This window comes from Pelobates fuscus, chromosome 2 (genome assembly GCF_036172605.1).
Source record: "Pelobates fuscus isolate aPelFus1 chromosome 2, aPelFus1.pri, whole genome shotgun sequence".
In the NCBI taxonomy this organism is placed as follows: domain Eukaryota; kingdom Metazoa; phylum Chordata; class Amphibia; order Anura; family Pelobatidae; genus Pelobates; species Pelobates fuscus.
Genome location: NC_086318.1, coordinates 235,462,576 through 235,597,682, shown reverse-complemented (window position 1 = coordinate 235,597,682; position 135,107 = coordinate 235,462,576). Strand labels below are relative to the sequence as shown.

The 135,107-nt window shown below is 42.4% G+C and overlaps 1 protein-coding gene across 1 annotated transcript; it reads left to right on the top strand.

The window, feature by feature from the left end:
* Positions 1 to 75,301: 75,301 nt before the first annotated feature.
* On the top strand, positions 75,302 to 128,719 carry IL20RA (interleukin 20 receptor subunit alpha). The gene is made up of 7 exons (XM_063443276.1): positions 75,302 to 75,691; positions 111,194 to 111,323; positions 111,949 to 112,115; positions 117,516 to 117,655; positions 123,015 to 123,147; positions 124,554 to 124,690; positions 127,709 to 128,719. The coding sequence occupies exons 1-7, from the start codon at positions 75,625 to 75,627 to the stop codon at positions 128,519 to 128,521; spliced, it is 1,587 nt and encodes a 528-aa protein (XP_063299346.1). The 5' UTR covers positions 75,302 to 75,624; the 3' UTR covers positions 128,522 to 128,719.
* Positions 128,720 to 135,107: the final 6,388 nt, after the last annotated feature.

Below are 135,107 nucleotides of genomic sequence, written 5' to 3'. Positions count from 1 at the left end.
TCCACCAGACACCATAAGCACCGCAGGCTGCAGCTATCTCCCTTCAGAACGAAGCAGGAACAAGCTCTTACAAGAGCTCAGTGATTATAGCAAGGGAATATGCCTAGCATAGCAATCCCTTGTAGCAGATTCCCCCAATAAGAGACAGGACTCAAGTTGAGGGTAAAAATAGAACTCTCTGGCTGCTAGCTTGCAGCCCTTTTTATTAGGTGCTCCCATGAAGGGGAGGGACACACAGTAACGTACATTAACCAATCACACAATAGTTACATCCCACACATAGCCCTCCCCTCTACCTGTAAACTAATTATCTGTACACACAGGAAATACAATTATCCTAGGTAGGGAAAATACAGTTTTTACACAACATTCATAACTCCCAAAATATACATCACATTCGCATAAAAATACATATACACAATCAATCCATTCGGGGGAACAACATACTCAAAAATCATACGAATTGGACCAGGGGTTAGTACAAATGTGCATTTGACCTTCTGGAAGCATGGTTTTTAGAAGCTCAAACTAGTTCCCCAGAATCCTCTATCCTGGAGACAATGGAGAAGCTGATTTAATTATATCCAGGGACAAACACAGCCTCCATTAAGCACATGTTACCAGCAACCACCAAAAGACATAAAAATACATAACTCCTGTTATACTAAACAGAACCCCCACATTCAACCCATCCCCAGATGGCTTGGATCTGAGCGCTCAAAATATCCAAACAGCGTTTAGATGCCACAAACACAGTTCAAACGCCATGGGGTTTAAGTTTCGTATGGGCTGATGAGAGGGCCCATAATCCTGGGGCAGCCCAATAACCCACAGTATGCCCAAATACCGTGCATAAAGGGCCAAATCGCCCAGGGACCGTAGTCACAGGGTAAGAGGCGGGCAAGCAGCCCCCTCCAAACCACAGTGGCGAAGTGGCTTTCGCTACACTCTCCCTGAAGGGTTGACAGCGGCACACTGCATACATGAGGCCCAACAGAGTTGTGACTGCCGGGGTATACCTATTATTTGTGTTCCACCTTGTATGGTGATGATGAATGGCATATGGGGTACAGATGGAAGCCTATAGTTTAAACAGTTTAGGCTGTCAGTTGTTCAAATCCCAATTTTTGCCGCTGAAACACAGGCCTGCAACGGTTCAGGTGAGTGCATTAGTAGTTTAGATTAACCCCTTAACGACCGCTGACGGTTCAGGACCGTCAGCGGTAAAACGTGCGTTTGGACCGCTGACGGTCCTGAACCGTCATAACGGTTTTGGGCTACTTACCTGATCGCCGTCGGTCCCACGGCGGCGATCAGCTCTCCTCCCGGTCCAGGGGGGTTGCCTGTCTGCCCGGGCAGTCCCCCCTCGGCAGATCAGGACCCCACGGCCATGTGATCACTCGATCACATGACCGCAATAGGGGTCTTTGTATCTGCCTGCAGGGGGACTGTCTGTGCTGACAGGCAGTCTCCCTGCAAGTGTAAAATCATAAAATAAAGTTAAAAAAAAAAACAATCAGTGTAAAAAAAATTATAATATGTGTATATATATGATATATATACATGTATTATATCTATATATATAATATATGTATATGTATCATATATATAATGTCACACTAAGTGTATTTTTATATTTATATATACGTATATTAATATAAAAATACACTTATATTTAAATTACACACGAATATATACAATATATATAATAACTATATATATGGTATATATATATTATTATAAAATACAAATAATATGTTAATAAAAATAAATAACAAAAAATAAAAATAATTTTTAATAATTAAAAAAAAATTATATATATATATTCAATTTTATTCTAACAGTATTTTGATATTGATATATATATATTTATATCAAAATACACTTAGAATGTAATGATATATATATCTATGTATAAATAAATAAATAAAAATAATACGAAATATACATATGTCCACATACAAAATTACATTATTAATTTCATAAATATACACGTAGACGTCAAATATATAAATATGTATATATATTAAAATTCTACGTGCATATTTATGTAATATTTTTACCTAATTAAGTAATTTTAATGATTGCAATTTGAGGGACCTGCCTGCCAACCCAGGCCAAAAGTCCAGATAATTTAATTTGCTAGCACTGTGCTTAACCCTGTAACTTTCTATGACACCCTAAATCCTGTACATGGGGGTACTGTTTTACTCGGGAGACTTCGCTGAACACAAATATTAGTGTTTCAAAACAGTAAAACATATCACAGCGATGATATTGTCAGTGAAAGTGAAGTTTTTTGCATTTTTCACACACAAACAGCTCTTTCACTGAGGATATTATTGCTGTGATATATTTTACTGTTCTGATACACTAATATTTGTGTTCAGCGAAGTCTCCTGAGTATAACAGTACCCCACATGTAGAGGTTTTATAGTGTTTGTGAAAGTTACAGGGTCAAATATAAGGCTTGATTTTACTTTTTTTTTTTTTATTGAAATTTGTCAGATTGGTTAGGTTGCCTTTGAGAGCGTATGGTAGCCAAGGAATGAGAATTAGCCCCATGATGGCATACCATTTGCAAAAGAAGACAACCCAAGGTATTGCAAATGGGGTATGTTCAGCTTTTTTTAGTAGCCACTTAGTCACAAACACCGGCCAAAGTTAGCGTTTTTTGCATTTTTAACACACAAACAAATATAAATGCTAACTTTGGCCAGTGTTTGTGACTAGGTGGCTACTAAAAAAAACTGGACATACCCCATTTTGAATACCCTGGGTTGTCTACTTTAAAAAATATGTACATGTTAGGTGTGTTTCAGGGATTTATGACAGATAACGGTGTAACAATGTCACTATTGATACATTTAAAATATATATATATTGAAACAGCAATTTCCTACTTGTATTTATAGGCCTATAACTTGCAAAAAAAAGCAATAAAGCATGTAAACACTGGGTGTTTTTAAACTCGGGACAAAATTTTGAATCTATTTAGCAGTTTTTTTCATTAGCTTTTGTAGATAAGTAAAAGATTTTTCAAGTAAAAGTCCAAAAACATGTTTTTTTTTTTATTTTTCACCATATTTTATTATTTTTTTTAAATACAATATATGACATAATATATATACTGGTATGTAAAGAAAGCCCTTCTTGTCGTGAAAAAAACAGTATATAACTTGTATGGGAACCGTAAATGAGAGAGCGGAAAATTACAGCTAAACACAAACACCACAAAAGTGTTAAAACTGCTCTGGTCCTTAACGTACAAACATCGCAAAAACAGGCCGGTCCTGAAGGGGTTAAAACTAGTATAGGCACCTGGGTCTCTGTTCTTTCAGTCCCTCAGGACATGCTCTATATGAGACATTGCTTCAGTGTATCTGTTTCCTATATGATTGATGTATTAGTGGAAACACAATATATGTGAATCATATAAGGCACATCCGCTATATGAATCCAAGCTAATACTGGTTCTATGTCGGTTGTGAGTCGCAACCTCAGTATATGTGAGTGGTGTAATATGTGCATGAAGTTCGGTTAGAACACAGCCTCAATTTAGTTCATTCATATAATCTTAATATGTGTACAGGCATAGGGTCACTGTATATAGCAGAGGTAGGCTATGTATGATTTCTGTTTAAACAGACTCAGTATATGTAACTAATATATCTGTGCATAAGGTGCTGTTAGAAACTCTCACAATGTATGTGATTCATATAATCTGTATGCAGGTTGGTATTATTATATAACCCCAATTTATATACGGCATTGGTAGATTCAATATATACGAATGATCTAAGGTCTGTTTTGCGCTGAAATGTAGCACTGCCCAATTCTAGCAAATACTAATACACTAGTATACTGGGTAAGTAGTTATTGCCTACTGTGGATTTTCTATTTCAATTTTTTAAATGAAGTAAATAAGGGAACATACTGCTGTTGGCTTTGTATTAGATTCCTTCTCCCACAGGTGTTTCAGGATAAGCAATTAACACATTTTTACCACTTCAGGTAGATTGCAGGTGTTACTGAACCTGTCTGAGTGCCTCTCCCAGCACCACTGGCATCTAACAGTAGTTAGAACTTCCTAGGAGAATGCCTTCAGAGTAGAATCTTTTTCTTTTTCAGCCTCATTGAGAATTGATGTCTCTACAAAGCCCTGCATACACAGCAGGTTCTCTTCAATTGTATCCAGTGTATGATACACTTGCCGACTCTAGCAAGTGTTATATACCAGCTAGCAGAGTACTGCTAGAACAGTATCTGGTTTGTCTCACAGCTATTATATGAGCCATCTTTTTTCATCCAAAGCTCAGCACACACAATAGGATCTCTGCAGATAGATCCATTATACTGTGCATCAGCTCACTATATGGAATGGTAGCAATATAGCTGTTACTCTATGGATACTGTCATCATATTTAATGGGCAAAGACTCAATCTACTTTTTTGGAACCTTGGGGTCACCCTGCCGCTGTGACATTGAGTCTCCTTAGTTAGAGACACCTATACAGCTATTTTTGACGCAGGTCACTACCCTTCAGACTCCACTCACCTTTCAATCTGGGATATTTCCACAGATTATATGGTTCCCCCTACCCCCATCACTTCATTCTTCTCTTAGTGGTGATGGTGCATTAAGTTTCATTTTTATTTGGTTTTCTGGGATCATTATTTTTATGATACCCGCATTAAAGTTGTAATTATTTTCTAAGATTGATACCTAAGGCAGAACAACATCTGCAGAACTACCCCTTTAGCGCTCCCAAGGCCACCCAAGCCTACGGATCACGCTATTACCTTTTTCCCAATATATGTACAAACACAAGGGTTACCCCCTACCAGTTCTGCAGACACACTCTTGTTCCCATTAATTGGGAACTCGAGCACTCCGGTGCTCTCTCTCTTTTTTCCAGGAGAGAAGGAGACCTGATTTTCCAAAATGAAGCATGGTACTGTTTAACAGAATCAATGTTAATTATTTTTTTTGTGGGTGCACATCTATGTAATTATTCATGAGACAATAGATTTTCTATTACCAGGCATCCTCTCCTCTCTGTCCAAGATAGGGAATGTTTTTTTTTTCTTCTTCAATTGTTGACAGTGTTTTACCTTTAGATATATGCTGATTACTAATTCACAGCTTAGTAGATCATACTAGTTGCAAGAGTACAAATTGGGCTATTAATTGATCTCACAAGTAGGTAATGCTGAAGCCATTACCTGATTTAAAAGCTGTTAATATTGCTTCTGGTTCTTAATGAGTTAATGATCAGAAACTTCTGACCAATTCCCCTGTTGTGAAGGGGAACATTATAAATTCCTTTCTGCAATAAAGGTATTCTTTTAGGCTCATATGCTCAGGTGACTTTGATGCTGTGCATTGCACGTATTTTAAGGTCTTTCCAGTCCCCAGTCCTTTCTACCAGGTTTTCTATTTTAGGTAAAAATTCACCTGCTACCTGAACAATAGAGGAAATCCCTAAACAGGTTCTGGAATTGCGACCAACGTGTGGCTTTAAGTGGTTGATTCATCCTATGTAATGTAATGCAACTTATTGATGACAAACATTTGACTGATATGTTTTTCATGATCTCTGTACCTAGATCTGTATAAGTTACGGTCACTCCTAACATTGCATTGATTTAATACCTGTGGATTATATGTTTGGATTGGTGTTGACATCTTGCAGTTATAACAAGCTGCTTATTATCACCATAGGCTCTGCCATAAGTCCTTCTTCACTGTCTGAGGATAAGGTAAGAGAAAGTATGTGGTTGTTCTCATAAGGATAACTGAATATCTTCTACTACCCTGCTTATTGTGTGTCTGTTGCCACAATGTATGATGTGCCTCTGGTTACCACCTTCCCATCAGTATCTTGCCTAATATGTGTATGTATGTGTGTATATATATATATATATATATATATATATATATATATATATATGTAGTAAGGCCTTTTGGCCTGTGTTTGTGGGAGGGGCGTATGACACACCCCTTCCCTACTTAAGGGACACCCCTTACCTGGCTCCATACCTTCGAGGTCAGCGTTGCATCCTGAATCCACTTCCACTTCCGGTTCACGGACGGCGCCATCTTGCTTTCGGAAACCCGCGTTTTTCTTCGGTGTCAGCTGTGTCCAGGAACTCCTTACAGGTCTTTTCCACGGCCAGCCACGCACAAACCCGGTCTTCTTCGCTGATCGAGTCCTCAGGACTTCTCAAACGTAAGTCCGTCGCCCGGATCACTTCCCACGGCGTCGCAATAATTTTCAGCCTCACTTTACGGCCATACGCTTTACGGCCAAAGTCTCAGGCAATTTAACCCTCCGGTTTCCGGAAACCAAGTACTAAGTATGTAGCATTCTTATGCTTTACTTTTTCCCTCCTTTATTTCAGTTTGTTTCTATATGATCAGTTTTAGTACCTGATAGTAGGATTATTCATTTTTAATGCAGATTATAGTTTATTAAATACCAGTCTGTTTTATATACATATAACGATTATAAGCATGTATTTCTAATTTATGCTGTCACATTAATTATACCTAGGTTAGGGCTCATGTATTATTAGTTCATGATATTATCCTGGTATACATATACATAGTTTTGCTTGAACAACTTTACTTTTTGTGTACCTTCCATTTACACTTAGGAAATTTGTTTTAAACAAACGTTTTTTTTTTTTTTTTTCTCTCCTCCTCCCTGTTTAAACACACCATGTACACTTTTCATTACATGGCACGTGTCATATGCTGACTTTTCTTTATGTACTCAAATTACATACACTAGAAACTCAGATAATTAATCAGGAATAGGTATAATGTATATATATGTGATAAGGTTTTCTCTAATTTAATTGTGTATATTACGTTGTCACTACCATGTACACCCGATTACATGGCACGTACATTTCCTGACCTTTCTGCATATACTCAAACGATATATCGTGTATACAGAACACGGTCCCAACATCTCATACTTTCAGGTTTGAATCACACTTTTGGTTTAACCTCTCATACGTCAACTTTTCTGCATATGGTCAAATTTCATAGTTTAAACTCATACTCCCTGCACTATGATTACTACAGTAGCACGGCCATATATATATTTTAAATTTGGTCTCCAGGTATACACATTATATGTAGACACTACAAACTAATCCTGCGTTACGGTTTTTCTCCATAACAAATCAGGCGGGGTACTTCCTTACTCTAATTGTTCCCCTTCAACACATACGGTTAATAAAATCAACCACAGCATATCTAGTCTACGTTAGTATCACAGGATCCATTTCTCATACTATCATATCTATTTCTACCCTTTTAGGTTTATCCAGGTTTTCTATACCTTACGCACCATATACGTATACATACTATCAGGTACGTAAGCCTGCTCACGTGTCACATACGTTCTCCCTAAATAGGACATAGAGTACTGGCAAGTTAGGGGTATAGGCCCAAATAGGTATCTCCCCTCTTGGCATACCGCCTATAGTTTAGAGGTCCGCGAGGCCAACACCCCGCCTCAAACGTTTCGGAGGCATACACCCCTCGAGCCACACGTTAGTTAGCCGCCTCGCAAAGTTTAGAGAGGGCGTCACCTGTCACTCCCTTCCCCTGTTTTTCTTTTATTGTCACTGAGAGGCCTACGAATTCCTGCCACTACATGGGTGGCCTCAATATTCCCTCGCGCCAACGCATAGATAGAGCCTCTCATAGCCACTTGGCAAATAGCAGGGCCTCACCTGTCACCAAAGGACAAGATTAATTTTTCGCCTCACACGGCATAATTAGCCCGCCAGTACATCCCCTGGGTTTCAACACTAACGGTATATTTTCTCATCTAGTATGTCTCAAGAAGGGGTAGAGGATTTCTCCATCCCGAGCACTCCGGCTAGACCAAACTCCCCACCACCGGAAGAAGACATGGCTAGTCCTGCATCATTCAGGTCCTGGACAATCCCTCGCATAACTAGCGAACTCAGGAGGCGACACATTCCTTTCCCCGCTACTGCCAGGAAAGCGGAACTATACAAACTGTTGCACACCTCAACTGATAACTCTGATGCAGGGGAAGGGACTAGCCAGTCTAACCCGACAGATATACATGGCATGCTTACATCCCTCATGTCATCCATGGGCAAGGTAAACTCCAGGCTGGAGAAACTGGAATCGGTCACCACAGCCCTTACCTTGGCTGGGTCAGTCACGGTGACCCCTCCGCCACTGGTCGAGTTGCCACTAGTTCCTCCAGCCACCACCTCTGACGAGCAGGAGGTTAACCCTGCCCATATGATACCTGAGCACCTTAAGAAAGACATCCTGGAAGGTAAAGATGTCAACTTAGCTGCACTACTAATTGCCTCCCAGGATGTGGCGGAGCATAAAACTTATGCGTATGAGGATATTTCTGTGGTGGTCAAGTCCAGGGATGCACGCCTAAACAGGAAACTCACCATCCCGGAATTTGTGTTGGCTTTTGGCATCTACCGGGATGTCATATGTGCCGTTTACCCACACAGGCGTGAGGAATTTGACATGTATATGCACAAGCTGGTGGACCTGGGCAATAAATATGGTGGATCGGCATTCTACGATTACCATAGATCTTTTTCTGCAAAAGTGTCAGACGCCTTCTCACAGTACGGGACAAGGTCCAACTGGAGTAAGATAGACACAGTGATTTTCTGCAGACACTTTGCAGGGCTAAGGACGCCGGCTTGTGCATACTGCCCCTCCATGTCTCATTCGGCAAATTTTTGTCCCACCACTGCTAACGAGCATACCCACGTGCAAGGACCTAGCTCCGCTGGTCCTACGGAGAAAATAGCTAAAGACAAACTGGGTAGACCTATCAAGTTTCTGGGCAAATCCCAGATATGTAATAACTTTAATGTTGGTACATGTAATTACAGTGGTTGTCGTTTATTGCATATATGCTCAAAATGTTTCAGGGCACATGCTAAAATCATGTGTCCCAATAAAATGTATCCCAAACAGTACCTAACGTCTATCAACATATCCCTACTTGCGACATTTCTGTCACAGCATCCATCTACACATTTAGTAGATTTCATAATCTCTGGTCTATCAGAAGGATTCCACACAGGTATCATACATATGCCTTCAGGAATCCTGGAATGTCCAAATCTACAATCCGCCCAACACAACCCTACAGCTGTTGACACACTCATAGCTAAAGAAGTGTCAGAAGGTTTTTTATTGGGACCTTTTCAATCCCCTCCTTTCACTACATGGAGGACAAACCCTATCGGGGTTGTCACAGGAAAATCTTCCAACAAGCAGAGACTTATTATCGATTTGTCGGCACCACACACCTCTACCACTCCTAGCCTCAACTCCCTAATACCATCGGAGGAATTCTCCCTGCAATATTCCACTATAGACCACGCCATTACGGCTATCTTACAAGCAGGAGTCGGTGCATGGCTCAGTAAGACCGACATAACAAATGCATTCAAACTACTACCAATCCACCCCACACTGTGGCACCTACATGGCATCAAGTGGGAAGGGAACTACTACTTTTTCTCACGACTAACTTTTGGTTCTAAAAGTAGTCCAGCCATATTTGACACATTTGCCGAAATCCTATGCTGGTTACTACTCAATATATCCAGATGCCCTACAGTCATACATTATCTGGACGATTTCCTAATGGTCGAGGAGAATTCTTCCCCTCCCAGTAGCCTAAAAGAAACTGTCAGCCTATTCAACCAGTTGGGGGTCCCAGTCTCCCCTACCAAGACCGAAGGCCCAGATACCATCATCACTTTCCTGGGCATCATGCTAGACTCAGCCAACATGCAAGCTAGCCTACCACGCACCAAGGTAGAAAACATCCTGACAAACATCAACCTCTATATACAACTACGCACTTGCAATCGCAAAGAATTACAATCTTTACTGGGGTCACTCAATTTTGCCATGCGTATTATACCTCAAGGCCGTGCTTTCATATCACGTCTCCTCAGCATGTTCCCACGGTTTCTACATGATGCACACAGATTAACCCTTGATACCCAAGCCACGGCAGACCTTCTCATGTGGAGAAACTTTTTAAACTCCTGGAACGGAAAAAGCATGTTCCTCCCTCAATTGTCTGACACTTCTCCTACTGTTTGGACAGACGCGGCGTCTACCACAGGTTTTGCAGCGATTTTTGGGAACGAATGGCTTTGGGGTAGCTGGCCTTCAGAGGTGCAGGACCTGGAGTGTTTTTTCTCTACCTCAGCTCTTTTCGAGATATATCCCATCGTGGCGGCTGCCGTGGCATGGGGACATCTATGGACAGGTTCATCAGTCAGGTGTTACTCAGACAACCAAGCAACCTGTTCCATTATCAACAAAGGTCGCTCCAACTCCCTTACTATCATGAGATTTTTGAGGAAACTCACTTGGTTGGCAGCATGTCATAATTTTTTCTTGCACTGTGTTCATATTCCAGGTATTTGTAACGAGGCAGCTGATAATTTGTCTCGTTTTAAATTCCAGGCCTTTCATCAACTTCTCCCATCAGCCGCGCTCACAGCCACGGCCACTCCACTGTTCCATCAGCTAACAATGGACTAGACGTTATCATGCAACATTGCAGAACTTTGTCCCAACTAGCTCTATCTACAAATACCAGGAAAACCTACAACAGAGCTTTCAGTTTATTCAAAAGATTCCTTTTGGAACACAACATATTACAACCATTCATCATGACATCTTTTTTAGGTTTTGCCTCTTTTTGCCACCTCAAACTCAAACTTTCTTACAACACAATCAAACTATATCTTACAGGCATCCAACATCACATGCTGACCTTACAACCCAACAACTCAAGTTTCATGTCATCATACCAAATCAAGAACATCCTTAGGGGTATACAAAGATCCGAACCCCCGCATACAGCACAGAGGCTTCCTATAGATTTTCATATCCTTAAGGAATTATCACAACTACTAGATCTAAAACCCTTCTCCTTCAACACAACACTAGTCATCAAAACAGCTATTTACGTGGCTTTTTATGGGTTTCTGAGACCTAGAGAGTTTACCGCCATCAATACAACACAATCCACTCACCTACTGCTTCATTCGCACTTAACCAAACACATGGACTATTATATCCTGACACTACCTCATTCAAAAAACAGTCAACACGCTCCACCCGTAGAGGTTAAATACTATCCGACTCACAACAGTTGGTGCCCCGTCCAAATACTGGACTCTTATACAGAGAGTCTCAAGGCACCACCATCACAACCACTTTTTGTTCTACGAGGTTCAGTTCTCACTACTACCAACTTCATGACCCACGTTAGGTCATTACTAACACAGCTGGGACTCAAGCCAGCTAACTATTCAGGCCACTCCTTCCGCATAGGAGCGGCCTCCACAGCCTCCAGTGTTAACATACCGGTTCATGTTATCAAGACACTGGGGCGCTGGAAATCATCCGCTTACACACGGTACATTCCTAACCCTGTACAAGAAGTAAGGAATGCTTTTCAGAACATGTCTTGTTAAGTTTGTATATTGGTAGTTTGTATTAAAATGTTGAAATTTCTATTTTTGCCCTCTTTATTTTCAGGCCTACCTCATCGTCGGTTTCGGCACACCACAACCGACTTGCTACTTTTATACCATCCTACACTTATTAGGTCTTATTTCTCTTTGCCATCATGAGCCCTTCACACAAGTAGTAAGGCCTTTTGGCCTGTGTTTGTGGGAGGGGCGTATGACACACCCCTTCCCTACTTAAGGGACACCCCTTACCTGGCTCCATACCTTCGAGGTCAGCGTTGCATCACCCTCCCACCCACACCTCTTTATCAACTCCTTTTTCTTACATTTCTTCTTGGTAGGCCCTCTTTATTTTCAGGCCTACCTCATCGTCGGTTTCGGCACACCACAACCGACTTGCTACTTTTATACCATCCTACACTTATTAGGTCTTATTTCTCTTTGCCATCATGAGCCCTTCACACAAATATATATATATATATATATATATATCTTATGTTGCACAACAGTCTCTATTAAATGTGATTAAACTGTTTGGCATAATCTGTACTATTTTACAAATATAGGTACTGACATGGTTGGCCTCCTTATAAATTATTAGTTGCCACAAATTCTATGGTTCATAACGATATTTCTTTATTTTCCTCAACTAATCTGTATATGGTTCTTCTTGCCTTTGCCTAGTAATGTTATTAGTTTATTCCTCTCCTGTGGCTGATCATTGCTGTATCAATTCATCCACTGTGTGAGGTTGTGAATCTGAATTTAGCAACATTGGGTAATTGTTGCAGTGTTTTAATAACAGACTCTTATTTCTCTACTAGGCTCTGCCTCTTTCTGACAGGCAGGTATTGATTTGTTCCTGTATCTTCAGGGAAGTAGTTCACAAGGCAAGAGGAAGCGGTGTGAATCGTCTTTATTAAATACATTCAGAAAGTAGTAAGATTCTCTATGTAATTCTCCCCATGTTTAATAGCATGGGGTCTACGTTCTCATCCAACATTTATCTGCGTGTTACAGTATGATCTCTGGAAGTTATGCCTTTGTTGAGGTTTTGATTTGATGATATCAATTCGGTTTTATATCAGTAACATTTTCCTTCTCTAGTTTATGCTTTTATGGCCTTAATTCCTATCTGACTCTATATCTATTCAGGATATTTCTGATATTGAATGCCAGGAGGTTGCTGACCTGGCAGCCTCTAGGGAAAATTGTCTTGTCTGAGCAGATTTTATGACAATTTCCTATTGATTCTTGTTTGGCTTTGTAAAGTCTTCTACGATTTATACAGCTCAATAATGGTTTTATACCTATTGGCTGTTTTTGAACTCTGTAACTCCCTCTATATGTATTGCTTGGGTATTCCCCATGAGTAAATGCTGCCATGAATAATTGGTCAGGAAAAGGGAAAATTCCTTCATACTTACTGTAATTTTCATTTCCTGATAATTATTCATGGCAGCATTACGGTCCCACCCATATATTATAGGAGGTGAAGCTAGTTACAAAGACTGCCTGATGGGTAGGGGGAGGATCTATATATACCAGTTTCCGAGTTCTATTTCCTGTCCTTTCTGCTGTGAGGGGAGGAGCTACCCATGAGTAATTGCTGCCATGAATAATTATCAGGAAATGAAAATTACGGTAAGTATGAAGGAATTTTCCTATATATATATATATATATATATATAGTTATATTCGTTTATATTTTTGTGTCTGAATAAATCATCAGTTTAACCAGTATCCTGTGGCCTCCTGGTGATTGGGATCCTATGCCTTGATAGGCACCCTGGAGCTTTTAACATAAAGCCTGGCATGGCCCTCTACTTGTGAGTTGAATAATATCAACTGTTTATACTAGGGGGCGTGGTAATGGCAGCTTGATCTTGCAGCAGTCACCCACGAAGCTCCTAAAAGCACACTCTGCCCTCCGCAACAGTGACAAATGGGATGCATAAAATGCTCAGACACCGGCCAGACCCCGAGAAACAACTCGGGACCGTTTTAACCAGGCTCTATAGACGGATTCCTGCAAACACCGCAGGATTCAGCCCGAGAGGTGCTAGGCCCCAACATGGCAGACTCCCCGGCGCCCTCACCCAACTCAGAGACTGGCCGCCCAACATTGTCAGATATAAGCTCCAACCTCAGAGCACTACCCACCAACATGGTGACCAAGTCCGACCAGCACACCTTATCAGCAGACATTCATGCTGCTATTCGCACAGAAGTGGCCACATTGAGGATGGAGATGGCATCCCAGGGGAGCTGCATACAGGCTCCTGGAAGCCTTCGGCGCAGTCCCTACAGGCGCTCATTTAAACCTCTAGCGTCGCCCTGACGAGACAAGGGAATATGCTGCTAGCACTCAGGCGGAAAACCGAAGATCTGGGCAACATGGCCCGCAGATCCAATATCCACAGGGTACCGAAGATATTGCAAGCACATTAGGGACACTCTTCAGGGAGATACTAAGCATGCATGCGCCCAATCACATTGAATTTGATAGCACAGGGCGACACGACCCAAACTGGATGAAGGAACTCTGTGTGATATAATTTGCTGCTTACAGTCATACTCTGTCAAGGAGAAGATTATGCAAAAAGCTATAACCAGACCCTCGTAGCAAAACATTGGGGCTGTGGTAACCCTGTTCCAGGATCTGTCGTCCTTAACACTAGAAGCCCGCAGAGCGCTGAGGCCCATGATGCTCCTATTACGTAACCGGAATATCCCATACAAATGGGGCTTTCCTTTTAGACTCCTAGCCAGGCACCACAACGAATGGGTTCCCCTGAGATGGCCAGCCTGGGCTTACACCTCATTGAAGTAACTGACTGGATCATGGGACCGGTACCACAGCGGCTGCCACTATGCAGAACGGGGACTCCCCGGGAAGCCCTGCAGTCAGCATGACCTGAACCTTCCAGAGGAATAACTCAGACTTGCAGGGGGAGCGGGCCCATATGCCTTGGACGGCACTGACAAATCACAACACACTTCTCTGAACTAATAGTCTCCTCAGTGCCTCACATCACCGATGAACACAACTCATGCCATGATACAGACGGGTGAGACATAGACACGGTCGGCTACTCTTTTTTTCCACTAATTGAGTTAACCCCTTCCTTACCCTCTGGCGCCCCCACATTCTGACCTGGGATTTGACCTCCGCATTGCAAGAGATTAGGGGCCATGGCTGCCGGTACCCGACTTAGGGCCGGAGGAGCCTCACATCGCTCCCTGGGTGTCAGGGGTCCGCGGGCGGCTAGGAGGGGAGGCTGCTCGCAACTTGCAGCACTCACCCTCAGTCCATCGCCGCCCGCGGTCTCCCCTCCTCCTACCTGTCGGCGAGCGGCGTCTCCTCTCCGCCGCTCGCATCCTTCACGCCTCCCAGCGGCAGCATGTATAACGCTGCACGCTGGGAGGCCGTTAATTTATGCAAACGCCGGGGTCACGTGAGTGACCTGGCGTTAAAGCAACAGTACCACAATCACAGTGGGAGGCTTAGATATCTCCCACGTGTGATTGTTAATTCTGATTGGAAGTTATCCAATCAGAATTAAACCTAGGGTATTAATACTTACCTTTCCTGTTCCTCCCTGCCCTGTTGTGGTCTTTACTGTATAGTATTGATTCTGAACTTGTGATTTCTGGTTACGTACTCTCTGGCTTGTTAAACTGACTTTGTGACTTTCTCCTACCCCTTTGACCTCGGCTTGTTTATCGTTATCCTGTCTTCTGGTTCCCCTGACTCGGCTTGTTTCCTGACTATTCTGTGTGTGCTTAGCCCGGCCACTCTAAGGTCCGGTACGGCACCTTTTCTGTGTGTGTGTGTCTGTTAGCGTGTTGGGTTCCCGGAATTCGTGACACTGGGTGCCTGTGACTTGTTCTTGAGTGGAGTGTGTTCATGAGGGTGGGTTTTAAGCATTTGTCATTCATGTTCATGCTTTATGCCTGAGGGGGCACTTTGGCCGAGGGGCCCGGGGTTGAAGGAGACAACCCATGCTTGTCTATAACTCAGGAGGATAGTCACAATTAAAACAGGTAGGCACACTTAATATGTTAAGAAAGAACAGAAAATAACAACTAAACTCGGGTGCTCACTCGTATAAGGCCGTATTCCAAACAGGCCAAAAGAGTTACATTTATTGCTTAAACAAGGAGCACAACCACAAAAGTATATAGAAAAAGATGTTTATTACATGGGTCAAAATAATAGGCTCTCATAAACAGTATCAATGCATAAAAAAGACAATAAATGTCCAATAAAGAATACAATGCAATATCTATAAGTTCTTAAGTGGCATACAAGCAAACTGCATAATGCATAAAAAATTATATATAAGTATACAAGACAGCTCCCTTGATAAAGGCATTCTGCCGAAACGTTGGGGGTGTATTGGTTGACTCTTGTCCTTCTTCTCACTAGGTCTGGTATGTTATCTTTATTTTTGTGTAATTTTATCATGGGTGGTTATTGAATTTGGCATCTCATATAGCTGTCTTGTATACTTATATATAATTTTTTTTGTACCCAACTAAAAACCAATTTCCCCTTCAACTGGTGCGCAGAGAAAATGCATTCCCTTGGGGTATGGGTACCATGCACACCAACAGACCTATACCATCAAAACTTTCTCACGCTCCTAAGAACCATTCCAGAAAACTCAACTCAAAACCTGGAACTATGCCCATATATCCTGGCAGGGCCGAATAGCGGTGGTGAAAATTAACGTCATGCCGAGGTTCCTCTATCTGTTCCACAACGTTCCCTTGAGCCTGCCGAGAGACTTCTTCACCACAATAAGAACAGCGGTACTCTGGTATGTCTCGAGAGGAGAAAGAGCTAGACTGAAACTGTGTGTGTGTGTTACGGATGCAAGGTGTGTTTCTTTGTATGTAATTTAATGCAGTGTGTATCTGTAAGAGGTGCATTAAGTGTGTGTAAGAGATGCATTTTGTTTCTGTGTGGGTGTAAGAGAAGTGGTGTGTGTGTGTGTGTGTGTGCGAAAAGGATGCATTGTGTGCTTCGGTGTGTCTGTGTAAGGATGCATTGTGTATGTGTGTAGTGTGATTTATTTTTATTTTCTTATAGTGCTCTCCCCTTCCCTCCTGTTCATTAGTGATCTCCCCTGTCCCTTAGCGCTCTCTCCTCCCCCTGTTCCTTAGTGGTCTCTACACTCTCTTCCCTTTCCCTCAGTGTTCCTCTCCCCTTTCTGTCCTCACTCTAACCCCTCTTAGTTGTCCTCCCTCTCCCCCCACCCCCTTAGTGATCCTCCCTCTGCCCCCCCAATTAGTGGTCCTCCCTCTCCCCTCACCCCTTAGTGGTCCTTCCTATCCCCCAACCAATTAGTGGTCCTCCCTCTTCCACCAACCCCTTAGTAGTCCTCTCCAGTCCCCCCTCTCCCTCCTTAGTGGTCCTCTCACTCCCCCCCCCTCCTCTTAGTGGTCTTCCCTCCCTGTTATGCCTCCTATCTATCTATGTAGTGTGACCAGGAAGCGCGGACTGCGGTAAAGGAGCTTCTGTTTCCTGTACCCGGCCGGACTGACAGGAAGTGCCCACTGAGACACTAAAACAGAAGCTCCTGTACCGTGGTCCACGCTGCCCGGCCATGCTACATTGAGTGACTGGCAGGAGGGAGCGCTAAGTGCTTCCCTCCTGCCGGTCACTCAAATCTGGTGCCCCCTTGCCTAGTCACCTATAGGATGCACCGGCCCTGATTGCAAGAACTCCTTTAAAAGACGGGAAGAGTTAACATCTCAAACCTTCTCTGATGCCCAATGAGAGAAAATTCTCATTCTGCAACATAAAAGCTCGATTAGCTCTAAATATCAAGAGGTCAGCTATAAATTAATCTCACAATGGTACCACACCCCCCTGCCCTTCCCAACGCTACTTGAAACCTGTTGGAGGTGCAATACCGGGGTACAACATATCTGCTGGGACTGCCCTAAAATAACACCATACTGGAACAAGATCAAAAACATAATAGCTAAATTCTTGGGGACTTCGGTATTGCAAATGTGCTCCTACACTCAACTAAACTGCCAATCTCTCAATATAAAAAAATAATGATCTTACGACACCTGATCAATGCAGCCCTCTGTGCCGGCCTTCTGGAAACAGTCGAATCCCCCAACAACCGATCAATGGCTACTAAGAGTGTAGGAAATACATGCAGCCGAAGCGAAGCAGACAGAACTCTTAAACCAAAGCAACAAGCATACAGAATGGTGGCACCCATGGTATGTATACCTAGCTCACAAAAGGACTGGAAACAGGGAGGGCGCCGCCGGCTGAGGCAAAGCTGGGGAACCCGCATGTTTTGGCCTACCATCTCTCCTACTCTTACACCCCCTCTCCTCTTACACACACCCCCCTCCCTACTGCACCACACTTCTAATTAAAGGGAAACTCCAGTGCCAGGAAAACGATCAGTTTTCCTGGCACTGGAGGGTCCCTCTCCCTCCCAATCCCCAGTTGCTGAAGGGGTAAAAACCCCTTCAGTGACTTACCAGAGGCAGCGACAGGTCCCACGTCGCTGCTTCCTTTTCCCCCGCCGCTCCTCCTTCTGCTTACGTCGGCCGGTGGGCGAGACTGATCTCACCCGCCGGCCGAGGAGACCTAATGCGCATGCGCGGCAATGCTGCGCATTAGCGCACCCCCTAGGAAAGCATTGAAAATGAATTTCAATGCTTCCCTATGGGGAATAGAGCGACGCTGGAGGTCCTCACACAGCGTGAGGACGTCCAGCGATGCTCTAGCACAGAAAACCTGTGCTATGAAGCAGGAAGTTCCCTCTAGTGGCTGTCTAATAGACAGCCACTAGGGGAGGACTTAACCCTGCAAGGTAATTATTGCAGTTTAAAAAAAAAACTGCAATAATTACACTTGCAGGGTTAAGGGTAGTGGGAGTTGGCACCCAGACCACTCCAATGGGCAGAAGTGGTCTGGGTGCCTGAAGTGTCCCTTTAATTTGCATTCTTTTTGTTTCTTCTTGGTTATCCTCCCTCTTTCCCCCAACCAGTCAGATCTCTATTCTTTCTACAGACAAAAATTCTAACCACAGCACTGTGAAAAGAACCCATAGCGGACGCAGGGGACATCCCCTGAAAGGAAGCGCACATATGTCATAGCCAACACATTGATCTACATGCTTGACAAAAGCTTCATCAATGACATACAATTACTAACTGCATACCCGATTTTAACCATCCGAGCATGGAATTGCGTAACAATACTACACATACAAAATATCCACATTTTTAGACCAAATGGGTGTTGCAAATCTACCCACTTAGGAGGTAACTAATATCTGCAATAACGAGTTAGCTAATGACGCAATCGAAAATTGTGAAGTAATACATGTGTATGACATTACGCATCTGTTTTGACAGATAGATGGCACAATGCATGGAGACCCTGCGTGGTCCACCTTAATACCAACTAGTTGGAGACCTGTGAGCCTCCGTTTATGCTTACTCACAACTGTTTATTCTTAAGAACACTCTATGTCACTGTTTGGCATTTTAAAAAAGCATATATAAAAAAAATAAAGAATGTTTATACTAAATTTACAGACTATAACAAATTTATTAAATAGGGTCATAACAAATATTGAGAATAGAGAATGAAAAGGGCTGCTTCACACTAAAGTTAAGTGACTTAAAGGAATGACAAATTGCAATATATATGTATGTATGTATATATATATATATATATATATATATATATAGTGAGTGCTCCAGCAAAATTATAGAATGATAAAAACAGTATAATATGGGACAAATACATAAAAAGAACCCAAGCTGTTCCAATAGATATTTTTAAAACATGAAAAGCAACACTGATGCAATTAGTAACATAAAAGGTAGCAATGTCGTTTAAACAACTACCACCCAAATTGTAACTACGTAAAAAACACTATCAAAAAGGCATGAAAAATAAATTTACACAACATAAAGTGGCAAAGTGTGTTGATCTAACTCAAGCATGTCAAACTCACGGGCGAGCCGCAAGTACATGCTTAGTGTAAAGGAGTAGGCACCTGCCTACTCTTCTAAAATTCACCCGGGACTCGGAAGAAAAGCGCTGGAGGAGCGCAGTCTTCCTGCTCCTCACTGCTCAGTTGCTAGCGCCGTCTGTAGTGATGCCGGAATATGACGTCATATTCTGGCACCCGGCATCACTAAACTGCGAGCGCGAGCTAGCAGTGAGGAGCAGGAAGGAGATCTCCAGATAGAAGATCCCCACTGGACCCCAGGGCAGTGGTGTATCCTGGTTTTGTGCTGCCCTAGGCAGGACAAAACTCAGGCGCCCCCCCTTTCCCCCCCGCGCCACCCCCACCCAAGCTTTCCCCCCGCCCCGCATTCTAAATACACACACACACATTCACTGACAGATACGCATACACTCGCTAACAGAAACACACACTCGCTAACAGAAACACACACTCGCTAACAGAAACACACACTCGCTAACAGAAACACACACACACTAACAGACACACTCACTAACAGACACACACTAACAGACACACACTCACTAGCAGACACAAACTAGCAGACACACACACACACTAACAGACACACACACTAACAGACACACACAGTCAGACACACACACACACACACACACACACACACACACACTAACAGACACACACTAACAGACACTAACAGACACAAACACTAACAGACACAGACACACACTCACCCACCCACATTAACACTTTTTAAAATTTATTTTGAACACATTTTTTTTTAATTTATTATTAACACGTTTTTTTTTTTTTATTTATTTTTAACACATTTTCTTTTAAAATTTAACACCCCAGCTCCCCCCTCGCCCCCCCCCCCCAGCCTCCTTACCTTTGGTAATGCTGGGGGGGGGGGTCTCTTCCTCCCTGGTGGTCCAGTGGCTGCTGGGCGATCGGGCGGCACTGCCTGGCGGGCGGACGGCCTGCGAGGGAGCACTTCCCCTGAGCTGTCTGCTCAGCTCCCTCGCGCGCCTCAGAGTGAGGCTGGGAGCCGGAATATGACATCATATTCCGGCTCCGCCTCCCAGCCTCACTCTGCGGCTGGCGAGGGAGCTGAGCAGACAGCTCAGGGGAAGTGCTCCCTCGCCGGCCGTGCCCGCCAGCGCCGCCCGCGCCGCCCGACCGCCGGCATGTCTGTTAGCCGCAAGGCTAACAAGACATTTGCCTTGGGCATTTGGGGGCGGCTTTTTTTGCCGCCCCCTGGAAAATGCCGCCCAAGGCAAATGCCTTGTTTGCCTCGCGGCTAATACGCCCCTGCCCCAGGGAATGATGTGAGTTTGTGCAAGAATGTGTAAATTTGTGTGTGTGTCTGTCATTGAGTGTGTCTGTGTGTCAGTCAGTGTTGCGATGGCCGTGGCTGGACAGTGGAGCACCTGAGGTGCACAGAGGCACACAACACCACGTCACATTCTGATGTGACGTCAACATGCTCCACCTTCACAGGGTTTCAAGAAGTAGCGGGAGGATCCGCTTTGGTACAGGGTGCGACGGCGCCATTTGTGATATACCAGAGGTCGGACTCCGGAGTCGCATACTGGCAGCGGCAATGTGAGTGGAGTCTGCTTGTTGGCTAGAGGAGGGTGCAGGGATTTAGTAGAGGGGGGCCTGCTATTTAGTAGAGGGGGGTGCTGTGGTTTAGTAGAGGGGGATGCTGTGGTTTTTTTTTATACTGTACTTTTCAAAATAAACCTACTTTCTATGACAATTTCAGTTTTGTTTTGTTTTTGCAGCCCACATAAACTTAAACCTTGTTTATTCGGCCTGTGCTAGACTTTGAGTTTGATATGCTTGATCTAACTGCAGGTGAAAAGAGACTTGAAAAAAATAAAGTTTAAAAAAGGGGGTATATCAACAACACTATGCCCTGTATGATGTGCTAAAAAACAATATCTAGTACAAGAAATAAACACAGCAATGATAATACATAAAATCCAGAATGGGCATAAGGATAAATACAATTCTCCAGTTAAGGTACTTATCAATGGAGGGGCCCCTCCACGAGTCCTGGACCCAGTATGTGCAGGAGATTAATGGATGATCCTGAGATGCCCAGCGAGCTCAACCCCAGATGATCCTGGTAGAATGGCGCAAAAGCTCACAGGTAACACGTGGTGAGCTGTGCCGATCGACGGACCACCACTAACTTCTGACCAGGGGGGAGCAATGGGGGAGCACAACAGGTGACAGCGTGTAGAAAAATCAGTGGCCGGATATTTCAAAAGGCTGCGGCTAAGGGAAAGGAGCAGTGTAATGGGATAAGACGTGGACCAATGAGTCTACGTGTTTCGGCTCTTTTTCAAGACTACATCCTCATCTGTGAATTAGCCTTATATACCCCCAGGTCAAGGGTCAGGGCTGGATTAGCATAGGGGCTGATGAAGCTGCAGCTCCAGGCCCAGGCCCAGGCCCAGGCCCATGGAATAGGCCCATTTAACAAAAAAGTAATAGTTACTTTTTTTTTTTTTTACACACTACTCTGGGGTTTGCCACCTGACTGGTATTTTACCAGCACAGCCAGTATTTGGGGCTGCCTGGCCGTGCTGGTATTGCAGTGATACCGGCAATACAAATGCAGATATTTTTCTCAGTATAAATGGAGATTACTCTGCAATACCGGCAATACAAATGCAGATATTTTTCTCAGTATAAATGGAGATTACTCTGCCCTCTTTACTAACTGATCCACGGGGGAGCAGCTACACAGCACAGAGAGTTCAGACAGCAGCTCCCAGTCTGCAGACAGACAGTGTCTCCATGTCACCCAGTGTCCCCATCTCTCCCAGCCAATGTCCCTAGTGTCTCAGTGTCCCCATGGCTCCCAGTGTCCCCTAGTCTCCCAGTGTCTGTATCCCCATGTCTCTCAGTGTCCCTAGAGTCTAATTGTCCCCATGTCTCCCAGTGTCCCCAAATATCTGTCTCCCAGTGTCCACATGTCTCCCAGCCCATGTCCCTATAGTGTCTCAGTGTCCCCATGTCTCCCAGTGAAGGATTGGGGGAAAGGCAGGGAAGTGAAATATGGGAGGAAAGGCAGCAGGGAAATATGGGGACACACTGAGACACTTGGGGACACTGAGACACTAGGGGACACTGTGAGACATAGGGACATTGGGAGACACATTGGGACATGGAGACACTAGGGACATAGTGTCTCCATGTCTCCCAGTGTCCCAATGTCTCCCCGCCAATGTCCCTAGTGTCTCAGTGTCCCCATAATTATTTATTTAATTCAAGATCTGAGTATGAATTCCAAACTTGAAAATACAATAAAATAATAAAATTTATAGGACATATCCAATATATAATAAATACTAAAACACTACTATCGTAGCTGAAATTTGTGTATATAGAAGGGGATAAAAGAATAGCGATAACTAGAAACACAAATAGTAAGAGCTGGCCAAAATAGATATAATAACCAGATAATGGAGAAGAATATGGATAAGCATTCTATCAATACCATATTTCAGTGCCATATATTTGGGCGGTAGTTGTTTAAACGGCATTACTACCTTTTATGTTATGAATTGTATCAGTGTTGCTTTTAATGTTTTAAACATATCTTTTGGAGCAGCTTGGATATTTTTATGTATTTGTCCCATTAAAATATATACTTTATACGGATTATACTGATTTTATCATTCTATAATTTTGCTGGAGCGCTCACACTCTATTAACTTTACAGAAAGCACTATCTTCTGTCTTCTGTTTGTTTTTACAGATCTGCATGGGACATTGCTATTTTGATATAAGTATTATTCGTATGTATGCACAGTGAGGTGTATTGATTATTTGTCTTTTGTTTTAATAATAGAAATATGACTAACTCATATGTTTAAGTGTCAAATGTTTAAGTGTTTCCTTATTGTAGAAAGAAAAGTGACTTTCAGGAAGTGAAAAGTACTTAAACCACATGTATACAGGTTGTGCTGAGGTGCGATAAATTATCACGTTTCTGTGCCTGCTGAGGTTTAAAATAAGGATGTGGTTTAAACTGAAAGTTTTGGGTGATTTAAGTATTACGTAAACAAATCTCACCTTTATAGTGTAAAAAAAAAAAAAAGCCTAAAGAGTTTTAGCCGTGTGATGAGCATTACAGAATTACATTTTTTGCTATTTCCTACACTGTTGATTGATCATATATTAGATAAATATCTTATGAAAACAAAGTGGAAAATACAAACTCTTTAAAGACGAGGGAGGGCTGTCACTCATTTGTAGACACCAGGGCTTTTCAAGTCATAGCCAATTGTGTGGCTCAGACATATCACAGTTAATAAGTAGTGATGTACCGAACTGTCCGCCGGCGAACAGTTCCCGGCGAACTTAGCGTGTTCGCCACGGCGGGCGGACACATGCGCAGTTCGATCCGCCCCCTATTCGTCATCATTGGGCAAACTTTGACCCTGTGCCTCTCGGTCAGCAGACACATTCCAGCCAATCAGCAGCACTCCCTCCCTTCCACACCCTCCAACCTCCCTCCCAGCATCCATTTTCGATTCATTCTGAAGCTGCATGCTTAGTGAGAGGAGGGAAAGTTTAGCTGCTGCTGATTAGATAGGGAAATTGATAGCTAGGCTAGGGTATTCAGTGTCCACTACAATCCTGAAGGACTCATCTGATCTCTGCTGTAAGGACAGCACCCCAAAAAGCCCTTTTTAGGGCTATAACATCAGGCTGCTTTTTTTTTCCCTGTGTAATGTAATTGCAGGTGCATGCCTGCCAGCTTCTGTGTGAGGTTCACATTGGATACTGTGCCTACTGTGAGGTTCACATTGGATACTGTGCCACCACTCATATCTGTTTTAACAATTGGTTAAGCTTTCGATTTAAAATAAATAATTTTTTTTCACTGTAATAGAAGAGCAGTTGCCTGCCTGCCAGCTTCTGTGTCAGGTTGGATGCCTTGCCCATTTGCACAGTCAGTGCCACCACTCATATCTGTTTTAACAATAGCTTAAGCTTTAGATTTTAAAGAAATCATTTTTTTTCACTGTAATAGAAGATCAGTTAGTTGTCTGCAAGCGTCTGGGTGTCAAGCCTACTTCAGCGTGTGCTCTGCAGACCTGTGCCAGCATGCTTTGACAGTTGCCAATCATATCTGGTGTCTCTTTAGCGTGCTTTTACAAAGAAAAAAGGTTTCCAGTGTAAGCTAATAGCAGCCAGTCAGTGTCCTTCAAGCGGCTCTGTCAGGCCTTCCTTCAGCGTGTGCCCTGCACAACCCTGCCAGCGTACTTTGACAATTGCCACTCATATCTGGTGTCTCTATAGCGTGCTTTTACAAAGAAAAAAGGTTTCCAGTGTAAGCTAATAGCAGCCAGTCAGTGTCCTTCAAGCGGCTCTGTCAGGCCTTCCTTCAGCGTGTGCCCTGCACAACCCTGCCAGTGTACTTTGACAGTTGCCACTCATATCTGGTGTCTCTATAGCGTGCTTTTACAACCAAAATTTTGTTTCCACTGTAATAGAAGAGCAGTTGCCTGCCTGCCAGCTTCTGTGTGAGGTTCACAGTGGATACTGTGCCCTCTTGCCCAGTGCCACCACTCATATCTGTTTTTACAATAGCTTAAGCTTTAGATTTAAAAGAAATATTTTTTTTCACTGTAATAGAAGAGCAGTTAGTTGTCTGCAAGCGTCTGGGTGTCAGGCCTACTTCAGCGTGTGCTCTGTAGACCTGTTCCAGCGTGCTTTGACAGTTGCCAATCATATTTGGTGTCTCTTTAGAGTGCTTTTACAAAGAAAAAAGGTTTCTAGTGTAAGCTAATAGCAGCCAGTCAGTGTCCTTCAAGCGGCTCTATCAGTCCTTCCTTCAGCGTGTGCTCTCCAGAACTGTTCCAGTGCACATTGCCAATCATATCTGGTGTCTCTATAGCGTGCTTTTAAAACCAAAATTTTTTTTTCACTGTTATAGATTGAATAGCAGTTACTTGTCTTCAAGCGGGTGTGTCAGGCCTACAGTGTGTGCTCTGCAGAACTGTTCCAGTGCACATTGCCAATCATATCTGGTGTCTCTATAGCGTGCTTTTAAAACCAAAATTTATTTTTCACTGTTATAGATTGAATAGCAGTTACTTGTCTTCAAGCGGGTGTCTCAGGCCTACAGTGTGTGCTCTGCAGAACTGTTCCAGTGCACATTGCCAATCATATCTGGTGTCTCTATAGCGTGCTTTTAAAACCAAAATTTGTTTTTCACTGTTATAGATTGAATAGCAGTTACTTGTCTTCAAGCGGGTGTCTCAGGCCTACAGTGTGTGCTCTGCAGAACTGTTCCAGTGCACATTGCCAATCATATCTGGTGTCTCTATAGCGTGCTTTTAAAACCAAAATTTATTTTTCACTGTTATAGATTGAATAGCAGTTACTTGTCTTCAAGCGGGTGTCTCAGGCCTACAGTGTGTGCTCTGCAGAACTGTTCCAGTGCACATTGCCAATCATATCTGGTGTCTCTATAGCGTGCTTTTAAAACCAAAATTTGTTTTTCACTGTTATAGATTGAATAGCAGTTACTTGTCTTCAAGCGGGTGTCTCAGGCCTACAGTGTGTGCTCTGCAGAACTGTTCCAGTGCACATTGCCAATCATATCTGGTGTCTCTATAGCGTGCTTTTAAAACCAAAATTTATTTTTCACTGTTATAGATTGAATAGCAGTTACTTGTCTTCAAGCGGCTCTGTCAGTCCTTCCTTCAGCGTGTGCTCTGCAGAACTGTTCCAGTGCACATTGCCAATCATATCTGGTGTCTCTATAGCGTGCTTTTAAAACCAAAATTTATTTTTCACTGTTATAGATTGAATAGCAGTTACTTGTCTTCAAGCGGCTCTGTCAGGCCTTCCTTCAGCGTGTGCTCTGCAGAACTGTTCCAGTGCACATTGCCAATCATATCTGGTGTCTCTATAGCGTGCTTTTAAAACCAAAATTTGTTTTTCACTGTTATAGATTGAATAGCAGTTACTTGTCTTCAAGCGGGTGTCTCAGGCCTACAGTGTGTGCTCTGCAGAACTGTTCCAGTGCACATTGCCAATCATATCTGGTGTCTCTATAGCGTGCTTTTAAAACCAAAATTTATTTTTCACTGTTATAGATTGAATAGCAGTTACTTGTCTTCAAGCGGCTCTGTCAGGCCTTCCTTCAGCGTGTGCTCTGCAGAACTGTTCCAGTGCACATTGCCAATCATATCTGGTGTCTCTATAGCGTGCTTTTAAAACCAACATTTGTTTTTCACTGTTATAGATTGAATAGCAGTTACTTGTCTTCAAGCGGGTGTCTCAGGCCTACAGTGTGTGCTCTGCAGAACTGTTCCAGTGCCCATTGCCAATCATATCTGGTGTCTCTATAGCGTGCTTTTAAAACCAAAATTTATTTTTCACTGTTATATATTGAATAGCAGTTACTTGTCTTCAAGCGGCTCTGTCAGTCCTTCCTTCAGCGTGTGCTCTGCAGAACTGTTCCAGTGCACATTGCCAATCATATCTGGTGTCTCTATAGCGTGCTTTTAAAACCAAAATTTATTTTTCACTGTTATAGATTGAATAGCAGTTACTTGTCTTCAAGCGGCTCTGTCAGGCCTTCCTTCAGCGTGTGCTCTGCAGAACTGTTCCAGTGCACATTGCCAATCATATCTGGTGTCTCTATAGCGTGCTTTTAAAACCAAAATTTATTTTTCACTGTTATAGATTGAATAGCAGTTACTTGTCTTCAAGCGGGTGTGTCAGGCCTACAGTGTGTGCTCTGCAGAACTGTTACAGTTCACATTGCCAATCATATCTGTTCTCACAGTAGCTTGCACGCATAGTACCACTAATCCCCAAAAAAATGACAGGCAGAGGCAGGCCACCCCGCAGGGGCCGTCGTGGTCGTGGTGCTGTGATTCCCTTTTGCCCTAGAATAATGCCCAGTTTTCAGAAGCCACGTACCCTGAACTTGAAAAGTTCTGAGGACATAGTTGACTGGCTAACACAGGACACCCAATCTTGTACAGCCTCCGCTCGGAACCTTGACGCACCATCCTCCTCCAGCTTAGCTTCAGGCACCTCTCAAGATACCACTCACCCGCCTGCCGCCACCACCAAAACTAGCACCACAGCCGCTTTACTTAGTATGTCAGAGGAGTTATTCACACACCCGTTTGAAGAAATGAGTGATGCGCAACCATTATTGCTAGAGGATGTAGATAACAGGGATATGTCTCAGGCAGGCAGCATTAAACACATGGAGGTACGGTGTGATGATGATGATGTTGTACCCGCTGCTGCTTCCTTTTCTGAGTTGTCAGATACAAGCGAAGCGGTTGCTGATGACGATGCGTCCATGGATGTCACGTGGGTGCCCGCTCGGCAAGAAGAAGAACAGGGCGAAAGTTCAGATGGGGAGACAGAGAGGAGGAGGAGACAAGTTGGAAGCGGGGGGGGGGTCGTTGCAAGGAGCTAGTGGCACAGTCAGACAGCATGCATCGGCACCCGGGGTCAGCCCGACAGCACGCCAATCAACGCATGCTGTGTCCACCACCAGAATGCCGTCATTGCAGAGCTCAGCAGTGTGGCATTTTTTTTGTGTGTCTGCCTCTGACAACAGCGATGCCATTTGCAACCTGTGCCAAAGGAAACTGAGTCGTGGGAAGTCCAACACCCACCTAGGTACAACTGCTTTGTGTAGGCACATGATCGCACATCACAAACGCCTATGGGATCAACACATGAGTACAAGCAGCACGCCTACTCAAAGCCGCCATCCTCCTCCTGGTCCAGCATCTTCAGCCACGTCAACCACTGCTGTCCTTCTTGCCCCCTCTCAACCATCCGCCACTCCGTCTCCCGCCTTGAGCAGTTCCCGCTCATCTGCCCACAGTCATGTGTCTGTCAAGGACATGTTTGAGCGTAAGAAGCCAATGTCACCAAGTCACCCCCTTGCCCAGCGTCTGACAGCTGGCTTGTCCGAACTATTAGCCCGCCAGCTTTTACCATACAATCTGGTTGAGTCTGAGGCGTTCAAAAAATTTGTAGCTATTGGGACACCGCAGTGGAAGGTACCCGGCCGGAATTTCTTTTCACAAAAGGCAATCCCCAACTTGTACTCGATTGTGCAAAAGGAAGTCATGGCATGTCTGGCACACAGTGTTGGGGCAAGGGTCCATCTGACCACTGATACCTGGTCTGCAAAGCATGGTCAGGGCAGGTATATCACCTACACTGCGCATTGGGTAAACCTGCTGACGGCTGACAAGCAAGGAATGCGTGGCATTGCAGAGGAGTTGGTGACACTGCCACGAATTGCAGGCAGTCCTGCTGCCACCTCCTCTACTCCTCCTACTCCATCCTCTTCCATAACCTCCTCGGCTGAGTCCTCTTGTGCCGCTGCTTCTTGCTCCACATCAACGGCACCCCCCCCCAGCTCCCCAGGTACTATTCCACATCCCGGATACGGCAGTGTCACGCCGTCTTGGGTTTGACTTGCTTGAAAGCAGAGAGTCACACCGGACAAGCACTCCTGTCCGCCCTGAACGCACAGGTGGAAAAGTGGCTGACTCCGCAGCAACTGGATATCGGCAAAGTGGTGTGTGACAACGGAAAAAATTTGATAGCGGCATTGAAGTTGGGCAAGTTGACACATGTGCCGTGCATGGCACATGTGTGTAATCTGATCGTACAACGCTTTGTGCATAAGTACACAGGCTTACAGGACGTCCTGAAGCAGGCCAGGAAGGTGTGTGGCCATTTCAGGCGTTCCTACACGGCCATGGCTCACTTTGCCGATATCCAGCGGCGAAACAACATGCCAGTGAGGCGCTTGATTTGCGACAGCCCTACACGTTGGAATTCAACACTCCTAATGTTCGACCGCCTGCTCCAACAAGAAAAAGCTGTTAATGAATATTTGTATGACCGGGGTGCTAGGACAGCCTCTGGGGAGCTGGGAATTTTTTTGCCACTTTACTGGACGCTCATGCGCAATGCCTGTAGGCTCATGCGTCCTTTTGAGGAGGTGACAAACCTAGTCAGTCGCAACGAAGGCACCATCAGCGACATCATACCATTTGTTTTCTTCCTGGAGCGTGCCCTGCGAAGAGTGCTGGATCAGGCCGTAGATGAGCGTGAAGAGGAAGAGGAAGAGGAAGAGGAAGAGTTGTGGTCACCATCACCACCAGAAACAGCCTTATCAGCATCGCTTGCTGGACCTGCGGCAACGCTGGAAGAGGATTGTGAGGAAGAGGAGTCAGAGGAGGATTGTAGCTTTGAGGAGGAGGAGCAAGACCAAACACAACAGGCATCCCAGGGTGCTCGTTGTCACCTATCTGGTACCCGTGGTGTTGTACGTGGCTGGGGGGAAGAACATACCTTCAATGACATCAGTGAGGAGGAGGAACGGGAAATGAGTAGCTCGGCATCCAACCTTGTGCAAATGGGGTCTTTCATGCTGTCCTGCCTGTTGAGGGACCCTCGTATAAAAAGGCTGAAGGAGAACGACCTGTACTGGGTGTCCACGCTACTAGACCCCCGGTATAAGCAGAAAGTGGCGGAAATGTTACCGAATTACAACAAGTCGGAAAGGATGCAGCATTTGCAAAATAAATTAAAAAGTATGCTTTACACAGCGTATAAGGGTGATGTCACAGCACAACGGGAATCTAACAGGGGGAGAGGTGGAAGTCATCCTCCTCCTCCCACGACCATGCCGGCAAGGACAGGACGCTTTAAAGACGTGTTGTTGATGGAGGACATGCGGACCTTTTTAAGTCCTATGCATCGCCACAGCCCTTCGGGATCCACCCTCAGAGAGCGACTCGACCGACAGGTAGCAGACTACCTCGCCTTAACTGCAGATATCGACACTCTGAGGAGCGATGAACCCCTTGACTACTGGAACAGAAATAGCAAATATGGCTAAACAAGCAATATCCACTAAAAAGAGGGATAGCACATCAAATAAAAGATACAACCTTAAAATAGGGCGGGATCTTGCAACAGATCTAGAACAAAATGTAAAAATATATAATTGAAAAAATATATATAAAGAAAGAAAAATATATATAGAGGGAAAAATCTCCAAAAAAATATATATTTACAAAAAAAATATATAAAAAAAATATATATAAAAATATATATATATAATATACAAAAAAATACCAAGTATAGAATAATGAAGTAAGGTATCATGTAGATCCGCATATATGTACATTCCAAAAGAAACAAATGAGATCAGGATAAACCCCAGACATGTGTATTCAAATATATATTAATACGATGGTATTTCCAACTTGCACACATATAAAAGTAGCAATATTAGAGGCGTACCCTCCTTAGATATTCTATAAAGAAGAATTGAAGAACGGGTTAAATCAAGATATTGACCTCATGGGATTATTATAATATTCTCAGTTAGGTATTCCTTTTTTCCTCTCTTTTTATAAAGTTTTTTTGAATTTGGAATAACACATTAAATATGTATCTAACTGCCATTTCCTCTTCTTTATAGAATATCTAAGGAGGGTACGCCTCTAATATTGCTACTTTTATATGTGTGCAAGTTGGAAATACCATCGTATTAATATATATTTGAATACACATGTCTGGGGTTTATCCTGATCTCATTTGTTTCTTTTGGAATGTACATATATGCGGATCTACATGATACCTTACTTCATTATTCTATACTTGGTATTTTTTTGTATATTATATATATATTTTTATATATATTTTTTTTATATATATTTTTTTGTAAATATATATTTTTTTGTAAATATATATTTTTTTGTAAATATATATTTTTTTGGAGATTTTTCCCTCTATATTTATTTTTCTTTCTTTATATATATTTTTTCAATTATATATTTTTTATATTTTTTTATTTTTGAGAGTACCCAGTGGTCAATATCTTAATGGATGCTAATGGTCTCTTTTAGATCCGCATAGATATCATTTTATTATGTCTGGATTCTTATCATTTTATTTTATATTATATATTTTTATCGTATATGTTCTGATTCATATTTGGATTTGTTGTATATTCCCCATGAGGGTTCCGGCTGTCAGTGAGCGTTTTTTCTTACGCCCACTGTCGTCCTGATCTTTGAGCTTGTTTCACTACATGCGTTCCACGGTTGGAACGCAAGAATCACTATGATGATATGCGTTCCACTGTTGAAACGCGGAAGTATGTACACGCCAGTAAAGACGTACGACGTCAACCTAAGATCGCCCAATGAGAAAGCGGATGACGGAAACCCGGAAGTGCCCGATCCCGCCGGTTTTCGAAAGACCAAATAGAAGTCACCTGGAGCCATGGATATAAAAACAAGAACTTTTCGGAACAGCACTCACATCCCTGAAGAAGTCTTCTAAGACGAAACGCGTTGGATTGAGTATAATATATTATTTTATTGTATTTGTTTTTATTTATATTTGTTCCTGTATTTACACGGTACTTCAGCCGATATACCATCTGCATATTTATCCATTTACCATCTTGGTCCACTTGCTAGTGGAGACATGCTCGCTGATTGTAACCTTGATGTAAGTACAATCAGTGAAATAAACTTTTGATATTTTTATACAGTACTACTCTATGTATATTCCTTTTTTATCCCTTTGAGGATCTAATATCTGGAGGAATTTTACCGTACAAGCCAGACATTGAATTGCTACAGATACCCTTTAAGGGAGACAAGCGCAGAACGACTATACTTTTTGTAAGTTTTCTACCTCCTGGATATCTAATTTTTTGTCCTTTCATACTTCACCATATTGTTCCATTTTGTTCTAGATCTGTTGCAAGATCCCGCCCTATTTTAAGGTTGTATCTTTTATTTGATGTGCTATCCCTCTTTTTAGTGGATATTGCTTGTTTAGCCATATTTGCTATTTCTGTTTTGGTATTATTGCTTTGAGTGAGTGAGGTACACTCTTGGTGATAGCACACTCTTTATTCCTAATTTGGATTAAGGTTATAGTACACACCATTTGCAATTCCTTGACTACTGGGTGTGCAGGCTTGACCTGTGGCCTGAGCTATCCCAATTTGCGATAGAACTTCTGGCCTGCCCCGCTTCAAGTGTCCTGTCAGAAAGGACCTTCAGTGCAGCAGGAGGTATTGTCACTGAGAAGAGAAGTCGCCTAGGTCAAAAAAGTCTAGATTACCTCACCTTTATTAAGATGAATGAGGGATGGATCCCGAAGTGACTGACACTGGGCGATACATTCGCTTAAAAAAGGCCTGATGAGATGAGCTGCCTTGGGCTAAAAATGGTCCACACGCTGCTGTATTTTAGCTCTGAATGACGTTTGACTTGCGTGACTTATCCGCCACCAACTAGGGTTCAAGCCGCCATGTTTTAGGGCACTTTCTGCCTGTGAAACAAACATCAATTTTTCTGGCCTCTGCTACAGCAGCGGCTGCAACAATACCAAATTTTTCAGGCATGTGTACATGCCTAATTTTTAGGCCCACTGGTGCAGCACTGTGGCTTCAAAAACCAAACCAAAAAAAAATCCTCCAAGATGGCACCAATATACCAGTGGTCTAAGCATCTTCCCACCTTGGCCTAAAAAGGGGAGGTGATTCAACAATTAAAAATCTCTGCCATTTACACGTCCACTGATAGGAGACGCGGAAGGTATTAAACTGATATGAACAATACTAAACTCGCCACTCCTATCTGGTGGCACATTAGCTTTCCCGCGCAGTGCCCCAAATTTCAAGTAAGAGGACCGACCAAGCATCTTCTTCCATCTCCCTGTTACATAAATCAATGCCATATCCATAGAAATTGTAGAGAATATCCAGGATAGTTTTACAGGGCCAAATCATGTCGCCTGTTTTAAGAGGTGACCTTGCTCGGGTCCCAGGTGTGCGGTTCCTAAAATGGCTGCCATATACACGTCCACTGATAGGAGACGCGGAAGGTATTAAACTGATATGAACATTTACTAAACTCACCACTCCGAGTGCTGTTATTTATTAAATTTTTTTGTGGTGAGGCTTTACAGGACAGAGTGCTTCTCCACGGGACATGTTAACTCACGGGCAGCTGGCTCATCAAGGAACCAGAGCAGCTTGAACGAGGTGACCTTGCTCGGGTCCCAGGTGTGCGGTTCCTAAAATGGCTGCCATATACACGTCCACTGATAGGAGACGCGGAAGGTATTAAACTGATATGAACAATACTCCACTCCTATCAGTAGGTCCGTCCAATTGTGATTTATGCCCCCCACCCACCGCGCAGGGATGGGGGCCGGGGGGGAGGAAAGTAGGCCCCCCCATTGTGATTTATGGCCCTCACCCACCGCGCAGGGGTGGGGGCCAAGGGGGGAGGACAGTAGGTCCCCCCCATTGTGATTTATGGCCCCCACCCACCGCGCAGGGGTTGGGGAGGACAGTAGCTCCCCCCAGTGTGTATCATGGGCTTTGAGGACAGGTGTCAATCCATACCTGCCAAGTGACCCTATGTAGGGGTAACAGTCCCTATTCTGCTCTGTGTCAGTGTGTATCATGGTCTCTGTGGACGGTGAACAGTCTCTATTCTGCTCTGTGTCAGTGTGTATCATGGTCTCTGTGGACAGGGAACAGTCTCTATTCTGCTCTGTGTCAGTGTGTATCAGGGGTTTTGAGGACAGGTGTCAATCCATATCTGCCAAGTGACCCTATGTAGGGGGAACAGTCCCTATTCTGCTCTGTGTCAGTGTGTATCAGGGGTTTTGAGGACAGGTGTCAATCCATATCTGCCAAGTGACCCTATGTAGGGGGAACAGTCCCTATTCTGCTCTGTGTCAGTGTGTATCATGGACTCTGTGGACGGTGAACAGTCTCTATTCTGCTCTGTGTCAGTGTGTATCATGGTCTCTGTGGACAGGGAACAGTCTCTATTCTGCTCTGTGTCAGTGTGTATCAGGGGTTTTGAGGACAGGTGTCAATCCATATCTGCCAAGTGACCCTATGTAGGGAGAACAGTCCCTATTCTGCTCTGTGTCAGTGTGTATCAGGGGTTTTGAGGACAGGTGTCAATCCATATCTGCCAAGTGACCCTATGTAGGGGGAACAGTCTCTATTCTGCTCTGTGTCAGTGTGTATCAGGGATCCTTAGGATAGGTGTCAATCCATATCTGCCAAGTGACCCTATGTAGGGGGAACAGTCCCTATTCTGCTCTGTGTCAGTGTGTATCAGGGATTTGACTATCTTTATTCAGATTGAAAAATTACAATTCCAGGAAAAATTTAACAAACATTTACAAGAACATGTTATGCACATCATAGAAACAACGTAAACCTCTTTAAAGCCACAAACTTAAGACAAAAAATACGTACACACAATGTGTAAGGGTTTGAAAGAATATTCTGAATCCTTACACGTTTACTTTATCGTTTGTTTGATTTTTGTGAACCATATATAAACTACAAGCAGCGTGAAAACTATAAAAACTCAAGTGGCCATGCTGATCAAATTAAATAGTATGCTTTACACAGCGTATAAGGGTGATGTCACAGCACAACGGGAATGTAACAGGGGAAGAGGTGAAAGTCATCCTCCCCCTCCCACGACCCCGCCTTATCTGCCAAGTGACCCTATGTAGGGGTAACAGTCTCTATTCTGCTCTGTGTCAGTGTGTATCATGGTCTCTGAGGACGGGGAACAGTCTCTATTCTGCTCTGTGTCAGTGTGTATCAGGGCAGGGCTTTGAGGACAGGTGTCAATGTTAGGTGATTTCTGCCCTTTATGGATTAAAAGCAGACTCTGCATCAACTGTGCAATTTTCCATGGGAGTTTTGCCATGGATCCCCCTCCGGCATGCCACAGTCCAGGTGTTAGTCCCCTTGAAACAACTTTTCCATCACTTTTGTGGCCAGAAAGAGTCCCTGTTGGTTTTAAAATTCGCCTGCCCATTGAAGTCAATGGCGGTTCGCGCGGTTCGCCGGTTCTTTCGCCGGAAAATTTCGGGTTCGCGACAACACTATTAATAAGACTTAAAGAAGGCTTAAGATCACCTGCAATGGTCTAGAAATGCTTCCCACCTAATCCAATTGTTAATAGGCAGATTGGCTCTCTATTTTGTGAGTTTAGTTCATAATAATACATTTGTTACACATTTTTATTTCACATTTTTTACTATTGCTTATATTTTTGTACATTTTGTAAAATGTTTACATTGTGCTGTAATACAATTTTTGACCAGCTATATTATTCACTGCTAACGTTAAGTGTTTAGGTTTCTGTTCCACTTTTTGGGTGTAAGAAAGTGCCACTATATGCTATTTTTCACCAGAAATGTGCAGTGCCCACCATAAACATAATAGTAAAGAACGTAAAGCATGATTCTGGAGCAGGTTCAAGCACACATTGCAGATAAGTACCATATTTACTTGAATCGAATGTGTACCTCAATTTTTGATACCTGGAAGCTGAGCATTTTGTTTGCTGTCAAATGTAATGCACATTTATACAAGAAGATACTACTATACAACATTGTGCTACAATGAAAATGTTTATCACCATATACCATACTAACATTGATGACATTTCAGTTTTAGTGTTACATGTTAAATCTATTCTTTCTTGAGCCCTCTTCCAGGAACAATATTTGCCTGTGTGAATTCACCGAAATGAAATTCGCCAGTAAATTAGAAATTTTGCCCCGAATGTAATGTAATTGAATCTAATGCACATTAATTTTTGAAAATATCTTTTCCAAAAAAGGTGCGCATTAAATTTGAGCAAATACGGTATTAGTTTTTTTTTTTATATTTATTGATTTTTACAAATATAAAAAGCACAGTTACATATCATCAAAATACAATATTTGACATTCCAACGTCTCTGTAGATCCCAGTATGCTTATTAAATAAGTTAAACATTGGACAGTCTACTTTAACACTTGGTGATTTTAAAACATTAACAAACAAGACAGAAAGGACAAGACTTAACCAATGGACTCTAATCGTTAAAATATACGGAAAAAAAGTTTCAAACCACCAGTCTTCATAGTGCAGACCATAATTATCGACCATATCCTATTTTGAACCTTTATCAGGGGGTCCCAGGGGTCTAAAAAATCATGGGAGAACCTGTAAGAATCTCTAATATGTTATATGTTAGTTCCCATACAGGTTTTAATTTCAGACAGTTCCACTAAATATGAGTATAAGAACCTTCTAAGTGGTTACAACACCAGCAAAGAGAAGAATATCTAGAAAACATTTTCTTAATTTTCTTTGGAACAAAATGCCATCTAGTTAGTATCTTATACTGTAGTTCTATAAGATTAAAGCAATGTATAAATTTCTTAACTTCTGGTATAATCTTATACCAGTCCAAATGTCTAATCTCTATTTCAAGATCGTCTTTCCAATTTTTTATTATACTTATAACTGGGTCTGTTATAGATAGATCTTCATCATCAAATAGGGTACTTCTCATCAAAGTTCTAACACTATCTCTGTATTTCAATAAGCAATCCAAGCCCTTGATTTTGTTATCTTCCTTACATGTAAATTTTCTCAGATACCTTTTAATTCTAAAATAGCGGAAAACTTATTTTGGGGGAATATGGAATTCAAGAGTTATTTTGCGGAAAGATTTTATATAAGAACCATTTAAAATATCGGTTAAAACCTTTATGCCATTCTTTTTCCACGTACAGAGATTAATATCCTCGATATTATATTCTAAGAGGCTTATACTGCTCTTAGATCTGATAATGTTATCCCATGACAAATTGTATTCTATCTTGAATCTAGACCAGAACTTTAGAATTTGATAGTTAAAATAGTTTTTCCCACCATTGATACCTGTAGACCTGTCAATACCCAATCTTTTGGGATCAATCCACATAAACAGGGAAAGATCCGATATTTCCAACAAAAAAAATTCAATATTATATCAAGAATCTTTAGATTCTATTTTAAACCATTTAGAGATATGTTTAAGGATGGTAGCATAATGATATTTTTTAATATTAGGGATTGATAGTTCTCCTTTATCTATGCTTTTCTCCAATATCTTTCTCTTAATTCTTGGCTTTTTCCCTTTGGATATATAATCAGAAAATGTTAAGTAAATTTGATCTATGTAAACATGTTCGAATCACCCCAAAGAGATAGTTCCAGATTGGAAGGACATAAGATTTTATGACGTTAATTCGTTCCAGCCATGACAGTTCCAAAGGTTTCACATCATTGAGCAATCTAGTGGTTTGATTCCACAATGCCTCCCAATTAGCCTTGATAAAAAAAAAAAATTCATGAGAGGTAAGAATTATACCTAGATACTCAGTACTATCTGTTTTCCACTTAAAGGTATATTCTCTCTTAAGTGTATATTTGGTAACCTTATCTAGGTTCCAACTCATAATAGTTGATTTAGATGTATTAAGCATATAATTTGACCTATTACCATATAATTCGGTATTAGTTAGTTTTCAAATCTTACAAACCATGTACAAAATTCAAATAACCCATGCTATCAACACTTAAAGGGATATTCTAAGCACCAAACACAACTTAAGCTTACAAAGCAGTTGTAGTGTATAGATCATGTTCCTGCAATCTGTTCCGTTCTTACATGCAGCCTAAGTCACACCTCTGCTGGCTGTGACCCACACATAGCCTGCATGGAATAAATGGTTTAATTTTCAATCAGATCTGAGAGCACTTTGAGCACTGAGAACACTAAAGTGTTTACTTTAGAGGGTTTTTTTTATCTCCTGCTCAGTTAATAGAACTTTTATCACATACATGGGCTCTGGCAGAGGAATAACAGAGCAGGAGATAAGACATTCTAAATGCACTGTGCAATAAAAGTTTAAACATTGAGTCTTTCTTTACAGGGCATGTGTAGGAAGACTGTGTAGGCCACATGCAGGGAGATGTGGCTAGGGCTGTATAAATAAAGTGATTTTACTCCTAAATGACAGAGAATTGAGCAGTCAGACTGCAGGGGCATGATTTATACACCAAACACTCTCCAGTAAGCTAAAATCTATTTCAGTGCTTATAGTGTCCCTTTAATGGCTTACTCTGACTCCAGTGTGTATAAGTAGGGTTACCAGATCCTCCATGTTTTCCAGTACTGTTGTGTGCATGCCAAAAGGCAGTAAAAATGATTCCCTGTACTAGACATAGTTTATATGCTGGACATAGTTTATGTGCTGGAAAAGGGAAATCAATTAGAAAGCACACTGATGAACACAATCTATATGGAAATCACAGCTCTAATTTTCTCTATTTACATCAGGAGATGCTCAGTAGAAAAAGAAAAGTATATGCTAAAAAAATAGGGTTCAATATTAACTGTTTTTTACCAATAGATTTTGAAGGGTTTAACCCTTAATTTTGCATTAAGATTAATGTTATCATGTTCCTACTGGACAGAAAGAAATTGTGACCCAAGACTAAAAACAGTAAAAAAAAGGAAAAGGTAAACACATTTAAAAGTGTAGTAAACAATATACCAACAAACCAAATAAGTTCATAGTACATCTAACTTAAAGGATCACTACACACCTATAAAAGTACTTCAGCTTGTTGTAGAGCTTTACGGGTGGAGAGTATCCTATTTTGACCTCAGTTTATAAAATTGCAAATTTAGGCACTTGTATAGTTAAATAGTGTAAGACCCCCCTGGCTGTCAATCAAACAGCCAGGGAGGTTTGCGTCCTCCTTCTGTTAGCTCCCCTGAGCTAACAGAAGTGACAGGCATGCTCTAGTTGAGCAAGTCTGCCTCCTCTGCTACAGACCAGGTTCCAGACCTCAGACCAACATCTTCAAGTACTGCAGCTCCATCACAGACCTCAGATAACGCACACGTGAGTGCAGATTCAAAGGTTTCTCAATGAGAATGTTAGTCTCTTCTGTGATGTTTTCTTATAGAAATGTGTGGAAACACTTATTCTATATGCAGTTCAGGCACAATTCACTGAAGCATAGGTTTAAAATGAAGGACAAATGAAAGAGTGGGGAACCAACACTCAGAGCTACCCCAAAAACCTTTGACTGTTTACAACAGTTTCCATATATTGAACTGCTAACATTTGTCAAAACAAACCTTTTTTTCTAACCTGTGGGTTACAAAAAAGACGTGGGTTATTATGAATTACTCAAATTCAATCATCAACTTCTTTACTTTCTTACAAGGCCTAAGGAAGTGAAAGTAGCCTAAACAACTCAAGTTAACATAAGCATAAATAGCAATACAGTGACATTATTAAGAATATTCTAATGTTAGAAATGTGTGAAAACGCTGGTGGACATTTGGCAGTGTGTATCTGTTTTTGTATATGTTGTGTATGTGCTGTGTAATAGTGTGTGGCAATGTGTGGCATTTGTGTGACATTATATATCTGTTTGTGTATATGTATGGCAGGCAGTGTGCCTATATTTGTTGCAGTGCATATATGTTTGTAAAATGTGTTTATAATAGTGGATCTGTGAGTGTTTTTGTATGAGTAAGTGAGTGTGAGAACATGAGCATGGATGAAGGTGAGTGTTTTTGTGAATATATGCCTCTGTGTAAGTGCAGTACCTTTATGAGTACCCAGGACAATTTGTATTCGGTTTTGATTGCAGTGGGTTGGAAAAACAAAAAACAGCAACAATTTCTACCTTTCTTTAACCAGACCTCTAGCAATTCCTCATGCGAAGGCCAACGCCAGTATAATATGATGTTGGTTGGACCCTCAGGTTTAGGGTTCAGAGGCAGACCCTGGAACAGGTATAGCGAGAGGACATATCGCATGTCATAATTAAAGTAATCAGACATTCATTTGGCCTACCTACTGTCATTTGTTTTATTGTCAGGATTCCTCATTTCAGGTACATTTGCTTACATGTTTTTTTTCCATTCGTAGTATGTCACAGGCTTCAGAACAAGGAGAGGAATTATCAGGAAGAATTACTCATTCCTTCTAGACTTACTTTCAAGGCCAAGGGTAGCTATAAATTATTTTGCAATTTGCGGAATCATGTGTTAGTTCCTCCTCAATATCATACAATGCCCAATAGCATTCACTACCTGGACAATTTTGGAAGCATTGACTTGTTCTCCAAACAAGGGGTCACACTGGCATGGACAAGATGATAGACTCCCCATCTAGTCTGGTTTTGGCAGTCCAATCTCCCTGACATAAATCTGGCGAATTTGGTTAGACTTGAATCTTCTGTCCCTCCTGGGTTCACAAAATTTAGTCATGCGCATAATACCTCAGGGTCATGCAATTATTTCAAGGCTACTCTGCCTCTTGCTAGGACATTTGCCTGACTAGTAGCTAACCATCAATTTTATCTGGTTTGTGTTCACATCCCAGGCTGTCATAACTCAACTAATGATGCTCTGTCCCTTTCTCATTTTCAGGACTTCTGCAAACTCAACCTGACTGTCAAGAAATACATTAAATCCCCAGACTTCGAGTCGGCACACTGGACTAGCCCATTTATTGGCCCATAGCAGGTTGCTGACACAATCTGCCCTATTCACAAGCACACAAGAAACATATAACAGAGCTCTGGCTATTTTCAGTAGATGCGTATCCAGTTTTCAGATGACCAAATCTTATTCCATTAAGTCTAGGGTGGCATTTACTTATTTTTGCCACCTATCTAAACTATCACATGATACTATAAATGTTATCTGACAGGCATTCATCATTTGCTTACTACTTTTACTAATCACAACGATTCTGCCTACTGACCCTAGTAAACATTCTCAAGGTCATATGATGAGTAGACCATCCTCAACACTAATGCCGTATTTAAGGCATTACAAGTAATATTATGGGTTCATCCCATTGTCTGAATATCTATGATCTTGTTAAAATCGGGGTTCATTAAGTGCTCATATTAAGATACACTAAAAAAACAATCAAACAGGGACTCCTGTAGAATTCCCCTTTGATCCCACCAAATATGAGCCCAGTATAACAATAGACATCTACTGCCGCACAATAACAGGTTGTCCAAGGAATATGCCCTTCTGTTTATGCACGATATACCACTTGTGTCAACTAAATTTATTTTACATTAGAACTCTCTTGGAACTTGGCTTTGACCCTTCTACATTTTCAACACATTCTTTCAGTGTCGGTGCAACTTTGGCTGCTTCTAGCTTGGATATTCCAGTACATATATTTAAAGAATAGGACACTGGAAATCTTCAGTAGAATAGATACATGACACAGCCCGAGAAGAGTAAAGGAAGCTTTCAAGAGTTTGGCTTTGTAAGTTGTATATGTAATATTGTGCATTTGGAATTTATTTATTATTTACAGACCCACCCAAAACATCAGTTTCAGCACACTCCAATTGACTTTGCATTAAAAATATAACTTTTATTAGCTCAAAATAAAAAGATTAATGTTTCAGTTTTAAAATAAAACTTTCATCTGGACAGATCTATTAGAATGACATAAAAACTATTTATACCCTCATAGTACAACACCTTGTTACTCACCCCCCTTCTTGAGTTGCTCCATTCACATGTGTTTAAACTGAAGCCCATGCATGCACACATCCCTTTAAATTTCTGTAGGTAGCCAAGAATTTTTTAGTTGATATGCCTAAAAAGCATAAAAAAGACAGAACAAAAAAAAAGGGAAAAGAAAGAAGAGCTTCTATTGTGAAGTAAGTCTATTTGAGGTAAAATAGAATGCAAATATAAATATAATCAATAAAAGTCAAAGTGCAAAAAATGTTTAGGACTGAGAAAAAATAAAAAATCCTACATAAAAACGATGTATATTATACAAGACTATCCCCTCTGGCTAGAAACCTCCCTCCCCATGTAGTATACTCACAAGCTTGTGTGAGCTGAATGCAGAGACCCTATGTACTGCAAAATACAGCCACTGGGCACCTGCCGTTCCGTGCTGATCCTAGATGTTAGAAGGAGGGTCACATGGGAAGGAATACTTTGGTGTAGGTTCCGTGAGTGCTGTAATAAGTATTATGTCTGGAAATGCTGTGAAGCCAGTATAGGAGTTCCGTCAGCGGCGCACCTTTCCGTACTGGGAACTTGATATCCGGTATGCCTCAGGTGACAAGCTTGTAAACAAATCAGTAATCGTAATTTTGTGTTGGAGACCCCATGTTAGAGGTCAGTGCATAAAAGCTGTGTGTGGCCAGAATAAAATCAGTTGACTCCCAGAACTATGTCTCATCATTTTACTGGGGGGAATAAAGCATAATCTCATAACGGTTCCAGTCTAGCTGAGAAAGAAAATAGCGGAGGTAACCAGTCGGGTTACCCTGAGTCCGCTACAAAGAACAATGCTGCATTCAATATTAATCCTCATACTGTGATGGACTCTATTGTATGCCCTCTTTGTTGAACCTGGATTCTGAGTGACAGGTGTGTCCCTGGTACCATGGACCTAACCTATATACTGCAACACCTAGGCTGAAACAGATGCTAAATCTCAGAGCATCATCTGTACCTAGAAAGTAAAGTACAAACAGCAGAAAATGCAAACAAGTGGACAAGCAAGGAATGTAGAGGTGGGATTTGTGTAACTTATGGGGGTTCCACATCCTTGTGAGAAATGCCCCCTCCCCCCCCCTCAAACTATTCAAAGATATGTAAGTTACTTAGGATATATGAGCCCACTCCTGACTGTTTTCAGGAAAGACCACACTGACATGCTGTTTGTACAAACAACATGCACATTGATTGAACTGAATTTTTTGCAATTCCTATATAAGTGCTCTTGGTCTTGGGGGGATCTGATATTTATATGGGTGCAATCAATAGCTCCAGTGACATTGTATAATATGCACAGTTGGTTGAAACTCAGCCTGGCAATGTGCCAAACTTAAGATATTGAAGGAACGGAAATTAACCTCATGCAGCCAGGAAGATGGACAGGAGACTGTGCTATCCCACAGGAAATGCCTGTGTTTATTTCAAAGCTGCTGGTAGTCAAACAAATGTAGCAGTTTAACAAGTGTACCAGCCAGGTGCTTCCTATTTGCCCAAGATAGGGGTTTCAATACATCATTGGCATATGTGTATGCAAGAAGAAGCTACTTATTAAAAGGCTGTGTGTGTGGTGTACGCAACTGTGTGTGTTGTGTAGATGCAAGGTAGATGTAAGTGTTGTGATTGTCAGTGTGTGTTTTTTTCTGTGTGTGATGTAAGAGTAGGTATGAGTGATTTGTGTGGCTGTGTGTGTAACTGTGAGAGATAAGTTTGGTTTGGGTAGTTGTGAGTGATGTATGTGGTGTGTGGGTAGTTGTAAGTGATGTTATGGTAGCTGTCAGTAATGTGTGGGTAGTTGTGAGTGATGTATGTTGTTGCAGTGTGTGATATGTGGGTAGCTCTGAGTGTTATGTGGGTAGCCGAAAGTGATGTGTAGGTAGCTGTGAGTGATATAAGGGATAGTGTATAATATATGGGTACCTGTAAGTGATGTGAGTTTCTGTGTGTAGATAGCAGTTAGGGATGTGCATCGGTAGCTGTGAGTGCTGTGTGTGACAGTGTATGATATGTGAATAGCTCTGAGTAATGTGTGTTTATGTGTGTGAATAGCAGTTATTGATGTGTATGGGTAGCTGTGAGTTATATGCATTGCTGTCTGTTTGTGTGAATGAAGTCTGTGACTATGTGTGACATACATACTCAAAGATAGATAAATACAGATACAAGCAGTAACAAATTCATATATATGTGTGTGTGTATATATATATATATATATACAAGATCATACACACACACACACACACACTTCAAGACACACAAGATACACACATACACTAATAGAAACATCTGAATATTTACGCATGTAGCCACACTTACAGATACACAAATACATACAAAAATAGACACACAGACAAACACACATATATAGACTTACAGATACTTACACACACACTCACAGATACTCATTCAGGCGTACATGCAGACACATTCACTGATACATAAAAGAATAAGAGAGAGTGTTCAAAGTTGCATTTTCCCTGTTCTTCACAATGAGGAAGTAAAATTTGCTTCCAAACTTCATCCTTTCTAGCCCCTCACCTCTGAATTTTTCTAACCAGCAAGAGATTCTGTCCTGCTTCATGTTATTCCCCTCCATGCTATCCAACCTAGACCACCATCTAAAATAAAGAGTATCAGGTCCGAGTTCCCTACTTAGATGTACCTCAACTCTTCTGAGTCTACAGCTGCATTGTGATGTGTCTAGGCAACCGTGCACATGCCTGTGCAAATTCAGCACAAGGTAACCACACATCCCATTCATAACTACTCCATGGTTCTGGATCAGTTGCTGGAGCTTCTCTTACAGAAGTAGTAGTAGAATCACTCACGTGTATCATTAGTCTATTATGTTCCATAGGAAAAGTATATGCGTTTGTGTGTTTTCTGACTTTTCCAGCACAGTACAAAGAACAGCAAAGGATTCAACCAAATCAAATAGTAAAGAAAAGGCAGCACACCTAAGGGATGGGGCTTCTTCACAGACCCAAAAAAGAAATATAACACATGGAGAGGAAGGTTGTGCCAATACAATTGTAATAAAATTATTTTCAATGGGTACAAAAGATTATTTACTAATAGTAAAACCAATATTAAAAAAGAAAATAAAATGACCAATAAAATGTCCAAAGAAATATTCAAACTTGCAGGAAGAACAGCCAACTCCAGTAGGGAAATATTTTCTCTATGTGGGGACCAGATCAGGAAATGCTTGAGACCCGTATCAATATACAAAAAAAAATAAAAATCAGAGGAAAATCCAATAGTGTAGTATGTCTCGACAATATATTGTATTGATAATATGTAGATCCACTTTAGTCCTGCTAACATTTAGGGCTAAAGACCAGCTCTATTATGAATGGCGTGCAGTGATATAATCCCCATTTATAGGATATGTGCAATAGTGTAGTCAGCAGATTCCACAGCGGTATGGGGACCATAAAACCCCCCAAAAAAGAAAATGACAACAATAGCACTTTCAGCAAAAATTAAACCTGCAGTAATAAATACGAAGTGGATAAGGCGTGAGTAATATAATCTTTAGTGAGATTAAGGTTTTGAACTAATTAGGGTTTCAATAATTCCTCCATGGCAAAATTATGATTACCTAAACTTGAGTGTTTACACTGGGTCCATTTTGCAGGACTTCTCACCGGCTGCTCCCTTCCTTTGGAACGACCTGCCTACCCCGATCAGAATCTCCCCTAGTCTTCAATCGTTTAAGAAGTACCTCAACACCCATCAGAAATGCTTATGGCCTTCCAGATTAACTTCTATGTCCCATATCTGTCTCTTGCTCTCTCCTAAAGAGGCATACTCCACTCTCAACTCCAGTTCTGCTACTTTTCCACTTTTTTGTGTTTGCTGTCCCTTTTGCTGCCCTATTGTGTTTTTATACCCCACCTCCTCTAGACTGTAAGCTCATTTGAAAAGAGTCCTCATCTACCTATTGTTCCTGTATCATTTTGTAAAGCACTGCTGAATAATTTGGTGCTGCATAAATGCCAATTATAATAATAATAATAATAATAATAATAATAATAATAATAACATTCCAAAACAAAAAAAAAAGCTGTGGAGACCCAGAGACCATCTTAAAACAGCACTGCCAATGCTGCCATATTCTTCTCCACTGTCCATAATGCCTGCAGCTTGCTCCACTGTGGGATTCTTTTGACTAATGGATTGTGGGTAAATTGTCTCTACTGAAAAGGAACCTTACTTAAAGGAGAACTGTCATCTCAACTCTATCTTTAAATATAATGATCCGTTCATCATGTTTTAAAAGGAATTTATTAAAAAATAAATATTAAGTATATGATTCAGCCATATACACACACTTTGGATCAGCCAGTGATTGAAACAGATAGTTATTGGGTATGATGATGTCACTGCACTGTGCAGGGAGTAAAAAAAAAAGGAAAACCAGAAAGACTGTATAGATCGCTTTAAACGCTGTCTGACCCAAGGTATGCGTTTATGTCAGATGGATCCCTCTCATATACTAACGGTAGGGATGAGGTTTTCTCCTTTTTTACATTTACTTTGTTTAACACAGAATCTTTTTATTTTCAAAACTTGATGAAATTATTATTCATTATAACAAAAATAGTGTTAAAGTGACACTTGTCCTTTAAAGACCAACTCACCTCAAAAGTATTTAAGACAATATTCCTTCCAGTAATTTGAAAAGGAAAGTTTGCTTGTTTTTTTTTTATTTATTTTTTTGTTAATTTTTTATAATAAAGTATATGTAAAAACTGAGAATAACTAATTCCTACCTTTAAGCCATATTTCTTGGGTCAAACAGTGACAATTAACAGTTAGACTCTATGGTCTTCTGCTTCTCTTCCTGCACAGAATTAAATAGATTAATTGAAAAACACCCAGCCTTTAATATCCATTACATTACACTTGATAAATGGACAACACCAGGCTCATGCAATTTTAAAAACCACTGGAACTGACTACTGGAAAAAAAGAAATCCAAGTTGCACTACCTGAATTCTTCACTAGATGGAGATACAGAGCTATAACTTAAGGAAATATGACAGTGAAAATATATTAAGCTTTCAAATACACCTTGGGTATAGACCGTTTTCAAATATATGATTTAAAATAAATTGGGATTTTTTATAATTTAGGTGTATGAGATTCAATGTTGCTGCTTGAATACCAGCTTACTAGTGACATAAAGGTGATACTCGAAAAAATTAGAATATCGTGCAAAAGTTCATTTATTTCAGTAATGCAACGTAAAAGAGGAAACTAATATATAAGATAGACACATTACATGCAAAGCAAGGTAGTTCAAGCCATGATTTGTCATAAATGAAATAATTCTGGCTTACAGCTCATGAAAACCCCAAATCCACAATCTCAGTAAATTAGAATATTGTGAAAAGGTGCAATATTCTAGCCTCACAGTGTCCCACTCTAATCACCTAAGTAAGCCATAACACCTGCAAAGGGTTCCTGAGCCTTTGAAAGGTCTCTCAGTCTGGTTCAGTAGGAATCCCAATCATGGGGAAGACTGCTGACCTGACAGTTGTGCAGAAAACCATCATTGACACCCTCCATAAGGATGGAAAGCCTCAAAAGGTAATTGTGAAGGAAGTTGGATGTTCCCAAAGTTCTGTATCAAAGCACCTTAATAGAAAGTTATGTTGAAGGGAAAAGTGTGAAAGAAAAATGTGCACAAGCAGCAGGGATGACTGCAGCCTGGAAAATATTGTCAAGAAAAGGCCATTCAAAAGTGTTGGGGATTTTCACAAGGAGTGGACTGAGGCTGGAGTCAGTGCATCACGAGCCACCACACACAGATGGATCCTGGACATGGGCTTCAGATGTCGTATTCCTCTTGTCAAGCCGCTCCTGAACAACAAAACAACGTCAGAAGCGTCTTACCTGGGCTGAAGAAAAATAGACCTGGTCTGTTGCTCAGTGGTCCAAAGTCCTCTTTTCTGATGAGAGCAACTTTTGCATCTCATTTGGAAACCAAGGACCTAGAGTCTGGAGGAAGAATGGAGAGGCACACACTACAAGATGCTTGAAGTCCAGTGTGAAGTTTCCATGGTCTGTGTTGATTTGGGGAGCCATGTCATCTGCTGGTGTTGGTCCACTGTGCTTCATTAAGTCCAGGGTCAACGCAGCCGTCTACCAGGAGATTTTGGAGCACGTCATGCTTCCTTCTGCAGACGAGCTTTATGGGGATGCTGACTTCATTTTCCAGCAGGACTTGGCACCTGCCCACACTGCCAAAAGCACCAAAGCCTGGTTCAATGACCGTGGGATTACTGTGCTTGATTGGCCAGCAAACTCGCCTGACCTAAACCCCATAGAGAATCTATAGGACATTCCCAAGAGAAAGATGAGAGACATGAGACTGAACAATGCAGAAGAGCTGAAGGCCGCTATTGAAGCATCCTGGTCTTCCATAACACATCAGCAGTGTCACAGGCTGATAGCTCCCATGCCACGCTGCAGTGAGGCAGTAATTGCTGCAAAAGGGGCCCAAACCAAGTACTGAGTCCATATGTATGCTTATACTTTTCAGAGGTCCGATATTGTTCTATGTACACTCCTTGTTTTATTGATTGCATGTAATATTCTAATTTACTGAGATTGTGGATTTGGGGTTTTCATGAGCTGTAAGCCATAATCATCGCACTTATGACAAATCACGGCTTGAACTATCTTGCTTTGCATGTAATGCGTCTATCTCATATATTAGTTTATCATTTTACTTTGCATTACTGAAATAAATTAACTTTTGCACGATATTCACATTTTTCGAGTATCACCTGTACCTTAAACAAGAGTTAATAGGGCACAGTGTAAAAATTTGGATGCACAAAATTTGGTAAATATTACTGAATCCTGAGCAGATCTACTAAAGCCAAATCCAGTCAATTCAGGTCTTTGAACCAAAAGCGCCCGATTCAAACTGATGCATTCCTTTTTATGAAACCCCATGCTTTTCACTTCTGAATCCTATGGAAAGTATATATGTTCCATAAAATGTACAAAGCACCGATTTTAAACAAACTTATAGAGAGCTTTTGAAATGTTGCACATTCGTAAATTATTGTATGCTTTTGTTCATTCACTTTGCATTTTGTTAATTGATAAAATATGAACTATTAACATTTCTATTTTTGAAAGCATTCTAACTTTACAGCATGTTATAACATCTGCCTGTCAAGACTTTTGCACAGAATTGTTTCTAAATAATTATAAAACACAAAAGAGAAACAGCACTCACTCATTCACATACACTCACATTCAAGCACATACTCACTCACTCAGATTCATACCCACACATATATATATGTTTAATTTTATACAATGAGATCCATCCGACCACGATTTTCTTACCTTGTAAGAGCTGCAGTGGAGCCACATCCTTGCAGTCCATTGGGGATCTGCACTGATTACCAAGTTCCCTGAATCTCTACACTGATGTTGGAGCTGGGATGACGTTACATAGCGGTTCCCAGCAATAGTGCAGAGCACACATAGGAGCTGTACAGAATGCACCTGGTTAGTACACCACTGATTCAGATCTTCTATATGCACAGTGTATACAGATGGCACCTCACACAAACCTGTGGCAAGACATTCTGCAGTCTACGCATCTCTTGAGTTCTTTGCAATTTGTGGGAATCAAACAGGCGAGATCTCAAAAAGAGATTATCAGACAAACCTCTGTTACGTCTTGAATCCTACTGGAAATGGTATAACTCTGTTCAGTAAATCATTCCCTACTAGGATGGTCCTGATTCTTTTAAAATCGGTGCTTTGCAAATCTTCCAAATCCTTTGCATAGGGTTCACATGCAAAAAGCACAGATTTTAAATTGGACACTGCATGTGTCCAACCGATTAGTGCAGATTCAGTCTGGTTGGCTGAATTTGACCGTAATCAGCTTTTGGTAAAAATGAGAATTGTAATTCTAGTCATTGAATTTTATTAATCTCTTTACGCTGCATATTTGCCACTACCAAAAAAAAAAACATTCCATTTCCCTTTTTTCTTGGAGTAAATAATGGAACTCTGAATCAATCAATAAAATTAATATGCTCATTCGTTGCTGAGTTGTTTGTTTCGTGATCAGTCTATATAGTGGCTTGAAAATTGGGAATTTGGACAAATGCACAATTGGCCAAATTTTGATGAAATGCAGTTCATAATAAAATAAGTTTGGTATTAGGTAGATGTTGACATATTAACTCAGGTTTTCAATTCCAGTCAAAACACCTTATCAGTAAGTGTCCCTGGGCAAAGCAAAACGATATATACATGCCTGCCTCAAATTCTAGAGCAAGGCCTTCTTCACCTCAAATATCCCTTTTACATAATTGTAGAGAAGTGCAGAATATGTTGGCACTATATAAAGGATAATAATAGTAATTGACATAATGGCCTTATGTCCTAGTTTTCTGGGACAGTCCCTACTTTTACTGACCTGTGAATCATCCTCTTGTGCTATTTGTTCCAGATTGAGAAACATCTGCTTCTTTATATAAAAAATATATATATTTATATAATAGGCTGTGCTATTTTAAGTAGGGTTACAATGCTGCTTCAGTGCTGCTGTTTCAGTTTGTTTTTAAAAAAAAATATTGGTAACACATTGTCTATCTTGCACAACTGCAGATTTCAAATGTTTATTAACCACACTCACTCCTAAAATAGAGTATATTCATTTTTACTGTAATGTATTTGCAAAATAAAATTTAGTCCATAAAGCCTCACTCACTTGTATTTATCCTCCAAGAATGATTATCAGCCTGTTGAGGAATGGATTTCTCTGCCAGGAGACTCTGGCACCTTGTTTAATTTCTGGAAGGAGATCACATTTGTAAACAGTCTCTAGAAGAAATCATTTCTGTGCCACTTAGTTAATGTCTGCAAATGTGTTAAAATATCATCTACTCCCACTGTGCCAAAAAGAAAGAAAGTTTTAATTAGGGTTGTGCAGAGTTGAAAATTTTGTTTAATTTAATTTTAATTAGTTAATTTTCAAATTTCATCTAGAAACATAGAAACATAGAATGTGACGGCAGATAAGAACCATTCGGCCCATCTAGTCTGCCCAATTTTCTAAATACTTTCATTAGTCCCTGGCCTTATCTTATAGTTAGGATAGCCTTATGCATATCCCACACATGCTTAAACTCCTTTACTGTGTTAACCTCTACCACTCCAAATATAGTCTCCTCCTTTACTATGTTGATTCCCTTAATGTATTTAAAGGATCACTATAGTGTCAGGAAAACAAAGTGGTTTTCCTGACACTATAGTGCCCTGAGGGTGCCCCCGCCCTCAGGGTCCCCCTCCCATGGCGTTGAAGGGGTTAAAACTCCTTCAGCAGCTTACCTTATTCCAGCACTGGGCTCCCTCGGCGCTGGTGACCTCTCCTCCCCCGCCGACGTCAGCTCCCCCATCCGACGTCAGTGGAGCCGAATTCAATGCTTTCCTATGGACGCTCTGCGCGATGGAGGCATAATATGCCTCCAGCGTCTCAGATGTGCCTCTAGTGGCTGTCCGGAAGACAGCCACTAGAGGCTGGCTTAACCCCAAATGTAAACATAGCAGTTTCCCTGAAACTGCTATGTCTGCATCTGAAAGGTTAAAACCTGAAGTGGTCTGGGTGACTATAGTGTCCCTTTAAATGTTTCTATCATGTCCCCCCTGTTTAGTCTTTCCTCCAAGCTATACATGTTAAGTTCCTTTAACCTTTCCTTGTAAGTTTTATCCTGCAATCCATGAACCAGTTTAATAGCACTTCTCTGAACTCTCTCTAAAGTATCAATATCCTTCTGGAGACTATAATGTCCCTTTAATGCATGTAGACAGATTTGGTAATGTACAGATAATTATTTTTTTGAATTCGACAATTTTTATTTTGCAATAAAGAGGTAGGAGGGGGTGGGTACAGAAGGCAAAGGGAGGTTAGGTAAGGTTATATAAATCGTCACAAGAGTTATCACGGTTACAGTAGATACTCATGGTCACAATGTGGATTCAAGGTGATGCAATATGCGTAAAACATTCATGGTGCCACAACATCTGAACTCTAACGTGCAATCGTGGGTCTCGTTTGTTTACATTGGGTCGGATGTGGCTTGAGTGTACGATTCAATATTACTTGCGTGGTAGGCAGTCTTTAAGTGGAGGGTAAGGGGGAGATCTGGCTAGGATAGGGTGGTGAGTGTGTATGTCATGTGGGTTGGTATGCGGTATATGTGTATTGGGTTGTATATGAGGTGTAGGTGTGTAGGTGCGCAGGTGCGGGCCAGCGTGGGCCATGAATTTCCTCCAGTCGGGGAGGTATGTCCCTTGATTCAGGTAGTGTTTTATTGGCGATTCAGCATGGTTTGCTTCTATCCCATATGTCCCATGCCACAGTCCAATAGGGGTTGGTTTGTGTTGATTTCCTTGCTATGGTTTCATACGTTTTAGTGGTTTCTATAGCTGTGATGCACTGGTTGATCGTAGGGGCAGTGGTTTGTTTCCATTTCCTACTTATGACGGTGAGGGCTGCTATACAGATGTGGTATAACAAATATCTAGTATGTGTGTAAGGCGTCCGGGGGAGTAGTAGTAGCAGGAATGTTTCAGGTAGCAGGGTGATGTGCGCTTGGGTGCAGCATATCGCTAGGTCTAGGACCTGTGACCAGAACTGTTTCAATAGTGGGCATTGCCACCATATGTGTAGCAGGGTGCCTTGGTCACCCTGGCATCGCCAGCAGGTATCTGGCATGTTTGGATAGCTATGTTTAAGTCTCGTAGAAACAAGATACCACCAGTATAGTATTTTACGGGAGAGTTCTGTGTGGGATGTGCAGAGGGTTAGCTTTTTATTGGCACGAAAGATGTCAATCCATTGGTCATTCGTGAGCTTGTGCCCTATGTCATGTTCCCATGCCACTCTAAAGGAAGGTGGTTTTGCCTGGGTGTCCGTTTTTTCAGAAGTGTAGATTGTCGAGATAAGTTTCGTTGCTGGCTTCGTTTTAGTGCATATCTCTGTCAGTTTGAGCCAGTGTGGGTCAGGTGAGCGCACGGTTTGATGCGGTTTATGGAGGTTTATCCATGATTGTAGCTGGATGTAGGAGAAGGTCGCCGTCGTTGGCATTTTGAATTCTTCACGTAGGTCAGTGAGTTGCTTGAGGCCGTCACCCTGCAGCACTTGCGACAGTGTGAAAATGCCATGCCTCTGCCAGAGCTTGTGGTTGAAATCTGGAATAAGGTGACGCTTCTATTGGTAAAAGAGATGTTGTTGTCCCCTTCTTTTTGCGGTAGTCTTCCCATACGGAGAGGGTCAGTGTGGTTGTCGGTAGCATTTCAGATGCTTTAGGTCTGTGGTTAAGCGGTAGCCACGCCATAGTGGGGAGTGAGAGACCTCTGGCACCATGTTTCTCCAATACGACCCATGTCATGGGGGTCGTACGGTGAGATGCCGCAATAAGTGGGGCAATCTGCGCCACTCTGTAATATCCTTTCGCATACGGCAAGCCCATCCCCCCTTGGTCACATGCTTTAAACATCGTGGTTAGTGCCACTCTTGGTTTTTTATAGTCCCATACATAATCGTCTATGGTACGTTGCAGATCCTTTAAATATTTACTGGAGAGCTTGAGTGGGAGCGTACGGAACAAGTATTGAATTTTTGGTAGAATCACCATTTTTACTGAAGCTATCCGGTCTGTCCAGGATATATATTTGCCCCCCCCAACTGTGCAGCAGAGTTCTGATTTCCGTGAGGAGTTTGACATAATTAGCTTTGTATAGTGAGTTCGTGGATGGTGTAAAGAGGATACCTAAGAATTTGATATGATCACGCCTCCAGTCGTAGTGAAAGTTAGCTTTGAGGGTTGACATTTCTTGGTTTGGGATGTTAATGCCTAGGGCGAGTGTTTTTGAGATATTCAGTTTGTAGTAAGAACAAGCACTAAATTGGGAGAGAATTTGGTGGAAGTTGGGCAGGGATATATGCGGTTGTTCCAAGGTGAGTAGGATATCATCTGCAAAGAGGGATAGTTTATATTCTCGATTCTTGGTCCTAATTCCATGTATATTGGGGTTGTCTCTTATCAATTGGGTTCCAGTGCTAGAATATAGAGAAGTGGGGAGAGGGGGCAGCCCTGTCTGGAGCCATTAGAGATGTGAAACCGTTTTGATATGAAGCCCCCATTCACAACCTTGGCTGTCGGTGACGAGTAAAGTGACAAGTGATAGAAATTGCAGGGGGAATTCAAATTTTCGGAGAACTGCCATTAAGAAAGGCCAATGAAGCGTGTCAAAGGCGTTCTCAACGTCCAGAGATAATAGGACGCTAGGGGTTTTATTACGTTGTATCTCGTAAAGTAGATCTAGGGTTTTCCTTGTGCCGTCAGTCCTCTGCTGTCAGGGTACCTGTTGTCTCTACCTCAGAGGAGGTGAGACACTTAGACGTTCATCCTCTCAGAGGGGCTGACTCACTCGTTCCTCGCAGTTCTCTCGGTCGTTTACACGCCGGCCGCGAGGGACCCGCTTCCTTTTATGACGCGGCGCTCAGTAGCCGACGTCATGACGACAATCCGTTCCGACCTGTCAATCAAGTCCCGAGCACTAATCAGGACTCGTCGGGGGCGTGATTACCCATCTAGAACCAGGGTATAAAGTAGGGCTTTCTGCATTTGTTCATTGCCCTGTCGTGGTTCTAGCTTGTCTAGTCACTCAGTGCTCTTGTTATCTATTTGTCTCTTTGGTTTTGACCCGGCTTGTTTGTTCTACCCTGCTTACCTCTATTACCCTTTGACTCGGCTTGTCTCTCGCTTATCTGCTCTCTCGTTCCCTCGTCCTCGGCTTGTCTCTAGACCATTCTTTGCTTACTCCTTACGTTAGTCCGGCCATTCTAAGGTCCGGTATACGTACCTACCTCCTGTTTGTACTTTGCGTGTTGGATCCCTGTCCCGATCCTGACATTACGACAGGGCCAATGGATCCTGCAGGTACAAACACTCAGGTTGGTTCTTCCGACTCTAGATTTGAGGCCATGGATCATAGAATGAATCAGATGGCTCTAGCGCTGCAGGCTTTATTATCTCGTTCTAGTAATCAACCAGAAGAGATGCGTACTACATCCATCTCCCCTGTAAGTTCAGGTCTAGAGGTAGCCACAGTAGGTGCTTCTTCCCGTATTACTCCCCCTGTACGTTATGGTGGCTCTCCGGATAAGTGTCGTGGTTTTTTAAACCAGATAGGTATTCATTTCGAATTACAACCCCGCTCCTACCCTACAGATAGGGCGAAGGTTGGATTCATTATCACACTACTCATTGATAAAGCTCTGAGACGGGCCAATCCATTGTGGGAGAATGATAACCCGTTAGTCTATAATTATAATGCCTTTGTCGCTGCTTTTAGAAGAACTTTTGACCCTCCAGGTAGAAAGGTCAATGCAGCTAGATTTCTGTTGTGCCTTAGACAAGATAACCGAACCCTTGTGGATTATGCACTAGAGTTCAGGTCCTTGGCGGCAGAAGTTAAGTGGAATGAACAGGCTTATATAGACGTATTTTTAAACGGATTATCAGATGAAATTCTAGACGAGGTTGGTACAAGAGAGCTTCCTGAAAATTTGGAGGATTTAATTTCTTTTATTTCTCGTATTGATGAACGTTTAAGAGAGAGGCAGAACACTCGAGATAGAACCCGTAGACCTTCCTTTAAACTAGCTCCTTCATTTCAAAGTCCTGAATCCACAACCTCAGCTTTTCCAGAACCTATGCAGATAGGCAATACTTGCCTCTCAGAAGAAGAGAGACAGTACAGGAGAAGGGAGGGGTTGTGTATGTATTGTGGAGTAAGAGGGCACCTACGCCTAAATTGTCCTAATCGCCCGGGAAACGCTCGCACCTAAGTTTCTCTAGAGGACAGGCCTTGGGTTTTTCTATTTTGTCCTCTATACACAATTATAAAGATCACAGGCTTCTGCTACCTGTTTCTTTAGCTTGGGAGAAGGGAGTACTAAAAACGATGGCGTTGGTAGATTCCGGAGCTGCTGAGAGCTTTATTGACCAAGTTTTTGTTACTAAACACTCTATTCCATCCCAGCTAAGGGATACACCCTTGGCCGTTGAGGCCATAGATGGTAGACCATTATCTGAACCTGTTATTTTTCGTGAGACCATACCTGTTAACTTAACTGTTGGTATCCTACACGAGGAAGGTATATCTCTTATGCTTATTTCGTCTCCTTCTGTTCCTATAGTCCTGGGGTATCCGTGGTTAAAGAAACATAACCCTATTATTGATTGGGAACTAGGGGAGATAGTCTCATGGGGCCAGGGTTGCCAGAGCAGGTGCTTACAGAAAGTCTCACCGGTTTGCGTAGTTAACGCACCGGCTAATTCTACCCAGTCTACAGACGTACAAATACCGCCTCTGTACCTGGATTTAAAGGCAGTCTTTGACAAAAAGAATGCTGACACTTTACCTTCACACAGGCCCTTTGACTGCAAGATCAGACTCCTGCCTGGGACCATGCCTCCGAGGGGTACGGTATACCCTTTATCCACTAAGGAGAACTTAGTCTTAGAGGAGTATATTCGTGAGAACCTAGACAAAGGATTCATTAGGAGATCCTCCTCTCCTGCCGGGGCCGTTTTTTTTTTTGTGAATAAGAAGGATGGTACGTTAAGGTCTTGCATTGATTATCGAGGCTTGAATAAAATAACTATTAGAAATGCCTACCTGATTCCTTTGATTACTGAGCTCTTTGATCGTCTAAAAGGCTCCAAGATTTTCACCAAGTTAGATCTCAGAGGGGCGTATAACTTGGTGAGAATTCAGCAGGGAGACGAGTGGAAAACAGCGTTCAATACCCGTTATGGGCACTATGAGTACACGGTAATGCCTTTTGGGCTTTGTAATGCACCGGCAGTATTTCAGGACCTGATCAATGAAGTTCTTAGAGAATTTCAACATGATTGCGTTATTGTATATTTGGATGATATACTAATACACTCTAGAGAAATTGAGACCCACCACAGACAAGTCAGAAGGGTATTGCGCAAACTTCTACAACATGGGTTGTACTGCAAATTGGAGAAATGTAGTTTTGACCAATCTCAGATAAACTTTCTTGGTTACGTGATTTCTGGGGACGGGTTTAAAATGGATCCGGATAAACTCCAGTCTATTTTAGATTGGCCATTACCCAGGGGTCTCAAGGCCATTCAGAGGTTTATTGGATTCTCCAATTATTATAGGCGTTTCATTAAAGGATACTCTTCTATTATTGCTCCTATTACCAATATGACCAGACAGGGGGCTGACACTAAGACTTGGTCTACTGAAGCTCTCGTTGCTTTCAAGACACTCAAGGAACTTTTTGCTTCTGCACCGATTTTAGTTCACCCTGATACGACTTTGCCTTTTCTACTCGAGGTAGACGCCTCAGAGACAGGTATAGGCGCTATCTTGTCTCAAAGGTTAGGTGTGGATAAACCGTTACATCCATGTGTTTTTTTTTCCAAGAAATTATCTGGGCCTGAAAGCAGATATGACATTGGTGACAGGGAACTACTAGCGGTTATCATGGCTTTAAAGGAGTGGAGACATTTATTGGAAGGGACCTTGCATCCTGTTACTATTTTGACGGATCACAAGAACTTGTCCTATATTGGGGAGGCCAAGCGCTTGTCCGCCAGGCAAGCTCGTTGGTCCTTGTTCCTCACTCATTTCAATTACGTGCTCACTTATAGACCTGGTTCTAAGAACTCTAAAGCCGATGCTTTCTCTCGCCAACATGAACCTTCTACTATATCTGAGGCGGTTTTGTCTTCTATAGTTCCCAAGTGCAATATTATCGCCAACACGAGTCTCAGGATTCATTCTCCGTTGCTTGCCGAGATCATGAAGTTACAGCATCTGGCTCCTAGACAGGGTCCTGGGGCACGGTATTTCGTTCCTCCTGAACTCCAACTGGAACTGTTACAGTGCTTTCACAACAGTAAGGTGGCTGGGCATCCTGGCATTCGCAAGACGTGTGCCTTGATTTCTAAAGATTTCTGGTGGCCTTCACTACGTAAGGATATTAGGGATTTCGTCGGAGCATGTGAGGTCTGTATGAAGACTAAACAACCTCATACGCTTCCATGTGGGTTTTTGCATCCCTTGGAAATTCCCGAGAGACCGTGGTCCTGTCTGGCTATGGACTTCATTGTCGATTTGCCTGTTTCTAAAAAACAGACTGTTATTCTCACGGTGGTTGACAGGTTTACTAAGATGGCTCATTTCGTGCCCTTACCTAAACTTCCATCTTCTCCCGAATTGGCTGAGATATTCGCGAGAGAGATTTTTCGTTTACATGGGATACCCTCCGAAATTGTTTCTGATAGAGGTTCCCAATTTGTTTCCCGTTTTTGGAAATCCTTCTGTTCTCAACTGGGCATCAAATTGAATTTCTCTTCTGCCTATCATCCCCAGTCTAACGGAGCTGCTGAACGCACCAACCAAAAGATTGAACAATATTTGCGTTGTTTTGTTTCCGAACACCAGGACGATTGGGTCGGTCTGATTCCTTGGGCGGAGTTTGCACACAACAATCTCGTTTGTGATTCTACTCGTTCTAGCCCCTTTTTCATGAATTATGGCTTTCATCCTTCCATTCTTCCCTCGGTTTCTCCTTCCCAAGGGGTACCGTCGGTTGATGTTCATGTTGCCAATTTGAGGAAGTTGTGGGATCAAACTCGACTAATTCTCCTGCATAATTCCGCGTTGTTCAAGAAACACGCTGATAAGCGTAGAAGGGCGGCTCCGGTTTTTGTTCCAGGTGATAGGGTATGGCTGAGTACCAGAAACATTCGCTTGAAGGTTCCTTCTATGAAATTCGCCCCTCGTTACATTGGTCCTTACAGGGTTCTGACTCGAATTAACCCAGTTGCGTATCGTCTGGTCCTTCCATCTGCCTTACGCATTCCTAACTCCTTTCATGTTTCCTTGTTGAAGCCTCTAGTATGTAACAAGTTTTCCTCCACTGTATCCTCTCCTCGCGCTGTTCAGGTTGAGGGTCAGGATGAGTATGAGATCAACTCCATCCTCGATTCTCGAATCTCTCGGGGGAGGTTACAATATCTTGTTGACTGGAAGGGATATGGTCCTGAGGAGAGGACTTGGGTACCTCAGGAGGATGTGCATGCTCCTCGCCTCCGCAGGGCTTTTCACTCTCGTTTTCCATCTCGCCCCGGTTCTTTCCGCCCGGTGGGCGTTTCTGAGAGGGGGGGTACTGTCAGGGTACCTGTTGTCTCTACCTCAGAGGAGGTGAGACACTTAGACGTTCATCCTCTCAGAGGGGCTGACTCACTCGTTCCTCGCAGTTCTCTCGGTCGTTTACACGCCAGCCGCGAGGGACCCGCTTCCTTTTATGACGCGGCGCTCAGTAGCCGACGTCTTGACGACAATCCGTTCCGACCTGTCAATCAAGTCCCGAGCACTAATCAGGACTCGTCGGGGGCGTGATTACCTATCTAGAACCAGGGTATAAAGTAGGGCTTTCTGCATTTGTTCATTGCCCTGTCGTGGTTCTAGCTTGTCTAGTCACTCAGTGCTCTTGTTATCTATTTGTCTCTTTGGTTTTGACCCGGCTTGTTTGTTCTACCCTGCTTACCTCTATTACCATTTGACTCGGCTTGTCTCTCGCTTATCTGCTCTCTCGTTCCCTCGTCCTCGGCTTGTCTCTAGACCATTCTTTGCTTACTCCTTACGTTAGTCCGGCCATTCTAAGGTCCTACCTACCTCCTGTTTGTACTTTGCGTGTTGGATCCCTGTCCCGATCCTGACACCTGCCTGCCTCCCACAAATACCACCTGGTCTTCCTGTATCAGTGAAGGTATTATATGTGCTAATCTATTGGAGACGATATTTGCTATGACTTTTACATCTGTGTTCAGTAGGGAGATGGGGCGGAGATTCTGGCATCTATTAGGGGGTTTCCCTGGCTTGGGGAGAGTGGCAACATGGGTCATTAACATCTCGTTTGGCAGTTGTCCCGTCTGTATGGCGTGATGGTATACCCTTTGTAGGTAGGGGGCTAAGAGTGGTGCAAATTGTTTGTAATAAGCATTGGTCATGCCATCTGGGCCTGGTGATTTCCCAGGAGGCAAGGAGCTAATGGTGTCTAATATTTCATGTGTGGTGACCTGAAGTTGTATGACATTTTTTTGTGTGTTAGTAAGAGTGGGAAGCTGCATCTTCGCAAGAAATTCCTCAATTTCTGTTGGGGTTGGTTGATGTAGTGTAGGGTCTGTGCGGAGGTTATATAGGGAGTGATAATAGTCGGCCATGCTGTCGTTGATGTCTTGCGGGTTATGTATTTTTCGCCCGAGGCGGTAATCAAGTGTGGGATTTTAGAGTTTGACTGTTGTTTTTTAAGCAGAGTGGCCAGGTGTTTCCCTGCCCTGTTACCTTGAGTGTACGTTCTTAATTTCAGTTTGGTAAGGATGTGGGCTGTTTTTTCCAAAGATAGTGCGTTGAGTTGATTGGTGATGACCTGTATTTCCTCAGCGTGAGCAGTGGAGGGGTTTAGGAGGTGAGTCGCAGTGGTATCTCTCAATCTGCGTAGGAGGTCTGTGTGGTGTTTTTCTTGCATACGCTTCAGTTAAGATGGCTGATCACGGCTGATTAGTAGGCCTCTCATAACTGTTTTATGGGCTTGCCATATCGAGAAGATGGAGGCGTCCGAGTTGTCATTCGTCACAAAAAAGTTTTGTAGGTTTGTCGCCAGCATCGCTGTAAATGATTGATCGTATAGTAATGATTGATCGTATAGTAATGAGTCATTGAGGCGCCATGGCGGCTTAGCTCGGTGCTGGTAGGTGGAGTGTAAAGTCATTGTTATTGGGGTATGATTAGACCACACTATATTGCCGATGGAACAGTCCTCTATGTGTGGGAGCAGCGTACCTGAGGCAAGGATGTGGTCTATTCTGGAGTATGTCTTGTGTACTTGTGAGAAGAACATATATTCTCTTTCTGAGGGGTGTTTTGTTCTCCATACGTCATATAGACTGTTTTCATGGCTAAGTTTTGTGAATGCCTTAGTGTGTGGCCTGAGAGTATGATGTCTTGCCGACGTGTTTGGGATGGTTGAGTCCATACGAGTGTCCATAATGTGGTTATAATCACCACATATGAACCTGGGGTCGTTCACATCTTCAGGTAGTTTATGGAGAACTTTATGTAAGAAGTTACGTTGTTGGTCATTTGGGCTGTAGAGGCATACAGACATATGGGCGCTCATTGATCCTACAGTGTAGAATTATATATCGTCCTTGGATATCTCTTTTAACCACGGTCAGAGAGTTGTGTAGCAGTATGGATACTCCTCGGGATTTGGAGGTGTGGGTAGCGTGAAATTGTATGGGGTATTCTCTGAGGGCAAAGGTTGGGACTGTAGTGGATACAAAGTGCGTTTCTTGTTTGCAGACTACGTCTGTTTTAGTTCGTTTAATGTCGTTTAATGTTGTTGAGGAGCATACGTCGTTTATGTGGCGTGTTGAGGCCCTTGGTGTTGTGTGAGTATATGAGCATGTTCGTTGGTATGTGTTATGGGGTGTAGAGGAGCTGTCGGAGTTCTGTGCAACTCGGGCTGGCTTGTCTATGAATTGCTGTGTTGGTAGTTGAGGGCGTGGTGTTGTGGGGAGGTGGGAAGGGGCTAGTATAGGTGAGGATAATATGTACAGGACCAGGGCCGGCCTTAGGCATTTTGACGCCCTGTGCGAAAAATCTTCACAGCGCCCCCCCCCCCGTCCATCCATGTATGCTGTAATGTTTGTGTTGTCTGTGTATGTGATAGTAGGTGTGATGACTGTGTGTGATATGTATGCTATGTGTGATATTTGTAATGGGTGTATTAACAGTGTGTGATATGCGTGTATTGGTTGTATGTGACACACACACACACACACACAGAGTCAGACGGCCATACACACACACAGGAAGACATCCACACACACACACACAGGCAGACAGTCATACACACACACACAGACACACAAAGGCAGACAGTCTCACACACGCACACACAGACACACACAGGCAGACAGTCAGTCATACACACAGACACAGACAGTAATACACACAGACACACACAGAGGCAGACAGTAATACACACAGACAAACACGCAGACAGTCATACACACAGACACACACAGGCAGACAGCCATACACACAGAGGCAGACAGCCATACACACAGAGGCAGACAGCCATACACACAGAGGCAGACAGCCATACACACAGAGGTAGACAGTCATACACACAGAGGCAGACAGTCATACACACAGACACACACACAGAGGCAGACAGTAATACACACAGACACACAGTGGCAGACAGTCATATACACACACACACACACACACAGGCAGACAGTCTCACACACACAGACACACACAGGCAGACAGTCAGTCATACACACAGACACAGACAGTAATACACACAGACACACACAGAGGCAGACAGTATAACACACAGACACACACAGAGGCAGACAGTCATACACACAGACATACACAGGCAGACAGTCATACACACAGACATACACAGGCAGACAGTCATACACACACAGACAATAATAAACACAGGCAGAGAGTCATACACACACAGACAGTAATAAACACAGGCAGAGAGTCACACTCACCTGACAATCCCACAGTTACCTGTGGAGTTCATTGTGGAGGCAGTGCCTGGTGACTGTTTGGTGGGTGACTGCCTGGTGACTGTTTGGTGGGGAAGCAGGGACTCCTTCCTGCTTCCCCTGCAGCAGTTTTCCGGCGCTTTTAGCTCCGCCCCCGCCGCACGGTAAGCTCCGCCCCCGCTGCAAATGTAAAAAAAAAAAAAAAAATTTTTTTTTTTTTTTTTTTAAATCCACGGCGCCCCCTGCTCCATGGCGCCCTGTGCGGCCGCACAGCTCGCACACCCCTAAGGCCGGCCCTGTACAGGACCTAGTGGTCTGGTACGCTAGTCGTACCAAGGGGTAGAGGAGCGGGAGCTTCCAGATACGTGGCTAAGTGGGCTCCAATATAGGTATTAAGGTAGAGCTGAAACTTCGTATATGAGGTTGGCAAACAGTAAAGCAGAATAACATTAACATATAACGTTTAACATTGAGTACAGAAGGCAAACAAATATCATTGCTTTACCTGGCGCTTTGGGGTCGATTTACCCTAAGTTACACTGTATTAAGGGAGAATGAACCTTCCCACGGACTGCGTGAGTGTACCCATGTATGGGTTACCTGCTCCGGGGTGTGCATCTCAGATGGAGCGGCAATTGCGTAGTACAGTTCTGCGTTCCCGGATGGGGACATCGCTAGGCAGATAGTGCCTGCGGGGGGGGCGGGGCGGGGTGAGCCTTAAAAGCCCTCGGGTTATTCCAGGTGATGGCCTGGTACTTCAAGGAGGCTCTAAATATCCACCCTGGGGGGTGGCAGCGGGCAGCATTCCTGTAGTTGTGGTAGCAGTTAACGGTAGAACCTTGGGTACGCCTGTAGGCATTACATTACGTGGCACGTAAGCCTGTGGTACCTGGAACTATACAGCACGATATATGACCGGTGCCATGCATTCGTATATAGTGTGTCACACTGAACTGTGTGTGCCAACTCTACTGCCTGGGGATATTGGGTTGTGTGCCCCTTGGTGTCGCCCGTATGCGCGGATGAACAAAACAGAATTCTTGCAGACATGGAATCTGCATAGGTCACATGGTAACATCTAAAAGGTTCGGTCCCATATCATTAAAGTATGAACCTAAAACATTATAGGGCTTAACACCCAGTAGGGTGACTGACGGTATTGAGTGAGAGGAGTGTGATGCATGAACACAGACGGAATATACATAGAACCTCGTAAGGGAAAGTGTAGCCTTCTAAATATATATTATAAGGCCTTCGGGTGAGGCATTCCCTGTGGAGTTTGCGTCTGTGTTCCCATAATTAACATAGTGCGTAGGCTGGCAGCACCTGGTTATTGGGTGTAGGTAAGGATGGGTGTGATTGGTCTAAATGCCCTCCAGGACTCCCATACATCTTAGGGTATCCCCGCGGGGGGACGCTCCCACGTGCCCAGGGTCGGAATAGGTAGTGGGATACGGATTACGTGTAAGGTGGATGATCTGTGAAGGTGGTATTGGGCGACTAATATATACAAACAATAGCGCTTTAGGTGGTAGAGAAAACTAAACATAGGTAAGCAATATATGATACTTGCGTCAAGCATGTTAGTCACTTTCAAGTTAACGTGTTAGTCCATGTTAGAAGTGCGGCCAGGAGCGGCGTTTGTCGTGCCGTGATTCTCCTGACGGCTCTTTCAGTAGGCCCCATTTTTCAATGAGCTGTAATCCTTCTTCTGGAGATGGTATGAAGGTCGTCTTCCCATTTTTGGTAAGGATCAATTTTGTGGGGAACCCCCACCGGTAACGGAGTCCGTGGGTGCGAAGTGCCGTGGTGATCTGGATGTAATCCCTTCTGCGACGGAGAGTAGCTGACGAGATGTCCGCCATGATGCGCACCGATGGAAAGTCGCCGTGGGGGTCCCCCCCCGCTGCGATGGGAGCGCAGGACCAGCTCCTTGATATGGAAATAATGGGCCCTGAGCAAAACATTGCGTGGTAGATTCTTGGGCTTCGCCACCCTATGTATTCTATCTACCAGGAGCATGTCCGCGGGAATGTCAGGGGCGTATGCCCTCATTAGGCCTCTCGCATAGGCTTGCAGGTCCTCTGGGAGAACTGTCTCTGGGACACCACGGAGTCGTAGATTATTCCTGCGCGCCCTATCTTTGTGGTCCGCCATTCGCTCTTCCATGGCCTCCATCTTGTGTTGGAGAGCCTGTAAGTGCTCTGAGGTGGAGGTTTGCGTGGCCTCTAGCTCCTGATGTCGCTGTTCCATAGCGGATGTTCTGGCCGAAAGGTCTCTCACCTCCCTCTTGATTTGGTCGGCGGTTGTTTGCCAAGTAGATATTAGTTTTTCCGCCATCGTCTCCATGACCTGTTCGAAATGGCTCTGTGTCAGGCAGTCCATAGGCAGTGGATCTTCCGGCGACGCTGGGGAAGGGCTGGGAGCGGTGTCGTCTGCGCCCTCGTGTCCGGCTGCTCGCTGTGAGTCCGCCGTGGAAGAAGATTTGTGGCCGAAAAAATTCATTTTTTCGGCTTTAGAGGTAGCCTTCTTGGTCTTAGATGTTGCCATGAGGAGCTTGGTGGATTACAGGGTTTCAGCTCGAAAAAAGGGTAAGTTTAGTGGAGCCCTCGTGCCGGAGCAAAGTCTCAGGCGTCAGTCTTGCTCAGCGGTTAGCCACGCCCCCCGTACAGATAATTATTTAAGTTCAAAGAAAGAAAAGTAATCACTATATGCTCTGAGACACACAGAAATCCTTAGGTTAAAGTGTTCCATTGAGACACTCAGTGAATATAAAAGTTACAAAGAAAAAACCAAAAGGAGAAAAATGTGTATAAATCACCAAAAGTGGCAGGTTTGCTACTATCTAGTGAGTTTTCAACCACCCCTAAGCCCTTTGCTTGTGCTTATGGTATTGCACTATATTATTCTTTTGTTCCCCTAGACATACAATGTTTATGGTAGATTACACCGATTACTGAACAGGCTGTACCATTTGTTGCCACTTTTGGTGATTTATACACATTTTTCTCCCTTTGGTTTTTTCTTTGTAACTTTCAAATTATTTAAGTTCCACTCTTTAACTAGGTAGAGATGTATTATAACTATGAGTGACAACTGCAATGGAAACAATTTACTAAAGGGGTGTTATACCATGGCAAAGGACTGTCCTCTAGGGACGGCACTGGCAGATGATTGGTGCATAGGAGTAAAGATTCAGTAATTTGTTACATTTGAGTTTACAGAGGAAGAGGTTTTATTTCAGCTGTCTTAATTAAAGACAAATAAGTCTATGGGGCCTGATGGGATACACCCAAAGTAAAAGAACTTTGTACTAGCAATACTGATATAAACTGATTTATTTAACCAATCATTGTTAACTAGTCCCAGGAAATTAGCGAATGTTGTGCCAATTCACAAAGAGGTAGTAGGGAGGAGTCAAGCAACTATAGGCCAGTAAGCCTTAAATCAGTAGTGGGGAAAGTAATGGAAACCCTGTTAAAGAATAGGGTTGCTGAACATCTAAAATCACATGGATTTCAAGATCAGAGACAACATAGGTTTACTTTATGGAGATCATGCCAAACTAATCTTTTTTTTTTTTTTTTATTGTGTAACTAAAATATTGGAATAAGGTGGTAAAGTAGACATTGCTTACCTAGATTTCAGTAAAGCTTTTGACACTGTCACACATAGAAGGCTTATCAATAAACTGCAATCTTCGAGTTTGGATTGTTGAATGGATTAGACAGTGGTTGAGTGACAGGCAACAGAGGGTTGTAGTCATTCAATGCACAGAAGGGTTGGAGGGCAAAGAGACACGCAGATGGCTGAGAGGGACAGAAACACACACAGAGGGACTTGGAAGGAGAAGAGAGACACACAAAAGGGCTACAAAGGGGCTAGGGAGGAGAAACAGATCCACAAAGGTGGGGGGACGAGTAACACTGGAGGGCTGGAGAAGGGAAAAAAGAGACACACAAAGGGGTTGGGGAACAAAGATACACACATAGGTTCTGGGGGGACAAAGAGACACACAGAGGTGCAGCTCCCTGTCCCTTGTGTAGGTCTCTGTGGGAAACCTGGGAAAAGAAAATCTCTCTATAGACTTCATCAGCAAAAATGTGTGTTTTGCACCTCTTTTATTATTATATTAATATATGCATGTACACTCATGGGATAGAGAAAGTACACCCTCTTTGAATTTTGCTTTACATATCAGGACATAATAGCAATTATCTGTTCTTTAGCAAGTCTTAAAATTTGGTAGATACAACCTCAGATGAGCAACACATGGCATATTACACTGTGCAAGGATTTAACAAAAAAATAAAGCTAAAATGGTGAAGCCATGTGTGAAAAAATCAGTAAACATTATAATTCAATAGCTTGTAGAACCACATTTACCAGCAATAACTTGAAGTATTCGTTTTTGTATGATGTTATAAATCTCTAACATCGTTGTGGAGGAATGTTGTCCCACTCTTCTTTACAATGTTGCTTCAGTTCATTGAGGTTTGCTGGCAGTTGTTTATGTACAGCTCCGTCAAAGTTACGCCACAGCATTTCAATTAAGTTGAGGTTTTTTTTGGCCATAAAAGGTAAGGGTAGGATTAGAGAAGTACAATGGTCGAAGAGTATTCCCTGGAAACTTAGAGTGTTTTTTAACCCCTTAAAGCCATTACGGCGTTCTATGCCGTCCCCATTATAATGGGCTTTAACCCCTTAAGGACACATGACATGTTTGACATGTCATGATTCCCTTTTATTCCAGAGGTTTGGTCCTTAAGGGGTTAAAGCCGTTGCGGCGGCATAGAACGCTGTAACGCTTTTCTACCCAAGGAGCCATACAATGGGGGTATCATTGTACTCAGCAGATGTAGCTGAACAAAAAAATTACAAATTTTGTACAGGAATAGCACACACCAACTTTACAAAATACACATGAGAAGTTCTGTGTTATAAGTTTGTGTGCCAAAAAACAAAAAAAAATTCACTCCAATATTTAGCAGAGATTGACGGTTAAATGGCTTCGCAGAAAGTGTCAAAACAACCTTAGGACAATAGCCTTTGATGTCTACTTTATATAAATATATACTTTTGTGTGGCAATTTTGTTTTCTTTTATGGCTATTAAGCTTACAAGACAAACATACCAAATTCTAAAATCGCTCCACATTAAAAGTTTATTTTACTCCTTGTGCTTTGTGACCTGTAACTACCAAAAAAAAAAACTTAAAATCCTAGACACAGTATGTGCGAAACCAACCTCGCCACTGGGCCCTGGAGAAGCCTGTTTGCTAGCCTCCTACCTGCTGACTATGGCCCCTGGGTTATTTGGGGCATATTGTACTTTATATTGCTGCAACTGGCACTTTTAAAATCATCGATGGACATTTTGGGACTTTTTGGGATTGTGGCGAAACCGACCTCGCCACGTGTCCTTGGAGGGGGCCGATTGCCCGCCTCTTGCCTTTGGACTATGGACCAGACTTTATGGGAATGTGATACCCCAGATAGCTATACCACGGAGCCTATTCATAATGAAAGACTATGAGAAAGACTTTAGCTCCATGGCAATTGTACTGTGTGAGTAGGATCTGCGCGCTATTCGGTAGTTTTGTGCGCGCAGATCCCAGCTATCTGGGGATAGGTGAAATGTCTGTGTGTTATGTGTAAAAGGTGAATTTATGTATTTTAAAGTGTTTTACTGTCTTTGTGTCCCCATGTGCTTAATGGAGTCTGTCTCTGTGCTGGGAGATAATTGGATTACTTCTCCAGCACAGAGAAGGCCCTGGAAAGCTAGGGGTTTTAAAAGATACTTTTAGTAACTTTTGAACCCCTGGTCTGATCCATGCCATTTTTTAATATGTTGTTCCTCTGAATGGATTGATTGTGGGTATGTAATTTTGTGTGAATGTGATGTATGGTTTTGAAGTTATAAATATTGTGTAAAAAGTATATTTTAAACTGTATGAATAATGGGATTATGTGTCACACTAAGGGGAGGGGATGTGTGGGAGGTAACATCTATGTCATTGGTTCTTTTATGCCTCCCCCTGGGTGTGGCCTGTATGTGTGAGTTGGAAATAAAAGCCAGGCTGGATGAGCCAGTCCAGAGTTCCTGTTTTACCCTCAAAGTGATGTGTCGTCTCATTATTGGGGGAAGGATTTCTTGCATGCTGTTCCAGTCGACTGCTAGGAGTACAAGCCTATTCGTATGGTTCCTATTCAATGGTCTACAGCATTCATATGCTTGAGAGGATTTATATATGTTTCTCGGATTCGGTGATTGTGGTGTCTGCCAGAGTGCTTGGAGTCCTCAGGAAGCACTAGGAGCATCCATTAACAGAGGTACCAAGTCGGGGTGCCAGGCGATCCGTTACATTGGTGGCAAGCGGTGGGATGGCGTCCTAGTGCGAGGTAAAGCAGCTCAGAGACACTGTTTGGATTTACAAATTGAGGGCAACGCTAGCAGTCATGCAGCGCCCCTGGGAGCAGACAAGTATGGAAGGTTCTGGCTCTGGAGATGATTGGCTGGCCGAGGTGAGGCAGCGAGTGGCCGAGTATGGGAATGATATACCCATGGAGACACGCCGGGTGATCTGGAACCAGGTCATGGCCGAGCGAAACACAAGGCTGGACCGAGAATTCCGGCTGGCGAAAGAGAGGAAGTATGCTCAGGAGCGTTACAGCAGCCGAGTAGAGGCTGCATCCAAGGAGGTTAGCCGTCTTTCTCTGAGGCGGCGGGAGGAACCCGAAGTGGGGGTCCTCATAGACTGGTCCTGTGAGGAACCACAACAGGCAGGTAGAGATGGGACCAAGGTCTCTCCACCGGGCCCACCGGGATGCTGGGCAGCCGGCCCAGATCCCCAGCAGCAGCCAGAGTTGCCAGGTGGGGAAGCAGGTGGCCCTTACTCACAAATGTTGAGGGGCCTCATGGATTGGTCCTGGGAAGACTGCGGTCTCTCTACCGGCCCTACAGGGATGCTGGGCAGTCGGCCCAGATCCCCAGCGGCAGTGCAGCTCACCAAGGGGAGACAGTAAGCCCCTCACCAGCGCAGATGGGACCGTGGTCTCTGCGCCCTGCCTACAGGGAGTACAGAGGGTCAGCCCTGCTCCCCAGCGGCTGAAAGTGTGTAAGGGAGAGGAGTTTGTTACCCCCTCTCCCCAGCGGCAGCTTAGCGCACCAAGGGGAGACAGTAAGCCCCACACCAGCGCAGATGGGACCGTGGTCTCTGCGCCCAAGTTACAGGGAGCTGAAGGGGCCGTCCTCCCTCCCCAGCGGCAGTGTGATTTGTTGGGAATTGGGAGCCCAGTCTCCTTTCCCCAGCGGCAGAGTGTCCAGCAGGGAATAGAGAGCCCAGTCTCCTTTCCCCAGCAGCAGGACACTGCATTGGGAGGAGAGACAGTTGGTCTCCCTCCACAAAGACTGAAAGTATGCATGGGAGAGGAGATTGTTACCACCTCTCCCCAGCGGCAGAGTGTTCTAATGGGAGAGGAGCTGGTTACCACCTCTCCCCAGCGGCAGCTTAATGTACCAGGGGGAGACTGTAAGCCCCACAACTGTGCAGATGGGACTGTGGTCTCTGCACCTACAGCACAGGGGGTAAGGACAGTCAGTCCTGTCCCCCAGCAACAAGGCTGCTTAGCCAAAGGGGAGACAGTCGGTCTCCCCCTCCAACAGCGGAGCTATGTATCCAAAGGGGAGACAGTTGGTCTCCAGCAGCAGAGCTGTGCAGCTAAAGAGGAGACAGTCGGTCTCCAGCAACCAGGCTCCAACCAGACTACTCCCATGGTAGTGCTGGCACCAGGACAGAGTACCGCTGGTCTCTGCCCCCTCAGCAACCCACCAAGGCAGCCTACCAGTCCCCCACACAGCCGTGGTAAGGAACCTGGACATGGACAAGATTCTCCCTTACCCAGGTGTAGTAACCATTTATTGCGGGTGGGCTGTACTGCTGTTTCTGTCTTGTGGGTGGGCTGCTGGACTAACAAGGGCTCTGACCGGCAAGAGGTCAGGTACCCTGTTAGTCTGTTTGGAAAAGGGGAGAAATGTGGCGAAACCAACCTCGCCACTGGGCCCTGGAGAAGCCTGTTTGCTAGCCTCCTACCTGCTGACTATGGCCCCTGGGTTATTTGGGGCATATTGTACTTTATATTGCTGCAACTGGCACTTTTAAAATCATCGATGGACATATTGGGACTTTTTGGGATTGTGGCGAAACCGACCTCGCCACGTGTCCTTGGAGGGGGCCGATTGCCCGCCTCTTGCCTTTGGACTATGGACCAGACTTTATGGGAATGTGATACCCCAGATAGCTATACCACGGAGCCTATTCATAATGAAAGACTATGAGAAAGACTTTAGCTCCATGGCAATTGTACTGTGTGAGTAGGATCTGCGCGCTATTCGGTAGTTTTGTGCGCGCAGATCCCAGCTATCTGGGGATAGGTGAAATGTCTGTGTGTTATGTGTAAAAGGTGAATTTATGTATTTTAAAGTGTTTTACTGTCTTTGTGTCCCCATGTGCTTAATGGAGTCTGTCTCTGTGCTGGGAGATAATTGGATTACTTCTCCAGCACAGAGAAGGCCCTGGAAAGCTAGGGGTTTTAAAAGATACTTTTAGTAACTTTTGAACCCCTGGTCTGATCCATGCCATTTTTTAATATGTTGTTCCTCTGAATGGATTGATTGTGGATATGTAATTTTGTGTGAATGTGATGTATGGTTTTGAAGTTATAAATATTGTGTAAAAAGTATATTTTAAACTGTATGAATAATGGGATTATGTGTCACACTAAGGGGAGGGGATGTGTGGGAGGTAACATCTATGTCATTGGTTCTTTTATGCCTCCCCCTGGGTGTGGCCTGTATGTGTGAGTTGGAAATAAAAGCCAGGCTGGATGAGCCAGTCCAGAGTTCCTGTTTTACCCTCAAAGTGATGTGTCGTCTCATTATTGGGGGAAGGATTTCTTGCATGCTGTTCCAGTCGACTGCTAGGAGTACAAGCCTATTCGTATGGTTCCTGTTCAATGGTCTACAGCATTCATATGCTTGAGAGGATTTATATATGTTTCTCGGATTCGGTGATTGTGGTGTCTGCCAGAGTGCTTGGAGTCCTCAGGAAGCACTAGGAGCATCCATTAACGGAGGTACCAAGTCAGGGTGCCAGGTGATCCGTTACACAGTATATATTCTGTAAATCAGAACAACTAAATTAATTTATTTTTAATTACTTTCTTTAACCTGCACTTATTATGCACACATTATTATTGCAAAAACTGTAAAAAACAAACACATTTTTTATTTTTTTGCATTTTTCTGTATTTTTTTTAATAATAAATAAGCATATATATTACATCAAATTAAAGCCATTTCTGTCCTTTAAAAAACAGTATATAATATGTGTCGGTGTAATAAACGAGAGAGATGCAAATTGCAGTTGAACGCAAACGGCAAGAAAATGCAAACAATTCTCGTGTCATTAAGCGTAAGACAAGCTTCTGAAGCTGTGTCCTTAATGGGTTAAGATGTAAAAGTAATAAACAAGACAATTCAAAACATAAAGTAATTCAGTAAAAGTGTTTATGTTGCACTATGGGTATGCATGAATTTACACCAATAAAAAGAGAAGGCATAAGGAAGACAAACTAAGCACTATAAAATTCTGGGACCAAGAGGTTCATTTTCGAACTCCATTTTTCAGATCATTATACGGCTTGCAGAAGTTGGAGTTTGTTATTAATATTTATTTAAAATGAGTGTGTACTGCTAACCTGTGGATTGGGTCTATAAATCACCAGCCTAAATTCTGTTTAGCTATAACATTGTGTGTTTGTAACAGGACTGGTAGTATGTGACACAGAGTCCTTCTTTAACCCATTTAAGGACAGCGGGTGTTTTATGCTGTCCTTTTTTAGGCAGTCCTAAACGCCAGCGGGCGATATAGAACTTCCCCACTGTCCTTTGTACTTACCGGGTCCCTGGAATACACCACATGGATTATTGGCACAGGGATACAATACCAGAGGAAATCAGGACCATCCTAACATCCACAGATGAGGATTGTACCGTCTATATACTGTGATATGGAGCTGATCTTGAGCTCCAGAAAAGTGTGAGTGCAATATATTTTTTCCTTATATTCTGCCTCTGCTGTTATAGACATACAACTCTATATTCGTATTCTTGTCCCATTTTTTCTCCTTTATATTGGCTCAATTGGATTCCACACAAGGATTTAAATTGTTAAGCGCAGCTTCCCTACATCCCCGGCTTTAAAATTATATATAAGTGTGGATGCACATAATATGAAAGAGGTGAATTATGCCTGAACAGACATATAGCGCAAATTCAAGGTTTTGTTTATGTTTTGTTTTGATCACAATTTGTACAATTGACTCAGTCCTTAACCCCTTAAGACTGCAGGGCGTTCTATGCCGTCCCTATTTTGGTTGCTCTAAACGCCGTAGGGCGGAATAGAATGCCCTGCGATCTTTTGTACTTACCCGGTCGCCGGTGATCCCACACCGGCGATCGCGGTATGGGGACTTACCTGGGAGCCCAGGGAGTCCCCCTCCGTCCTCTTCGCCCCCCCTGGGCCATGTGATCGCGAGGACCTTGCGAGGACCTCGCGATCACATGGACAGCATAGCCGTCCATGTCAATGCCAGCAGGGGGAGTGCCTGTTATGACAGGTACTCCCCATGCTGCCTGAAAATAAAATATTTTTTTTTTTAAATCAGTGTAAAAATAAATAATATATACTTAGATTATATATATATATATATATATATATATATATATATATATATATATATATATATATATATATATATATATACACATAAATATACATATAAATATACATACACTGTCTACGTGTATTTTAATATTAATATATACATAATGATATATATATTAATATATAAAATACACATACAATGATATTGATTAAATATATATATAATTTTATTATATATATTTATATATAATAAAAAATAAATAAATATATAAATACATTAAAAAAATAGATAAAAAATATATATACATGCATAATTTCGTTCTAACTGTGTTTTAAAATTAATATATATATATAGATATCAAAATACATGTAGAACGAAATAATATATATATATATACATAAGTATATACGTATATATCACTATATATAAATAAAAATAATAAAAAATGATATACATATATACACATATATATATATATATAATTCTACGTATATATTTCTGTAATAATTTTACATAATTAGGTCATTTTATTAATTACAATTTGCAGGACCTGCCTGACAACCCAGGCTGAAAGTTCAGGGAATTTAATTTTCTAGCACTATATTTAACCCTGTAAGTTTCCAAGACACCATAAAACCTGTACATGGGGGGTACTGTTTTACTCGGAAGACTTCGCTGAACACAAATATTAGTGTTTCAAAACAGTAAAATGTATTACAACGACGATATCGTCAGTGACAGTGAACTTTTTTGCATTTTTCACACACAAATGGCACTTACACTGACGATATAATTGTTGTGATACGTTTTACTGTTTTGAAACACTAATATTTGTGTTCAGTCTCCTGAGTATAACAGTACCCCTCATGTACAGGTTTTATGGTGTTTTCAAAAGTTACAGAGTCAAATATAAGGCTTTTGTTTCAGTTTTTTCACATTAAAATTTGCCAGGTTGCCTTTGAGACCGTACGGTAGCCCAGGAATGAAAATGATGGCATACCATTTGCAATAGCAGACAACCCAGGGTATTGCAAATATGGTATGTTCTGTTTTTTTGAGTAGCCACTTAGTCACAAACACTGGCCAAAATTTGCGTTCAAATTAGTTTTTTGCATTTTCAAATATTAACACTAACTTTGGCCAGTGTTTGTGACCAAGTGGCTACTAAAAAAGACTGGGCATACTCCATTTGAAATACCTTGGGTTGTCTACTTTTGCAAATGGTATGCCATCATGGAATTCTTATTCCTGGGCTACCATATGGTCTCAAAGGCAACGTAACCAATCTGGCGAATTTCAATGTGAAAAAACTGAAATATGTAACACACTATATTTGACCTTGTAACTTCCCAAAACACCATAAAACCTGTACATGGGGGTACTGTTTTACATGTGAGACTTCGCTGAATACAAATATGTGTATGTAACTGCAGTAAAAGCAAACAGTATTTTGACATTCACAGTTAAAATGTCACGTAGAACTAAAGAAATTTAAAAAATTCTTATTTTCTCACATTTTTTTTTATATTTTTTTCATATTAAATTATGTTCCATACCTAAATATTTGATGTTAAACGAAAGCCCTGTTTCCCCTGAATAAAATGACATATAATAAGTGTGGGTGCATTTAATATGAAAGAGGTGAATTACGGTTGGACAGACATATAGCGCAAATGCCAGGTATGTTTACGTTTTGTTTTGATCACAACTTGTACTTTTGGCTGGGTCTTAAGGGGTTAAGGGGTAAAATCGAGCCATATTTTGTGTAATAACAAACTGTTTGATAAACTAAGCTAGGGTATTTCTGAGCACATGCATCATATGATCTGTAGTGGTATACAGGTGAGTCACTCAGTGCTTCCAGCAATGAGCAGAGAAGGCACCTCCTGTACGCTGTACACAGGGCAACATCAAGACAAGGAAATTGGTTTCAGATAATTCAGGGCGAGGCAGAAAGCTTTCACAACAAACCCACAACCTGTCCTAGAGGAAACACAACCTAGATACTGACACAGACACACACGTCTCCAAAGGCAAAGGCTGGAGTTAGAGGGGGCGATCTGCCTTTTGTCCTACCTCAGGAAGTTCCCACACTGGCTGTACCGCAGCTGACTGACTCCAGCTCTGTGCGCGCGATGTGAGGGCACCCGGCCCGGCGAACACCGAGCGCAAGGTGGAATCCTCGCATAGAATGTTGCTACTGCCTCTCGTTCTCATTCTGACATCCGCTGTGCTGGGTATTGCGGACTCTGCTAAAGGTAGGCTTCTGCAAGTTTGGAGGCGTGTTATACAGAATGTAAGCTCTTAGGGTCAGGGAGTCACTTCCTCTGTGTCTCTTTTACTGTACTTTGTATGGATGACGCTGTTTACATTGTATGAGCAGCAGTCTCTCTGTCTCCATAGAGTAGACCAGCGGATTCAGCACTAGCTCTCTGGAAATCACATGCAGTGACTGGGAGTTCACATCTTAAATCACACTGACCTAGGCACAGTAAGCTATATATTCCCCATAATGATCTGGAACTAATGTACCTACCACTCCGGGGCAGTCTGGGGCCTCATCTGGAACATGGCAGGAGATAACCTAGAGTTACACCTTCTGCCATTTCATTAAGGCAATTAAAATAGCTCCCACTCAGGACTGTAACCCATACGAATCTCGGCCATTATTGGGGCATATATGTCTCCTTTACTGCCCTTACAGTAATGTTCTCCATTTAATCCCATATTACACAAATATGTTACACTACACTAAAATTTAACCCTCTACTCTACCTTAACATGCTTAAAGCACCCCTTTCATACATTCGCACTAAACATAAACCACTCCACGGTGACAATAAACATCAATACCTACACTATCCTAACACACTACAACCATAAACATTAACCCCATACACTATCACTAAACAGTTACCCCTAAACTATCACTAGACATTAACTGCAACACTATCACTAAACATTAACCTCTAAACTCTCAGTAAACATTAACTCCAACAGAATCATTAATTGTTACTACCTTAACACACAGACTAACATTAACCCTAACACAAAAATGTTTAATACAAAAGAAACATAACAGTGAAGCATGTTTTATACAGTGCTATTCCAGGGTTCTGTGGACAACCACTCAGCTTTAGGTTTTGTGGCTTCTGGTGTACCAAGAATACCTTAATTGAGATATATTTATATAAGAGCAGGCATTAGATTGCTAGAATAGGACTTGTCAAGAATTGGGTACATTGACGTTGTGGCAGGCTTATGCAATGTATGATCATATAATGTAACTAAACCCCCATTATTTTTTTGCCTAGGTAAGGTGTTTTTAAATAAAACTATTACATACAGTGAGCATTAAAATTGCTGTTTTGTTAATAATCGAGTGCACTGGATTTTGTATGTTGTATGAATTAGCCCCAGCAGCATGTATGCATTTTCAGGGGAGTGCAGACCTTTGATATTATATGTCTGCTGGAGACCTATGTCTAACCTCTGTCCGCATTCCTACCTCTGAAGCTCACCTTAAAGACTTCTCTATGGCTGCACCGTTCCTATGCCCTTACCCTCTCTGTTAGACTTTCATCCAATCTCCACTCCTTCAAAAAATCTTTGAAAACTTACTTCTTTAGGAAAGAATATCAATTAAACTGTGAACAGCTTTCCCTCCCCTCACCCTGATTCCCCCCCTGAAACTGTCATCAAAACAAAATACTGAGCTCTCAATAAACACTATCCTAGCAACCTACTTTTCTACCCTACCCTTACCTTTTGTGTCACATTACCCCACTCCCTCTAGCATGTGAGCACGGCCATGGATCCCTCTGTTCTGGTGTGTCCAACTCATCTGGTTACAAATACTTCTCTGTTAGTCCACCAATTGTACAGCGGAACTTGTTGGCGCTTTATAAATAATAACAATAATAATAGTAGTATATATATATATACACACACTTGTTTTAGTTAGTGTGGATCTTGTATATCAATGTCATCTATATACAAGGCACTGTAGAAGTCAGTTCTTGGTTATTTAGGTGTATAACATTAAAGATGTCGTGACGGTATTTAACATAAATATATGCTTATGTAATGATGAAGTAACATGTATTAATTAGTAGCTTACATTTATTTATTTTGTGAATTTGCTGTTCCGTTTGATTGTATTAATTTTAAGTGGTGCCTAAAACTTTATGTATTTATAAATTGTTACAATATATATTTGTCAGTTTTTTTTGTCCATCCATGGTAAAAATATTGAGGAGTGTGATCTATTAGAGATTACTTAGAATTCCTCCTATATGCCATGCAAATTAACATAGAAGACATAGAAGAGCTAATTAAAGCTACAGTACATGATAAAATAAAAATGAAATTGATGGTGGGTATTTATAATTCTGATGCGGGTAATGCTTGAGAAGGTGGATTCTCAAAATGTCAGCAGACTGAAAAAACAATATCTGTATTTCGGCATAATGGCAGACCCATGTATTCCATAATATCTCAGTAACCTTAACATATCCCTTAGAATATCCTTCCCATCCACCTCTTGAACAGTTACATCTTTTACTTAGACTCCTTTACCGCATGGGAGGAGGGAGATGGATGGGGGACATCATTTAAAATGTAGTTTGAGGGAATTACCAGAACCCTAGAGAGAAAGCTGTTGTAAAAAAACAGCACTGGAGCAGTGTGCAAGGTAAGTACAATATATTGCAACACATGAGTCATAGAGAAACATCTTTGGATATATGTATATATGATTGATTTTAACTGTATGAAAACCTACAGAATGCTAAATAATGCAGTTAGTGAGAAAAAAAAAGAAAATGTTGCTGGGCTAAACTTTAATTTTTTACAGTTTTATATATAATATAAAACAAAACAATACATACAAACAGGCATGCATTTAGTGCAATGAGTGACCTAAGGTTATAACTTACTTTACTGTGTGGTGTCAGGGAAGCCATTACAGACATAATACAGTGATTACCTCCCATGCCACTATATCCGACTCCCTCTAGAATGTAAGCTCGTTCAAGCAGGGCCCTCAGCACCCTCTGTTCCTGTGCGTACACCTATTGCACAGCGCTACTGAATTTGATGGCGCTTTATTAATTATAATAATGTCTCACGCTGTGAGATAAGATGCAGCTCATGTACTATTCACATTACATGATAAGTACTACTGAATCTGTTGGCACTACATAAATAACAATAATAATAATAAGCCTTTTTCAAGTGTCAGACCGTGTCTTTACATTACATTGTAACACCATGCAATTACTGCTACTAAACTGGTTCATGGATTGCAGGATAAAACTTACCAGGAAAGGTTAAAGGATCTTAACATGTATAGCTTGGTGGAAAGACGAGACAGGGGGGATATGATAGAAACATTTAAATACATAAAGGGAATCAACACAGTAAAGGAGGAGACTATATTTAAAAGAAGAAAAACTACCACAACCAGAGGACATAGTCTAAAATTAGAAGGACAAAGGTTTAAAAATAATATCAGGAAGTATTACTTTACTGAGAGGGTAGTGGATGCATGGAATAGCCTTCCAGCTGAAGTGGTAGAGGTTAACACAGTAAAGGAGTTTAAGCATGCGTGGGATAGGCATAAGGCTATCCTAACTATAAGATAAGGCCAGAGACTAATGAAAGTATTTAGAAAACTGGGCAGACTAGATGGGCCGAATGGTTCTTATCTGCCGTCACATTCTATGTTTCTATGTTTCTAATGAAAACATTGTGCAGTGAAAAGCTACATACAGAACCAAAGACTCACGTTAGAATTGTAGAATTATGGACTCAACGCACAATGCCCTGCATCGTCAAATCAGCCTTATGTAATACTGGTATCCAGATGTATTTGGAAACTGCTAAATGTTCGTTTGCTAGTTAAGTAGCTCGATATTATTAAATCTGCAAAGCTGCGTTTATCAGAAACCCCTGTTCACAGGTTTCTTGTAAAAATCAGTGACATTCATCGAATACATATGATTGCAAAAAGCTTCTGTATGCAAGTTGAAGCTTTTAATAGTAATCAGCTCATAAGCAGATTCTTTACTTGCATCTTGTTAGAAAGAGACAAATACAAACTCTCTGAAAATATAGCTTGTATCTGTAAATTGACTCGATGTGACAAATAAGAGGTCAGAGCTGAAAATCTCACTAAGGAAGTAAGCATGTGGGATAGGTGTGATGGTAGTGTCATTACCTAAACTCAGACAGATGAAGGATGATTTGTATAGTTTTATTTTTTAACAGAGTAATTAAGGACAGTTCGGAATAGGGGAAAGGCAGTTGGTGAAACAATTTATGATGGAAGGAAATAATATGGAAAAGGAGAGATACAACCTGGTGTCTTCAGCCCACAGATGGTCCTGGAATCCAAAACATATTATGCTGCTAGGAGTGACAATGTGAAATGAAAACAAAGGGTAACCCAGAATAAAGTCTTTTAGCACCCTAAACACACACACACAAATGCATAGTATCTCACAAAAGTGAGTACACCCCTCACATTTTTGTAAATATTTTATTATATCTTTTCATGTGACAACACTGAAGAAATGACACTCTGCTACAATGTAAAGTAGTAAGTGTACAGCCTGTTTGACAGTGTAAATTTGCTGCCCCCTCAAAATAACTCACACAGCCATTAATGTCTAAACCATTGGCAACAAAAGTGAGTACACTTACTACTTTACATTGTAGCAGAGTGTCATGTGTTCAGTGTTGTCACATAAAAATATAAAATAAAATATTTACAATAATGTGAGAGCGTGTACTCACTTTTGTGAGCTACTATATATATATCTATCTTTCTCCAAGTCTCTTTTCGTATATATATATATCATTGTTCTGATCAGGTCAGTTAAGCGACTTATACCGGGGTTAAGTTTAGGTTCTTTATTGGAATTGTAAGACATGTTTTAAACTTGAAATAAGTGAAGCAAGACTTAAAGGAAATATAGACAAAAGGAATAAAGCAGTACCTATACACGAGATTACAGGTAATTAGTAATGAAGGTTATAGAATAAAGGGTTTAGAAAATAAGCCCCGGACAGGATATAGAGAAGTAGATAGAATCAGAACCTATAAACGGAATTATAGGTAGAAATAAGGGAATAGTGAGAAGGAGACCCTATAAATTGAATAATAGGTTAAGAGGAAGACGGAGAACCTATAAGCGGAATTGTAGGTTAAGAGGAAGAAGGAGCACCTATAAGTGGAATTGTAGGTTAAGAGGAAGAAGGTGAACCTATAAGCAGAATTGTAGGTTAAGAGGAAGAAGGAGAACCTATAAGCAGAATTGTAGGTTAAGAGGAAGAAGGAGAACCTATAAATTGAATAATAGGTTAAGAGGAAGACGGAGAACCTATAAGCGGAATTGTAGGTTAAGAGGAAGAAGGAGCACCTATAAGCGGAATTGTAGGTTAAGAGGAAGAAGGAGAACCTATAAGCGGAATTGTAGGTTAAGAGGAAGAAGGAGAACCTATAAACGGAATTGTAGGTTAAGAGGAAGAAAGAGAACCTATAAGCGGAATTGTAGGTTAAGAGGAAGAAGGAGAACCTATAAGCAGAATTGTAGGTTAAGAGGAAGAAGGAGAACCTATAAGCAGAATTGTAGGTTAAGAGGAAGAAGGAGAACCTATAAGCAGAATTGTAGGTTAAGAGGAAGAAGGAGAACCTATAAGCAGAATTGTAGGTTAGGAGGAAGGAGGAGGAAAAAAAAGAACCTATAAGCAGAATTATAGGTTTAGAGGAAGAAAGAGAAACTATACGTGAAATTATAGGTATAAGGAAAGACCAGAATTAAGAGTTTAGGCAATATGCCCCAGGTTATCAAGTACCAAGTAAATCAAGAGAGGTAAAACCTATAAGCGGAATTATAGGTTACTGGCAAACATATAATAAGACAGAGATAAACAGAATATGAAGATATAATGGATTCAGGTTAAAGAGACGTTGAATTATTCAGAGTGTTTTGGTTGGAGGCAGTAATGCTGATATCAGATAATTGCAGTAGGGTTATTCAAGATAGTAGCAAATAATTCGAAAAGTCAGTATTATCCAGGTATGTTGTATTGAATTCGGTTGGAGTAAAAGGAGTTTGCAACAAAAGTAAAGAGGTAACAAAGTCCAGTATGAATAAAGCAAGTTGGTTGAGTTTACTCCGATAATTGTAAAGTTAAAAGAGATAAAGTCCAATATGAAATAAAGCAGGTTGGAATTGGAAATCAGGATTTGTTACCAAGCTTCTTAGAAAAGAGCAGTCTGGAAACAAGCAGGTTGGATGAATAAATCAAGATGGTCCAAAGGTATTTGGAGTTGATCAGGTTTCTCAGTATGAGCCAGGAACAGAAGTCATGTCACGTCCAGAACAACAACCCTTAATCAATATAAAGTCAGATTCCTTTAGCAGGGTGTGGTCTTTTATAGCATCAGTAATCAATCCAGGCAGGTGAGGATGAGCGAAAGAGGGTTCAGATCTAGTAGTTAGGGAGGCCACTAGTGGTAAAACATAGTTACTGCAGGTATAAACTTGAATGAAAGGAAAGAAATACTGAAATTAAGGTTTGGATCCTGACAATAAATATATATAAAGAGAGTTAGAGAGAGTTATGGGAGCAAGTAAGAAGAAAACAAAGAAAAGCAATGTCACAATTACCTTATGTTACAAACAAAAAAGGAGGCAAGTAGTCAACATTGTCAAAAACTTCAGAAATGGCAAGAAGAATGGATATAGACTTATGACTTTGGTGTTAGCAGCCATTAGGGGTAGAGCAAGTGCAGTAGAGTTGGGAGACCAGAATATGGATGATCAAGAAGACAGTGGTATTCATTCTGACTAGTCACCAGATGAGAGAGATTAAATATTTGGATTAGTTTTACTCTGAATGGAGGACAGAGCTATGATGGAATAGGATCAAGGAACTAGATTTTTGGAGCAAGATGACAGAAGACATACAAAATCATCTTGTTTTTCAACTTTGGAAAATGAACATAGGGCAGGAATATGAATGGTGGAGAATTAAGGGTGTGAAAGAGGAAAAGATTGATAGCATAACGGAAACATCAAAGCAATCTTTCCACTATAGTTAATTAGTTAATTGAATGATAGATGATAAGTTGGTGGTACGTGGGTTCATGGACCTGAGTTAAAGTATTAAAGTTGTGCTCAAAGTTGTGAGTGAAGGTAGTTTGGAAGGACGTGAAATAGTTTGCTTGTTTGTTTGGAAAAGGGTGGAAAGTGAGCTGTAGTAAATTAGAAAGAGTCACAAATCGCGTTGTCAAAATATAATTATATAAGTAAAAACTAATTAAATAAACTCAGTTGCACTATTTTGCCTTTGAATATAGTATGTTAGTTATATAGGTTGGTTCAAAGTGAGGTTGCAAGATTACAACAGGAGAAAGCTTTCCAGAACTGGTTAGAGATCAATAAAGAGTTGTAGACAAAGATAACCTGTTCCAAGGCAGGCTGAGGAGAGAGCATATATTTGTCCTTTTTGCATCCATTTAATCCTCTATAATTAGAAATGTTTCCAAAATATCTTGATATGGGAATTTAGCAATACAACATACAGAACAATGTAATTAATTAGCACTACAGTGTCCTACAAAGCGTGAGAGTGTCCAGCATTGTTTCACACAGTCAAACTCTGTGAACTACAGAAAGTGCCTTGAGTGGCTGTCTAGATGCAGTCATAACACTATAATGTAAGACAAACTGCAGTGTTTTACATTTGCAAAGTTAAGGGAATCTTTTAAAAAAAAATTTGTTCCTTAATACAACATAAAAAATAATAATAATAATATATATATATATATATATATATATATATATATATATATATATATATATATATATATATATCCGCTTATATATAGAACTAAGTGAGGAACAAAATGTGTTCAGTTAGAATGCAATATGATATGATATAAGCACAACCACTCTCACAGGTGAAGGGGTTTGGGGTTTAATCAACGTCTTCCTAATAAATTAGTAGGTACTGAGACTTGTTTCAATAAAAAGTTTCAGGTTCAATTACCAATCAGGTTCTACAAGTTAAATCTCCAGAATCAGTTAATATATTAAGACATTGGATGAGACATTAACATTAACGGCTGCTAAACTAAAAGTAATAAAATGGTAGTTTGGCCACCAGCTGGGTACCTAAATAGTTTTCTCCAGAAAACTGGAAAAAAGGAGTGACAATGCATAGAAACAAGATACATAGCTGACATCCTTCTAGGGTTGGGCATGGCATGATCTATTATTTTCTCAACTTGTCAACAGTTTCTATATAAACTCACTTTGTGTTTTACCTTTTCATTCAATGATCATGCCCTTAACTTCTGAACATAACCATAGCTTAAACTACTTACAGTACCCTGAGGAACATACTCCTGCCAGCAATCTATTGTTATGGTCTAATCATCACTCTGGTCAATTACTCTCCCGAATATTCTGTTAATATATAATTCTGGCCACTTTTTAGCTAAAAACTCCAGATGCCATCACTTCAAAAACAATCTCAGTCAGTTTCTTTTTTTTTTTTTTTAAATCTTTCTTTTATTAAGGCAAATAAGTTGGGATACAGAAGTAAAAGAAGGGAAATATGCAAGTATAAATACACGTTAAGGAGGTCACAACAGAGTATAACATTTCACAAAGAAGCGATGCCTCATTTTTTTGTTTTAAAAGTAATGAAACTGAAACATGCTGAACACAGTAGTTGATAACATCGGTATTTTCTCACATAAGTATTTGCTTCATTTAATGTTTTAAAGAGCTTTGCTTTCTCCGTTTAGCCGGGCACATATGGCCATTATACACAATTAGCTTGACAGCCGATAGGCAACATCTAATGCTAGGTCAGTGTTATTACAACATTACTGCTAACAGTCTAGTGGAGCTGTGCTCATTTGTATACCAAGAAATAGGCTTTAACTGTAAGATAGGTCCGGTTTTCTAAGTAGGTCGGTAGGACATGTGAGTAGCTCTATGAAAATGCTGTTGCGCACAGGGCTGCTGTAGCCTCCGGTGGAGCCTGTAGATGACGAGAAATCCATGCAGGTGAGCGGCGTTTTTGCTTCCTTTGGCGTCGTGTGAGAGTTGCCGCAGCAGCCTGCCGTGAGGAGTTGCGACTCGATAACAGGACCTGTTTACCCAGGGGGCTTGCCTTTTTGCTGCGTGCTGGTTCCCGGCAGGGTTGCAGGGGCAAGTCCCCAGGCGGTTGTGGTGGGCCAGATTGTATGAGGGTCGGCGGGTGGTGCGGTGCTGCGGTCGGGGGTGCCTCCCTCTCATGCAGCTGTCTGTAGCCCGTCTCACCCGCTCCTACACGGCTCTGCCGCCTTGTCGTATCACTCCGAGCATGGCTCTGCAGATTCTCCCAAAATTTCTGGAATATTTCAGCAAGGCACTTCTCGAAGTTGGTGCTGTTGGATGTGTATTGCTTTGGGGTTGCGGGTTGACTCTGCTGCCATGTTTGGCACTCCGCTGCCATTTTGTCTGTGCCTTGTGTGTCGCCAGCCCTGAAACTTGCATACAGGTGAAGTTTCACTTTAAATGGGTCGCTCTGGGCTCACAGCGAGGACCGGGATATCCCCCACCGGTTCCAGGGGGGGGGGGGGGTTGAAGGCTTGAGGGTCGAGGCAATCTTGTAGCAGGTAGGGAGAAAGCAGAGCGGCCGTCTCTCCCCTGCTTGCCGTCCTGCAGGCCTCAGTTGCCGCAGCTTGGGTCCCCGGGTGGTCAAAGTAGTGAGTCAGGTGTCCAAAGCTGTGTCCGGTTGTCCCCAGTGCGGCTCTAACCCTTCAGAGTGGATCAGTGCCAATTATTGGGGTGTTTACCCCCCAAAACAGGTAGTTTGTGCAGGAGCTTGGTCTTGGCACGTCCACTCAGCTCAGTAGCTAGGCTCCGCCCCCTCAGTCAGTTTCTTAGCAATAAAAAGAGTAAGTTATAACAATTTACAATTATTTCCTATGTGGCAGAGTTATAATTTTTTTATGAGAAATTTAAAAATAAAAAACATTCCTATAATATTTTTGTAGTTAATGCATTATTGTGGGGATGTTTTACCAAGCAGCATACTTAAATTAGCATATTTAAATGGACACAAATGAGGATCTCTTGGGTCTGTTCATTGCTTTTCTTTGAGAAGCACTGTGGTCCTATGGTGCATGCACGGTTATTGAAATGCTTCTCATGGAGAATGATTGACTCCAATTCCTTTATACTTTGAGCCTTAAAAGTAAGAAAGAGCACATTCCCTTCTGTCCGACTGACAGCTGAGAGCGGGCAACCTGCAAGTTTTATAAAAAAATTAATAAAAAAAAAAAAAAAAAGCTACGTGCATTGCTGTTTTTTGTGGATCTACAACAATGCTTTTTATCTAGTGGTAAAGCTGGAAAAAAGTATCCAACATAGATTACCAGGTTCCCAAAGTAGAGAGCAAATCTATGAAGTAAATAGGAAGGTGAAAATAGATAGCTAATGGAAAGGGAAAAATAAATACAAATAAAAAATGTAATGAATAAATAAGTAAAATTGTCCTATGCACTACATTCTACCGGTATCTCAAACCTCAATCCGAAATTGAAAAAAATCATACTATACTTCAATATTACAGGGGAAGCCATCCTTGTACCATACCAGGAGTGGTGCCTAGGAGGGAAGGTTCTCTTAATGTCCTAAATATAACAAGTTTGCATGAACACCCAGGCACCACTCCTGGTATGGTACAAGGATTGATTTACCTGTAATAGTGAAGGTTTTTTATCTGCTGCTTGTTTTGTATTATTTTCATATAGTTGGTCCCATAACATTATTTGGGAAACAAAAGAGGCATTGCTAGACATTACTGTAAGGAGTTTAATTTACAGTGAACTCCAGTGATTAGAAAAATAAAAGGTAACACTCAAGACTAAAAAAGCCAAACATTGTCTGTAAGAAACAGAGAATGTTTGACTACTTCACCAATTTAACTACATTTTTCAATTGGGTTTTCAGTTCACTACAGTTCACTATTTATTGAATAAACATGAACTGAAATACAGTTGCAAGAAAAAGTATGTGAACCCTTTGGAGTGATATGGATTTCTGCACAAAATGGTCATAAAATGTGATCTGATCATCATCGAAGTCACAACAATAGACAATCACAGTCTGCTTAAACTAATAACACACAAAGAATGAAATGTTGCCATGTTTTAATTGAACACACCATGTAAACATTCACAGTGCAGTAAAGGGTTACTCCAAGCAGCATGACCACTTCAATTTTAGAAGTGGTTATGGTGCACACCGTTTGTATGTACAGCGTTTCTCTATGAAATGCTGTACATACCAAGTTTAACCCCTTGGCTGCCAGATGGGTAACTACTCCTCCTCCGTCAGCATTATGGGTTATTTCCAGGCTGGCTGAATTAAATTCTGAAAATATTCTGAAAATTATTTTGCACAGTATGCCATTCATTGACTGAGAGTGGTCAGCTGACATTCTCTGGATTGGCTGGATTGACGTCTGACTTCTGCAGCTCTTTAGAAGCTAGAAGGTCATTGCCACAGCAGCAGGGAGTCTCACATTTAAGGGTAGACATGTAAGAGGTACACATGTAAGAGGGGAAGAAATGGAACAGTGCTTCAGTACTGAGTTTTCTTTACAGATCAGTCTTGGACAGAGACTGAATAGACCATTAGACTCATTAACCTAATGTTAACCTCTTTCATTTTTATTTCATTCCTCTCTGAATGCTTTCTGCTAAAGTCCAGGTGCAAAGGACAGAGCTCATAACCATGAGTCACAGAGAGCATTTAGGGAGGCAACTAGTTGCAGGAATACGTAGGCGTAGACATCAACATTTAATTATATTTTTCTCAGATACGTATTTATTAATTATACATTAAATATACATCTTTAATGGATAGTCATCACTAGAATGTGTGGAGGTAAAATTCTGAAAGTCCAGTATATAAAGCTTGGATGGGTAACACTAAAGTGAGAATAGCTGGGAATTCAAAGTGAAAGGTTGTTTTCATTGAATTTTTACACCGTTTTTAAACAGCAGTCGACTGCCCTGTCTTGTGGGATCATTTACAGGCCTCTTTGCATTTCAAGTTTATACCAAACAATGTAAACAGTGCTCGATAGTGAGGTTTAGGATGATAGAGCAGAAAAGAAAGTGACCTATCTCAGCTACCAGAAGGAGGAGGAGAGTGTACTCCACCAGAACTTCATTTAACTTCAATAAATGTTACATGTCTCTCAACTCTGGAAAATCCTAAAAGGAAAGCTTTTGTCAGATAGAGGTTGGCTTCAGACCTGCAATATGGCCTTGTGGCCCAACTATTGGTAATTGGGGTTGGGGATAGGACCCAGCTTTAAAATTCCAGTCTGATTTGAAGACTAGGTAATTTGTGTTTAGTCAAATGGTATTGGACTTCCTTCCAGGATTTACCCAGAAACAATGATACAGGTCTATGTGGTGAGCTGGACATTTTAAAGCAGATTGCGTTGGATTGCATTACAAGTTTCAACTGTACTAAATTAGTAAGCTACCTGCTAAACAGCACTCTAATTTGATATGCTTTGGAAAAATGGAAATGATGGTGCCCAAACTTAATTTTGCTTCCACATTTTTTCTACAATTTTATATTATATTGAATTGACAATTTTCAAATGCCAGACAACCCAAAATAAAAAAAATGAACAAATGAAATTGAAACAAATTAAATCGGATTTTTCACTTATGCACATCTCTACTTACCAGGTTTGAGAAAACTGATAAATGATAATGGTTAAAAGTTAATTCCACATTATCAGGGCTACTGTAAGCGCAGTCCCTCTGCACCAAGAACTTAACTTTGTGAACCCATTCTTATATGATTTAATATTAAATCAGGGATGACGAAGGGGCACACTAATAACCACTTCACTGAGTAGTGGGTTATCTTTATACGGTTTAAAAAAAATCGATTTGCATTAAAGACAAATGAGATTGAAAGAAAATTAGATGTCATAATCACATTTATTCTGTCAGTAGGATATGTATTGATTTGTTTCAAGTCAGCTCTATCCCCATGATAGAGCAAAAATACCTGAATATATTATTCAGACATTCATTTCATTCTTTACAATTATGTATTACTGATCTCTACAACTTTCAGAATTCAAAGAATTTAAAGTGAAAAGACAATTGAAGCTTTGAGCTTAAAGGACCACTATAATGCCAGGAAAACAAACTAGTTTTCCTTGCACTATAGTGTTAATAGGTCTCCCCCTCCCGCCGGGCTCTAGGGGAGGGGAAGGGGTTAAAGGCTTACCTTTCTCCAGCGCCGGACTCCCTCAGCGCTGGGGACTCTCCTCCCTCTCCCTTCTCAATGCTTTCCTATGGACCCAAGTGTCTTCTCACTGTGAAAATCACAGTGAGAAGTGTGGAAGCGCCTCTAGCGGCTGTCAGCGAGACATCCACTAGAGGCTGGATTAACCCTATTATAAACATAGCAGTTTCTCTGAAATTGCTATGTTTACAGCAGGCAGGGTTAACCCTAGATGGACCTGGCACCCAGACCACTTCATTGAGCTGAAGTGGTCTGGGTGGCTAAAGTGGTCCTTTAATATTTTAAAAGAAGTGAAAGAATTCTTAAAGGAACATATTTAACATTAATTGTAGAAAAATAGATTTCTGGTGTATCTAGTTACTGGCTTAAATAACAATTGAGCTAAAAATAAAGTTGTTGTTTTTTTTTAGAGTTTTCTTGTATTTGGATATTTTTATCTAAAGGTAACATGAAACCTAGGGCTAATCAATGTTGTTAGAGTGATACATTGCAATATATTGGTAATCCATTGATTCACTAATACCTATGTAAACATTGTCAAGAAGCAACCTTAAAGGTTTACTCTAAGCACCAAAACAACATTAGCCGAATGAAGCAGTGTTGGTGTACAAGCTATGTCCCTGTAGTCTCACTGCTCAATTCAAAAAGTGTAATTAAGCTCATGGCTACACACACAATATATTAGAAAGTGGAGAAAAACTCAGCATGAATAAATGACCCAAAATCTGTCAAATGCACTTAAGATGTGTTGGCAGCTGGAGTGTTCCTTCACTATGGACAATGGCTATTACCAGGGGCGGACTGAGAACCCTCAGGGCCCCCGGGCAAAATAAATCAAGGGCCCCCTTACAGGCCCCACCCATACTCCGTAGCAAGCGCCACCCATGTCCCGCCTCCATGCACCGCCTCCAGCCACACCCTACACAATCTTTAGACACAAGGAACAAAAGTGCAATAATCCCTTCAAGGCCCCAGTAGAGACTACAATTGAGGGCTAATGGGCCATGGAGGGGGGTCTTTCTAGCAGAGGCTATCTCAGTGTCCTTTAGAGAGTGTGTTAGAAAGAATCCCCTCCAGGCCCTATTAGAGACTACAATAAAGTCTAATAGGCTTGGAAGGGGGTCTTTCTAACAGAGGCCATCTCAGTGTCCCTGCTGGAAACAGTCGCCTCCAGGCCCCAGTAGAGACTACAATTGAGGGCTAGTGGGCCATGGAGGGGGGGGGGGAGAATTCTAGCAGAGGCTATCTCAGTGTCCTTTAGAGAGTGTGTTAGAAAGAATTTCCTCCAGGTCCCATTAGAGACTACAATGGAGTCTAATGGGGCCTGGAGGGGGGTCTCTCCAACACTATTCACAATATAGCAACACAACATAGCTCGCTGATACCTAGGCCAAGTTGGCTCCTCTTACCTTAATTACTGTTGTTGGCTGGCAGTCTGTGGGCTTGCTGGAAGGCTGTGGGCTTACTGGCTGCGGCTGGCAGGCTGTGGGCTTGCTGGCTGCTGCCGGCAGGCCGTGGGCTTGCTGGCTGCGGCTAGCAGGCTGTTGGCTTGCTGGCTGTGGCTTGCTGGCTGCGGTTGGCAGGCTGTGGGCTTGCTGGCTGTAAGCCTAACTGGTGGCCTGTGGGCTGGCTGGCTGGCCTGTGGGCTGGCTGGCTTGCTGGCTACTGGGTCACTTGGAGATTATTTAAAGAAATAATCCATGCACAATAACCACTACTGCTCTGTGTAGTCGTTATGGTGCAAGGAGGGCTGGGCCCCCCTCCCAGAGTAAGTAGTCAAACCGTTTAAGAACAGTTTGACAACTTACCTGGGGTCTGCTGGGATATGAGGCTGTTGTAGGGTATAGGAGCAGTGGTGCAATGTTTAAGGGGTGCAGTGTGTGTGAGGGGGTGTAGTGTGTGTGAGGGGGTGTAGTGTTTGTGAGGGGGTGTAGTGTGTGTGAGGGGGTGTAGTGTGTGAATGTGTAGGGTGTGTGGGGCAATGTGTGTATGAGGGGGCTGTGTATGTGTGTGGCAATGTTAGTATGGGGGGCTGTTTGTGTATGGGTGGGCAGTGTATGTGTGTGTGTGTGAGGCAATGTGTGTAAATGTGTATGGTGTGTGGGGGTAGTGTGTTTATGGGGCTAGAGTTCACTCTCACCACTGCAACCACCAGGAATCCCTGGTGGTCACAGTGTTGAGAGTGAACTCTAGCCCGTAGCTCCAGGGCTAGAGTTTACTTTCGCCAGAGCCGTAACGTTGCCGTGGTAACCGCGGCAACGATCTGTGCTCGCGCAAGAAGGACCCAGAGGAGCTGCAGGCTGAGCTCCCGGGTCCTCTCTTCCTCCCTTCCTCCCTCCCCTGCCGGCTGCCTGCACGGTGCCTGCGGACAGGGGAGGGGGCAATTGCCCTCCTCTTACTCCCCCCTACCCCTCTTCTTACCCCCCCCCCCTCTTCTTACTCCTCCCTCTTCTTACTCCTCCCTCTTCTTACTCCCCCCTCCTCTTCTTACTCCCCCCTCCCCCTCTTCTTACCCCCTTCTTACTCCCGCCCCCCCTCTTCTTACCCCCTCCCCCTCTTCTTACCCTTCCCTCCCCCCTTCTTACTCTTCCCTCCCCCCTTCTTACTCTTCCCTCCCCCCTTCTTACTCTTCCCTCCCCCTTCTTACTCTTCCCTCCCCCTTCTTACTCTTCCCTCCCCCTTCTTACTCTTCCCTCCCCCCTTCTTACTCTTCCCTCCCCCTCTTCTTACCCCCTTCTTACTCCCCCCTCCCCCTCTTCTTACTCCCCCCCCTCTTCTTACCCCCTTCTTACTTCCCCCTCCCCCTCTTCTTACCCCCTTCTTACTCCCCCCTCCCCCTCTTCTTACTCCCCCTCTCTTCTTACTCCCCCCTCCTCTCTTCTTACCCCCCCTTTTCTTTTTACCCCCTCCCCTCCGTTTCTCTTTTTGCCCCCCCTCCCTTCCCTTATTGCCCCCCCTCCCCTTTTCTTTTTGCCCCCCCTTCCCTCCCTTTCTCCTTTTGCTCCCTCTCCCTTTCTCGTTTTGCCCCCCCTCCCCTCCCTTCCCTTTCTCTTATTGCCCCCCCTCCCCTTTCTCTTATTGCCCCCCTCCCCTCCCTTTCTCTTTTTGCCCCCCCTCCCCTTCTCATTTTGCCCCCCCTCCCTTTCTCATTTTGCCCCCCCTCCCCTCCCGTTCTCATTTTGCCCACCCCTCCCCTCCTCTTTTTGCCCACCCCTCCCCTCTCCTCCTCTTTTTGCCCACCCCTCCCCTCTCCTCCTCTTTTTTGCCCCCCACCACCCCCACCTGTAGCGTGGCCGAGCTGCTGTGCGGTCCGCGCGCCCGGCCGGAGTTATAGGAAGGTGCACACACACTGAGTGTGCACCTTCCTGTCAGTCCGGCCGGGTACAGGAAACAGAAACTCCTGTTCCGCGCGGAACTGAAGTTTCTGTTTCCTGTACCCGGCCGGACTGACAGGAAGGTGCACACTGAGCACCTTCCTATCACTCCGGCCGGGCACCGCGGACCGCACAGCTACCGGGGAGGGGAGGTGAGAAGTTGCAGCCGCCTGAGGCTCTTAAGAGAGCACTCAGGCGGCTGCAGCATTTAAAGGGGCGGCCGGGCCCCCTGATGGCGGGCCCCCCTCCCGGCCGGGCCCTCGGACCATGTCCGAAGTGCCCGACCGGTCAGTCCGCCCCTGGCTATTACAGTGTAGTAATCTATCTAATGATCTATTGATATATATAGTCTGTACATGTGTCAATGTTTCGGTAAAGAATTCTCTCACTTCCTCCAGTCCAAGTAGTATACTCTGTACACTGTAACATTGAGAATTCCAGTGGAGCAGCTGTGAGTCAGCATGATATCCTATACAGTCTCTATACCAAGATCTATTACACTTGTAAAACCCAATCAGCTTTGCGTGTACACAGGGTTGGAACTAAACAAGGTAAAAGTGCAATAACTCAGGTAGTAAATTATATAATAATATCATATGTTCAAATCTTAGGGTTGCAGTTCTTGGCAGAGCTGACTCACTGTCATTTGAGGTAGATAAAATGAGTATCATTAAGTTGTGTAATAGTTATATTTGTTAGGACGTGGATCAATATTTAACCAACTTCTAGGCAGGATTTGACTAGATGCCTTAAAGAAAACTATGCAGTAGTAAGTCCCTATCACATATACTTCATTGTGCGTACACCAATCTATTGCTTCCCCATTCTTAGACAAGAGTCAGTCACTAGGCAACATGTTAATGCACTGCCAACAAGACTATTTTTTTGAGTATAATCAATTTCTATCTTCCATGTACTATTTTATTATCTGTAATCTCTTCTGTTTTGGGCTGTATTCCCACCCTTCTCCAAATGTCTCTCAACCATAGTATATTTTCCCCATTTTTCTATCCCCATAGTTTCTATCATCCAATTGATTTATAGCCTTCCATATTCACCAGATTCTATTTATTATACCATATAACCTTTATCTCTGTTTCCCTCCTACCCTCTATAACTACCATCTCTTTTCCACAGTGTGTGCCGCTGTATGTGCCTGCTGTTTACATGTCACCCTAAATTCCCCTAATATTTCAAACCAAAACTCCCCAAACTATCTCAAACATCTTTCTGGGTTCATCAGTGTGTAATCCTTTCCCAAGCTGTCATACAACCTGTTTACAAATGATATATCTACAAAACATCTCACTAGGTTCACCAAAACCCGAACATTGTCACTAATTCCAAATATCCCAGAGGAACACTCTAGGCACCATAACAACCTCACATATGTTGTTATTGTGCTAGGTGATGCCTGGCACTGGCTCACTTCTGGTGTGGTTAAACCATTCATAAATTATTAAACCCAAAAGTCTGTGTTCCAGCTCTGGATCTCTCTTCCCCTGTCCTTCCGTTTGCTAAAAAAAAAAGCTGTAAAACAGGAGATTATGAGTACCACTGGCAGCAACGCTGCTAATTGACTGAGATCAGTCAGTTGATGCTCTCAGCCATTCAGTGGCTCCCAATTCACAAAACGTGAGAAAAATATGTATGTTTTTCAATCAGTGGCCACCCTTCCAGTGGCAGCCAAATGGTTCCTTTAATGTTTTATGTGTCTTGGTTTTCACTGTCTAAATATTCTTCAGTGCCTCACCTTTTTAAAAAATCTGCTTTCCCCAGAATTGTCAACCTTCCCTCCAATTCCCAAGGCCCACATTGTGTCACCTGCCTTTAATGCCTCATGGCCCTAAATCACTTAAAAACTGGATTATCCCCTCAAATGTCAACCACCAAGTGCCTCACAACTCTATGTAATTAGTTGCCAAGCCAAAGCAGGGCTTATCATTGGTGATCTAATGGTTTGAGCTCTGCCTGTGCACCTTCACATTGATTGGGGTCTTGAAATTGGACAGTACTCCTCATATGTTACTTAAATCACTTTCCATCATCATATATCCTGAGCCCCAATATACCATGTTAAAGCAGTAAAAGTAACCTGTGTGTGCACATGCTCAAATATCATGATCTGTCACAAAGTAGAGGATGAATGAAACACTATATAGAATAACTCTTGAACCTCTGTGTACCTATGCAATGGAGCAGCAGAATTTTTGCTAGGTCAATGGAGGTAGATTGGTTGGCCAGACTGCATCTAGACTCTTACTTGACTTTTTTTTCTCACTTTTCTGTTCTACCAAATTTATTTTTCTCCTCATTTTCTTCACCTGTTTTCCTCCCTTTTTGCCTTCTCTACCGGCTATTTTCATCATTTCAAATGAATGATAACTACCAAATATCTCACTTTACCCAAAGTGTCTCAAACATTGTTTGCTACACCGAGTGTCTTATTCACCTCTCAGCCCTCTGACTGTCTCAGTCCAACCTCAAGTGTCTCATCATTCCCTCCCTCAACCCCTCAGTATTAAGATTTTTTTGTTCTATTTTCAATGTCCTAATTCCTTCTTAATTCTCACACTCACCATGCTGTAATCCTTTGTAATGCATGTGGAACCAACAAATTTAATTTATAGAGTAATTATGGGAGAAATGCAATGGATATACAGTGGAACTTAGGAACTGGAACTCTTTTACCTGAACAATTTGTTAGTAAAACATACAATGTGAGAAAAAAAATATCTTGGTACCCAAACAAAACTAATACGTTCAACATGTTTTTATTGTAAAATATAATTAGGGCTTTCAAGGCCAACTGTGTCAGTCTATTTCTGTGTGTGTTTTGTTAATATGTCTTGTATCCAGCCATGTGTAATTTGTTGGCACTATAAATATAAACTACAAAAAAAGTTTTGTCTTATCCTATCCAAGTCTCTAGAATGCAATATTAAACAAATTTCCTGTGGGTTTGATAAGTCTTCAGTACTTATTGTAGACCTAGGAAGCAAGACTATAGGTATATTTTTATTTGAGTGTGTTAAACTAACCTCTTGTCCTGGGTATTATAATTACTGTTGGATTATGCAGTGCCTTCTGGGAGTTGACTTATACACTAAAGCAGGGCTAGGCAACCTTTGGCACAACAGATGTTGTGGACTACATCCCCCATAATGCTCTTACACCCATAATGGGAGTTGTAGTCCAAAACATCTGCAGTGCCGAAGGTTGCCAATGCCTGCACTAAAGCTTTATTATATCCCAATTATTACAGATTTTTGTAAATGTTCCAATGATTCTTTAGGGTTGTGTTAGTAATGATCTACATCAGGTAAAACATAGCCATGTTAGAAGAAAACTTGATAATCACAACGCACATCAAACTAGACTGTCTGTGTGTAACTCAGACCACAACTGCTGAATGTTATGGGGGTGGCTGTTTGTTCGCATCCTGTTTTGGTGGTTTATCAAATAACAGATTACTACTAGTTGCTAACCACCACATAAACGTGTGAAACCATCAAAAAGTAAAATGAATCACTTGAATGGTGTTTTTACCTGCAAATTGAGACTTGTTGATGCTAAATGGTTTTATAGACAAAACCGCCAGCTGCATGGGTATTTATAAATGATCAGTACTAAAATTGAGATTTTTACCCAAACACAAATACTAATGTCATTTTTAACGTTTTCACATGAAAGCATGAGGAATCAATGTATGCAGTTAGTTTTAAGCTCTTTAGATTATATCTTGGATGCGGTAGCCCAGCTCTCTCAACCTATCATGCTTTCCAAGACTGAGCTTATTTGCAGTTGATGATCAAGAAGTGTAGTTTTTACATTATCCATCCAGCAGTACAGGGTTAGGTCATGAGTGCCAGGGAGAACACGTTGTTTGTCAAACCATAGCAATTTGACAGAAAAACCAACGGATAGCACCCATAAATCATAAACAGATAATCACTGCAATGAGCTGGGCATGGTCAGATTCACCATCCCTGCTATCCAAATGCCAGTTTTCTTAATTAGCTTCGTCACTTCATATATACAAAGGTATGAACTTTGATGAATGTGATTGGCTGGGTGAATGTAACTAGTTTGATGTATGATGGATCATGAACATGACATGTTATGCTGCCAAGGTTGTGAAGGTGACAGGCTGAATGGTTATGACTGAGAAGTGTCGTGGGACTAGAGCACTGGGTAGGTAGGAGAATATGACCGGTAGGTTGGTGGCTGGATAACAATGTGTAAATGGGTGAGAGCAGGTAAGTTGTGTGTGAATATGCGTTAATGATAGATAAGTGAGAGGGAGATGTGATAGAGAAGTTGTGTACAGGTAATTTGAAAGTAAGATGGGGGAATGTTACAAGGTGAACAGATGTAAGTTGTCTTTTTAAGGTCTTTGTTTTTTCTAGAATGTATGTACTTAAAAACGCTTTGGGATTGGTTTTGCTTTCTTGGCCTATAATTTGTTTATTTTGAAGTTTAGCAAATCTAATTGCCTTTTTGCACACATTATTGGCTTCCTTATCTCTTTTATAGGAAGCCTCTGATTTGTCCACTTTAAAGGCTTTAAATGCCTTTTTCTTATTTTTAAAGGGACACTCCAGTGCCAGGAAAACAATCTGTTTTCCTGGCACTGCAGGTCCCCTCTCCCTCCCACCCTACATCCCATGTTGCTGAAGGGGTTTAAACCCCTTCAGTGACTTACCAGAGTCCAGGGTCCGCCCACGCTCTTCCCCCGCCGACGTCATCCGGCGGGGGAGACTGATTGCGCATGCGCGGCCGCCGGCGGGGTGAGACCTAATGCGGCAATGCAGCGCACGCGCATTAGACCTCCCTAAAGGAAAGCATTGAAAAATGTTTTCAATGCTTCCCTATGGGAATTTTAGCGACGCTGGAGGTGCTCACATCTGTGAGCGAGAGGACGTCCAGCGACGCTATAGCACAGAAAATCTGTGCTAGAAACCCGGAAGTGCCCTCTAGTGGCTGTCTAGTAGACAGCCACTAGAGGAGGAGTTAACCCTGCAAGGTAAATATTGCAGTTTATGAAAACTGCAATATTTACAGTTGCAGGGTTAGGGGAATTGGGAGTTGGCACCCAGACCACTCCAATGAGCAGAAGTGGTCTGGGTGCCTGGCGTGTCCCTTTAATTTCTTGAATTATTTTCCCACTAAGCCACATTGGTTTCAATTTGTTTCTTTTATATTTATTACCCAATGGTACATACTGAGAAATGTGCCTTTCTAATATTTGCTGGGTATTCCATTTACCCTCAGTGTTCTTTTCGCTAAAGAGTTTATGCCAATCAATATATTGTAAAGCTCCCCTTAACTTATTGAAATTGGCCTTTTTAAAATGCTATGTTTTAGTATACCCTACGTGCTTTTGTTTTTTTTTAGTTTATTTCAAAGGACACTATATTGGGATCACTCTTTCCCAAGGGCTCACCTACTTGAATGTTGGACAAAAGATCAACGTTGTTTGTTAGAACCAAGTCCAGACAAGCATCCTTTCTAGTTGGTGCTTGTACAAGTTGTGACAGGAAGGTGTCATTTCAACAAGTTCAAAAACCTAATTCCCTTTGCTGAATTACTAGTCCCTCTGTCCCAGTTTATGTCCGGGTAATTAAAATCTCCAATAATTAACGTGTTACCCAGATTTGCAGATTTCTCAATTTGCTATTGTTCCTCATCATTATTAACATTAGGTGGTTTATAACATATCCCAACCAATAACTGATTTTCCTTCTTTTGCCCCAAGCAGATATTTACCCATAAAGCTTCCACATTTTCCTAATCACTTTCCACTTGCTTAAGATTTGGCTTTAACTCATGGTTGACATACAAACATACCCCACCACCTTTTCTGTTTTGTCTATCCTTCCTAAAAAGTGTACCTATTTAAGTTAGCTGCCCAGTTATGTTTCAGTTATGCCTATCTGAGGGCCCCCGGGCAAAATAAATCAAGGGCTCCCTTACAGGCCCCACCCATACTCCACAGCAAGCGCCACCCATGTCCCGCCTCCATGCACCGCCTCCAGCCACACCCTACACAATCTTTAGACACAAGGAACAAAAGTTCAATAATTCCTTCAAGGCCCTATTAGAGACTACAATGGAGTCTAATAGGCTTGGAAGGGGGTCTTTCTAACAGAGGCCATCTCAGTGTCCCTGCTGGAAACAGTCGCCTCCAGGCCCCAGTAGAGACTACAATTGAGGGCTAATGGGCCATGGAGGGGGGGGGAGTATTCTAGCAGAGGCTATCTCAGTGTCCTTTAGAGAGTGTGTTAGAAAGAATTTCCGCCAGGTCCCATTAGAGACTACAATAGAGTCTAATGGGGCCTGGAGGGGGGTCTCTCCAACACTCTGGTTCCTATTCACAATATAGCAACACAACATAGCTCGCTGATACCTAGGCCAAGTTGGCTCCTCTTACCTTAATTACTGTTGTTGGCCGGCAGTCTGTGGGCTTGCTGGAAGGCTGTGGGCTTACTGGCTGCGGCTGGCAGGCTGTGGGCTTGCTGGCAGGCTGTGGGCTTGCTGGCTACTGCCGGCAGGCTGTGGGCTTGCTGGCTGCGGCTAGCAGGCTGTTGGCTTGCTGGCTGTGGCTTGCTGGCTGCGGTTGGCAGGCTGTGGGCTTGCTGGCTGTAAGCCTAACTGGTGGCCTGTGGGCTGGCTGGCTGGCTACTGGCCAGCCTGTGGGCTGGCTGGCTGGCCGGCCTGTGGGCTGGCTGGCCGGCCTGTGGGCTGGCTGGCCTGTGGGCTGGCTGGCTTGCTGGCTACTGGGGCACTTGGAGATTATTGAAAGAAATAATCCATGTACAATAACCACTACTGCTCTGTGTAGTCGTTATGGTGCCAGGAGGGCCGGGCCCCCCTCCCAGAGTAAGTAGTCAAACCGTTTAAGAACAGTTTGACAACTTACCTGGGGTCTGCTGGGATATGAGGCTGTTGTAGGGTATAGGAGCAGTGGTGCAATGTGTAAGTGGTGCAGTGTGTGTGAAAGGTTCAGTGTGTGTGAGGGGGTGTAGTGTGCGAATGTGTATAGTGTGTGGGGGGGCTGTGTATGTGTGTGGCAATGTTAGTATGGGGGCTGTGTGTGTATGGGTGGGCAGTGTATGTGTGTATGTGTGAGGCAATGTGTGTAAATGTGTATGGTGTGTGTGGGGGCAGTGTGTGTGTATGGGGGCAGTGTGTGAATGTGTATGGTGTGTGGGGGTAGTGTGTTTATGGGGCTAGAGTTCACTCTCACCACTGCAACCACAGTGTTGAGAGTGAACTCTAGCCCGTAGCTCCAGGGCTAGAGTTTACTTTCGCCGGAGCTGTAACGTTGCCATGGTAAGCGCGGCAACGATCTGTGCTCGCGCAAGAAGGACCCAGAGGAGATGCAGGCTGAGCTCCCGGGTCCTCTCTTCCTCCCTCCCCTGCCGGCTGCCCGCACGGTGCCTGCGGACAGGGGAGGGGGCAATTGCCCTCCTCTTACTCCCCCCTACCCCTCTTCTTACCCCCCTCCCCCTCTTCTTACTCCCACCTCTTCTTACTCATCCCTCTTCTTACTCCCCCCTCTTCTTACCCCCTCCCCCTCTTCTTACTCCCCCTCCCCCTCTTCTTACCCCCGCCCCCTCTCTTCTTAACCCCCTCTTCTTACCCCCGCCCCATCTCTTCTTACCCCCCTCCCCCTCTTCTTACCCCCCTCTTCTTACCCCCTCCCCCCTTCTTACTCTTCCCTACCCCCTCTTCAAACCCCACCCGTCCCCTCTTCTTACCCCCTTCTTACTCCCCCCTCTTCTTAACCCCTTCTTACTCCCCCTCTCTTCTTACTCCCCCTCCTCTCTTCTTACCCCCCTCTCTCTCTTCTTACTCCCCTCCCTCTCTTTTTACCCCCTCCCTCTCTTTTTACCCCCCTCCCTCTCTCTTCTTACCCCCCTCCCTCTCTATTCTTACCCCCCTCCCCTTACCCCCTCTCTCTTTTTACCCCCTTTCTCTTTTTGCCACCCTCCCCTCCCTTTCTCTTTTTGCCCCCCCTCCCTTTCTCTTTTTGCCCCCCTCCCTTTCTCTTTTTGCCCCCCCTCCTTTTCTCTTTTTGCCCCCCTCCCCTCCCTTTCTCTTTTTGCCCCCCCTCCCCTCCCCTCCCTTTCTCTTTTTGCCCCCCCTCTCTTCCCTCCCCTCCCCTCCCTTTTTCCTTTTGCCCCCCTCCCTTTCTCCTTTTGCCCCATCCCTTTCTCCTTTTGCCCCCCTCCCTTTCTCCTTTTGCCCCCCTCCCTTTCTCTTTTTGCCCCCCCTCCCCTCCCTCTCTCTTTTTGCCCCCCTTTCTCTTTTTGCCCCCCACCTCCCCTCCCCTTCTCTTTTTGCCCCCCCTTACTCTTTTTGCCCCCTCCCCTCCCTTTCTCTTTTTGCCCCCCCTCCCTTTCTCTTTTTGCCCCCCCTCCCCTCCCTTTCTCTTTTTGCCCTCCCTCCCCTCCCCTCCCTTTCTCTTTCTGCCCCCCCTCCCCTCCCTTTCTCTTTTTGCCCCCCCTCCCCTCTCTTCCCTCCCCTCCCCTCCTTTTCTCTTTTTGCCCCCCCTCCCTTTCTCTTTTTGCCCCCCTCCCTTTCTCCTTTTGCCCCCCTTCCTTTCTCTTTTTGCCCCCCCTCCCCTCCCCTCCCTTTCTCTTTTTGCCCCCCCTTTCTCTTTTTGCCCCCCCTTCTCTTTTTGCCCCCCTTTCTCTTTTTGCCCCCCCTCACCTCCCTTTCTCTTTTTGCCCCCCCTCCCCTCCCTTTCTCTTTTTGCCCCCTCCCCTCCCTTTCTCTTTTTGCCCCCCTCCCTTTCTCATTTTGCCCCCCCCTCCCCTCCCTTTCTCATTTTGCCCCCCCTCCCTTCCCTTTATCATTTTGCCCTCCCCTTCCCTCCCTTTCTCATTTTGCCCCCCTCCCCTCCCTTTCTCATTTTGCCCCCCCCTCCCCTCCCTTTCTCATTTTGCCCCACCCCCCCACCCCCCACCCCCCCCTCCACCTGTAGCGTGGCCGAGCTGCTGTGCGGTACGCGGTGCCCGGCCGGAGTGATAGGAAGATGCACACTGAGTGTGCACCTTCCTGTCAGTCCGGCCGGGTACAGGAAACAGAAACTCCTGTTCCGCGCGGAACAGGAGTTTCTGTTTCCTGTACCCGGACGGACTGACAGGAAGGTGCACACTCAGTGTGCACGTTCCTATCACTCCGGCCGGCACCAGGGCCACGCTACAGGGGAGGGGAGGGGAGGTGAAAAGCTGCAGCCGCCTGAGGCTCTTAAGAGAGCGCTCAGGCGGCTGCAGCATTTAAAGGGGCGGCCGGGCCCCCCTCCCGGCCGGGCCCTCGGACCATGTCCGAAGTGCCCGACCGGTCAGTCCGCCCCTGATGCCTATTACATCCCATTGTTTAGTGTATGCTATTGCCTCAAGTTCCCCAATTTTGTTATTTAGCTCCTTGCATTATTAAGCATAGATTCAATATTAACATGAGTCACTTGTACTTGTTGTGAATTTTTATAGAAACATAGAAACATAGAAACATAGAATGTGACGGCAGATAAGAACCATTCGGCCCATCTAGTCTGCCCAGTTTTCTAAATACTTTCATTAGTCCCTGGCCTTATCTTATAGTTAGGATAGCCTTATGCCTATCCCACGCATGCTTAAACGCCTTTACTGTGTTAACCTCTACCACTTCAGCTGGAAAGCTATTCCATGCATCCACTACCCTCTCAGTAAAGTAATACTTCCTGATATTATTTTTAAACCTTTGTCCCTCTAATTTAAGACTATGTCCTCTTGTTGTGGTAGTTTTTCTTCTTTTAAATATAGTCTCCTCCTTTACTGTGTTGATTCCCTTTATGTATTTAAATGTTTCTATCATATCTACCCTGTCTCGTCTTTCCTCCAAGCTATACATGTTAAGATCCTTTAACCTTTCCTGGTAAGTTTTATCCTGCAATCCTTGAACCAGTTTAGTAGCCCTTATTTGAACTCTCTCTAAGGTTCAATATCCTTCAGAAGATATGGTCTCCAGTACTGTGTACAGTACTCCAAGTGAGGTCTCACCAGTGTTCTGTACAATGGCATGAGCACTTCCCTCTTTCTACTGCTAATACCTCTCCCTATACAACCAAGCATTCTGCTAGCATTTCCTGCTGCTCTATTACATTGTCTACCTAACTTTAAGTCATCAGAAATAATCACCCCTAAATCCCTTTCCTCAGATGTTGAGGTTAGGACTCTATCAAATATTCTGTACTCTGCCCTTGGGTTTTTACGTCCAAAATGCATTATCTTGCACTTATCCACATTAAATGTCAGTTGCCACAACTCTGACCATTTTTCTAGTTTACCTAAATCATTTGCCATTTGGCTTATCCCTCCTGGAACATCAACCCTGTTACATATCTTAGTATCATCCGCAAAAAGACACACCTTACCATCAAGACCTTCTGCAATATCACTAATAAAAATATTAAAGAGGGTCCAAGTACAGATCCCTGAGGTACCCCACTGGTGACAAGCCCAAACTTCGAATATACTCCATTGACTACAACCCTCTGTTGCCTGTCACTTAGCCACTGCCTTACCCATTCAACAATATTGGAATCCAAACTCAAAGATTGCAGTTTATTGATAAGCCTTCTATGTGCAACAGTGTCAAAAGCCTTACTGAAATCTAGGTAAGCAATGTCTACTGCACCACCCTGATCTATAATTTTAGTTACCCAATGAAAAAAAACAATAAGATTAGTTTGGCATGATCTCCCTGAAGTAAATCCATGTTGTCTCTGATCTTGAAATCCATGTGTTTTTAGATGTTCAACAATCCTATCCTTTAACATGGTTTCCATCACTTTCCCCACTACTGAAGTAAGGCTTACTGGCCTATAGTTGCCCGACTCCTCCCTATTACCTTTCTTGTGAATGGGCACAACATTCGCTAACTTTCAATCTTCTGGGACTACTCCTGTTAACAATGATTGGTTAAATAAATCTGTTAATGGTTTTGCTAGTACACCACTAAGCTCTTTTAATAGCTTTGGGTGTATTCCATCAGGTCCCATTGACTTATTTGTCTTTACTTTTGACAGTTGAAATAGAACCTCTTCCTCTGTAAACTCACGTGTAATACATTACTCATTTATCCTTTTTCTTAACTGAGGTCCCTCTCCTTCATTTTCATCTGTAAATACCGAAAAAAAATATTCATTGAGGCAGTCAGCTAGACCTTTATCCTCATCTACATACCTTCCTTCTTTTGTTTTTAATCTAACTAATCCTTGTTTTACTTTTCTTTTCTCATTTATGTATCTAAAAAAAGTTTTGTCCCCCTTTTTTTACTGACTGTGCTATTTTCTCTTCTGTGTGTGATTTGGAAGCTCTTATAACTTGCTTAGCCTCTTTCTGCCTAATCTTATAGGTCATTCTGTCTTCCTCACTCTGGGTTTTCTTATAATTACTAAATGCTAACTTTTTGTTTTTTACTATTTTGGCCACATCTGCGGAGTACCACAGTGGTTTCTTGAATTTTTTGCTTTTACTGACAAGCCTAATGCAATTTTCTGTTGCCTTCCGTAGTGCAACTTTTAAATAATCCCATTTCTCTTGGACTCCATTTAAATTGCTCCAGTCTGATAATGACTCCTTTACACATATTTTAATTTTAGAAAAGTCTGTTTTTCTAAAGTCTAAAACTTTTGTTTTTGTGTGGTGTGACTCAGTCACTGTTCTTATATTAAACCACACTGACTGATGATCACTGGATCCTAAACTTTCACCTACAGTAATATCTGATACCAAATCTCCATTTGTTAACACTAAATCTAGTATGGCCTCTTTACGAGTTGGCTCCTCAACGACTTGTTTTAGAGACAATCCCAGTAGGTAGTTTAGAATATGTGTGCTCCTGGCACAAGTAGCTATTTTTGTTTTCCAATTCACATCAGGAAGATTAAAGTCACCCATGATGATAACTTCCCCCCTGTCATTTTAGCTATTTCTTCAACTAGTAGATTATCTAACTCTTCAATTTGTCCTGGGGGCCTATAAATCACACCTACACGAGTCACTGTGTGATTACCAAATTCTAACGTAACCCAAACGGACTCTATGCTCGCCTCAGTAACCTTTATTATGCTAGATTTTATGCTATCCTTCACATACAGGGCCACCCCTCCCCCTTTCTTGCCTTTCCTGTCTTTTCTATATAAAGAGTACCCTGGTATTGCTATGTCCCTGTCATTTTTCTCATTATACCATGTCTCAGTAACAGCGACTAAATCTACACTATCAGTTGCCATTATTGCCACAAGTTCATGGATCTTATTCCCTAAACTGCGAGCATTTGTAGACATGACTCTAAGCTTATCATTTTTTAACACACTTGCTACAGGCACCTTCTGTCCTTGTTTTGGGGGACAATTGGATTGATATTTTATCACCCTTTTGCCCCCCCCCCAGTTTAAATACATCCTAGCGGGGGGGCGGAGCCTGACCGCCAAGCGGACTAGACACAGGGGGACAGAGCTCCCGCCGGGCGAGCGCTACACTAGGCGAAACCGGCGGCTATACTGCCCAGAACCCCTCCAGGGTGCGACACCCACGACGGGGGTGCACCGGAGAACCGGAGGATACTTTTTGTGTGCAAATCGGGGCAGGCAGACCGCACCGCCACCTGAGGCCTAAAGGAGTTGGAGCCGGGGAGAGGCGGGCGCTCTCCTCGACACCTTAGCCCCCGAAAACGTTGCAGACTCCTACCCCCCCCCCCTGGACCGGGGGGGATATCCCGGTACCCACTAGACGGGCGAGCTAAGGAAGCAATAGCGACGACTGCCTCACTGACAGAGAGCAAGCCGACCGCATCCAAGATGGCCGCTCAACGTTTGCCGAACAGAAAGATTGAGGTACAGCTAAGACACCCCCACCCCTTGGTAGCCCTGGACTGGCTCTACTCAGCCTTCTGTGAGATATTGCACACCAGGGGACTGCCCTACCTTCAAGCGACTCGGACGGTGGCCACGTGGATCCGCCCGGTGATCCGCCGTCGCCACTATGGAGCTCCGCTACAAGCCCTCAGGGCAGCTGGCCGGCCACCTCCGACCCAACACAAGGGGAGGCGGGAAACAGACCACACCGACCCAGGCACTCACACCTGCACTCATAGAAGCAAAAACAAAAAAGCCACCGGGACTCAGACGAGCGCAACCCCACAAGATGGCGGACCTGCGCCCAGAAGCACCACGAGGCGCCCAGGAGCAATGCCACCTCACATCCTTGCCAACGATACATATAGAATGAACACCAACTTAACGCAAGGCGACCAACAACCACATGACAGGCTGGGAATCGGCTGAATAGGCTAGAGACCCAGGACGGTCTCCCGGCACAAGTATAGACGGCTCTGCAGGACTGCAATACCCTGGGGACTCCCCAACATATACCGGTCTCCCTATGTGAACTTAGCATACTGTTCTCTAGACCTAACCTTTTGGACTCATTTCTCACAGCCCCAAGTGGCAATCTCGTAATAATCATAGAATCTTAAACCTGTTTATCTAAAACAATGCGCAATGCCTAATCTTACACTGTTTTACTATATCTAAACGTGTACCATACCTCTTATGAGAAGCTAAATCTCCTAGAAAAGCGCAGTTAACCTAAACTTGTTGAGCATTGGTTTTACTCAATTGTATACTCACTAGTACTCTGAAGCATACTTATCTAAGGAAGCTTGTTGAACCTATAAATATGCCTGAATTTCCTGTAATTAACTTTAAGCATGACTAGCTTTGTTAAAGGCATTTTTGTTGTAGCATATTATATAAGCGTCATCTACTAGCCTGTTAATCTTATAATATAAAAAATGTGCCGACTAAACTGCCACAATGTGAAATGCTATAAATATGCTTGTGGATGCTGTTGTGGCTCTACTTGCTTGTTGTTATCAACTGCACAAGAAAAATAAAGAATTAAAAAAAATTAAAAAAAAATAAATACATCCTAGCAAATCCTCTGAACTGCTCACTGAGAACATTTGTTCCCTTTTGAGAAAGATGCAAACCATCTTTTTTGTACAGTTTATTTCCATTCGAAACAGAGCTACCATGAGAAATAAAGCCAAATCCTTGCTCCCAACACCATTCACCAAGCCACAAGTTAAAGTCCCTAATACGCATCCGCCTGTCATTCTGAGTGTTATGCACAGGCAGAACTTCAGAGAATGGCAGTGTGGAAGCAACCTGCCGTATATCATTGGCAAAAACACTAAAAACTTCCATAACCTCTGAAACCTCATTGCAAGCCAAGTCATTTGTCCCTAAATGGACAAGTACATCCAATTCCCCTTCCTGCTTTGCTTGCTTAACAATATTACAGATACGTCTCCTGTCTCTGTGAGCAGTAGCTCCGGGAAGACACCTCACAAGACCACCATTGTCCATCTCCACACCTCTTATGATGGAATCCCCCAACAACAACTGCTTTCTATTAGGCCTCACCATAGTCTTCAAGCCTCTCTGCACAACACCACTAGCCTCAGTGCCTCTCTGCACAACACCACTAGCCTCAGTGCCTCTCTGCACAACACCACTAGCCTCAGTGCCTCTCTGCACAACACCACTTGCCTCAGTGCCTCTCTGCACAACACCACTAGCCTCGGTGCCTGTCTCCATAACACCATTACACTCTGAAAGTGCAGAAAATGAATTATGTAGAGCAACAGACTGTGCAATATGCCTTTTATCCACAACTCTAAGTCTACCAGATCCTACAGTGATCCATCTGCCATTCCTATTATGACTCTGCGGCAGTGGCTTTGCAGCAGTTCCAGCCTGAGGTTGTTTACCAGATAATTTACAAATCTCAGACTTCAAAAATACAATCTCCTGCCGCAAAATAGAGAACTGTCTACAGATTACACAACAACCAAACCTCCCAAAAGTGGAACGTGAAACAAATGCATAGCAACTATTACACTGAACTAAGTCTGCCAGTCCAATGAGGTGAATAATTTAAATCAATATAAATTTTTATCAATATTACATACGTCCTCTGTCCTGAGCTTGTCCCTCCCCCATTCCCTCCCACCTCTTATACTCAGCTGAAGCCCACCTCCTTTTTGTCCTATCTCCATTTTCTAGATTGCCATCACCCCCTTCTACAAGTTTAAAATCTCCTCCAAGCTTCTAGCCATCCTGTCCCCCAGCACTGTAGACCCTCTCCCGTTTAGGTGCAATCCATCACTTTCATAAGGGTTGTACCTAAGTGCAAAGTTGGCCCAGTGCTCTAAAAACCCAAAACCCACACCTGCACCAAGACTTCAACCACGCATTGACCTCACTAATCTCCCGCTGCCTTTCCACTGTAGCGTGTGGCACAGGTTATATCTCAGAGAATACCACCTTGGAGGTCCTTTTCTTAACTTTGCTACCTAATTCCCTGAAATCATTCTTTAGGACCTTCCATCTTCCTCTAACTTTGTCATTGGTACCAACATGGACCAGAACCGTTGGGTCATCCCCAGCCCCTCCCAATAATTACTCCACTCTGTCAGCAACATGCCAGACCCGAGCACCCGGGAGACAGCAAACTGTCCGGTTGACCCGATCAGAGTGGCAGTTTACCCTATCCACTCTCCTAATGATAGAGTCCCCTACCACTGCAACCTGTCTAGCTTTCCTTATATTTTCATCCCTCGGCTGTTAGAAGGAACAGTTTCCTCTCCCAACATCTTCACTCAAACAGACAAATCTGCTAGATTGCACAAACTCAAGACTAGCTAGCCCTTTCCTCTTCCCAACCCCCCCCCCCCCCACACACTACCTCGCCCCACTGTCACCCAGCTACTTGCCTGTTCCCCATCTGTCTTATCTCTCCCACTTCACTACCTGTCCCCACTAAATTCTGCTCAGTGAACAGCAGACTCCTCTCAAGATTATCGATCTCCCTCAATGTTGCAATTTGCTTCCGGGATCTCCAATCTGAGCTTCCAGAGAAGCCATTCGCACACCTGTCACAGGGGTATGGGCCCTGGACAGATACATCCAGGCATTTATACATGCAACAAGATGAGCATTGAGTCAAACCAGCATCTTGCTAACACTTATTTTCCCAGATAAAGAACAGTAACACAATTACCTTGCTGTTTTAAACCCCTTGTTAGTTTAAACTCCTGTTTTGGGTTTTTTAACTCCTACTTAACAGAGTCAGCTTTTAAACAAATGTGAGCAAGCTCAGTGAGTTAGGGGTGTGCTCATATGGGAATACAAACCCACACAGGTGGAAATTAAGGAAAACTCCCCCAATTAACCAAGCAGCAGCACAAAGGAGGTTTAACCCCTAAAACGGGTTAACCCCTAAAAGGGAGCAAGTCAGGACCTCCTGGCACCATAATAATTTCATTTAGATAACATTTTATGATGCCCGGAGTGTCCCTTTAAGATTAAAGTAGATGAACCGGTAGCATAGATAAGATAGAGAGTTATACCAGTTGGGCTATATTGACCATAAATTTGACCTCGAAGGAATACAATCAAGTGTCAGTAATCTAAACATGCATTCCTAAAACCATAGTGTTAAACTAACTATTTACATCCTTGGCGCCCACTTAGATCTAATTGAAAAGGTGATATTACTCACCTTTTCTCTCACAATGCACCAGTCTCGCTGTTTGACTGTTTGACACCACCTCCATGAGTGAGATCATCAACCTAGATGATCTCAGTCTATCCAATGCTTTACCATAGGCATGCTTTGGGAGGCTATTGTACAAGCTCGGAAAATGGCCACGCTGCGCCATTCAGTATCTTCTCATAGGAGGCATCTCTATGGGGAATGTTCAGCCCCTCCATGCAAAGGGTGGAGATGCTGAATGCAAATGTGCAACACTGTACTAAGAAGCATCTCTAGTGGCCGTCTGAGCGACAGCCACTAGAGTTGTTCATAGGAAGCAGGCCCAGACTGGCCATCGGGCAAACCGACAAATGCCCAGTGGGCTGAGATGGCCATGGGCCGAGGCTAGCAGAGATCGAAAAATCTCACCTGCCGGCTCAAGCATAGCAGATTGGCCCCGAGAGAGGGTCAGAAGAGCTCCGTTCCCTCATTGTCTGGAAGGGAATTTGGTAATGGAGTAAAGGGCCTCCAGGCTGCACGCAGGCCAACTCTCTTGCGATCTCCGATATTATCAGAGGATTGCCCGGTAACCCGTGGCAACGCTGTGAAACTCCAGCTCTTGAGAGAGAAAGGCATGGTCTGTACCCTGCGGAGGTACAGGCCACATCACTAGCCCACTGGATCACCCCCTGCAAGGTAATAAGGGGAAAAGAAAGTAAATGTGTCGTTTTTTATCTTTTAATTTAAATAATGAAATAAGAAAATTAATTATTTAACTCTATCCAGCTCTTATATACATGAACTGTACCCCACCACTTACACAATACACCCTATATATACACCCCCTATATACACACTGCACCTACACACTACACCCTATATATACACCCCCTATTTTCCACCTGCACCTACACAGTACACACACTATACACCCTATATACACCCCCTATATACACACTGCACCTACATACTACACACACTATACACCCCCTTTATACAAAATACACACCTATATATACACACACACACACACTACACCCCCTGCACACTACACCCCCTGTACCAACACACTACAAACCCTGCACCTACACACTACACACCCTGCATCTACACACTATACCCCCTTTACATACACACTACACTCCCTGCACCTAGGAAGGCTGGGTGGACATTAAATAGTAATAATTTGTGTGTGTCTGTAAGTGTATGTGTCTGTAAGTGTGTGTGTGTGTGTGTGTGTGTGTGTCTGAGTGTGTGTGTGTGTCTGTGTATGTGTGTCTGAGTGTGTATGTGTCTGAGTATATGTGTTTGAGTGTATATGTGTCTGGATGGGTGTGTGTGTCTGAGTGTGTGTGTGTGTCTGTAAGTGTATGTGTCAGTGAGTGTGTGTGTGTGTGTCTGTAAGTGTATGTGTGTCTGAGTGTGTGTGTCAGTGAGTGTGTGTGTATCTGTGAGTGTATGTGTGTGTTTCTCTGCATGTGTCTGTATGTATGTCTGTATGTATGGGTATCTGTGTGTATGTTTGTCTGTATGTATGTGACTGCATGTGTATCTGTTTGTCTGCATGTGTGTGGGGGGGGGGCCCAGGGGAATTTTCGCATTGGGGCTCCGTGGTTTCTATTTACACCTCTGCCTACACACACACTATATACACACTACACACTATACCCCCTGCACTCACACACACACACTCTATACCCCCTATACACTGCACTCTCTATAAACACACACATTACACCTCCTGCGTACGTACGTACATACATACATATAAATGCACTACACACTCTATACTCCCTATAAACATTCCACTCACACTATGCCAATATACACCTCCTGTGTACCCACTGTACCCCTATGCACACACTACTCCCCTATACACACTATACCACCTAATATTACCACACCAATACACACAATGCCACCCCCTGCAGCTCCTATCTTCACAAATACAGTCCTTACATGCAAACACACCACACACACTCTAAAGGCCCTATAAACACACACACACACACACACACACACATACATAATATACAGCCCAAAAACACACCTATACACTACAGGCTAGCTACATATTATATACATACATTTTTGAAAAGGCAATGTTTACAGTGATCAGCCTGCACAGACATGTTATACATGCCAGAACAACTATATTAAGCTGCAGTGGTTCTAGTGACTATAGTGACCCTTTAAGCATTGAAGGTAATGAAGTCACTTTGAAGTCACTTAAGTGAATAACCCTGTTATTGTATATCAGAAATATCAGAATATAGCTTAGTCAGTATGAGTAACAGTGTTTACCGTAGTTCTTTGGCATCTGCTCATAAATCATGTAGTGTGATTTTTGCTATACTGCAATGTATAACATAAGCTTTACATTATGCTCATAACCTGCTCCTGTTTTTGGCTCAATTTCATTATTTTTTACATTACAGCGAAAAGAAAATGTTCTCTACCAAAGCCTGAAAATGTAACATACTCAAACTCAAACAATATTCTGAATTGGGCAGCGCCAAATATTTCAGGATCTAACAGAGACTTGCTATATACTGTGAAGTATTTAATGTAAGTTAAACCTATTATTTGTTTAGCATTTATTCTTAGATTGCACTATGCAAAACAGCTTGAAGTATAATAAGTGTAATTATATTAAAGTAAAGTTTAGGTTGAGAATCTATCTATCATACTTATTGCATAAGTAGCAGCTCTACTGGCGAGAAGTGACAGGACATTTAAGATGCCCATCCCTCACAAGTGGCACACAATCAGTGACGTGTTCAGTAACATAAACCATTAGAGGCATATATCCATACCTACTTTGTGTAAGTATGCCAGAGCCCCTCCAGTAGTATGTACTTTTAGGCCACATATTTGGTAGTGCACTGTTAGATAGATGGGTTTATTTGATACATTTGGGGATTTAGAATACAATGTATTGCAATATGAAAAATTGTGCAAATTTCTAAAAGTGGGGCAATCAACCAATGGGATGTGTCTGCTTATCCCACTGGTTTTGATGGTGTTTGCACCACTTTTACACTCTTGCCTCACTTTTTAGTTCACAGAACTTTGATAAATCTCCTTCATTGTTCATTATTCATTGTATGCTGTATTTTTATAACTTTTCAGGTCTGTTTGTTTTTGTCTTTTTTTTTTCTATTATCTAAAATCCTTCTTTCTCTCTGTACAGATATGGTAAAGGAGTCTGGGAAATCGTGAATGGGTGCAGAGAACTCAATAGAACCTGGTGTGACTTGTCAAAGGAAATCCCTTATTATGACTACTACCATGCTAAGGTTTATGTGACTGGCAAATGCTGTTGCACCTCGGAAAAAACAGAGAGGTTTTTTCTAAAACGTAAGTTCTTGTTTAAGTTTCTGAAAATAAAAATAAAAAATGTATTACTACTTACCAGACTTTTAATTTCCTGGTCATAGGCCCAACAATGGTTGCTACTCCCTATCCCTATGTAGACAGGAACCTAATTAAAAGAAAAGGTATAAATGATCCCTTCCATTCCTCCGACACTTAGTCTTGTTTCACGAAGAGGATTGTTGTGCTACCATGACCAGGAAAAGGAAATTAGGGTAGGTATGAATAAATGTTCTCTTTTCTTGGTCATATCCATGGCAGCACAACAATGAGTAATACCCAAGCAATAATCAAGAAAGGGAGAAGACAAAACACACAATCTGAAATTACCAAATGCAAACGTATTGAAACAACCAAAGTAACAATCCAACGATGAAAAATATTGTACATATTTACAAATTAGATACCAAAAGAATACTCTTACCAAAACTATCAAATTCACCCACGCCGACATCCTACTGTAATGCCTAATAAAGGAGTTAACAAAGGCCCACATAGCTCTACATATCAGTACTAGAGAAACTTTAAATGTGAAAGCCCATGAGGATGAAAGGGACCTGGTAGAATGAGCCTGAAGTCCATCAGGAACAGGAACACCTGAGACCTGGATAATGGCAAAAATAATCAATTTACTAATGGCCTCTCCTTGCCCCACTAGGTATAACAAATAGTCTTTGTGACATACGCCAGTAAGAATCTATAACCGTAGAGCCATTAATGTCTTACCAAGCCAAGTGCAGAGAATTCTATTTCTTTTTTTTTTCAATATGTCCTTAGTAGAGGGATTTTGAATATATTTTTAGGAGGAGCCCAGAAACAGAAGCCATCCCATTCTCTGTAATATGCCTCTGAAGTAAAACTCCTTTCTTGCTTGCAAAAAGAGTGCCAATACATCATAGATGACGTCATTGTGCTCGGGAGAAAAAACAAAACTGCACATGCATCGGGACAACACTCCTCCTGAAGTCCACCACATTTGCGGGAGGCTAAAAACACTGTGAAAATGCCGGGAACATCGGGGAAAAAGTAAATACTTTAGAATTGTCGAAAAACACCAGAAGCAACCCAGGAAGCAGGGAACCAGGATGCCTGCAAAGAGAAAAGCTAGCAGTATCAACCAGGATAATACATATATTAAATGAAGGTATACATGCACAAAATATGCATAACACTTGCTACGCATAGGCTCACTGCAAGATATCCCTATATATATATATAAAGGGGAACTGTCAGGGGAACACCTTTGTACAGAGCCATAATCTGGAAGAGAGGATGAAAAATGTTTATAGTCAAAAATTACAGAGTCTGTCCTATAGAAATATGAACTAATACACTAAGGAGTGGAAGGGGTATTTATATGCTTTCTTCCTGTCTAATTAGGAATAGGGAGGATCTACCCCATGGGCGTCCACAGGGGGTGGCAAGGGGGGGCACTTGCCCCCCTCTGGATTTTTCAGCTTGTGCTGCTATTTTTCGTGTGAGATTTAAAATGAACTGCAATACCGGCGCCGGCCAGTAGGTGGCGCTGTGTATAGAGCGACAGGGATAGGAAGCTGCATCTATCCCTGCTTCTCTCTGCTGATTGAAACCACAGGGGAGCAACACATGCAGCCAGAGACAGCCTACAGATCAGGTAAGTGAGGGATGGGGTGAAGGGGGGGTGTTAAAATAGCCTATAGATTAGGGGAGTAAGGCATGGGGGGGCAGCCTATAGATTAGGGGAGTAAGGCATGGAGGGGCAGCCTATAGATTAGGGGAGTGAGGGATGGGGGGCAGCCTATAGATTAGGGGAGTAAAGCATGGGGGCAGCATATAGATTAGGGGAGTGAGGCATGGGGGGGCAGCCTAATGATTAGGCAAGTGAGGCATGGGGGTCAGCCTGAAGATTAGGCAAGTGAGGCATGGGGGGGGGGGGGGGGCAGCCTATAGATTAGGCAAGTGAGGCATGGGGGGAAGCCTATAGATTAGGCAAGTGAGGCATGAGGGGAGGGGCTAAATGAAGAGTCAGCAAGGAGCAGGGGCAGAAAGGAGCAGGAAGGGTCTGCAAGGAGCAGGGGCAGCAAGGAGCAGGAAGGGTATGCAAGGAGCAGGGGCAGCAAGGGGCAGGAAGGGTCTGCAAGGAGCAGAAAGGGACAGAAGGAGCACAAAGGTAAAGGAGCAGAAAGAATCAGAAGGAGCGCAAAGGTAAAGTTGAAGAAGGAGCAGAAAGGGACAGCAATGAGCACAAAGCTAAAGTAGGAGAAGGAGCAGAAAGGGTCTGCAAGGAGCAGAAAGGAATCAGAATGAGAAAGGAGCAGAAGGGTGCAAAATAAGCAGAAAGGAGCAGAAAGGTAAAGGAGCAGAAGGAGCCAAATATAGAAGACAGTGTCAGAAGAAAAAGAAGACTGTCAAATGAAGGAGAAGAAAAGGAGATTGGAGCAGGAAGGACAAATGAAGTGAACTTTCCACTTTATTCTGGACACCACATCATAAGACTTTGGTACCTGGGCCTGGCAGGGAAACTCTGGACCTTCTCATCTCCCCAGGTAAAAAAAAATATCAGTGTTAATGTGTTCACTTTTATTTACTGAGTGTCAGGAAGCACAGAGTGCCGCTGGGTAGGGGTGTTGCTGATTGGCTAGAGCGGTCAGCTGGCACTCTAAGCCAATCAGTAGCTCCCCATTCATAAAAAAGTAAAAATAAATTATGAACCGGGAACTAGCGATTGGCTTAGAGCGTCAACTGTCAACTCTAGCCAATCAGCGGCACCCATGCCTGACGTCAATCTGCACTTCCTGACACTCCGTTTCAGATGCCGAATACCACTGAGGGACCTGGAGCTGGAGGACGCCTTTGGGGTTAAACCGTTTGAGAGCGGTTTAACCCCTTAAAGGAAAGAGCACCCAGGGGCTTCCTGGCATCATAGCATTTTAATTTAGATGAAGTTGTTATGGTGACCAGAATGTTCCTTTAATTTGCTTAAAGGAACACTATAGTGTCAGGAATACAAACATGTATTCCTAACACCATAGTTGTGAAAACGCTATTCACCCTGGCTTTATGTGATAATCACTATGCTCCTCCCCTTCATGACACTGTCAAAAAGGGGCCAAGCATAGATATCATTACAATTATGCCCCCCCCCCCCCCCCCCCCGGAAAAATTCCTGCGGATGCCCATGATCTACCCATTGTTGTGCCACCATGAATTTGGCCAGGAAGTGTATATATATACACACACCCTATTTGCTCTTGAATTCTATGGTTTTACATATCAGCAGATTTTAAGATTATGTAAATACAACAGAGGAACAACAACAACACATGCCATATTACACCGTGTCATGATTTATTTAACAAAGAAACAAAGCCAAATGGACAAGCCATGTGTTAAAAATAAGGACACCCTTATTGCTTCCATAGAAATTAAGAGGCTACGTAAGATGATGTTTATTAAATGTCCTTGATTATTGATCAAATTAAAAACATAATTAACAATGCTACTATTAAAAAACAATAATAACTTGATTCGCAAAAATCAGAGGAAATAAATTAAAAACAAATTAAAAGCAACATAAATAAATCCATGTGAACTCTATGTTGGCTAAATGCATAAAGAGGTTTCAATGCAGGAAAAACCTTTTTAAAGGCTTTCCTACATTTTTAATTCTCAGTAGAGCACCCTGATTGTTTTGTTTTTTTGTGGCATGCACTGGCCAGCTGCCACAGAGTTAATCCTCATGCCACTCAGGTATTTTTTTAAATGATTTGTCCACTGGCTGCTAACACTGTCAGGCATAGTCCAGATTTGCAGCATCCAGGCTCAGATTTTAACAATCTGAGTACAAATTTCAGCCCCACCAAACACTACTGGAAATCAGGATTTTCTATTCTGATTTCAGAGTTTAGTGAAAGGAACATGTATTCCTGACCGTATAGTGTTAAAAACACCATCTAGTCCCTTTTTCCCCCCTGAGCCACCCTAAATATAGTAAAATGTTACCTTTATTCCAGTCTGCTGCTGCTGGCTCTGCCCCTGATCTGCCTGCGTGGCTAACATAATCACAAGTGATGACCTGAGACAATCACCATGCTCTCCCATGCGAAAGCAGTGGATTGTCAGAGCAAGCACAAATCAAACGCGGTCCTGACCAATTAGCATCACTTCATAGAGATGCATTGGGTCAATGCATCTCTATGAGGAAAATTCAGAGGGTATCCATGCAGAGGTTGGATACACTGAATGACAGTACTGCACACTGTGCATCACTGCCCCATGAAGCACCTGTAGTAGTGATCTGAGGAGTGGCCATTGGAAGTATCCCTAGGCTGTAATGTAAACATTGCATTTTCTCTGAAAATACCTTGTTTACTACAAAAATCCTGAAGGGACTGAGAACAAATACAATAAGTTGTAATTGTTCTGGTGACTATGTTGTCGCTTTAACCTATAACTTGTGTTTACAATGTTTTTTTAAGATGCTCAATTTTTTTCTATTAAATTTAAACTAAAGGTTAACTATATCACATAATAACACAGAGTGGACTGGGCAAAGCCAGGTCAAACATTGCAAATAAAGAGACGAAAAAGTAACCTTGTTTAATGTCTCCTCTTCTCTGTATGCATTTTCTGTACCAGGGGTGCCCAAAAGGTAGATCACCAAATGTATTAAAACTACAGCTTCCATGGTGCTTTATCCTTCTGAAGGCATGCAAAGCATCATGGTAGTTGTAGTTCTACAACATCTGGGGATCTACCTTTTTGGCACTACTGCTCTACAATAACTGCCAGTTTCAAAAGACAAAGCTTATAACAATGACAGAGAGAGCTAGGATGGAGGCAACCAGTTGCAGGATAAAGAGGTTTGGATTTCTACATGTAATGGTATTTTTCACACCCCACAAACACATCTTTGTTAAATATTGGGTTAAGTAAACGTAATACTTAAAAATCATGGGAAGTAACTGTTCCCTTTCAATGTTTCTTGTATATGTCATTAAGTTAGGGGAGGTGTTTATGGTGTTCATTCTGCTGATGCTGATATCCAAACTCCAAAGAGAAATACTTTGGGTATTGGGTAATTATTAGAAAACTATTTTCACTTCATTTAAGGTGTTGCTAAATGTCTGCTAATCTTGTTTAAACACAATGATTTCTTTTCAGTGGGATGCATGTAATGCATGGAGTTATAGAAACAACCTAAGTTTTTTTGTTTGTTTGGTTTTTTTTTTAATAGCAAAATGCCCTTTACACCTGGTGTGAATTTGTAGGCAATTTGGAACATTGAACGATCTGTACTGTATAAGCACAGCTACTACTTTTTTGTTGTTGTAAACATTTGAGTTCATCAATGATATGATGTTGGTATTCATTTGATCTACTGCATTATCTTATTTTATTTCCTAGCTGTAATTTCACCTCCAGAAGTCAAACTGATTCCAGGCGAGAATTCCTTTACCATAAATATTTCTAATCCTCCTGATCCAAATATATTTCCAAACCTTGAGTATCAGGTTTTAGTGAAAAACACAAATAGTAACAATGTGGTAAGTATGGAGAAATAAATAGCAACTGTGGATAATTTATCATGCATGGTTACAATGAAGTGGTTATTTGATTACTTTTATTAGAAAGAAACATAAGGCACACATGCACTAAATAATCATATTTGTCAGACAGCTTGACAACTTTCATTTATTCACTTAACTCCAAATTTTAGCAAATTAAAGTCTAAATGGCAAAAGAAAAGACTTAAAAGGGACACTATAGTCACCTGAACAACTTTAGCTTAATGAAGCAGTTTTGGTGTATAGAACATGCCCCTGCAGCCTCACAGCTCAATCCTCTGACATTTAGGAGTTAAATCCCTTTGTTTATGAACCCTAGTCACACCTCCCTGCATGTGACTTGCACAGCATTCCATAAACACTTCCTGTAAAGAGAGCCCTATTTAGGCTTTCTTTATTGCAAGTTCTGTTTAATTAAGATTTTCTTATCCCCTGCTATGTTAATAGCTTTTTAGAACCGGCAAGAGCCTCCTGTATGCGATTAAAGTTCAATTTAGAGATTGAGATACAATTATTTAAGGTAAATTACATCTGTTTGAAAGTAAAACCAGTTTTTTTTTCATGCAGGCTCTGTCAATCATAGCCAGGGGAGGTGTGGCTAGGGCTGCATAAACAGAAACAACGTGATTTAACTCCTAAATGACAGTGAATTGAGCAGTGAAATTGCAGGGGAATGATCTATACACTAAAACTGCTTTATTTAGCTAAAGTAATTTAGGTGACTATAGTGTTCCTTTAATTTGGCAATCGGATAGCAATTTGTTACAATTAGTAAATAAACTCATGTATTTACCAAATGTTTACCGAATCCATGTTTTAATTATGTTGTTGTCACATAAATTTAAAGGGAAATCAAAAATAATGGCAGTATGTACCATATAATTCAAAATGATCATGCCATTGCTAGAAACTATATTTATTTAACCCCTTAAGACCGCAGCCAAATGTACAAGTTGTGATCCAAAAAAAACGTAAACAAAACCTGGCATTTGCGCTACATGTCTGTCCAACCGTAATTCACCTCTTTCATATTAAATGCACCCACAGTTATTATATATCATTTTATTCAGGGGAAACAGGGCTTTCGTTTAACATCAAATATTTAGGTATGGAACATAATTTAATATGAAAAAAATATTACAAAAATGAGAGAAAATAAGATTTTTTTAATTTTTTTTAGTTCTACGTGACATTCTAACTGTGAATGTCATAATACTGTTTGCTTTTACTGCAATACAATACACATATTTGTATTCAGCGATGTCTCACGTGTAAAACAGTACCCCCTATGTACAGGTTTTATGGTGTTTTTGGGAAGTTACAGGGTCAAATATAGCATGTTACATATTTCAGTTTTTTCACATTGAAATTCGCCAGATTGGTTACGTTGCCTTTGAGACCATATGGTAGCCCAGAAATAAGAATTACCCCCATGATGGCATACCATTTGCAAAAGTAGACAACCCAAGGTATTGCAAATGGAGTATGTCCAGTCTTTTTTAGTAGCCACTTGGTCACAAACACTGGCCAAAGTTAGTGTTAATATTTGAAAATGCAAAAAACTAATTTGAACGCAAATTTTGGCCAGTGTTTGTGACTAAGTGGCTACTAAAAAAAAAAAACCATACCCTATTTGCAATACCCTGGGTTGTCTACTATTGCAAATGGTATGCCATCATGGAGATAATTTTCATTCCTGGGCTACCATACGGTCTCAAAGGCAACCTGGCGAATTTTAATGTGAAAAAACTGAAACGCAAACCTTATATTTGACTCTGTAACTTTTGAAAACACCATAAAACCTGTACATGAGGGGTACTGTTATACTCAGGAGACTTCACTGAACACAAATATCAGTGTTTCAAAACAGTAAAACGTATCACAACAATTATATCGTCAGTGTAAGTGCCATTTGTGTGTGAAAAATGCAAAAAATGTCACTGTCACTGACAATATCGTCGTTGTAATATATTTTACTGTTTTGAAACACTAATTATTGTGTTCAGCGAAGTCTTCCGAGTAAAACAGTACCCCCCATGTACAGGTTTTATGGTGTCTTGGAAAGTTACAGGGTTAAATATTGTGCTAGCAAATTAAATTCCCTATAGTTTCAGCATGGGTTGTCAGGCAGGTCCCGCTAATTGTAATTAATAAAATGACCTAATTATGTAAAATTATTACATAAATATATGCGTAGAATTATTATATATATAGGTGTGTATATATATATGTGTGCATATATATGTATATAATTTTTTTTATTATTTTTATTTATATATAGGTATATATTTAGTGATATATACGTATATACTTATGTATATAGATATATATTATTTTGTTCTAGATGTATTTTGATATCAATATATATATATTAATTTTAAAATACAGTTAGAACGAAATTTCGCATGTTTATATATTTTTTATCTATTTATTTTGTATTATTTTTTTATTTAATTTTTTAACGTATTTATATATTTATTTATTTTTTATTATATATAAATATATATATAATAACAATTATATATATATTTAATCAATATCATTGTACGTGTATTTTGATATTAATATATATATATATAATTGTGTATATATTAATATTAAAATACATGTAGACAGTGTATGTATATTTATGTGTAAATGTGTATATGTGTATATATATACTTAGATCATATATATAATAAATATATATATGATCTAAGTATATATAATCTTATTTTTACACTGTGTTAACAGATTTTATTTGAATTTCAGACAGCAGGGGGAGTACCTGTCATTACAGGCACTCCCCCTGCTGGCACTGCCTTGGACGGCTATGCCGTCCATGTGATCGCGGGGTCCTCGCAAGGACCTCGCGATCACATGGCCCTGGGGGTCCGAAGAGGACGGAGGGGGACTCCCTGGGCTCCCAGGTAAGTCCCCCATACCGCGATCGCCGGCGTGGGATCGCCGGCGACCGGGTAAGTACATAAGACCGCAGGACGTTCTATGCCGCCCTGCGGATTTTAGAGCCATCTAAATAAGGACGGCATAGAACGTCCTGCAGTCTTAAGGGGTTAATAAATTATGGTGCTTTTTCATACAGTGAAAAATATGTCAACACTAGGAATTTCCTGGATTTCTGAACAAATTAGTCATAAATGTAATCTGATCACAAGAGCAAGAGCCAGCTTAAAGGGACACTGTAGGCTCCCAGACCATTTCAGCTCATTGATATACAGATACAGATGCAAACACTGAAACACATGCAGATACACAGACACACATGTAAATGTACAGACACACAGATACAAACACTGATACACATACATTTGCACAGACACACTGAGACACACAGATAGAGACACATGGTCATATATATATATATATGTGTGTATATATATATATATATATATATACACACACATATACACACACACACATGTAGATGCACAGATACACTGATACAAACATTAGCACATGCGGAAAAACACACACACTGACACACATGTAGATGCAAAGACATACAAATATAAACACTGACACACGTACAGTTGCCCAGATATACTGATACACACTGACACACATGCAGAAAGACAGATACAGACACTGACACATATACAGATGTACAGATTTACAGATACAAACAGTGACACACTTACAGATACAGACAAACAGATACAAACATAGACATACAGATGCATACACTGAAACACATGGAGATACACAAATACACACACACACACACACACACACACACACACAGGTCAACATTTTAGCCACCCTCTAGTTTCCCACCATGCTTGTGCCCCCCTCCCACTGCATGGCTGGGTCTATGTCAGCTGGATGGAAGTCACCAACTCTCACTTCCTCTCAGCATTCCCTGGAGAGAAGAAGGGGCCCAGTCGCACTGTTAAAGCACTGCAGCAAATGACTGGGATCCTGCATGGGCCACCCAATGGACCCTCAGCCTGCAGTTCCCAACCTCAGTAGTACAGCTTCACTGCCACTAGCGGTTGAACCGCCAATACCTACTCATGGAGGAACTGGATTGTATCCCTCTGGTATGTGGACCACAAGTTTGGAGCCCCTGATCTATCATGGATTATTCTGAGTTACAAACCTGCTTTTAGTTCACCAATATTCTTGGGATTTCTTGATTTTTAATTTATATCACAAAACCTCAGTTGGGTTTATGTCAGGACTGAGCTACAGCACCTTATTAAGGAAGTATTTTGATTATTCCATCCAATTAGACACTTACAAGCCCTGTGGGATTCCTGGAGGCTGCTCGACTCAAATCATTATATTGTGTTTTTTTGTTTTTTTTTTTACATTACCAGCCATTAGTTTAATGTGTATTTTGAGTCACAATCTTTCTGAAGAGCAAAGGGCCCAACTGGCAGTGTGTTGGCAAACTGGCCCATCACTTTAACATTCTCATTAAGTTTCTTAAGCTTTCTATGAACATGGAAATTTTGGGTGACATTATTTATCCATGCTGATCTACAGAAACCAGTACAGCAAGAAAGCAGATCTGGACACATCTTATTAATGTTATGAACTAAAATGGGTGACTTGTTGGAATTTTTAGAGTTAAATTTTAGACTAAAATAAGTGAATGAAACATTGTAGTAGCCGGAATTTCACAATGTGGGTACATTTGCAGAACGTTTTTAATTTGCTTTGATTTACCTTCGAATTCTTAGCAGTTTTATAATTTAGTGAATAACCCTGAAGTCTGTCTTCACTGTCTAAGTGTGTGCTAAATTATAAACAGCGTGAATGGTTAAAATTGTATTTCCTTGTATAACTGATCATAGTAGAAAGAGAGAGATTTTAGCTCCAGAGACTCTTGATTAGCATATTTGTGATTGAAAATATTTTATGCTCATCTTAAAAATAAGCACATATAAGTAAACATTAAAAGATAAAACTTGATGCACTTCACATGACTAACGATTATTACAGTTTACAGCTAACTCTCCAAGGTTAGAACCCTATAAGGGTGAGTAGGAAGAACAGACTAATTTGTACAGTCTAAAAATCTGCACCCAAAATATATGCTATACCTGAGGAACCAATGCCCAATATTGCCATTACCATATAGCCTGTTAGATAGCACAGATAGTCATGAAATATAGTCCTTTTTCTTGGGATAGAGCAAGTAATTATAATCATAACACACGTAGGTCAGTTGCATTATTCCTGTCAACTACAACCATATTTGGAATGGATTGCTTCTATAATTTAGCAATGTGAATGATTGCATTGCTTCAAATTAATACAGCTAGAACTCTTCAGGATATTTTAGGTTGCTTAGACTAAAAAGAATATAGTAAAAAATATGTTTCTCTTTTAGTGGCATACTAAGAATTTTTGGGAAAACAACTTAACCCCAAACACCACCTACTGTGTTACTGTAATTTTTACTTATGGCGAATTTGAAAAAATAACGATTTCTTCTCCAAACGTGTGTGCCACTACTCCAGAAGGTGAGATATTTAAATTATGAAGCAGGAATAATTTAATGTGTTTAGCTTGCTATGATTGATAGTTCTCATTGATCAGGATTAACAATGTATTTGTTTATTTTAATTTTTTTCTTTACAATCCAATGGATCTTAGACTTGAAAATAGATTAAGAAGTTAATTCTATATGTGTTAAATGAATTAATATCTTTGTTGAAGTGTTTTGAAGTGCTAATGGTGGTAGGAGCCTGGATTTGCTGTGCTTCTATCTGAACCACTGCACATCCTGAATTATTGTTAATTGGGTGTTGGGGGCCAGATCCACTCTGAAGACATGTGACTTAAGCAGCCCAGAACTCTGGCTACTTAATGTCAGTTATGTGCATAGTGTCAATTCTGCACACTGCCGGCAGACATACAAATCTTGCCTCCCCCTCACTCCCTCCTACGGTGTGCTCCCTCCCGACTCCCTGTAAATTGAATAAGGTTTTTTTGTTGATAGATTTTTTTTTTTTATATTAGCCTTCCCTTCTCCCTCCGCTCACCTGATCAGATCGATCTGAGCCTCTGAAATTGTCCAATTACAGTCTTCGCTATGACAAAGAAATATAGTTCTACAACATATGGGTAACTAACATTTGGCCATTTCTGCCATTTTGATTGAAGTAACAGTTCTGTGCAATAACTCTTCTACGATACCATAGAGAAGAGTGACCAAAAAGCATATCCTCATGATTTGAAGATGTGTATATATAATTAGTTCTCCAGCTGTGTCTCTCAACTTCCCAGTATATCTTTAAGCAACTCCTTTTGTCCTTGTTGCCCTATGCCCTTCACTACCCTGGTATGAACGCACTCTAGATATTGGCAACTATACTGGCCCATCACTTTAAAAAATTGACAACTGATCAGTGAAATTACATGTTTGTCCTAAACAGATTAGTTGAAAACATTGCTGAGCTGGAAGTCCTGCAAAAATGCCATCAGGTCAGTCAGCGGGAACCTAATTTTGAGGTCTTGCTGAATATTACTAAGGGACAGTTAGTTGATGTCATACGTATTTTATTTTATGAGAATATACATCTATGTAAGACACATTAATTTTATAATGCCTAAAATCTGGGTGTCCTACAAGAGAACACCTGCTGTGCATCTCCCATAATTCTCTACCAATCCAGGGCTGCCATAGAATTATGGGTGTTCTTTTCCAGCAATAGATGGAGGGACATATTTGAATGCACAGAGCACTAAGGAATTTCTGTACACATTATTTTTCAACATTGTCATTATCAACTCTCAGATTTTAGTGGCAGCTAATCAATATTGTTTTATTTCTTTGCTACAAGATGTTACAATGATTTTGAAACATTTAAAATGGTATATCGAAGAATGAATGGGCCTATTGTAATGTTACATTGTTTCTTTTCAGATCACAGTTCACATGAAGCTGCCAAACTTATATCTTTAATTGCTTTGACATTTCTGATCATTGTGTTTACTGTAGCCACAGGATATCATATTTTTAAATATGTGCACGTCAGTCAATTGGCACAACCTTCTATTCTGGTATGTATTACTCTTTATTACTTATTAAGATGCATTTACTCGTGGGGGACTGCAGGGCCATTGGGACATTGTGTTGCCTGGTTCTAAGGGTGAAATGCATTGTGGGAGGGCAGTATATGAGTGGTGACAATGCGTGAGGGTGACAGTGTGGGGGGGGCAGTATGTAATGTGACAGTGTGGTGGGCTGTGTGTGGGAGGGTAACAGTGTGGGGTCTGTACTTGGTAGGGTGCTGCACCCGGTGGAGCTGCAGACCAAAGGCGTTGGGCTCCCTCCACATGGGCAGATTAAGTGGAGGGGACCCCGCACCGAGGCTTGCTTGGGCACTCAGTTATGGACCAAGGACCTGATTAATCAGTCTGCCATTCCACTACTGTAATAACAACTCAAGTTGCGCAAGGCAAGTCATCACAGAGCGATGGAACGTGAGTGGAATGAAGTCCCTGCAACCCAGGTTATCCTCCCCCTCCCAACACCCCTGTCCCAGCAGAGGGACTGATTGGGGAAGGTTAAACATTCCACTAGGGGCAGCAAAATTATTGTCTGGGGTTGCTCTCTCTATCGGGCAGAGTGAGCCATCCTGTATTTTGGATCTGTCCTGCCCTTATGCAAATGGCCTGGTTCTTTTTGTAATTGCACAAGATGAGTTAAAACTAGCTTTAGATCTGAGTGGGGACCCACCGAAGAGCATGCTAATTGAGCTGTTGTCCGTTCTCAGTATTTTCATGCGCCCTGTTTTTTGTTCTCCCTCTGAATGTGCCCTCTGAATGTGCTGCCTGGAGTGGTGGTCCCACCTGGGCCTATGGACGGGCCAGCCCTGGGGTACTGGCATTGAGGGCAGGGGGACTGGCATTGTGGGCAGTTGTCTCTTAGGCATGCACAGATCTCTGTGAATAGTTCTTCATACTGTGCAGGTCATGGAGGCTGAGCGAATATATAATGGCACACCTTGCAACTCCAGCAGCCTCCATCTAATTAGATCTATATGTATTGCATGCTTCAAGTAGAACCATGTACACTGAGATCTGTGAGTTTCCTATGCAAAAAAAAAGGCAATTGATTTGTACTTGTCCTTCTGCAATCAGGGCAAACTACATATTCAGGCACTCAGGAAAGACGGAGCGTCCAGGAGGAGGCCTACATAGGTCCCTGGGTTTGGTTCTCCTCCATCAGCCGGTGTGTGAAATATGTTAATGTGGCCGCCACTTTAAGCTTTAAACTTAACAAGTGTGCTGGCGGGACATTCCATACAGTAGCAGTTTGCTCGGACCCTGTGCTGGGAAGGAGTGATCCTTTAATGAAACTCTCATATCAAAGTTTCAATTTTGGGAGCTATCTACTAAACAGCTGAAAGACCAAGATTAAGAAAATCCCTTAAGAAAAATATATTTCAGTTGTTTAGTAAATCATTTCCTTATTTGCTATTCTTATGTGGGATTGCAGTATTTAAGGATAACAAATTAGGGAACTATCTATTAACCACATACAAATTTTCATGCACGCACACACACAATCTCAGGCATACACACATAATCAAGTAGCAGGTACCTACTCTGCAAAACACAGTTAGCGGCGGTCAAACTAGGCAGGGGACACACAGGGAAGCAATGAATAATCTAAGGAGGACATTGCCCTGTGCCCCCCTCACCTCCTTTAGCAATGCCATAGGTCATTACAATGGGCAGATCATGTTTACAAATCCCGTATAGCACAATGGGGAACACAATGTACATGCCACACAGGAAGCAGCACAAATTGTATTTTGAGTTTGTCTGCTTTATTTGAAGAAACATATTACTTACCTGTTTTTTATATTCATATGCAAAATATACTTTAATGTAAAAAAAAACCCAACTTACTTGAATCTCGCTGGACATTTACTCCTCCAGCCTTTGCTTCTGGTCATCTCCATTAGCAATCTGGTTAGCTCTACTGAGCTAAGCAGGGGCAGGGAGGATTGCACTCATTGGCTAAGAGTGTCAGCAGAGCAGTCCTGAATCAGTCAGGCTTGCTCTGCAGTGATATCCAACTTTTCCTGCAGAAGTGCCTGCATCTGCAAACCCAGGTAAGTTGTCAAACCATACTAAAACAGTTGTCTGTTAACTATGGGAGGATTCCAGGAAACTTCTAGAACTATAACCACTACCCCAGGGTTCTGCCGTGGTTATGGTGCTTGGAGTGTTTCTTTTATTTTGTCCCTTGCTTCCTAATATGTTGTGTGAGGTTCTGGGAAAAAGAGATAGTATCTCTCTCTCCACCACATCTACCAGCAAATCAATAAAAGGAAAAGTATAGAATTAAGTATGGTGGCCACAGACCTGGAAGAATGCCCAATAATGTGGCTTCTGTCATTCTGACATCTCAGGACATGTATGCCCTACTATTACAGAATGAAGGAAGCAAGTATGAATAAGAATGTGTTTGTGCGTGTGCATAAGTGGGTTTAAGTCTATATGACCATGTAGGTGTTTGTCTTCATGTTTACATAGTTTGTAATCTTTGAGTTCCCATGAAGAGCATTTGAGGATAAGGTGGGACTTTGCAGACAAGACGCTGGCTAATATTTGCAAACCCATGAAATCAGAATAAGACTGATGAGAGGAATAAGAGATGACAACTCCATATGTTTGATGTGCAAGGAGGCACCTCCCAAAGCATTATGCAAACAATTAACTATAGCTATAGCTGTGTAGCTACTTTTTTCAATGGAAGAGGTAGAAAAGCATCAGAACTGCAGGCTGTCAGAATATAGGTGAAAATTGGCATGGGTGGTCAGAATGGAGCAGTTAAATATGAATGAAATAGATGTTGTTCACTACCAAGAAATCACGTGACCAGATACTGTGGTGAATCCATCCCTGGAATGATTAAGATGATATTTACAACAAAACTCCTGTGCAATACAGATTGTGCACATATATCATAATACAGGGATTAGTTGGAGCAATAAAAAGTAATTCTGTGGTATTTGAAATTATCAAAATTGTTGGATAACATAACATTCTTTTTGTTTATTTCAGAATCTACCTCCTGGAAGAAAAGATGCAACATTTCATATAGAGGCACATGTTGCCATTAACATCATCACAACTGATGTGTGTAATCCACAAATGTCAGAAGCTTCCATGAATAGCAAGCCAGACATACAAATGGAGAGTGACGTACAATTCACTAGTGAACAAGTTCTGTTTTCTCACAACACAGAAACAGTGGAAGATATTGATTATGTAACTCTTCAAGAGCCAGCCTGTAAAACAAATACAACACAATGCAAAAAGCCAGTTGTCATAACAAATATTACACCTTATGATATGCCACATCATCCACCTGAATCACAATCACCCCTGCAATCTGTAGCACCTTCTGATTCAAAGGATGATGACATTGTTCATTATGGTTGTATTAAAACCAATTGTCGAAGTTCTCAAGTTCAAGAGGGGAGCACCTTAGACGTTGATAAAACAGAATATGCTTTACAGAAACTTTCAGTCAGTTATGTCCCTAAGGTGGTTGATGAGCCAAAAGTGTGCCATCATAAATTGGAAAACCCACATGTGGACCAAGGTCTGGAGTATTTGCAAGAATTAGCTGACAAAAGTCTTATCAAGCCTAATGGTCTGTTTATTAGCTGGACTCCTTCCTGTCATCAGTTACCTCAGCCTATTGTATTTAAGAAGGTGTTGGAAGCAGACTGTGAAGAGGACCTCCAGGATGTGAAAGTAGGTCTTCTTTCAAAACTTTACATGCCTCTTGCTTTGGATGATCCTTCTGAAGAAAATGAACTCTTGCAGTTAGAGAAACGGTGGGGACTGCATATACAAATACCTGAATAGACAACAATTTTAACAACTTGTAATGTTTACAGATACCACACATTTGATCAACAATTTTGCAACATCTACAATCAAAACTGGAATGGCACAAAATAATTCTCCTATTCACAGTGAGGAATTTAGAATTTTTAAAAATGTAATAGTTCTGAAAGATAAGGTGAATTGCTGCTCAATATTCTTAAAGTTTTCATGACGTGAAGTTTTCATGACGTGAACTGTGTACCAATTTTTGACAGGATAGTCTCTATCCTGTCCCACTGTTTTAGGTGTATTCCCTGGTGGAAAGTGCAGTACTAAGACATCATTAAAGGGAATTTGTAGTGCCACTGTAGCTCTTGATAGTGCCAACCTTCCTTCCCCGTGGTGCAGAAGGGGTTAAAAACCTCTTCTGTCACTTACCTGAGTCCAGCGCCGATGTCCCTTGAAAGTCAGCCGGCAGAGTAGATCTAAGGCACTTGCACGGCCATGGCTATTCTTGCCTTAGGGATTTCCCCATAGGAAAGAATTGTATGGGGTTTTGAATAACACTGGACATCCTCATGCATATCATCAGGATATCCAGTGCCAGGCAACCAAAAGTCAACAACTAGAGGTGGATTTAACACTGAGGTGGATGTTCAATAACTTAATAATTACTTTTGCAGGGTTAAGTGACCTGGGCCACTGCACCCAGACCACTTCAATGAGCTGAAGTGGTCTGGGTGCCTATGGTGTCCCTTTAATCACACTCTTTTCACACTAAGGGAACTAGGGCAATTCGATGAGTTCTGTAACAGTTATTTCTGCATGGCATTTCCTTCATGGGGCCTCCTGACATAACTGGTAGTCTGCCTGGCTTGCATTCTAACCAGGCTGACAAACCTATTATTCAGGAGAGAATGCCTCCTTTAGCTTTTTCTTTACATAATTATATAAAAGATTACACATTTGTGTTCTCTACATTATAGTTCATATATATTTATATTCATTTATATGTGTGGTCAGGGACAATAAGCCAAGTCAGAGTATTGATGGTGGTTAAAGTAGGATGTGGTATAAGTCGGTTGTGGTGTGCCGAAACCAACGTTCGGGTAGGCCTGTAAATAAAGAGTGCCCACCAAAATGAATGGCTTGAAAGAGGGAGCTTTGGGTGGGCCAAACCAGGCGATATTGGCCCAAAGGGGTGGCCTTAGTCTTTATAGGCCATGTAACTCCTCACACAACTCCAGTCTCTGCCTTTCTATTAATAACTGGAGGGAATATCAGAGTTGGCAGTCGTGTATACAGCATCTTAAATTGTTTCATAAAATTATTATCTTATTGTCATTTTAACTTTAAATATTTTACTGTCATAAAATTACTATGAATGAAAATAAAATTACTATATTCTTTTATTCTTTCTATTTATTGCAGACCATCAAACACTATGTGTTGTGAATTATATAATAGTTATAACCTTTGCACATATTTGAAAGAAGAATAATTTCTATACAATTCTGTCTGCTAGCTTACCTGACTATAAATATGTGCATCATCTCTTCCATCTGCCCACCTGTCCATCTGCTTCTCTCTATATAAATGTATAGACCACATAAATAAAGATAACTCTGACAGTTGCTTTCTAATTCAGATGACTTTTCTTCAAATGGGAAGTAATGTTTAGTTTTGCCCATTCCATTGGCTTTTTAAATGACTCTGTCCTTTGCAAGATGCCTAATTCCTTTGGTGAACAAGATCCATGCCATCAGTACATATGCCCTACCAGTCATTAGGTACCCATCTAAGATAATAACTTGGCCTCAAAGAAGAGCTGGACACCTTGGATTTCAAGACCAGGAAACTACACATGATAAATGAAAAATTCCACCAGAAATGTAGTAATTAGAAACTGTTCACCAGTTGAAAGGAAGGAGGTCTGGGCATGATGAGTGTCAAGGCCACAGTCCTGCATGAAACATAGAGCATTCACAAATAGATCATGAAGATAGCCTGCACAGATAAACTTCTAAGGGAATGTTTGGGACAGCATCAGATAGAAGATTTAAGTAAGGTGGAGATTCAATAGCAAGACAAACCACTCCATGGTATGCATCATCAGCAGATAGTAGATGTGGCTCACATTACAAAATCCTATCAATGGTTGGAAATAGCAGGATGGACAAATAGCAGCACCCGAGAAGAAATGCACACAAAAATAAAACACAGAGAGGTGAGAAAGTAATATATATATATATATTTGTAGTCGGGGACATAAGCCGTAAGTGTACTGATTATACCAGAGTATGAAAGTCGGTTGAGGTGTGCCGTAACCGACGTATGAGGTAGGCCTGAAATAAAAGAGGGCCCACCCAGGAATGGTTTATAGAGGGTTGTGGTGGGAGGGATGAACCCGGCTATTCCAGTGCTGAACCAGAGGGGGCCTGAGCTTTTATAGCCGGGTAACCCCTCCCACAACTACAGGCTATGCCTTACTATTTGTAGTCGGGGACATAAGCCGTAAGTGTACTGATTATACCAGAGTATGAAAGTCGGTTGAGGTGTGCCGTAACCGACGTATGAGGTAGGCCTGAAATAAAAGAGGGCAAAAAGGTTGGAGTAAACAATTCATTTTATTTATACACAGATTACATAGCAAGACCTTTGAATGCTGATCTTAGTTCTATTTCTGGTTGTGGAATGTAAGTGGTGTAAACCGCTGATTTCCACCGACCTAATCTTTTAATTATGTGAGATGGTACGCCATGACTAGAGGCTGCTGAAGCGGCTCCGATTCTGAACGAGTGACCGGAAAATCCTGTGGGATTGAGGCCGAGTCGGGTGAACAGAGTTCTGACGTACTGAATGAACTTGGCCGTTGTTAAGGGTAGACCTTGGAGTGTGAGTAGTGGGGTGTTTTGATTGAGACCTGTGAGGGAGGCCAAAAAGGTGTCGAATACTGCGACCGGGCACCACTGATTGCCCGTGGGGTAGTAGCAGATCTTAGTCGGTGGGCCTACTTGGTTAGTTTTTGTGCGACCTAGGCTGAGAACGTAGTGATCTGTGTTTCTCTGGAGATTTGAAATGTAGAGAGGCTGACAAGAAACACTATTGGTAGTGAACTCGTTTGGACGTAGAAACCCATAGAAAGCTAGGTATGCCGCTGTCTTGATAACCAGGTTGGTATGGGATTCGAAAGGTTTGGAGTCCAAAATATTGGAGAGTGAGCGGAACTTGGGACCGTCTATCGGTAGTCTAGACGAGGTAGTGGGTATGTCTAATCTCATTATACCTTTTAATATGGTTTTTACGGGATAGGAAGATATGAAGGGTTTAGTACTAGGGTAGGCACTGATGATATGATGTTGTATACCCGAGAGATATAGTTTAATGGTGTTCAATGCTAATTTTAGGTTAAGGTGGCAGAAAGAAATAAAGGCGATAATGGAGTCTAAAGAATGGGTGTTGGTTAACTGATGGTCTGTTGTGAATTTGGTGTATAAGCTAAATGCTCGATTATAAGCGCGGGATGTGTTTGTGGATAGGGCTGCTCCGGCTAGGTATCTGCTGTGAGATAGCAGTCTTTCTAGTCCAGGATGAGGTCTCGGAATGGAGGGGTGCTGACCGGTCTGGAGTTGGCTGTGGGATGTGTCTTGAAGAAAACCTGTAAGTTAAATCGAGACAATGCATCAGCGGCTATGTTGGTTTTCCCTGGGATGTGGATGCAAGTGATATGGAACTGTAGTGTCGCTGCTAACCAAGTCAGCCTTCGAATCAGTCTCATGATGGTGAGTGAGGAGGATCTACCCTTGTTTATTATGTCACAGGCTGGTTTGTTGTCGGAAAAGCATTTTACCGCTTTCCCCTGCCATAAGTGTCCCCACACTCTTGCGGCTGCCACTATTGGGTAGATCTCAAATAGAGCCGATGTACTCGGAAATGAGGGTAGACCTAGGGTTTCTACCGGCCATGAATCTCTGAACCAGTCATTGATATAGATTGCTGCGAACCCTGTGTGAGCTGCTGCATCGGTCCAGATGATGGGTGAGGAGTCTGATAAAGGTGTAATGAACATGGCTACCCCATTCCAATGAGTTAGGAACCGTAACCACATGAGTAGGTCTGCCCTTGCGTGAATATCTAGCGATATCCTGCTGGAGTCTGTATTGAGCAACGGGAGGAGGTTCAGCAATCTTGAGATAAACGCCCGACCTTGTGGAATGATTTTCATGGCGAAGTTTAACGTGCCCAGTAGGGATTGTAGGTCTGACCTGGTACACGTGTCCTTCCCCAGAAAATACTTTACCATCTCAATGATCTGCTGCACCTTCTCATGAGGGAGACTAGCCTGTAACGTAACGGTGTCTAGGTCGATACCTAAGAACGTGAGTTTTGAAGTAGGGCCTATTGTCTTAGCTTGAGACAGTGGCACCCCCAATGCTGTAAATAAGGCCAACGTTTTCTGGAGACTAACTGGTGCGGACTGAGGTGGTTCTATCGTCAGGAAGTCATCCAGATAGTGCAGAACAGTGGGACAGTGAGTGACATTGAGGAGTAGCCAGCATAAAGTGTCGGCAAAAATGTCGAATAATTTCGGGCTACTTTTTGCTCCGAAGGTAAGGCGGGTGGCAAAGTAATATTTGTTTTCCCATTTGATGCCGTGCACGTGCCACAGGGACGGGTGAATGGGTAGGAGCTTGAAGGCGTTGGAAATATCGGTTTTTCCTAACCAGGCTCCCCCCCCTGCCCTCAGAATGGATTGAATGGCATCATCTACTGTGGTATACTGCAGGGAAAACTCTTCCGAAGGTATTAACGAATTGATGCTGGGAGTAGGTAAAGAATGAGGAGCGGACAAGTCGTAGATAAGTCTTTTTTTATTGTTGGACTTGCCAGTGGCAATACCTATAGGGTTGGTGCGCCAGCTGGCGAAAGGAGGGTGAACAAAGGGGCCTATGATAAAGCCGTTAGTCAGTTCGGTCTTGAGTAGTGACTGTGTAGTGATTGGGTCAAGGATAGCTGACTGTAAGTTGGGACATTCTAGAACACCAGTGGGGAGTGTGACTAGACCCGTGTGGAAACCTTCAGTGAAGCCCTGAATGAGGAAGTCGACTAAGTGAAGGGAAGGGTGTGCCTGGAGGTAGAATGCCAGGTTGTCGATGCTAACTTCGGTTAGTCATTGTTTGGGGTACAGACGATTGGGGCACATAGTTTTTGCATGTGCCCGGAAGCAGATTGAGCAGACGTGCAGCAGTCTGCAAGAACTGAACCCACAACTTCCTGAATTGAAGTTGTTGCAGATCTGCGCTTTGCCAAGGTATATAATGGGTCTGCCCAACTTGTCCTTCAATCCTCTGTGTTCTGTAGTGGAGGAACCGAAGGTAGCCCGACTAGTGGTAGGAAGGTTAGGATCGACTGGGCACAGGTTGGTGGAGTGTGAGATAGAGGCGCATAGGGCACAGGATGGAGGCTTTTGGCCCGCGAAATGGCGGCAGAAGAGTTCAGTATCCATGTTACTCCAGTTGGTATGAGTGTTAAATTGAGTTATGGATGCTGCCGCCTTGGCCGAAAACGATTTGTGGTAATCATAGAAGGAAAAACCCCCATACTTGTGTCCTAAGTCCACCAACTTGTGCATGTACAAGTCCAATTCCTCCCTACGGTGAGGGGAAGTGGAACAGATTACGTCACGGTAGAGGCCGAAGGCAAGGACGAATTCCGGTATGGTGAGCTTCCGGTTGAGCCTGGGATCTCTGGCTTTTAGCACAACCGAAAGATCGCCGTAGCAATAAGCCTTGTTCTCTACGACATCTTGTGATGCGATTAGCAGAGAAACCAGGTTTATGTCCTTGCCTTCCAGAATGTCTTTGCGTATTGTCGGGGGTACGAAATGTGCAGGCGTGATGATGTGGGAGGATGTGCTTGGTATTGGGTTTATGGTAGTGTCATTACCGTGGGGGAGGAGGACCGGAGTGAGGGTTGGTGCCGGAGTGAGGGTTGGTGTGGGCGAGGTGACTGTCGCCGTCTGGGGAGTTTCCAGTTTATCCAGCCTGGTGCTGATCGTGGTAATTGAGGCCAAGAGGGATGACATCAGACCCTTGATCTCATTATAGTTTTCTGAATGCAGAACTACTCCAGGTTGGGGAGTACAAGCATTAGAAATGTAAAGTTTGTACAGTTCTGCTTTGCGGGCTGTAGCTGGATACGGGACACCCATGCGACGTAGTTCAGCCGCGAGCTTGGGGATGGTCCATGACCGGAGAGCGTATGGGCTGGCTGGTTCTAGGTTCTCGGTGGGAGTGCTTGGGCCGGCCGGAGTGGCGGGTCTGGTAGGGGTTTCAGGTATGGCCAGCTCTTCTTCTTGGTCATGGGATTGAGACATACTAAAAAATGAAAAATAGGGTAAGAGACGGGTTTTGATTCTGAGCGAAGTTGCCTGAGTCAACTGGTGCTAGCTATGCCGAGCCGGCGAAACATTATCTGTCTTATGAGGAAGGTGAGGCCCTACTAATGCCAAGTGGCGAGAGAGGCTCTATCTATGTGGAGGGCCGGTTGGACGAGGGACACCTAAATGACGTGGTGGTAACGTTGGCCTCTCTGTGACTGTAACAAGACAAAGTAGGTTGGCTGT

Coding starts and splice junctions, on each gene's coding strand:
- IL20RA (XM_063443276.1), top strand. CDS start 75,625: ATGTTGCTACTGCCTCTCGTTCTCATTCTGACATCCGCTGTGCTGGGT. Junction 112,116..117,515: donor AGAGAGGTTTTTTCTAAAAC/GTAAGTTCTTGT, acceptor TTTATTTCCTAG/CTGTAATTTCACCTCCAGAA. Junction 124,691..127,708: donor TGGCACAACCTTCTATTCTG/GTATGTATTACT, acceptor TGTTTATTTCAG/AATCTACCTCCTGGAAGAAA.